The 144,179-nt window shown below is 39.1% G+C and overlaps 5 protein-coding genes and 1 long non-coding RNA gene across 8 annotated transcripts; 3 read left to right on the top strand and 3 right to left on the bottom strand.

Annotated features, from left to right (window-relative positions):
* Nucleotides 1-8,649: 8,649 nt before the first annotated feature.
* LOC129721652 (laminin subunit alpha) lies at nt 8,650-24,910 on the bottom strand. Its single transcript, XM_055674447.1, has 11 exons — nt 24,768-24,910; nt 23,527-23,785; nt 23,185-23,331; nt 21,017-21,253; nt 20,766-20,936; nt 20,496-20,712; nt 20,230-20,439; nt 19,900-20,172; nt 19,702-19,839; nt 10,285-19,637; nt 8,650-10,221 (listed from the first exon to the last, which is right to left on the bottom strand). The coding sequence occupies exons 2-11, from the start codon at nt 23,755-23,757 to the stop codon at nt 10,090-10,092; spliced, it is 11,109 nt and encodes a 3,702-aa protein (XP_055530422.1). The 5' UTR covers nt 23,758-23,785; nt 24,768-24,910; the 3' UTR covers nt 8,650-10,089.
* Nucleotides 24,911-38,898: 13,988 nt separating this feature from the next.
* Nucleotides 38,899-40,389, bottom strand: LOC129722112 (prostaglandin E synthase 2). The gene is made up of 3 exons (XM_055675349.1): nt 39,884-40,389; nt 39,485-39,822; nt 38,899-39,426 (listed from the first exon to the last, which is right to left on the bottom strand). Exons 1-3 carry the CDS (start codon nt 40,223-40,225, stop codon nt 38,961-38,963), a joined length of 1,146 nt encoding a protein of 381 aa, XP_055531324.1. The 5' UTR covers nt 40,226-40,389; the 3' UTR covers nt 38,899-38,960.
* Nucleotides 40,390-42,899: 2,510 nt separating this feature from the next.
* Nucleotides 42,900-44,618, top strand: LOC129722908 (uncharacterized). Its single transcript, XR_008727676.1, has 4 exons — nt 42,900-42,997; nt 43,058-43,761; nt 43,861-44,231; nt 44,317-44,618. It is a non-coding gene; the product is annotated as an uncharacterized LOC129722908 (long non-coding RNA).
* A 10,561-nt stretch (nt 44,619-55,179) lies between these two features.
* LOC129722224 (proteasome subunit beta type-1) lies at nt 55,180-56,400 on the top strand. The gene is made up of 2 exons (XM_055675521.1): nt 55,180-55,431; nt 55,538-56,400. Exons 1-2 carry the CDS (start codon nt 55,349-55,351, stop codon nt 56,148-56,150), a joined length of 696 nt encoding a protein of 231 aa, XP_055531496.1. The 5' UTR covers nt 55,180-55,348; the 3' UTR covers nt 56,151-56,400.
* Nucleotides 56,401-56,764: 364 nt separating this feature from the next.
* LOC129722226 (endothelial differentiation-related factor 1 homolog) lies at nt 56,765-68,034 on the bottom strand. Of its 2 annotated transcripts, XR_008727578.1 has the most exons (5): nt 67,788-68,034; nt 67,500-67,697; nt 67,157-67,317; nt 57,540-58,006; nt 56,765-57,484 (listed from the first exon to the last, which is right to left on the bottom strand). XR_008727578.1 is itself a non-coding variant. In XM_055675522.1 (4 exons), exons 2-4 carry the CDS (start codon nt 67,627-67,629, stop codon nt 57,854-57,856), a joined length of 444 nt encoding a protein of 147 aa, XP_055531497.1. In that variant the 5' UTR covers nt 67,630-67,697; nt 67,788-68,034; the 3' UTR covers nt 56,765-57,853. The 2 variants fall into 2 exon arrangements, 1 of the variants encoding a protein (XP_055531497.1); XM_055675522.1 differs by having other exon boundaries at nt 56,765-58,006.
* A 5,871-nt stretch (nt 68,035-73,905) lies between these two features.
* Nucleotides 73,906-136,282, top strand: LOC129720439 (tyrosine-protein kinase Abl). Of its 2 annotated transcripts, none has more exons than XM_055671923.1 (8): nt 73,906-74,918; nt 125,104-126,048; nt 126,654-127,240; nt 127,306-127,447; nt 127,508-127,628; nt 127,694-127,773; nt 128,491-131,209; nt 134,318-136,282. In XM_055671923.1, the coding sequence occupies exons 1-8, from the start codon at nt 74,744-74,746 to the stop codon at nt 134,358-134,360; spliced, it is 4,812 nt and encodes a 1,603-aa protein (XP_055527898.1). In that variant the 5' UTR covers nt 73,906-74,743; the 3' UTR covers nt 134,361-136,282. The 2 variants fall into 2 exon arrangements, with proteins under 2 accessions (XP_055527898.1, XP_055527897.1); XM_055671922.1 differs by having other exon boundaries at nt 127,694-127,836.
* The last annotated feature ends 7,897 nt before the right edge of the window (nt 136,283-144,179 follow it).

Genomic DNA, 144,179 nt, shown 5'->3' with positions numbered 1-144,179 from the left:
TCCCAACAGTTAGAACATTTTTGAAGCAGTTGACTGCTCAATGGCCCCTCCTTGCAGCGATCGTATCCTTCGATGCCTAATTCATCTGCTTATGTGAAGGATTCTATCTCTGTCTTACAGTGGAATTGTAGAAGTATTTTACCAAAAATTGATTCGTTTAAAGTTTTGATAAATAAAAACAAATGCGATGCATTTTCCCTTTGTGAAACTTGGCTAACTTCGAATACTGATCTAAACTTCCATGATTTTAATATTATTCGCCTTGATCGAGACACCCCATATGGAGGAGTACTTCTAGGGATTAAGAAGTGCTATTCTTTCTATCGTATTAACCTCCCCTCGATTCCAGACATCGAAGCTGTCGCATGTCAAATGACAATACAAGGTAAAGAGCTTTGTATTGCCTCAATATATATTCCTTCCAGAGCACAGGTTGGGCAACGGCTGCTCTTTGATTTAATAGAACTTCTTCCCTCGCCACGCTTGATTTTGGGAGACTTTAACTCTCATGGCGTGGCTTGGGGTTCCCCTTCTAATGATAACCGCTCCTCTTTAATTTATAACCTTTGCGATAACTTCGACATGACTATTCTAAACAACGGTGAAATGACACGTATCCCGAAACCTCCAGCGCGCCCAAGCGCTTTGGATCTATCCTTATGTTCGACGTCGCTACAGTTGGATTGCACATGGAAGGTAATCCTCGATCCTCACGGTAGCGACCATTTGCCTATTCTTATTTCAATTACCAACGGGTCAACTCGCATGCGGCCAATTGACATTCCGTATGACCTCACACGGAATGTCGATTGGAAGTTATACGAGGAAATGGTTTCAGAAGCTGTCGAGTCGATTCAACATCATCCACCACTTGAAGAATACAACCTCTTCGCGGGCTTGATTCTCGACGCCGCGTTGCAAGCCCAAACGAAGAAATATCCCGGCGTAACGATCAAAGAACGGCCTCCCACTCCGTGGTGGGACCAAGAGTGCTCCGATGTCTACACGCAAAGATCCGACGCGTTTTTGGCCTATCAGAAGAAAGGTATACCTGGCGACTATATACGGTATTCGGAGCTTGATACTAAGCTTAAAAGCTTGGCTAAAGCAAAGAAACGCGGATATTGGCGTCGGTTCGTGAACGAGACGTCGAGGGAGACATCGATGAGCACTCTTTGGAACACAGCCCGAAGAATGCGGAATCGCGTAATGGTCAACGAAAGCGAAGAGTCTTCAAGTAGGTGGATATTTGATTTTGCCAGGAAAGTATGTCCGGACTCTGTTCCTGCGCAAAACTTTGTTCGCGATGCGTCTCCGGGCCACGACGCGATAGAATCACCTTTTACGATGGCAGAATTTTCAATTGCCCTCTTGTCCTGTAACAATAACGCGCCTGGGTTAGATAGAATCAAATTCAACTTGTTGAAGAATCTACCCGGCACTGCCAAGAGGTGCTTGTTGAACTTGTTCAATAAGTTCCTGGAGCAGAATATTGTACCGCAGGATTGGAGGCAAGTGAGGGTGATCGCCATCCAAAAACCGGGAAAACCAGCCTCTGATCACAACTCCTATAGGCCGATTGCAATGCTATCCTGAATCCGGAAATTGATGGAGAAAATGATACTCCGTCGTTTAGACCACTGGGTCGAATCAAATGGTCTACTGTCAGATACTCAATTTGGTTTCCGCCGTGCCAAAGGGACGAATGATTGTCTTGCGTTGCTTTCAACAGATATCCAGCTGGCGTATGCTTGCAAAGAACAAATGGCGTCTGCGTTCTTGGACATTAAGGGGGCTTTTGGTTCCGTTTCTATTGACATTCTTTCGGGCAAACTTCACCGACAAGGATTTTCTCCAATTTCGAACAATTTTTTGCACAATTTGTTGTTCGAAAAGCACATGCATTTTACGCATGGCGATTTGGCAACTTTTCGAATTAGCTACATGGGTCTTCCCCAGGGCTCATGTTTAAGCCCCCTTCTTTACAATTTTTATGTAAATGACATCGACGAATGTCTGGCAAATTCATGCACGATAAGACAACTTGCAGACGACAGCGTGGTTTCTGTTACAGGAGCCAAAGCTGCCGATTTGCAAGGACCATTGCAAGATACCTTGGACAATTTGTCTGCTTGGGCTCTACAGCTAGGTATCGAATTCTCTCCGGAGAAGACTGCATGCACGATAAGACAACTTGCAGACGACAGCGTGGTTTCTGTTACAGGAGCCAAAGCTGCCGATTTGCAAGGACCATTGCAAGATACCTTGGACAATTTGTCTGCTTGGGCTCTACAGCTAGGTATCGAATTCTCTCCGGAGAAGACTGAGATAGTAGTTTTTTCTAGGAAGCATGAACCTGCTCAGCTCCAGCCACAATTAATGGGTAAAACGATTTCTCAGGTTTTGGTACACAAGTATCTTGGTGTCTGGTTCGACTCTAAAGGCACCTGGGGTTGTCACATTAGGTATCTGATGAAAAAAAGCCAACAAAGAGTGAATTTTCTTCGTACAATAACCGGATCATGGTGGGGAGCACACCCGGGAGACCTTATAAGGCTTTACCAAACAACCATATTGTCGGTAATTGAGTACGGGTGTTTCTGCTTCCGCTCCGCAGCAAACACACATTTGATCAAACTGGAGCGAATACAATATCGTTGTTTGCGTATCGCCTTAGGTTGCATGCAATCGACCCATACGATGAGTTTGGAGGTCTTAGCTGGAGTTCTACCATTGAAAAACCGCTTCTGGAGCCTCTCTTCTCGTATTCTTATTAAATGTGAGGTCTTGAACCGTCCTGTGATTGAAAATTTTGAAAGGTTAATCGAACTTAATTCTCAAACCCGTTTTATGACATTGTATTTCAATCACATGTCACAATATATTAACCCTTCTCCGAATATTCCAAATCGTGTCAACTTATTAAATACTTCTGATTCTACTGTGTTTTTCGATACATCCATGATAGAAGAAACTCGTGGAATCCCGGATCATTTACGCGTGCAGCAGATCCCCAAATTTTTTTCCAATAAATATCGAAACATCAACTGCGACAATATGTTCTACACTGACGGATCACTTCTCGATGGGTCCACTGGCTTCGGTATCTTCAATAACAATTTAACCGTCTCCCATAAGCTCGATAATCCTGCTTCTGTTTACGTCGCAGAATTAGCTGCAATTCAGTACACCCTAGGGATCATCGAAAAAATGCCCACGGACCATTATTTCATCTTTACGGACAGTCTCAGTTCCATTGAGGCTCTCCGATCGATGAAAGCTGTTAAGCACTCTCCGTATTTCCTGAGGAAAATACGGGAACATCTGAGTGCTTTATCCGGAAAATCTTCTCAGATTACCTTAGTGTGGGTCCCTTCTCACTGCTCGATACCGGGCAATGAGAAAGCGGACTCTTTGGCTAAGGTGGGCTTTTAATGAATTTTTTGCATTTGTACGTCAGAATACGATCATCAGTTGGCAAAATTCTTGGACCAGAGGGGAACTGGGAAGGTGGTTACATTCCATTATACCCAAGGTATCGACGAATCCGTGGTTCAAGGGGTTGGATGTAGGTCGAGATTTCATTTGCGTGATGTCTCGGCTTATGTCCAATCACTATAGATTTGATGCGCATCTCCGTCGTATTGGGCTCGGAGAAAGCGGTATCTGTGCCTGTGGTGAAGGTTATCACGACATAGAGCACGTTGTTTGGTCATGCCCTGTCCACCGTGACGCCAGGTCTAAATTAGTAGCCTTCCTTCAGGCCGGAGGTAGACGGCCAACTGTTCCTGTTCGTGATGTCTTGGCGAGCCGTGACCTATCCTACATGTCCCTTATATACGTTTTCCTAAAATCCATCCATGCCCCAGTCTAGTCCCGTTCCCCTCCGTCTACACCCAACAAAACGACAAGAACACGTTTGAACCTTAAGCAGAGGTTTTGGAATCAACAACTGCACCCCACACGAATTCACCAGGACCTGAGTACCCGAGGCCTTCAGTGATATCTTGGCTCAGCGGCACATACCATAGGCCACTTGAACACCAGCGAACAACAACAACGAACCATAACCAGCAACTAGCCCCCGCACAATACCTTCAGGACCCGAGAATTACAAGCCCCTCTTCCAGCTCATGACATCGTGGCTCAGCAGAACAAATCCATACATGCTGCATATTCATGGCCATTCGAAGAGCATCAGACCATCAAACTACAAAACAGTGATTGAAAAATACATCCTAGTTTTAAGATAGACTTAATTTCAGCTCGTAGTCGGCAGCGAGGATAAAAAATTTGCTTTAAGATTTTAAGTCTTCAGATATAATTGGCGCCGTTAAACATTAAATTGTATTTGTGCCGTGTCAAATAAATGATATGAGAAAAAAAAACTTTCCATCACGAATGCATCTTGACAGTTATGTAGGACAAACTAGTAATGAAATATGTAGTCTTTTTGCCACATTTTTTCAAGAAATATACACCACATTTGAGAAACAGATCGCGACCGCGAATATTTCTCGTATTTTCCTGAATTTTCGATTTCCTTATCTGTCAATTTAATATCCGAATTTCGAAATTCAGAACGCACTTTAAATTTTAGACGCTACGAAAGGTCCTGGTCCTGACAGAATGGCTCCGATTTTTCTCGAAAACTTGGCAGAAGATCTATCTACACCTTTACTACACCTCTTTAATATGTCTCTGATGAATGGAATTTTTCCAGAACTCTGGGAAACTTCATATTCAGTGCCAATTTTCAGCAAGTAAAAAACCAAATTACAACTTTATAAGGGCCGATCAACTACCACAAATCTTTTGGAATGCATAACTTTCACTTTGACTGTAATGGACAACGGCAACCACGTAGAAGCTCTTTATACGGACTTTAGCAAGGCATTTGACAGAATCGACATACCTCTTTTGCTCTTCAAGCTCGAAAAATACGGAATGGAAACAAAATTTTTGGAATGGCTGCAGCCATACTTAACAAAACGAACACAAATAGTTCGCTTCCAGAATTCCTTTTCAAACCCAATAGAAGTAACTTCTGGGGTTCCTCAAGGTTCTCACCTGGGCCCTCTTCTTTTTATATTGTACGTGAATTTCCTTTCTTCTTAAATCAATACATGTGCTTGAATATGCTGACGACATGACACTCTTTATAGAGATAATCAATGCAGAAGACTTCGAAATATTCCAGAATGAAATTAATGTATTCTACACTTGGTGCAACAAAAGTCTATTGCAACTCAACATTAAAAAATGTAATTCAATAGCCTTCAGCAGAAAAACAGTAACACCACTAACAGACATTTTCTTAGGAAACCAACCAGTAGAAAAATGCAAAATCGTAAGGGACTCCAAACTTGCATTCATAGAACATTATAACACAATAATGGCTTTAGAAAACGCTTCGGCCATTATTTCTAAGACCCATATACAATCAAACTATTATATATTACATACGTCCGACCAATTCTGGAAAACTGTAGCATTGTATGGAATCCCTATATTGTAACACATGTAGAATGCATTGAATCTGTCCAAAAACAATTTCTTTTGTACGCGCTTCGTAAGCTGAATCGGACAGCATTTCCCTTACCATCATATGAAGCACGCTGCATGCTTAAAGAACGCTGCGAACTTTCAATGCTTTATTTTATCAATGACCTTATTTCTCAACGCGTGCAATCTTCTAAATCATTATCGCAATTAAATTTTTATGCACCCAGTCGTCAATTAAGAAATCTTAAATATTTTCGGAAAACTCCCACAGAACTAACTACTCAATGGCCCAATAAATCGCATGATGCGTCACTATAATCAGCACTGCGAAAATATCGACATCACTATGGGCAGAAATCAAATCAAAAAACGACTAACTACTGGAAACAATGTGTAGAATATAAGAAAACATTGTATTATTATAACTGTAGTCTACATTTGCTTGACGAAATAAATAAATAAATAAATAAACAGTTAAAGTAACATGTGGATTGTATAAATACTTGCAAAAGTAATTCTACTTCAAGCAATAATAAAAGTTATCTGTTGTACCACCCAGTTGCTTAACTTATGTCCGACACTGTATATGTTTTTCAACATTTGTTCAAAAGCCAAAAAAACATAAAACAAGGGTATAAAAATGGGCAAAACGTCCGTAATCGTCCGGTCAGAACACTAACGATAAACTTCGAAACGGTTAACTAACAACGCAGGCAGGATGTACAAAGTATCCATATTGACGTCAGTCCACTGCGCACACAAAATGCAAAGCAAATTAAACATTAAGAGCCAATTCGCGGAGACTGGAACTTCCAGGGTTTGTTTCTCTATATTATAGAATAATGTTTTGCATAATGTCAGATTTTTTGAAAAGGGGTAAGTGGGGTAAAAAAGCACGTCAAAAATTGATGTCGAAAAGTTGCTAAAAACGTAAAATTGTTATAACTTTGTATAAACTGAATCGATTGTCATTGGAAGTTGCTATCGAGAATACATGATGAGATATTCGCATTTTTCTAAAAAAAGAAGGTGATTTTCACAGCAGTTTTTCTCTTGCCAACAGATCTAGGATTAAAATCCAAATAATACGTTTTGTAGTGAAACTCAAGAGCTGTCATTAGATATATTCAAAAAATGCGCCGTTATGAAGATGTCTGAGAAAACCCATTTTTTCCTACAATAACCCTCATTTTGTTGCCTTTATAGAGTAGAATAAACATGCCAATTTTCATGACAATCGATTCAGTTTATACAAAGTTATAACAGTTTTGCGTTTTTTGCAACTTTTGGACATCAATTCTTGACGTGCTTTTTTACCCCACTTACCCCTTTTCAAAAAATCTGACATTATGCAAAACATTGTTCTATTATATAGATAAACAAACCACGAAAGTTTCAGTCCGATCGAATAACCTCGATACAACCTCCCTTGTAAAGGTGGTTGCGGTTCTCGCGAACTGGCTCTTAAACATAACACATAAAGCCGATCATCTTCTACGGGAATACACTAAGGTCGCTCTTACGCGGGTTTTTTTACGCGGATTCCGGAATTTGCGCGGTATTTTTTTTTTGTGCGGATTTCGGTTCTCTTCACTCGGATTGCAAAACTTACCCAGGTTTTTTTTACGCGGATTCCGGAATTTACGCGGTTTTTTTACGCAGATTCCGGAACTTACGCGTTTTTTTTGCACGGATTCCGGAATTTATGCGGTTTTTTTTACGCGGCACGTATTCCCCGCGTAAAAAGCGATTTTAGTGTAGTTGGATGATTGATGAAACGACCAATAACGTGATAGCGATGAAGATGCGAGGTGTAAAAGCAATATTTGGCTCCTTTTAGGCGATATCTGTGTATGGGAAGCGTGCGCGTGGTTGGTTGCATGATAAAGCAAAGCAAAGCCTTGGTGCTACATTCCGATTTGGAACTTGACCTTCTGTTTATTTATACACAGACTTCGCAGCCGACTATTCAGTGTACAGGACAATTACGGGGCTAGCGCTACGATCCTACTGACACTAACAGTCTCTCCCGAGACGAGACTCGAACCTACGACAACTGGCTTGTTAGGCCAGCATCGTACCTCGAGACCATCTGGGAGATGATATTTTGCATGATATCGATTTTAAATTAAAGTTGGACTTGTAAATATTGTTTTTCAAATACGCAGTATTATAACATATTATGTCGTACAATTGATGCCAATAACAAATCTTATAAAATACAGAAATCGAATGATGCATAAACCGTAAACATGTGTGTCGATTTTATATCGCTATACATTATTGAAATGTTATTGCGCATTTTACTTCTGAATAGACTTACAGTAAAATAGTTTTGTCACACAAAAATAAGCTCACACTGCTATCTACACTGGTGTTGCTGGTAATAGCAGCAGGAGCAGTGGCAGGAAAGGAGTAAATAGCCGTGACGATTCATTTTTCTGCATTTTACTGGTTCAAAAGCGAAAGTTTAAAGGACAGTGGACATTGTTTTTTTTTTTTGTCACCTCAAGGTGACTGTACAACAACTATAGGTGGGTGTATATTTTTGACGTCAATGAATAAAAGGCAGAAAGTCTAAGTAGCAATGAAATAGACCAGCGGTTCTCAACCTTTTTGTCCGCGTACCCTTTAGCGATATTTTTCAAATCAATTGTACCCCCTGCTTTGGAATATTCTCGCGGAGTGGGAGAGTATAGTGGTAGATCATGTTGCCGTTAATCTAGTTCAGGTTCAAATTGAACTATGATTTGTTTGTTTGCTACAGTCATATTTTAAGAGAAAGTTTGAACAACAAATGAAGTATTATGAGAAATAATTGCTTTATCCACCATTATTGATTTTTCTTTCGCGTACCCCCTGTAGGCTTTCGCGTACCCCAGGTTGAGAATCGCTGAAATAAACGATACTTATAAAATGTTTCCCAACATGCGAAAAAAATCTCAAAATGGACCCCATACGGTAAGATCTCAAAATGGACCCCTTACGGTAAGTCATACGTAAAAAAAAAACTTTTTTCGATAATTTTCTATGAAGTTTCTAGTCTTGCGACACGTATTTCAAGCGTCAAATTTTACGGCAATACCTTTACAGTGACATGACGGGGATAGTTTGGTGATATTTCGGAGATCTTATACAGACTGGTTGCTGAAAAGATTGATGATTTATTTATTTAGAATGAGTACAAAATAGCTTGATGTATTCTAATATTGAATAAGTTTGGAAATAATACACTTTCACTCTTCCAATATTTTGATGTCACAATAGCAAATCACAATTCAACTTAATTCGATTAATAATTTTGCATAGAATAAAAAGGTTCCAAATTCCTACTTAAAATCAACATTCTAATTTTATAAATTCGGTGGCATAACAAAGGATAGCTCTATTTATTTGAAAGTTTTCATTTTTACCTCCTGCTTTATTATCTGATAATTTTATTATGAAAATCTTTATTCAATTTAACTTAATATTGGAGTCTGCGAACAATACTAAAATTGACATATTGAAACGAGTTACTCATGCGAATTTAATTTTTAGCTTAGCTCTGCAATGGTTCCAAAAAATAGGTATATTAGTTTTATATAGTACTGTATCAAAATTTACTTGATTGCTTTTTTCACATTTCAGCATGTTTACAGATAATAATATTTTCACAATAATCTTGTTGACCAGGGGTTCCCGGAGCGGAGTACTTGATGCTCTGCAAAGCTGTTGTAAGTGCTCGACGATGTTTTTGATAACCACAAAACCCAAACTCAAAAATTTGTTTTTTTTTCTGTCACATTTTTACCCGGGAAATTTTAACTTGAAAAAATGCTCCGCAGGGCCAAAGATTCGGAAACCCCTAGTGTAGACTATCGCCTGCGCTATTTTTCTTATACAATACTGTTATTTTACTTTATAATAATTTTCTTTGCTTTCAAATCAATGTGATATATCAAAATAGATGACTGTATGACCTTTTCTTCAATTTTGTTTCTGTTGATTTTATCCACTTTAATACCTTCATGATGTTTCAAAAGAATAACGGAAAATTAAAATAGAGTAAAATACACCAACATAGAAAAAAGACAGCTAAGCTCGACTAAAAAACTATAACACTTAGCTTTCCATATATTACCCGTCGTCGATAATTTGACATTTATAAGATTCAGCGACTTCTCTACATTTGAATCATTGTCAGGAATAATTGGTTTTCTAGGTTCCGAATATGGGATTTCCTGGGGATATGTTTCGAGCTGAGAGCTTTTAAACACAATACAAAGTACATAGATATCCGTATTTGTATGAATCTGTCTTTAATATGTTATAAAAAACAAATTTTCGGAAATCAGGAGCGTGCAATAAAGCATTAAATAACCCAAATAGCATTAAATCAGCCAACTGCTTAAAATATTTTCTCAAAATCTCTCCTTGTAAATAGTCGGGCTTAGTCGTCCATTCTAAACGATAAAGATTAAATCTAAGAATTTCCATGTAACGTAGCCTTCTTTCGTCGTCAAATATTTCCTTACGCAACTCAAACCTTATTCCTACTACATTTACTGTCAAAAAACGTTTAGTTTATATTCCAAACCGTCTTCAAATCGTTGGACAGAACCCGGTCTGCACATTTCCGATAGTCATCTTGGGTGTTATTTGTTCCGGTTGATTGCGAATCGCCACATTTCGAATGCAACCTTGGAAAGGCTCGCGAGCGGTTAGTCCTCGTATCTGTAACATAAAAACTGCAACATAAAAACTGCAACTTGCACAGAGAAATGATTAAATACGTACCCTTTGCATATGAGGATGTCCTCCAAGGAACAATGGTCTCGTAGTATCTGTTGATCCTGAGCGGGCATCACCAATGGCCGGATTGGAACTAACGTCATTGACTTTGATAGTAATCACGTAGAAAGATTTGATTGCGGTAATCGTACGCCACTGGCCGTCGCATAAATTTTCAGTAGGATCTGGCACGTACATAGCAGTAAATGGCTCGTCACCATTGCTCACCGTCAAACTAATATTTCCATTTATTAATTCCAGCACAAAGAAAGCTCGTTTGCCATGAACCGACATTAGTAGACCAGTTGGCGATCGTGGTTTAATATCCATGCTAACAGTCAATTCTGTGCCAACCTTAAATTTCTCACGAAGCTTAACAATACCTCCTCCTTTTCCAAAGAATACTCCGCTTTCAACCTGCGACGAGCACGGAATGGTTTGCGTTATATTGGAGGGTGCTCCGAGAGGTCGATTGAATACTTGAATATCATTTATGCATCCTACAAACTGATCTCGTTCCAGAATATTTTTATCAATTTTGAGATTAAGTGCGACATCTTCGTAGTGCTCTCCTCCAGATACACCACCAACGAAGAATGGAGCCTGCATTTGCATAGTTCTAGTGTTTCCAGCTGACTCACCATGAACCTCATCCTCACTATCAACAACTAATTTACCCTTATTGTGATATCTAGAAAATTGTACAGTGTGCCATTCGTTATCGTCGTACTGTCGTTCTGAACTCATATTAGCAGATCCAGAACCACAATTGAAAGAATGGAAGACTTTACCACCTCGTAAATATAGGGCAATAAAATCAGTGTGACGAGAATCGGAAGCATAGAAGAGAACTCCTTCCGAAAACTCTGTTTTGAAACTGAGTGAGAACTCGTATTGCTTCTTGGCCTTTTGTGGTATTTCATTGAATTCAATATGACTGAAAGGTCCAGTTCCGAATCGGTAACCTGCATCAAAATCTACATCTTGATCTGGAACAACAGGAAGTTTACATGTAGGTTCCGGTTTTTCTGGTGGAGGCCTTGGACGAGTTGTAGTTGTAGATGTAGTGGTAGTTGTTTGTGTTGTTGTATGATCAACTTTTGAGTCAGTAGCTATTTCAACATCTGTTTCATTCGCTTTAGACCATGGTTTGGATTCCTCGTCACTATCACCATCAATTTCATTATTTTTGTCAACATCGGATTTGACGTCGAAACGTGATCCAGAGAACAGAACTGGTTCACTTGCTCCATCTGGATAATACAGTGGCACATCGCTTGCACTAATTGCAAAAATATCCTTAGAGCAATGGTCTAAAACAGCAGACTTTTTGTCTTTCAAATTGGCGAAGTTAACAATTTGACCATTGACAGTAACGTCACGGAGACATCCCCAAAAATATGCTGGGGTAACGATCGCTCCTTTTGGCGTAACGAAATTTTTGGGTAAGCCACCGAAATAAATTTCTCCATCACCGATATATAAAGGTGGAGGAACTTCATCGGACACAAATGGATCACTATCATCAACAACCAACGAGAGACGATCATTATCATGAGTAGCAGTAACAGCGTGCCATTCACCATCATTGTACCGATTACTACCAGTGTTAAGTTCTTCTTTTGAACTTCTCAAAACTAAAACTCCTGCTTCTATTGTCAACCCAAATGTACCGCTCTGATCGTTGTTCGAAGTATAGAATAAAACACCATGACCTTGAACAGTTTTGAATTTAATGTTGACTTGTAGACCATTCGAAGAGACTACTCCTGGCTGGCTAACATACCCAAACTGGTGTGGTGGGAACGATAAAAGAGATGAAAATTTCATTGGACATCCGGGGCGCACATCCAGCGCCTTTTGGTTAATACTCAAATCTACTTTCGTACCCAGAATATAAACATCATCGATGCAGCCATCAAAACCTTTGGTTGTTACTTCGGAATGATTAATCTTGCCCGGATATCCTCCAAAAAACATTGATTCTGAGATCTTCAATGGTTCAACATTTCCTGGGAGGTTAACAAGAGATGTTTCCTGATATACAACATTACCATCAACAGTGAGCTTGCCAGTTGCACCATCCCGTTCCGCAGAAACTACGTGCCAGTTGTCATCATTGAATGATCCACTCGATCCAATTGTAACTGCTTCAGCGTGTTGACCTAACTTAAACTGGAATACAATTGCACCTTGTTTCATCTCAACAGATATGAAGTGACGGTTTCTTCCTGCATAGAATAGTAGTCCATCTTGTGTGTCTTGTGAGGCCTTGAAACGGAACTGAATATGCGAATGATGTCTAAATGCATGCGACTTGGCATCTATCATCACATATCCATTACCGCCAAATCTAAAACCTGTCGTAGGTTTGTCTTCATCTAACAATTTATCGCGTTCGACGCCACCTTGTACATTTTGAGCATCAACGAAATTCCACAAACCAACATGTTCGCCACCTATTTGCAAATTCTGAATTTGACCATCGAACTCACCTGACTTCACATCAACCGGCATATTATATTCAGGTGGATAACCTCCCACGAAAAGTTTACTGTTCTGGTCAACATTAAACACATTGTAAGCACCTGGTAAAATTTGCTCTTTCGGGTGAATCATTTCCGTACCATTTTCCAACTCTTCTCTAATTGTGAGCTTAACGTTATTACCACTCCTATCGATGATAGCTTGGTACCATTTGTCATCCGCCACGTACTTTGGACTTATTACTTTTTCGGGGTCATTACCTAAATCAATCGATAAGACCGGATAACCGTTTTCAATCTCCAACGCCATATAATCGTCACGAGAAGTTTTCTTCGCATCTGGTTTTACCTCATTACCTACATAGAACAGGAAACCTTCTGGTTTGTTAGTTTTAAAGTAGGCCGATACTGTAGAGTTCGTAGCCATTTGTGAAAGCACTTCCGGTGGTTTGATCTCGAGAGTAGTGTTAGGATGGAACGTCATTCCAAATTTAATACTGTTGGCTAAAGCTCTAGCACTGGCGATTTGTTTTTTCAACGATTCCAACCGATCTCCAACATCACTTACTATTGAATCGATCTTATTTTGCTTCTCTTCTACTTCATTAACAAGTATTTCAACTTTAGGAATCATTCGTTTATATTGTTCAATTTGACTGACAGCGAGTTGGATATCCTTGTTAGTTCTATCGATATCTTTCGGCAACTGATCCGCTGCGTAGACACTTTTCGGAAGGTCGGTTATGATAGGATCCAAGATTTTCAGAGCATTCTGAGAGTCGTTCAAGGCATCTATTGCTTGATCGCGAGCATTTTCCCAGGTGTTAGTGAACGATTCATCAGGTATTCCGTCCAGTGATTGGTTTATAGAGTATAATATGTCATCGCTCGCCTGATTACTATTTTCTATATGATCAACAGTAGACACGGACTTGTTAATGTGTGGTTCAAGATCAGTCTGCAATGAATGTAACGATCGTATGGCATCACTTAACAATTCTCTAGAATTTCCATCGGATTCTCCTGCACGGTGCTCAATTCCGGAAGTTAAATCTGTAGCGTTGTTTGCCAACAGTTGTGTATGTTCAATATTCTCGTTGGCCGCATTAACCGCAGAAGCAATTTTTGAATAGGCGGTCGCAGCTTTCAGTGCCGTTTCTGAATTTGCGGTAACATTGGAATAATTGGCAGTCAGCCTTTGAGATTCCTCTTTAAGATTTGCGGCATATTCAATCGATTCCTGAATATTAGTTGATAAATCTTGATATCTCTTCTCTTGTTCAGGTAAATCTTTATCAACTTTGGTATTCAATTGCTTTAGTTCAGAATTCGCGATATCCAGCTCATTGTGTGTCGTGAAAATATCCAAACTAAGTTTGGAGGAATTGTCAATCAACTTTTTGGCATTCTCTATGTTATCCAGAGCTTCCTTCGAATGAGCAGATACAGTATCAAACTTCGAATCCAATGTGCCCTTGTTCTTGTTATTCAATTTAGCCGTAATGCGACTTTCTTCTTCTATTTTTAAGCTCCAGTTGTATAAGTCCTCCAGCTTTACATCGAATTCACCAATATTGTAGAGTAATTTGTTGAGCCTTTCATAATGATCCTGCACCGGACGTGCAAAGTCGCCAACTTTCGCCAACAGTTCAGTTGCATTTTCCAATTGTACATTTAAACTTCCTGGAGTAGCCGAGTACTGTTTGATCAAATCAAGATAATTTACTGCCTCGGCGTATGCTTGATCAAGCTTGTTAGTTTCTGATTTACCTAGATTTTCTGCCAACTTTTCTACCTCATTAATAGCATTTTTGGTGTTGATGTTCGCGAACCTACACGAGTCTTTAATTCCGGAAGAAGCTTTAAGCAATTGTTCACTTTTTAACGAAAGATCGTTAGTATTTTGATCAGCATACTGAATACGGCGATCCAGGTTTTTCACATCCATTTCCAGAGACTCTACTTGTTGTCGCGAAGGATTCAAATTTACACCATGAGGGTCCAATTTACGAACGGCGGGCTCGATTTTATCTACTAAATCATTGAAGTAATTTAATTTCTGAGAGGTGTAATAATCATCGGCTACAGTTTCAATGTCATGCAACACTGGGTCTATCAATTCCTTAAGTGCGTCCGTCACATCCAACAAGGCATGATGGCACCCATCACAAATCTGACAACCTGTGTCTGGGATCAAAACCCACCTGTAGGGACATGAATCACATTTCTCTCCTACAACCCCCGACAGACACTCACATTGCCCGGTTTGAGCGTTGCATCCCAGTCCTCTTGAATAGTCCGTGTTACATGAACATGGAACGCAACCTTCTTCAGTATAATTCCAATAACCAGGTTCGCAACGGTCACACTGTCGTCCAGTAACGCCGGGCTTACAAGCACATTTACCAGTATGATCATCGCACTGCGTGCTGTTAGAGGCAATTCCGCAGTCACACGGATTACAACCATGACCTGATTCGAACCCATAATGATCGTCTTCACATCGATCACATTTTTCACCAATCACATTTGTATGGCAGTTACATGTACCAACAAAATTATCGCAATGTTCTGTGCCCAAGGTATCGCAAATACAGCTTTGACAATCTTTCAATTGAACTGCGTCTCCATAGAAGCCAGGTGCGCAAAGATTACAAGCCCTTCCGTACGTATTGTTTAAACAAAGTAAACATTCACCCGATACGGAATCACAGGAACCTGGTTCGTCTGGGTTGATGTTACCAGAACAATCACATGGTCGACAAGTCTCACCCTCAATATCCGGTTCACCGAAAAATCCTGATGCACAACTCTGACATTTTTCTCCCGTGTAACCTGGCTTGCACTCGCAATGGATTTCATATCCATCCTCAGAAACATCACATGAAGTGGCAAAGTTATTCGATTCAATCGGCAGTGGACAAGCGCATATCATACAATCGTTAGGAGATCCTCGTGTTGCGTTACCATAATAACCCTCAATGCACTGATCACAATGATCTCCTGTTGTATAATGTTGACAATCTTTACAGATTCCAGTATTACAATCACAAGTTTCCGCGTGCCCGTTACATTGACACGGAATGCAATACCCTCCATATGGACCATTAGGATCACGATAATATCCAGGTGCACAATCTTCACACGATAATCCTGTATATCCTGGCGGACAAGTACATCGTTCAACTGCTAGCTCTTCATACATGTCGTAGTGACCGGGATCATCATGAGCCATTGTTAAACTCACATCCGACACAATTGTTGACAAGCCATTCTCCCAATAGGACGCTCGAATGTAGATCGCCTTCAAGTCACGTAGAATCATCATGAATTGTTCACGTGAAATGGGACCACCGGCTGCAGTCTGGAAACTAGATTCCACCATTTGAACTCGTCCACTGAACAATGTGTTTGAAGCTGGTTGTTCAATACTCTGATGCGTGATTACCATATTCTTTCCCTCTAAAATAACATCAGGTCCTATAAGCGAACTACCAAAAAGGCCATTAGTGTAGTATATTTTGTACGTTAAATAACCACCGTATGCAGTTATGTGACTATTCAAATCCAGGAGGTAATCCAGCATTCCGAAATACGCTAATCCGGAGAGTAACTCTTCATTATCCACATCACTCAGTGCTACTTCTGCTGATGTTTCGTTAATCATAATATCACCATCAACCAGCCAAGGTGAAATTATGGGTTTTCCACCCGACAACTTAATTGTGTTCAATGAAACATCTTTCATCATACTGACATTGAATGGTCGAAGGAAAGCAGTTTCGCAAAGTGTTGTCTGTCCAAAACAAAAGCATTTTGTGCATCCTTCTGAATTCGATGCTTGCAAATTATACGTTCCATCGACGCATTGGCTACATTCACGACCTTGTACATTTTTCTTACAGAAACACGTTTCATCGGTTTGATCACAAATCTCGAAAGTAGTTCCTCGAATATCACATTTACAGGGCTCGCAATATGGAAAGTTGAAAAAGCCATACTGACAACGATCACAAGCTCTATCTACCACATTGGACTTGCATTCGCATACACCGCTTTCTAGATCACACTGAAGGTTATTGTTTGCTACACCCAACGGATTACAATTACATTCTTCGCAGCCGATAATCTGATCATAACCGTAAGTGTAGGGCTTACACTGGTCGCACTTCTCTCCAGTTACCCGGTCTGGACAAATACACTCGCCTGTATCTTTTTGGCAAAGAGCCGTTGATGGACAATCGCATGGCTTACAATCCGGGAATCCATAATATCCTGTTTTACAAGCTTCGCATTGTCGTCCAATAATATATGGTTTACATTGACACTGGCCTCCAAATTGCTCACACTCAAAACTTGTCGATCCGTAGTAGTCGCAGTTACACGGTAAAGCTCCACTATTATAATCTGCCGTTAGCGAGAAGACAGCTTGTTTGCAAAACTCGCTAGCATTCAATTGAATGTGGAAATGATCCTGACCACACTTCTTAATGAACTCTTTAGTTTGATCAAAAGTCTCCTCCTGCAGTAAATCGTCATAGAATTGGTCAGCTGGTACCAATAAAATGTAATCCAACCAAACTCCTTTGGTAGCTCCACTCAACAAAGTAAAATCAAATGTGTCTTCTAAATCGAACCAAATAAAACCACTGTCTTGCCGTAGAATTTCACGGCATCCAGAATTGGCGGGGCAATGCCTCAAATGCAACTTACCATCATAATTCTGTCTATCAGCCTCGATACGATACTGAATGTTAAAAGTTGGGTGATTTGGTTGATAGAATTTAACAATTACTACGTAACGATTGGCATTAGGAACTTTCGTTTTGATATTCAGTGGTGGCTCATCCACGTCCAGATAAATTAGTTTGGTTGCACTGTCAAATAAATCACTTGGATTTGTTTCTGCAATACGGGCTTCGTTATCAGTTTCAAATTCAATCTTTTTAGAATCTGGAGCGGTTCGATAAGTTGTAAGAACACATTTTTCATTCTCCATCACACAAACAGGGCTTGGGCTGATGTAGTCAATAGACCATTCCTCATAAGGGATTGCAGTGATTGATTTGATTGCAACTGCGCCATTCGGTTCTTGACTTGAGACCGTAATAGGTTTTCTGTTATTCGGATCAATATAGAATACTTTTTCACGAGATTCTTTATCGATAACCGGCTGACGACAAACAGTAGTGTAAGTACATGGATAAGCAGTCACGGTGCCGTCCTGTTCAATATTTCCAATTTGATTGATTTGTAGAACAGAAATGTCCGGATAGTTCCGACTGGTTATATAATCTACCACTAGAACATACCGGCCAGGTCGTGGTACATCCAATATGTAGTTCAGTTCATTTTGATCAACAGTAAGCAATGGAAGATTTTCTTCTTTTATCACATCAAGATGCTGATAGTCCTTAAAGTATTCTCCTGGTTTGAATGATTCATCACCTTCAGCTACATAGGCTTCGACTTGCGGCTTGAATTCAATAATGTTTGGATATTTGAAATGCCGACAGAGACCGCTTTCATTTATTTCACAGGGAGTTTCGATTTTCTTAGTTAAAAGTGGAGCTTCGTAGTAAGCAGCAGGCAGCAAGACAAAGTAATCCAAGAAAACACTTTTTTCGGTTTTGATGCTAATGGTGTAACGACCAGGATCCAAAACAACGGGAGAAGGAATTTCACCCTTTGCTCCAGATACGGTTACAAACTCTGGCTGATCGTTGGGTTTTAGAAGAACCTTCGCCTTTTGTTCTAACTCCGTCGGATTGTCTGGGGTAATCAAAATCTGAGCAATTACATTGTCTTGAGTTGGGTTCTTATAACGAATTACGAGACGATATACTGAAGATTTCATTACGCTAACCTCGTTAATAACTTCGTTCTGAAGGCCTGAGAAAACTGCATACCCACGTTTACTAAAATCAGGGAACACGTCCTCATGAAATTGATAACGTACTTGGGTACCGGAAGGTGTATATCCATCTTCGTATTCGAATTGGAACTGATATAAAGTAGGATAATAATGAGTTGTTAAGGGATACGTGCAAGTTCGCCCAGAAATCCGAGGATGGCACTTGCACTGACCCGTTTCCTTGTTACAAACGTCATCAGCTGCACCTCCTATATCGCATCCGCAGTCCTTGCAACCAAATAAGCTTGCTCCGAATAAGTCAAAGGTACCGTCTTTGCACTCAGAGCACTGACGGCCTGTTACAGATGGCTTACAAGCGCACTGACCTGTTTTAGTATCGCATGTGTCTAAAGCTCCAATCGTTCCATCGATAAAGCACTCACAATCTTCACATCCATGGGGATTGCTGGCATTTAAATTCCAGTATAACGGTCTGCACTTGTCACAAATTCTCCCTTGAACACGTTCTTTACACTGACATAATTCCCCAGCAGGCACGGATCCACACCCAGCGAACTTTGCAATCACTCCTGCCGGATCACAGTTGCACTCTTCACATGCAGGGAAATTGTAAAATCCTTCTTTGCACTGATTGCAAGTTTTACCATCAAAGTTATCAGCACACTGGCATTGACCCTCAAGGTTGCAAGACAACCCAATCGATCCGTGAGCATTGCAATTACAGGATAAGCATTCAGGATATTGATAATATCCAGGTTGGCACATTGTACACTGCCGCCCAGAAAAATTTGGTAAACAGGCACATTTTCCGGTTATATCACAAACTGTGGACACACTTCCAGCGCCTGAACAGTTACACGGTACACAATCTGGATAGTTGTAATATCCGGCAATACACTGGTCACATCGTGCACCTCCATAACCCTCACGACACAAACATTTCCCATTTCCCTTGTCACAAACTTCTTCTTGCGTACCTCGAACATCGCAATTACAGTCTGAAAATATAGTAATCATAGTAAAATTCTACTTGTTTTTTTTTTTTCTACGTGGAGTACATACATGCGCATGTTGGATGGTTGAAGAACCCATCCTTACACTTTTCGCAGCGTTGACCAGCGAAATTCGGCTTACATTGACATTGACCAGACTCATAGCTACAAACTTGACTCACTGACCCGATCTCATTGCATCCACATGCTACGGATTGAAACAGACTTAGATATACATAAGCCACGTTAACGAACTTTAATCACTTACGCTCGCAATCAGGAAAGTCGTAGTAGCCTTCGGCACATTGTCTGCAGTGTGCACCACCAAAGTTGGGCTTACATGGACATTCTCCATTTACAGCCTCACAATGATATCCGATTGTACCATTAAGGTTGCACTCGCACGGGCGACAGTTTGGATATCCGAAATGACCATATGAACAGGAATCACAATTTGGAGGATTGAACTCACGTCGACATTCACAATGTCCCGTCTCCTCTTCACAATTTCCAGTTGAATAAAAGTGATTACAGTTACAGGCTGAAAGATGAAGGTGATCACCATTACAAACTTGTCAACATTACCAATAATACTTACGTTGACAAACATCAGTTTCATTCCAGTGCTTGCCGTAAGGTCGATAAAACGTATTCTTACACTTATTACAGTTAATACCCTCGGTATTATCTTGACAGTTCTGACATTTACCACCACCTTCGTAAAATCCATGTATATCCAGAGAAAGTCGCTTGTCATCAATGTCTTCCGAGTAGGTACATTCATTTGAATGTCCATGGCAGTTACAAGCTAAAATGCAAAGACTATTGACTAATTTCTTTTTATAAGTAAATTTCGTAACATACGTTCGCACTGGAATGGTCTGGCGTTGGTATTCTGGCGCCATTTTTTTTGCTCGAAACCTGGACAACACTCATTACATTGAATACCACAGGTATTGTGCTGACACTGACATGCCAAAATTCTTGTTGGGGATCGCGGGTCTAGGACATTGCAAGTATTAGCGTGACCATTACACATGCAACGACCTCCGATCGAAATATCTTTAATTGAGTAGAAATACTGAAAAAGATGAACCGTAATTATTTATTCTCATGAGTTTCAGAGAATCTTACTCGTCTGGTCACAGTTGGATCTTGTCGAGCAACAGACATCAAATGTCCTAACAAGTTTTTTGTACGAAGCAACCGAATTCTAACATTAGTTGCGCGTGTCCATTCTTGTAATGTCGTCGAATTGAAATAATTATTGGCTGATGGACGATTGTTCAATAGCATAACGGGAATCTGAAACAAATGACTTTTTTAACTCGCTGAAAACTTGAAGACTGACAGAATTAATAGCCTAATATTAGGCACATCTTTACCTCGCCGTTTTCAAGAGGTACAATTTTCGAGTACTCAGTGGTGCAGATAACGTCGTCATCGCTGATTATAGGACGCAGACTTTCGGCACCGAAATAGGTCTCGCAATCCGCCGGAGAATCAGAAAAATGTTGCCATGGCAGCCATGTTTTACCATAATCTATCGATTTTTCCAGTGTCCACAAGCCGGGTCGAGGCGAGTTACCCATTCGAATGAACAGATACGCCACATGAAATTCCTAATGAGTTCAAATAATATAAAGCAGTTGAATTACTGATGAAGGGCATAACTGTTGCAGCACGCGCAATGCAGTAATTGTCGTCGTTTAGTCGTCATGCATTTGAATAAGTTTAGCATTACACAGCAATCTGTAGTAATGAAATTTCTCACAGAAACAAGCAATAATGATACTTTGTACTGGCTGCTACCCAACTGGCATCTTTTTTCGTGTTATTATCATTCATAGTCCCATATTTGCTTAAACTTGTTTTTTGAGGAGATGCCCTAAACAGTTTATTTCTAGCATGGTCTTTGCACCATCAAAATTAGCCTTTAGCCAGAAATTTAATCTCATTTAACCAACTGATTTTTAAAAGCTACCGTACAGCGATAATTTCTAAAGCCACTAGACAACTCAGTTTCATCGCAAAAATCGGACATGATTTCAGGAACTCCAATTGCTTGAAACCGTTATATTGATCGTTGGTACGTTCCATACTAAAAAATCAATCGTGGTTTGGACTCTGTATTAGCTAACATAGAAATTGAGATTGGAGCTTGTGCAGAGAAGATTTATCCGTTTGGTCTTGAGAGATTTACCCTGGCGTGATCCAGTTAATCTCCCTTCTTATCCGGATCGCTTGCGTTTGCTTGGACTTGATACACTTCAACGTCGCCTCAAGATACAGCAGGCATTAATCCGTTGCTAAGATCTTAAATGACGAGTTTTCGCGCATTATAATGCATGCTGAGGTCAAGACCAATGCTGCTATTTTTATTCCACTGTACGAACTACGGTCACTTTAAGCTTGCTGCGTACATGATCAGCATTTTAACAACTGTTGAAAAAGTTTCTAACTTCAGCGATCCAGCGCACAGTTCTGTAGTACTTCGTGATAACGTCGTGTGTCTGAACGTAAACAAAACGAGTGAGAGATGAGCTGTGCTTGTGAAGTACAAGGGATATAACTCTCACTCGCTTTGTTTACGTTCAGACATACGACCTTATTACAAAGTACTCTATTTTTTTATGATTTGGACCACTGCGACCATTATTTTGATCTTTTGTGGTAGTACTCTAGAATTCGAACAGAAAATTGCTAGGCTTGGTTCTTTTTAACTATCGACTCAATACGAAAGAGAATTGTCAGATGATGTAAATGAATAAATAAATAAATCGCATTATAATTAATCAAATATATTTTTCTGTACGTGTATTTTTAAAGTCATTGAAATTTCGCAAACATTATCAAAATATTTTCTGAGATAGTGTTAAAATTCAAAAATTGATATTTTAAAACCTTAAATTGATTCAGATTTCTATATACAGTATGTTTTCCTTAGAATATAACTTCACCAATAAAAAAATTTAAAGAATTTTTGATTTATGCCTAGATTTAAGAACCATTACGGAAATATGAAAGAATGTGAATCAAACAAGATTTGGTTTGGAATTTGTAAATTCATATCATTTTTCTATTAACTATGCGAAAAATATATTGGTAATTTTTCTTCGATCAAGTTATCCAAGAAAACACAAGAATCAAATCATTATTCATCTCCTTTTTTGTTAGAAAAATATGTTACGTGTCGTCTGCTGTAGTCATTGGATTGAGTAATAAATATTACAGTACAGTTATTCCGTTGTTATCCCAGTTTTACCAGATACATTAGAAACAACAGAGCATTATTTACTTACTGAGCGCTGCTGCAAATCATCATTTGAAAATGAAGTCATATCTAAACAAAACAGAAGATCAAATATGCCCGACTAGTTTCTAAACAGAAAAGATTATGTCATTTCTATTTATTACCCGCTTCTTGTTCCTAGCATGTGAACTCGCTTGAAGGCACGAAGCAGTCGTACATTAAAATTTTTAATATACGTCACAAAACTTCGGATAGTTCCGATGTTTTGGTACTTGGTCGAGAATACATAAAATTACCCACCTGCCCGAAGTCGATGGTCAAATTGACCTCATTATATTTCATGCCTCTGGAGAGCGGGGGACTTTGCCACCAATTTTCTGTTCCATCAATGGCATACTCAGCCGGATGACTCTTATCTGGAAGACTCGGATCACATACATCACAGACCTATTTCAGAATAAAGTGAGAGAAGAATATTAAACGAACTGCGATAGGACTATCGAAGAATAAACTCTATGCTCATTTCCGGTCAAGCAATTGAAAGCGAACAAAACTGATAAGAGTTGAAGCTCGAACAGCTCAGGCAAACTCTAGCTTGAAATATTTGTGTTGGGCGATCGCTGGGAAACTGAAAACACTCACCTGTCCTTGAATAACCGAGTATTGATTGAGATGATCATTTTCAGTGTTTGCTCCAACCAGCTTGCAATATAACTCAGCACCATCGGTGTCTACTCCGCAAGTGGCCGATGCGGTAATTTTACGTCCTTCGGCAAGATTGAAATATGGCGGCGTCAGTTCCGACCGAACTGTTGCTATCGTCATGGATAACAGCAATGCGATCGTAAATGTGGATACATTACAGCGACCCATCTTTTGATCGCCGCTTAGCGAATCGGACCTAATTTATTTCAGAGCAAAATGAATATATTTTTACTAACATTATATGCCATTTGATTGCTTTTTTAAATTTAATTGCTGGCTAATTCAAAAGGTATCTAATATTCGTTAATAATTGCACCCACATCGATGATGAAAATAAAATAAATGCTGTCCACACATGAGTTGAAATTCATATTGTTACCAACAGTCTTAGATCCACCATGCGTAATCCATACATTGTTATGTTTATTTAAACACGTTTCATCACCATACTTCCTACACCCTCTTGCTGCATACATATTTCCGAAGATCGTAAAAATCCATCTCGATTAGAAACTTCACACACGTGCATAACACAACCGGTCCTTCGGTCCAAACTGTTGTAAAACACTAACGAGCATAAAATTCTAAATATACCACACATACGCTTCTGTCAGCACAATCCAACCCAACCCATCAAGACTAAAAACACATCATCGACACATTCCCAGAATGAGCTAATACAAATGAATGATACTAATTTCGAACTTTTTTGGTCTGCCCTTCGGCTTAAATTTTCCATTCAACTTTTGTGATCATTTTATACTTTACTTTTTTGGATTAATTTTCTTAGTTTTGATTTATGATTTCTTCCTTTGCAGCGAAAAAGAAAGATTATACCAAACGAAAACCAACAACAATTCATCGAAAAACCAGCAACGAATGCATTCTTCAATTTTCTCGTTCTCACATGCTTCGTCTGAGTTCAAATGCGTTGGCGCTGATGACTTTGCCAGGGTGCATAGGCACATTTCATAACTAAAACTGATATGGTTCACTTAAATGTGGCTAGTTTGAAAATTCTCTTCGCTGTGAACCTTTGATTTTTCTCTTCGTAATACTTCACAAAACTTTACTATAAAGCTGCATATTCAAAATTTTCAAGCCAGTCAGAGCGGCTTATAACCAAACGTGATTAACATATTCAAATTTGGCTCGACGTGCCACTTTACTCAACTCACCAGACTCCGAACGCTGGCTAATTATCACCAAGTCACAAAGCTAATATCCCACTTCAACTCTTATCTGATTCAGCTCTTTAGTATTTGAATATTCCACTTTTTTCTCTCACTTGCTTTTTTCCACGTCCATTCGGTTCGAATGTCTGCACGCAACTGAAGTTTTTGAATTTCTTCAAACTAGAACTATGCTCTCTGCGATCGCGATTTACTTAAGAAAAAAAGAAGAAGCACATGACAACGCCGCGACGCCAGCGCATAGGAACAGCGCTACAACGATGGACTACGTATTCAATTTCGGCATTTATATTCTCGCGAGTAATTAACAATGCTCATTCTTTTTATCTCTAGTAATTAGTATTAACACACAGAAATTTGTTTGAAGAAGGTGAAAACTTTTTAAAATAGTCTTGCTCATGATAAATTTTGAATATTTTGCTCTTTAAACATTTATTCTAACTCCAACCTCGACTGCAGCTAATCTTTAACAGCAATCATCCGCGGTGATGAGAGTTTGCAATTAGGTTATTCCGTACGCCATGTTTCAACCCTTTATGCAGTCGTACTTATGAAAAAATCATAAATGGTGGAAGATATTGTCCTGTTTATGCCGGCATACAACACATAAAAATGACTTTCTCTGCGCTCCGGAGAAAAATCCAACTTGTTTTGTTTTTTTTTTTGTTTTTTTTTTTGGTGCAACAGTTCTCTATTTCTTTCGTGGAATTTAAGAACAATACTAAAATTATGTTATTTTTGTACTCACCGTGCTAACGTGCATTCTATCGTCGTGTATCCTAATCCCGGATCTCGAACGACTGTTAGTATCAAAAATCTCGCAACTATCCTGTCTACTAATAGGAGGCTGCAAAGTCTGTGTCCAATAAACAGACAGGTCAAGTTTCGTCTCAAAATAATATTGTTTAACTTTGCTTTACTAACACCGTATCCATTTGCATCAAAAGTATAAGCAAGAAAAAAAAGGCTCCTACAATTTGATTTCCAGTACGTCAAAAACAGATATGGGGAAAGGTAATTCAAACCGTGAGCTACGGATATTGCTTGAGGATTCTGGATCTTTATTTTAGTGTTTCGAATAAGAAATCTGTTCATCCAAATACGCTATTTTCATTTTTTTGACGCTGTTAAATAGATTTTTCAACTAATTCTTCGCAGTCAACCCCAAAATCCAGGAAGAGCTGAGCTAACTTTTGTTTCTGTTCCGGAAAGTATGCAGAACTTATTAGTTCATGATTTTTAAAAAGGAATGGTTTAAAAACTATAATCTTTCTAGGGCAACTATTTTGAGCTTTAGGGCCGTATTATTTTTTTAATTGTCGACCAGTGTAATCTGTTTGTATCTATACACAATCTAAAATTTCATCCGCACCACAGGCTAACCTTCTTCTACAATTGTCTTGATCCTTAAGATACCTAATGTTGTAATATGAGTAAAAGGCTTCTATCAAAGCTGTAAGGAAACCTGGGAAAAGGCTACAAAAATAAACATAGTAAAACCACATTGTTCGGAAAGGAAATCAATTTAGTCGGTCGTTTCCCGTTACGCCATTTGGAAACAAAGAAATACGACGGCGGAATTGATCGTTCAAATACGGATGTTGATTAAATTCGGACGAGAAACATCGAAAAATAACAGGAGGAATTTAGCTGAGATAGGATGATGGGCCGGTAGCAATTGTAAACAAAAGAAGAAGATGCGGATAGGGGCAGATTAACACGAAGACGAAGTCGCCTGCTCGTCAATCATCGAAGAGCGTCAAATGAATGAGCGAAAAATAAAAAAAATAAAACTGTAATCAAAATAATAATTTGAATCTTCGGCAGTTTTAGTTGATTATCTTTTTAAGACTGTTATTTCTCAAAATTATCGAGTAAATAAAATATTGCAGGATAATATCGGACTTGGACGGACAACTGCTCAGGCAAACGTTAACGAATGAGACATAGTTTATTGAAAAACGATGATTGCCTAATGATTGCACGTCTTAATTGATCACTCCAGCCACATCAGCGCTCAATCTAACGTGCCTCTTACTTGGCCACGAGGCTGTGGCCGTAAACTTCGGACAAAAAGCCACTTACTGATTTGCGAACCACTATGTTTGCCTCGGTGTAAGGGAAGCAATCTTCTTTAAACTTGACTTGTCCCAAAGCTGGTATACACTCTCTGCTGGTTCGGGGTACATCCAAAGCATTACACACCGAAAATTCATATCCTGTCATGGTCTGGTTCTGCGTTCATCCGTTTCTCTGCAGAGGATACGTTTCCAGCTAAAACCACTGAAGGGCAACCGTTCAGGTGGTGCCATGCCTTTGGAGCCGCTTCCAACCACATCTTCGCAGCTTTTGAATTAGGCAGAATTGATCTTAGCTTTTCAACCAGTGTCTGATTAGAGTTCAACCACCCTGTTCTGCTGTGAGATTCTTTGATTCTTGTAGTGGTTGAATTGCTCATTCGAAAAATATTCGCAGTCTTGGTCCACGGTGAGACTTTTATCTGCCACTGAGCTGTAGCTATTGCGATGTGCGTCCAATCGTGTGTTGTTCACGTAATTCTCTAATACTCTCAAACAGCTCCCGGTGCTGCTTTGACATAGCGGTACTACTCTGTTGCAGGATCCAATCGAATCCAGCTTCTTTACCAAGAGTTATCTCGTGTTTCGCAAAATTGTTCAGTGTTTGTTGACTTGCCACAACTTTCATATCTCGGCTAGATGATATTGGCTTACCCAAAAAAAAAAAAACAACATCAAAAGTTAACATCTACATATTGCTTCGTAGGTACGCCGAAGCCAAGTTTTCCCCAAGATATTCCTTTGTTAAACATACCTTAAATTCCTCCATCGCACTATGCGATCAGTGTCATGGCATTCTGACAAGCATTTTTCGTTTTCCGCATAGACCGCAACGAGATGATCACTGCATCCTGTGTCTAGGCAGAACAGGATCTTCCCGAATTCAGATGTTTTTCTGGTCATCATTTAGCATGGACGCGGCTTTACCAGAACGATCACTAACTCAAGTCATCCTGGCGTTATGTCCTTTTTCTCTTTCCGGTTAACAACCGCTGTTTGACCGCCCAAGTAACAATCCTAATGCGATTTAGTTTTATTCAAATTTTATGGTAGTTTTATCGAAACATTACTGAATATATCGAGTTTTATCACAAGGTTTTTTAAGAACTTGTGGTTTTTATTTATCAGTAGTTTCAAAGAGTAATTAACGAACACTTGAAGAGTCCTCCATAAAACTTCTTCATTAATAAGTCTAATGACCCTGAGGAGCGGTTTTTAAACCTATTTTACATCCCTTTTAAAAAACCAATGAAAAACTTCCATAAAACTCATGAGAGTTTTACGATAGTTTTATGGAATTTTTCTTTAAGATGAATCTATCTTGAGAATGTGCCCAAAATTTTTTCTTAAGCCCCTTTTGGTTTAATGAAAGAGAAAACGTTTGTGAAAAAAAAGAATCAAAAATAAACAAACATTTTTCAGCTCATTCTAGCAACTAACTCCTTAAGTCAAGACAAGTCAAGTCAACCTACATCATATTAAATCAAATCATTTAAGCGTGTATACTTTTGTTGAGAATAAGCATCAAAATATCATATCATGAATATCATGCCCCTGCTTCATGCATTATGTTGCATTTCTTCATTTTGCTCATTCATGTTTTGAGCCCCTAGCCTATAACTGATTTGAGAAATTAAAGACATGTAGAAGGAACAAGAAGTTTAAACAATTAACCATGGGCTTGGATGCAGCATTCATTCCTACGAGTAATTCTTCCGGTGTCACCACCATTTGTATCAGTATCAAGCCATATCTCCATCCGTTCGAGCTGATCAGTATCAGGCCATATCTCCATCCGTTCCGTTTAATCAGATCGATGCTTTACTGTAAACAAACAGCTGTCAAACGGGAGAGGGAGCTATCCCAGATAAAATTTGTTTGTCTTGAAAAGTTCAAACAAGTTTTATTTAAGCGCAAGTATTCATCTTCGAGAGTACAATAAGTAAATGCCAACTTATCGAGATACTAAAAAAAATTATTAGTCTTGCACAAGAAGTTTTAGTTAGAAGCCGTCTTATGAGAGATTTATATAAAACCATCGACAAATATGGCGAACAGACTGTGATTGATTCCGTCAAAATAATCGTTATTTGTAATTAAACGGTAATAAAAGACCGTGATTCTCAATGCTACTAATAATTCTGGCAGTTTAGTAGTGAATGTAGACCATAATAAACACAAAGTTTAGTAAAATTTTCCACAGTCCAGCAAACCTGAACTTAATGAAAACTAAGATATTTTTCTTATTTTCTAAATAAATTATTTATTTGGCAGTAATATCATGGCGCGTTGAAAATTACAACCTTTTTTGCCACATAACACGTATAAACTGAACGTGGCAATTAAAAATTCTCATATATGAACTTGAAAATACGCGAAGATTTACGTACCTATTTTATTTAACGACTACGATGACATATATTTTGGAGAACGAGTAGATCAATGGGGTTTGTGTCATAAATTGCTCTATGTAAATAATAAATAAATTCTGTTCCAAGCGAAATAAGCTAAAAGGAAAGATCGCGACCCAAATTTATAAAACTCTCGAAATTTGTTATAGTTTTTTCATGGTTGTGAGTAACTCCTAAATGCTATTTTGAGTACATATCGATAAAAATATAGTGTTTTAGGCGAACTTTGGGAACTATTCTCGAGCACCTTCACTAGCATGGGGCTCTTTGATCTTATAAGGATTTTACGGTTGATTTGTAGCAGTTTGTGAGAATAATAAGATTTATGCCCTGTTTTAAAGAACAAGCAATCAAAACTTCTTCAAGTGCATCGTAAAACTGATATTGTTACTTGGGCGTCCCACAGTGGGGAATCGCTGGCCATCGATCCAAAATTGAAAATGCGAATTTCGTTTAAATTTTATTTTTCCTATAGTTGTATACTATTGGAGTGTTAGAATCCAAATTTTTGAAGCATTACGATAAAATTTGAATTTTCTATGATTTTTCAAAGTGTACTGAGTCAGCGTTTTTTAGCGTTTTTCTTGGAAAAAATGCAATCTTGCGAAACTTGCTGGAGCCTCAAGGGTAACTTGAATCTTGATGACGTCTAAGGAAAAGTTGTATATAATATAGTGGAGAATAAATCCTCATCATTGGACAATGTATAATCTCATTGTAATACTCAAAAAAATTAAACGGAATAAAAAAATTACGTATTTTTATACGGCAGGGTTTGGCACTATTGGCACTAGTTTTAAAAGATAGCTTGGAAAAAATGCTTGAAAATGCATCTAGTCCGATCCTGCGCAGAGTTGCGCAGAGTACCCTTCTTTCGAAGAGAAACAACGAGCGTTCGGCACATATCGGACTTTAAAAATGTAAATTTAAATTGCTCACTGCAAACCGTCAACAGAATAACAAATAGCCCGTATAAGTTTGATAATAACAACGTTTTCAAACATGTTTCAGTATAATTATTCAGACTATTTTCATATTTACAAGTTTAACTTATCTATATTCCGATAATTAACGAAGTATCAAAAACTAATCATTGTTTATGTTTTAGATCACCAGTACTGAGTACCAAAATCATGTTTTAAGTTTATATCATACCAGTCACATGTAAAAACAATCGTGTAAGCATAAACCATGATATAATACATCGCCTGCTAATTTCTACAGAGCAAATAGTGAATTATTATTCCGACGTTAGAAACTGCTTTTTGAAAACCTTCCCTTAAGATATTAAAACTGTATTGAAAATAAACACAAAAATGAAGATGAAGGTAGAATAGAATAAAAAGAAGAATGCGATAAATAGAAGCAATGTAAAATAGTCAATTTGAAAAAAAAAAACAAGTCATAAGTGGTTTTGGACACAAAGCATATTTTTTAATGATATTTTTTTTTATTTTCGTAATAACTGATCAATATTTTATGTTTTTTTATTGCATATGGAAGTCTTTCAAGCATCATGCATTTTATTTTCCAAAAGATTGCAACCGACGTAAAATTTCTCTCATATAATATATAAAAAACATTAAAATTTCCCTAGCGTCAAAAATATGCATTTTCATGCAAAAATAATATCAAATTCTGACTCAGCATCCCAAAATTACAAAGAAACCATATATTTTCCATGATTTGAAGACATTTTTTTGCTTGGCCAGCATTTGTATGAAGTCAGTGGGGCGTGGTGCGTCCTGCTCCTCTAAATTATGTGCCGTCACCCAGGGATCAAAACTGTCGCATTTAAATGAGCTCGCATGGACATTCCTTCCTTCTTCCGTAATCGTGCCAACTGCTTCCCAATGAACAATTTGATTGCGTAACAACTTATCAAGCTTTAACATGAAACGGATTTTTTTCACAAAGGTTTCTTTTAGAGCCTTTCACATTTCAGCTCTCGTTTGCGTTTGCCGAATAAATTCAAAGATTTTATCCTTTGTGATTCCAATGACTAATTTTCGCCTGTAGCTCAAATCACCCATCGTCGCCCCTGTATGCGGATAACTAAAAATCATTTTTACAAAAAAACAGTCTCCTCGGAAGATGGATAATCCGGGAGGTTTCAACATCCAAAGGTTTGATCCGATAGACACTTCACGGTGTCAGTTCGTTGGAACAAGGGGTTCCGATATCTCGTACCTGCTGCATTATACTGGCAGCGACTAGCAAGATATTTTCTTCAATCTAAAAGGAAACAATGAGATAGAAATTCTGGAGGATTCTGAAATCTACAAGGAGCCAGTCAAGCTGCTCGACGATTATCTCCTGCCGTCGCGTTTTCTGAAACCTCGAGCAAGGTCCGGAGGAATTAATCGTAAAATTTGGTCTGCGTCTACGGGCACAAGGTTGCCTAGGGTTGTCTCTACACTATAAAAAAATGTCACGATTACTTCAAGTGTTTTTGCACAAAGATGAACATAACAACAGAAAACAAAGTGATTTGCTGTTGGTTTCATCGTTCTTTGCATTCATATATTTCGAAAGATTTTCATTCAACTCTGAGATATTAGGCAAGTAGTGCGAATTCCACAGCAAATCACTTTACTTCGACGTGATTGTTATTTACAGTGTATAAAAATGGTGCGTAGCTGGAGAAAAACAAATTTTCACCGAGGGAAACATGACGTTGGCGCAAACTATCGAAAAAGGCCGATCACTGGAAACCAACATTGTTACGTACCAGTATATAGATTGTTACGTAACAGTGTTACGATGTTATGTTAGTTTTACGTAAGCTGGAAGTACCTAGAAGGTTTCTATTTCCCACTTTTTCACATAACATTGTAACATTACAATGTTACATTGGGGTTACATAACATTAACATTGTAGTTATATTGAAGCAATGTAACGTTATGTAACATTATTTTTTTTTTTTGTTACGTAACAATACTTATATTGATGTTATGTAACGACATTAATGAATGCTTCAAATGCTTCAAAAAACTCTTTATTTGCTAAGTTTTTAAGCAATTCTGCTAAATACTTTCGAAAAAGAGTCAATAGCAGTGCTATTTTGCCTGTAGATCGAGCTGAATATCAAGAAGAATATAAACATGTTAGGCCAAATCAGTGAACCTTTAGTACCTAATTGAATTAATTAAACTTTCCGGGCGGTCTAAATAAGCGATTTGAAAATAAAAAACCACTTCTCTGAAAAATCCGCGTGAATTCCGAAAACCGTGTAAATTCTAAAATCCGCGTAAAAGAAGTACCGTGGAATGGCGTGAAATTGATCAGTGGGGTGAAATTGATCACCTGAAAACGCGTGATAAAAATACTATTCAAAAGATATTGCTCTTGCAACACTAGGCATTGTTAACGTGTCCTTAAACGCAACTTTTGCACGATTCACATACCTGTCAAAGTTAACCCTTGCATGCCCGGTGCAATTTTTCATATTTTCGAAAAATTCTTCTAACTCAGTCAAAATTCAATCAAACTTGATCAAACAAGTTTCCAAATAACAAAAATAAGTATTGAATTTACTTAAAGTAATCTTAGTTGAGGGTAATTACGTTAAATTTGGAGAAGTGAGTAAAGTTTGATAAAAGCTCAAAAAATGTAATTTTCAACAATGATCATTCCATACCATTAAAGAAATACTGATGAATTCGCTGGAAACCACAAAGATTTTAATTTCAAAGCTAGTTTTTGAGCTTTTGCAACAAACCGAATCGAAATCGGTCTAACAACGATCAAATAAGAGCAAATTTAGCAACAAGCAGCTCGTGAACCAAAATAAACAAATTTTAACCTGAAATATCGTCATTTTCGTTTCCAAACTAGCTGTAAATGATACTTTTTAGTACAGAAATCATCATTTATCTTTAGCATATCGAGAAAAAAGCACATTGCCAAAAGAATGTATGGATTCCAATGGTGATCAATTTCACCCCAATTTACCTCATAGCACCTTATAGAATTATCGAATTTATTTCATGAAGTAGACGATAGAAATTTCACCAATAGCCATAGAGGTTTACTGGAGCACATACCAGTACTTGTTTTGAAATTATACTATTTCGGGAAAAATTTACATGAAGCTAGTTAATTGGAAATTGATCAATTTCACCCCGTTCCATGGTATCGAAGAAGTACCGTGAATATTCTCTGCACAACACTACTTATTCCCTTGAATATTTGAATTTTTCCTGCGTCCTTGTTTCACTTTCGACTACCGACTGGCAATGAACATCCATCGCGAGAAGAATAGATACAAAAATCAGAGTATTACACACGATTTCACTAAGCTGCTCAGTTTGATTCGTTTAGGGTGAAGTCCCTGTTAATAGAAGTTGGCACTCGAGGTACACCAACAGAACTATCTTGCGATTATTTGCATGTCGCATCACCAGCAGCGACTGAATAATGTGAATATTGTGGACAATTAAATACTAGAGATGGTATGAGTATGAGAAATTTGTTACCCGTACCCGACCCGTGCCCGACTTATCAAGAATTTTCAAACCCGTACCCGACCCGAACCCGAAGTCGGGTTTGTTTAAAATACCCGTACCCGACCCGAACCCGATTTTTTTTTTTCAACTACCCGTACCCGACCCTTACCCGAAAGAAAAATACCCCGAAATTGCCGGTACCCGACCCGTCCTGGATTTTTTTTATTTATTCTTTTTTTTTTCAAAAAACTTGGTTACCTCCCTCTCACTGGTTGTCATATGTGGTTTCTCGAGATGATGGCCGGAGTTAGGCTAGAACCGATTGTTCATGTGAACGAATGTTAATGAACCCAGAGTTCCAGGCAACATATTGGTTCTCCTTGAATCTAGCGTAGCACCTGCCACTGAGAACGTCCGCTCGTCTGATGTTGAAAAATTTGACCATATTTATCACGCAGCAAAATATCTATTCATAACTGTGTACGGAGAATTTGGGTTCCATTTTTCGTGTTAGTTATCTCATATTAAAATTGATCAAGGATTTCAATTATTTATTTTGTATGTATACGTATGATTCATATAAAATGCTGGAAATTTATATTTTGTTTTCGAGAGATCAATAAAAATTCAATAGAATTTTTTTGAAAAATTCATAATAACTTTATAATGAACCAGATCGAAACAACTAGAAGATCATGATAAATTAACCTATAGTGGACCCCTTTTTTTATTAATTTGTGTTTGTGATGAAGACTGGCAGACCGTGATGAATTGTATAGTTCGAAATTGTTACCAAACGACAGTTATTTTGATACCCGAGTAATAATTACGAAGGAGGTATTCCACATATAACACGTTTTAATCACAAAAATGCCTTAAAAACATCGGCAAACAAAGGACAGAAATATTATGTTTCAGAAAATGTTATTAATTTTATTGCGTGTATGGATGTTAGCATGATAAGTATTTTTCGAATAAGTCCACGGTCAAGTAAAATGCAATCATCCTTCCACAGTGATGGCGTTGCCGGTGCAACTACAAAATTGTCGCTACATAAAACAGAAGTTGGTTAAGCAATTCCTCAAATTGCAAAAGAAAGCCGGCTTGCACCGTAAATCCAGAAAGCGCAAGTTTAATAATCGAAATACGCTGGCAGGATTATTACTGAAAGTTTATGAAATTTATTATTTTACGTAAAAATAAACCAAAATATTTTGGGTAACCACACTGAATACAAAAATATGCTTGCGTTGAATATTTTATTAAGTAAGGCGATACCTTCAAGTTATTACAATACCTGCTACTTGAAGATGCTTTTTTCTCTTGGTTCAAATTGACAACTCATTCTGATTGATTTGACTTTCCCACAGCTTCGTATCCGTTTCTCCCTCATAGACCAAGGCTATGCTAAAACACCTAGGCCCGAAAAGTTAATAATTAAATTCTCTTAATGCACGAAAATCGAATTACCCGTACCCGACCCGAACCCGACCAGTTGAGAATTTTTCAAACCCGTACCCGACCCGAACCCGGAGCCTTGGTTTTTAAATTACCCGTACCCGACCCGAACCCGAGAAATATTTTTTGGCGTTACCCGAAACCCGACCCGAACCCGTCGGGTACGGGTATCGGGTAAAAATACCCGTACCCGACCATCTCTATTAGATACGACAGACCATCGCATAAAATCATGTATAGGTTCAAGTCAAACGTGAAACTGGATCAAAGAGTTGTTAAGAAGAAGATTGAATTTATTATACGATGACCCGGAAGAAATCATAGGATCAGTGATAAAAGTTATGAAGAGAAGGCAGCTTTGTGGTTAGTGAGTAAAGAAATTGCTTTCAATTTAAAATACTTTGGAAGACAAAGATTAATAAATTTCAAAAAGAAATACGTCAAATTAGATGGAACAACACCATAGCGATTAAGAAATGTTTCAAAAATTGTTTGTATATATTTTAAGAAAATGAGAAAATGAGAAACGGTTATGTGCTGAAAAAAGCCACGTTGGTAATGGACGCAAGCGAAATGAAGAATGCACTATGCTTGGGATGGGAATACCATCAGTAACTACTGATAGTTATTAGTAAGGAAAAATATCATTAACTATTAGTAAAGTTTTTCTTTTGCTGATATTGTTTGTACTTTTTTTGTAGGGAGACCCTTTTTTGGAAAAATATCGAAAGCGGTTGACGCTTTTTTTTTTCAATTGTGTAGTATAGTTTGCAACAAAAAAAAACGAAAAAAAAAACAAATACAACTAAAAAGATCACTTCAAGCGAGATTGACTCCGAACTAATGAGTTGAAAATCTTAACCACAGCCTCAACACAATCCTCTTTCACCAAAGCATAACAGAATGTTTTTAGTCCATTGCTGTATTGCCCATTTTCATAGCATTAATCATCGCCAAAAATTGTTTTATTTCGTTTTCGGATAAAAGAGCTTTCAAATGCCGCAAAGAGCGCTCTCATTTCTCACAAGGATTTTTTAAGCTCCCCAGAATTTTCCATTGTATTCAATATACCGTACTGCATCAAGTTTTGAGCAAATAAGCTATAATGTAATTTCTTGCACTAAAAAATCAACGACAAATGAATTTTCTCATCGATCTTAAGGCCCAAATACACACACGGCGGAATGACACCTTCTCCATACAAAATAGAAGGCGTAATCGCTATCCTGTATTTGGCCCCTTAAATGTTTACCATGTTGGTTATTTTATTTTTGTTGCAATTAAGTGCTATTTATATAGATTTAAACATGTTTTGTATATGAAAATAACGAGAATTCAGACAACGGTTTTGATCCAAATTCCGAACACTAATCACTAAGAAATAGAAAGGCAAACCGTCTCAACACTGACTGTCACTTTTTTCAACGCCTGTTGATTCCCAGGAAGTGCTCCTACAGTAAAGAGCGGCGTAAAGGCGCTGACTTTAAAGAATAATTGAGGGAGGCGAGAGTGTCGAAAAAATCTGGTTTATCTAATTCTAGAAAAAAAAATGCGTGCGATACGTCTTGACGTTTAGTAATTGGAATGGCAGTTTCGATATAGGTACTATCTATAGACCACAATTTTGCAAAATGGTGTTAGGGTTGTAAAGCCTCAAAATAACAAATAGGGGAAACAAAAACAAAATAACAAATAAGGAAAACGTAAAAAGAGACGCCAACTTTCTACAATTATTGAGAGGGCAAAATGATACGTTGCTCCTCGGTAAAAATAATGGAGGGGCAAAAAGTGCCCCCAAAGTTGGCGGCTATGGTTACACATCATTGGGTAAAGAACAGTAAAGGAACAAAATGGTATATAAAAATCACACTTTTCATTACACTAACTATAATAATTCGATTTTTATTCTGAAGTGTTCGAAGTTTGAATCAAAACGGTATATCCATTTCAAACTCCTTCCCAAGGTGCGGAAGAAGCTTCTCAGCATTTTTTTTTATTCAAAAGAAAAAAAATTACAAGCAAACAATATTGAGTAGAGAATTGATCCTGCGTGCTGACCTTACTGAGCTCCGTTTTCAATCGCCGTATTACTGAGAAGCTTCTCTCCGCCTCTTGAGGAGATGTTTGAAATGGATATATATTGTGGTAACCTGTAGCGTCTCAGCGGAAGTCAAACCTCTTCCGGCTTGTCGTTTATACGTTCACATTCCATAATTTCAGACCATGAGAAAAATTGCCATTAATTCAAAGTGACCAGACGTCCCTCGTTTCGCGGAAAAGTCCCGCGTTTGAACAAATTGTCCCGCGAAATGTCCTACGTTCATCAAAAGTGTCCCGTACGCTTTTGAAATATCCTGCGGTTTCAACAAAATAAAACTAACGGATGTTACATATTTCTCACTGGGATAACGTTCCTCTCTGACAAGCACCCATTTACTCATTATTGTGTCTCTTTACGTCTATATCCGCCAAATAAAAGGTGTGTTTGGTACCGTAACCAGCGGTATTCGGCAGCTTCGAATGTTTTTATTGTACAGTCAGGTTTTTTACGCGGTTGCTTTCTTCAAAAACTCAAAAATGGTACAAGATATCGACTTCGTTCCAATCACGTTTTCCGTTTTAGGACAGATTTCAAAAATAAATCACAATTTTTGGTTTAAATACTGAAAATTTGTAATATTGCATTTTGGTCTTTAGACTGACCACCACCATATTCAATCAAAGTTTGCACGTTTTAGGACGGTTTTCTACGATATTGTTTTAACTCAATTTAGTCTTTTTTTACGCGGTTCCATACAAATTTGGAACGTATCCTCGCGTAAAGAAACCTGACTGTGTTTACTATACTTTAAATTTCAAATACAATATTGATGCGCTTAAAACGGAACACCAACATTACAATGTTACTATTAATTTAGGTATATGTTACGTTACATTTTGATAACCTTGAAATGTGCATAATTAATAACAATTGCAACGTAACAATTACATTACATTAACAATGTTATTATTTTTTAGTAACAGTTTGTTGTAATTAGATAACTTTGTAACGCAACAATGTTACTTTTGTGTTACAGAACAGCTACATTGTGTTACATTCTATGTTGACCGGGGTAAGATCTACTCCAACCATTTTGTCGCGAACTGAGACGGTAAATCTATCGCATGCAGGAGGGATTGTGGATAATGATTATGAAGAGCATTAAAACATTTAAATATTTTCCGTGTAAATGGTATCACTTGCGAAAAATACAACAGGGATCATCGAGGTGAGTGATGAAGAAGAGTAAGAAGCCAGTTGTCGCCTCTCCCAGGTCAAAAACATCATATCAAGAAGACCGGCATTTCTGGATCGATCCTATACAAATGATGACCGTTAAATCGAACAGCGCACTCCATCTATTAAAGGTGGAAGCTTGTTATGAAAGTGGGGGTACTAGTAATTACATCGCTACAAAAACGTTGTATGCGTATGTATTCTGCCTGTGCATTCGGATTGCATTTGCATCGCCAGCACTCACACTAGAATGCGTGAGTTCAAATTTTTAAATCTCATACAAAATTGGAAAAAGTTCATAACGCTCACTAATACTAATGCATCGACTTGAATAACATACCTTCTAGAACTGTCATTTATACCTGGGCCCCTCATGACTTAACATGAGATTTTCGGTCATGGAAAGATGATGTTTTTCATAGGCCTATATGCACCACATCAAGTTTGAGGTTTATTGCTGGAAATTACTAATTTATTTGTAAAATAATTCTAAGCAATATAAAATTCATGCAGTATGACCACAATTAGTCATTACTTCTTTTCGTACGGCGTAGAACCAACCACCAATCTTTGTGTTGTCTAAGCAATCTTTAAAAGCTTGACATCCTTCCATACTATTAAGTACACCAAATACCGCCAAATCGGCAAGATTCGGTTTTTTTCCTCCCAAAAAAGGCGTTTTCTTCTGTTCAATAGTTGCAATCCATTTGTCACAGGCGTCATATATATGCGATCGCACATCGTCAGTTAACTGGTGGCGTTTCTTGAGTCGCTTGCTAATAGCCCACATGGCTATTGCGCCAACGTACACCATCATATTTCGTTCCCACTTGGGAAAGTGCACATCCCACTCACCCACATCCGAAAACCACTCGAAAGTTTCCAATGCTTCATCTCTGTTCCGGTAAACATTAGGAGAAATTAAATGAACCAGATGCTCATCAGCCCAAGTCCGCCATTTCCGCTCTTCACTAAAAATATTTGGTTTTTTTTATGAACGTATAAACAGACATAAATAGTAAAGCTTACTCTTGCGGGTCATTGCGGATGTGCTTTTCTGTATCGTGCAGCATCAAGAAATATTTGTTCATAATATCACTTGTTTTTCTTCCTGCATCGTTAACGTACGTAACTGAAGGATAATATTTTACAAGTTCATCAATATCTTGACTTTTATCCCTAAGATAACTGGATAGTACAGAAACTATCATACTGGAATCTGTCAATTGGACATACTGCCCAGTTCGGGTTTTAACAAGCATAGTGGGAACCTTTTTTGTTTCGGACCATTTGATTCCTTGTCTAAGAACGGCGTCAACTTCCACCACTGAGTATGTTAGGCCGCAATAATCCAAAAACGCGCGAACCTTCGAAAATTACTGACATAATCTAAAACGAATCATTTATCAATACATGCAACCGACCTACCTTACAACAAAACGGACATGTTTGAAATTGGAACAGAACCAACTCTAATCCGCTATCGTCATTGGAATTAACAATCCTTCTCGTAATTCTGACATCAGGAAAATGATCCAAATATGTTGGACCACTTTTTTCATTGATCATGTGATCCGTGGGTTTTCCTACGAAGTAATTATAGCCGGACCAACCTGTTCCAATCAAAGCGCCAAAAACCATCCCTTTCATCGCAAGACGAAAAGTGCTATTCGACGACTGTCCGCTAAAGGTGGATGCAAAACGAAACATATTTTGAGACACAGGTCGCACCAATTCCCGACCGACCCATGCTAAGCGATAAGCGGCCATAACATTGGATGTTTAAATGTACTATTTAACTATGTATCTATTTTTAAAGTATATCCTAATGTTCCAGCTTCTGCAGAATCGGCAAAATATTATTTATGTCGAATTCGTTTTCGCGACGGTTCTACACCTTTCCCGGACTACACTTTATAGCTTGGAAAAATTAAACGACACTACACTAGGATTGGTCGATCTTGGATCAATCTAAAGAGAATCGATCTTTCCCGCTCCGATCTTCGATTTTTTTGATCGATTTTTCAGCCCTGCAAAAATCGAAAAGATCGTTTACTTTTCGATTTGATCTTTTCGATCTTTTAAAAATTTAATTTATGTTTCAGCATGCAGCAATTTTTTTAGATCCAATTTTGAGTCATTGTCAGTGATCGTGTTTCGTTGTTTTATCGGGTTTTGAATGGTTGCGTGCGATTATGACATTATTATGCCTCCTTATAGTCCATTCCATTCCTGCAAAAAAAAATGCAACTGGTGACGAACTAGCAAATATGATATGATCGGCGTGCATTCAAATCGAACCAAGCTCCAAAAACATTATTTCGAGTAATGGGCGCTCAAAGTTCTAGGAAATTTTTGTTATACAGTCAAATTTCGCTAGTTGCACTGAACCCGCAGCTCATCTAGTGAAAAAATTTCAGTCGTCGGGCTGAGCTGTCAAAGTTGCAAATCGATCAAAGAGCACACCGATTGTTTCTTGTTGTTAGGACTACAACTGGGAACGCAGAAAAGTTCTATAAAACCGTTGAGTTGGTTGACAAACCGCAAAAGTTCAAAACCCTTCGTTGAGAATGATGTTGCTTGTACTAATTTCTCTCCTACTTTTTTGGATTTTCTTCAATGTTTTCCATATTAATAGAGCTTCGTTTGATGCCATGCACAAGGTCAAATTTGCAAAGAAATACGAAAAGTGCAGCAAATCGAAATTGGCTCATTTAAGCCACACATCACACATTTGAAGCCAAAAATGAGTGCTCAATAATAACGTGTTCTCAAATACTTTCAAAAATACGCATAGCTCTACGTTGCATTATTACGCCAGAAAACTTATATTGTTTTTCTAACAATTGATTAAAATATTGTTTGTTTACATTTATACTCAGCTTCATTTGTTTTTATTTGAATAAATTCTACTTTCTGCGTTAAAATGCATCCACAAACCCCTCAAACGAAAATCAACGTTATCAGAAATGATGTTTGGCTTCGATTCAGTTGGGCTATAGCCCAACGAGCGGGAGCCCAACTAAAACGTAACTCAACTAAACATAACCCAACGAGCGAAATTCGACTTTTTTCTGGCGGTCACAGAAAACGAGGCGAGCGGCGAGTTACTTGCCTGACCAATTTTGGTATTACAGATGGCGAGTCGGCTGGGTTTTGGACAAATAGCTCGCCTGCGAAACTGTTCGACTCAGTTGTCAGCAGCCAAGTTTCACTTGCGATCCCTAATACAACATTTTACCCGCCTCGTCAGTGACTTAATTTTCGAAAAAAATGGGGCTTGGTTCGGACTGGTCGCACACCGACCATCTCATAATCATTGCTATCCTGTATCACATTCCACACACAATAGAGAAAAAGTGTGATATTTTGACGTATGATTCTGCAATGTATTTTGAATGATGTTCCGACACGCTAACAAACACATAACCAAAGTTTTCAAATGATGTAAACTTTTAGGTATATTTCTTCAACAACCTTTTGAACTTGATAAAACAATCTATTCTATCTCCTGTGCATTATAACCACGGACGGTGCTATAACATTATAAACTTCAGTTCCAATCAGTTAGTATGAATTTCACAGCGCCGCAAAAAAGTGCTATAAAAGATCGATCCAGTTGAGATCGATTCCGCAGCTCCGATCTTTTGGGTGTATCGATCCAAGGACCGTTTGAATGAATCGATTCTCAAGATCGATCTTTCCCTGAAGATCGCCCAATCCTACACTACACTCAGCTGTCATTTTTTTTCGTATGGCATTTGACAGCATTTGTTTTTCTTGTTGGTGTTTCCACTGTTTTCAAACTAAACCCTGTCTTTTTGGGGTGTAGTCCGGGATAGTAAAAGTGTAGTCCGAGTAGCTACACCGCAAAAACAAATTTGACATAACAAACTGCGACGAAAACAACCCGTTAAAAAAATACAGCTCAATTCGCATCGAACCAAAGATGCCAGATGTTTTTGGAAAATTTCTTCAACTGCTCGAAAAACTGAATAAAATCTGCTTGAAATCTGAAAAAATATTATCCATATTTCGATCAGTGTTCCGTATCACTGAAACAAGTCGACATATATTCTCTATTAAATTTGTCCAATGAATTTTCCGTACCAAAAGATCTCTTAATTTTATATGATTCCATTCGAAATCCATTTGTAAGTTAAATGTGATACAATAATTCTAACGAATCGCACGATGAAACAATGATTATCGGATTTTCATATCAATTTTATTTGATATTCATTTACGTCTAACATGTGTGGTAAAAATTTAAATTTACAGGCAATATTGCGGAATATATTTCATAAAGTAGATATATAAAACCGCCATGTATCGAAACCAACATATATAATTCTTATTGATAAATCCAATAAAAAACACATGTCGCCGTGACTTTGGACTTCTTGTCAGTTTACTTGTAAAGTTTTGTTTTGACGTTTGGATTTGGTATCGAACAATCCAGATTGTTATTCAAAATGGCTATACTACGAAAAGACAGTGTCTTATTGAGCGATTGGAAGGACATTTCGTTATCTCCAATGGGTAAGTTATTTTTCTATACTTCATTTGAGTTTAAACTTACATAGATATTCCCAACTATAGATTACACTGAAGAAATTGGCACTTATCGAATCCTTTCATCGGACAAACAACAAACAGATCATTGGAACTCGGATCAAACCACGGGGATGGCATCGCTGTCAGCTACCATACATTTGACGCGTTACCAACATCACTGGCACTGGCACCCGAAAAATGGTCAGTTCACCCTTTTCTTATGTCGATTCGGGCAAACCGGTTAAATGTTGACTGCAATTATTGATAGCATATCAGACAGTTTTGAGCAATTTCTCAAGGTTTTTACATGGTATGTGATATTTTAAGTGATATTTAGTTTATTAGTTGTGCCCCAAAACAAAGTGAAGCAAACTGTGACAGCAGAGAAAGTAGTTTTGGGATAAACGGTACAGAAATAGATGTTAGTAACGCTTGAAGGCTACCATACCATTCCCTTGGATCAAACGGCCAACGTTGAACCGGTAATTTCTTTATTATTAATCATTTGTCAGGAAGTTGGTAGTAAAATCGCTCGAAAGTTGTGACCGCCGCTGACCGACGTAGTTCATTTTTGCTTTGATTTATAGGATTGCCGTTTAACAGTCAACAACCAATCTAGTACAAATTTGTCAAAATAAATATTGTTTTTATAATAAATTCTTGTATCTTTCATGAACAAACACTTCGATTTGTTTTCATGTGCAAATTTATAACACTCCCATATAATCTGAAAATGTGAGATTATTTCAGTGAGTAAAGGCCCAAGCAAAATGAATACGTTTGCGTTGCGTTGACGTTAATTTGATATAAAATGTATGAGTTTAGTTTTAAAGTTGTTTATTTTCTAGCTCATCTGCGGTAGCTTAACGGAGCAGTGTTTACAATCAATTTTGCTTTTAAAAAGAACAAACTTTGTTAGTGAGAGTGATCGTTACGCCCGATTTACTGGGGTTAGTATGTATACAATTTTTCTGGTGAGGGATATTTGGGTTGGGAGTTGAGTTTGTTTATAACTTAATTATTGTTATCGACTGATATCTTATTGCTAGTAACTATTATTTCTTTTAATATTATTGCTACTAGTATTGCTAGCTAGTAAACTATTATTTCTTTTATTATTATTGCACTGCGTATTCCGTTTGTTTGAATCTGGAAATTTTTCCTCTACGGGTACCGCTAAAGTCGAATCAGGTTGTCGTTTTTGTGTCTTCAGTATGAGGTATGGCCATAAATTTTCGTGTAGTGGGATGATAAATCTAACAATTAGATAAAAGAGTTTAAATTTTGATGTCGGCGTTTTTCAGAAAGCTGTAAAGCTCTGACATATACTGGAAATCTCCGCTTGCCAGGATGTCTCTAACGGGAACGTTTAGCTGTCTTCCTCGGGCCCGAAGGGAATCTGTTAGCTTGGACCTAACATCACAGAATTCGGAACACGACCAAACAACATGCTCAATGTCGTGGTAGCCATCACCACAAACACAGTGATTACTGTCTACAAGCCCTATACGAAAGAGATGCGTGTTTAACGTGTAGTGATTGGACATAAGTCTGGACATCACGCGAATGAAGTCGCGACCTACATCCAACCCCTTGAACCATGCTTTCGTCGATACCTTAGAAAAAATGGAATGTAGCCACCGTCCCAGTTCATCTGAGTTCCATAATGATTGCCAGCTATTGAGTGTTCTCTGACGCAAAATGCTGTAAAATTCATCGTAAGCAATTGGTCTTTCATAAATATCGCCATCAATAGCACCCACCTTAGCTAAAGAGTCAGCCTTCTCATTGCCCGGAATGGAACAATGAGAAGGGACCCACGCTAAGGTAACCCGGTAATTTTTATCTGTTAAAGCACTTAAGAACCGTCGTATTTTCCCCAGAAAATACGGGATGTGCTTCACAGTCTTCATCGATCGCAGAGCCTCTATGGCACTGAGACTGTCTGTGAAGATGAAGTAGTGGTCTACGGGTAGGGTTTCGATGATCCCAAGGGAGTACTGAATAGCAGCAAGTTCTGCGGTGTACACGGAAGCAGGAGCAACGAGTTTGTAGGAGGCGGTAAAATTTTCGTGCAAAACACCGAAGCCAGTGGACTCATCTAGATTAGATCCGTCAGTGAAAAACCTTTTATCACAACTAACATGTTTGAACTTATTGGAAAAAATCTTAGGGATCTCTTGCGGTCGTAATTGATCCGGGATACCAATAATGTCTTCTTTCATGGTGGTGTCGAAGAATATAGCATTATTTGAAGTATTTAAAGGTGCGACATTAGAGGAATCGTATGAAGGAGGATTAATATTTTGAGCCATATTATATTATAATAGTCAAAATATAAAGTCATAAATCTGGATTGAGATTGAAGGTCGAGCAACCTCTCGAAATTTTCAATTACTAATGGGTTCATGATCGTGCATCGAATAAGTAACCGGTAAGAGGGATTCCAAAAGCGATGTTTCAACGGAAGAATACCCGCTAGCACTTCAAGACTCATCGTATGGGTCGACTGCATGCAGCCCAAGGCAATACGCAAACAACGATATTGTATTCTTTCTAGTTTTATAATGTGTGTTTTCGCAGCGGAGCGAAAGCAGAAACAACCGTATTCAAGAACTGACAGTATCGTTGATTGGTATAACCTTAGAAGGTCTCCTGGGTGGGCACCCCACCAGGTTCCGGTAATCGTACGAAGAAAATTAATCCTCTGTTGGCATTTTTGTGTCAGATACCTAATATGACAAGCCCAGGTGCATTTAGAGTCGAACCAGACCCCGAGATATTTAGCGACTAAAACCTGAGTGATCGTTTTACCCGTTAGTAGGAGCTGCATCTGAGCTGGGTTATGCTTCCTCAAAAAAACGACCAGCTCAGTTTTCTCCGGAGAAAATTCGATACCCAGCTTGAGAGCCCATTCAGACAAATTGTCTAAGGTATCTTGCAATGGTCCTTGCAGATCGCTAGCCTCGCTACCAGTAATGGATACAACGCTATCGTCCGCAAGTTGCCGTAGCGTGCATGAATTGGCAATACATTCATCGATGTCATTAACGTAAAAATTATATAAGAGAGGGCTTAAACATGAGCCCTGGGGAAGACCCATGTAACTAATTCGGGAAGTTGTCGAATCACCATGTGAGAAATACATATGCTTTTCTGACAACAAATTGAGCAAAAAATTATTTAAATTCTCGGTTAAAACTTCTACAGAGACAGAGTCAAAAGCCCCCTTAATGTCCAAGAATGCAGAAGCCATTTGCTCTTTTCGAGCAAAGGCGAGTTGAATTTCAGTAGAAAGCAACGCTAGGCAATCATTCGTTCCTTTGCCCCGGCGAAAGCCAAATTGAGTATCTGAAAGTAAACCTTTTGTTTCGACCCATTTGTCTAACCGTAAGAGGATCATTTTCTCCATTAATTTCCGGAGGCAAGAGAGCATAGCAATCGGCCTATAAGAATTGTGATCAGAGGCAGGTTTTCCGGGTTTTTGAATAGCAATGACTTTTATCTCCCTCCAGTCGTGCGGAACAATGTTTAGCTCAAGAAACTTGTTGAACAAGTTCAACAAGCGTCTTTTTGCAGAATCGGGTAGATTCTTCAACAAGTTGAATTTTATTCTATCCAACCCTGGAGCTTTGTTGTTGCACGAAAGGAGAGCCATCGAAAATTCCAACATCGAAAATGGGGGCTCTTCCGTAGTTACTGAAAACGCGTCGCGAAAAATCTTCTGTTCCGGAACAGAGTCCGGGCAGACCTTTTTGGCAAAATCGAGTATCCAGCGATCTGAATACTCCTCGCTCTCATTCGAAACGTTACGATTCCGCATGCACCTGGCGGTATCCCAAAGAGTGCTCATCGCTGTTTCCCTCGATAACGCGTTTACGAACCGCCGCCAGTATCCGCGTTTTTTCGCTTTCATTAAGCTCTTCATCTGCCTGTCCAGTATCTCGTACCTTCGAAGCAGCTTAACCGAGCCATACTTTCGGTAGTCCTTATATGCCGAGGACCTTCGCGCGTACAGTTCAGAGCACTCTTTGTCCCACCACTTGGTAGGAGGACGCCGTCTAATTGTTATCCCGGGTATTGGTTTCGTCTCAGCTTGAGTCGCGGCGTCGATGATCAAGCCAGAAAGGAACGCGTATTCTTCCTCCGGAGGAAGTTCCTCGTGAGACTCGAGATTTTCCGCTATGAAAGTCTCATAACGCTTCCAATCAATATTACGTGTGAGGTCGTATGACATATTGATTGGATTCGCGGGAGTTGAACCATTAGCAATTGAAATAACGATTGGAAGATGATCATTACCGTGAGGATCATTGATTACTTTCCACTGGCAATCTAACGCTAGTGATGTCGAGCAAAGGGATAGGTCTAGCACGCTTTCACGTGCTGGAGGATTAGGTACACGTGTCGCTTCCCCAGTATTCAAAAGTGTCATATTGAAGTCGTCGATCAAGTTACAAATCAAAGAAGATCGGGCGTCGTCGTATTGCGATCCCCATTGCAGACAGTGGGAGTTAAAATCTCCCAAAATCAAAAAAGGTGCGGGAAGCAATTCTGCTATGTCAGAAAGTTGCCTCTGTTCAATCCGCACGGATGGAGGAATATATATCGAAGCAATGCAAAGGTCTTTTCCATTCATATTTGTTTGGATGGCAACGACTTCAATGTTCGAGATCCGAGGGATGTTGATTCTAAAAAAGGAGTAGCACTTTCTGATCCCTAAAAGTACCCCTCCACCATGTGAGTCTCGGTCTCGACGGATTATGTTAAAATCGTGGAAATTGGGTTGATTATTTGAATTTAGGAAAGTTTCACAAAGCGCAAAAGCGTCACAATTATAAGTGTTTATTAAATGAGAAAATAAATCGAGTTTGGGGGTGATACTTCTGCAATTCCACTGTAATACAGTGATAAAACTCCCAACCCTTTTGCGCCGTCTTAGTCATCGAAAGATATGATAGCTGAAATAAGGGGCCAAGTTGCTGCTAGTTGTTTCAAAAATGTTTTCACTGTAGGGAGAAGGGCAAGAAGAATGTTTCTAAGGGGATCTGTTATGTTGAATGTTTTGAATATCCAGTCCACAATATCAGAGAAATTTATAAACCCTGTTCCTTTTTTATCCTCTGATCGAGAAATGGGTGCACGAGGGGTTTTTGGTGTCCCAGGAAGCGGTGGGTACTCCTGGTTAGATTTGAAATTAAAACCGGGAGGTACTTGCTTCGGTTTTTCTTCACCGCTTCTTTTTTGCGTAGGTATATTGGTCATTCCGCTAGGGGTTATCTTACGACCTTTGCGAGAAAGATTAGGAGAGTTTACTATTCTCCTCTTCCTAGATCCTTCTGGCATGGCATAAGAACACCCTTCGACGGGATCGTCAGATGTACCCTCATCGGTTGGCAAAAAGGAAAAGATGTTTCCTGTCGAGGGTGGCTCAGCCCTCTTAAGCATTTCTGCAAAAGAGCGCTTTGATCGTTCCTTAAGGGAACGCTTTATTTTCTCATCGCGCTGTTTGTACGCGGGACATGCCGAAAGGTCATGCCGAGTTCCCTCGCAGTAAAGACACTTTTCAGTATCCTCACTGCAAGTGGTCTCAGCATGATTGCCTCCGCACTTGCTGCAGCGTGCCTTGTTGCAACAGTAGGTGGCTGTGTGACCTAACTGCTTGCAGTTATGGCAGTGCACGACCCGCGGTACAAACAGGCGTACAGGTAGACGTACCTTATGCAAAAGGATGTAGTTCGGCAGTGCAGATCCGGCAAATGTTACCCGAAAGGAATCCGAAGGAAAGAATTTCTTCTTTCCTTCATCGATGGACACTGAATGCAATTGCTTGACATCCAATATCTTTACATCTTGCATCATTGGGTTCTTGAAACAGCCAACCCCATGACGCAAAATGTCATCGACAGTGAGATTCCCTTCAGTCACTACACCGTCGATCTCTACATCCTTGGCAGGGATGTACACGCGATACTCTCTCGTGAAGAGCTCGCAGCAAGCAATTGCGTTTGTTTGCTTCAAGCTATTCACGACAACTCGCAGTTTGTTCGGCCTCACCTTGGTGATTTCGGTTACGTCCGGAAACCGTTCTGTCAGGTCCTTGCCAATGCGCAAAACATTCAATGGTTTCTTTATGGGCCGGAAGTAGACAGCGTACGGGCCCTTAAATTCATCCGGGTAAGCTTTTATACGAACGTTAGCTAACACGTTCGGATTTGGTGGACTAGGTGCAGGGGATGGCAGTGGAGATGGAAGCGGGGAGCTGCGGGGTGATATTTCAATCACATCTCCATTCGTTTCAACTTCTAGGAACAATTCCACCTGCATGTTGTCCATATCGTTCATGTTTGCGGGAGCAATATGCTCTACCGCACACTAACGGTAAACAACCGTGTATAAATGGGGTACCAAGTTGAAGTGATTAAATGAAAAAACAATTTGTCCAAGTAAGATGAATTAAAATTTAAAAAAAGTCACTCGTATAAATGGGCAAAGAATAAATGAATAAAAATTATAAAAACAGAATACTTCACCGAATATCCAGGTCGGTTTTATTTTTCATCTGCCGTGTCCTACACGCAACCTTTTGGATGTCAGAGGATGATCACTATCCAGTAGCTGATCCGTACTTCTAGCGGGGTATCCAGATCCCGGCGGTGAGGAGAGGGGATTTGCTTCTGCTGCTATCGGTGTCAGCAGCTGCTTCTCGGTGCTGGTAGCGGGGTATCCAGCACCCGCCGCTGCGGGGAAGTTGAACTGCTTCTAATGTACAGGCTATTGTCACCACAGCACAAAACGAACCGAAAAAAAGCACCGTACAGTATTTCGTGTGGTTTATTGTTAAGTGCGAGTCGTAGCTGACTAAAAAAAACAACGTCTATTCGCCACGAAAGCAGAAACGGCACTGAGAAAATGTATGAGCTAAGTGTCAAATTGCCGCAAACGCAGCCGCAACGTATTCATTGTGTTTGCACACTTACATTTAATCACTGAATCCGTTTCTTTTTTCACCGACTTTTCAACAGCTGAGCGCTCGGTAAAACGTTCGGTAATATAAACCACTACCGACCGATCAGTAACCAAATTGTTGTTGGTTTCTGTCATTATTACCGACCTAATTTGTGAAAACGGCGAATGCAATTAGTTGCCAAAACCACCGATCAAACCTGTAAGTTGTGTAAGACAATACCAAAAGATCTGTGATGTTTGTTATTTGTTCACTTTTAATTATTCAAGAAAACCAGAAATATGATGTAACGTAAATTTATATTTATATTTTTATTCAAATATTATTAAAAATTTTAACTATTGAAAACTTAAAAAAATCAAAAAATCGACGTTCGCCGCACCAAATTTGTACGAGTGAAAATCAATTAAACGTTTTTACTGCTGTGGACTGTGCATTAACTGCATGCCAGTTGTGCTCAGAGTTTCAAAGCCGGGGATCTTCCGGATTTGTCCAATAACATGACAGTGTAAACTATTTACGTAGCATGCAACAGATGCTCGGAAGTAGAAGCAAATAATGTGCTGGTTTAATGCCTAAAATATTTACAAATTTTATCATCATATACTTACGAAAAATTTGTTCTATGCGATCATCTTCTTGCTGAAGTTGTTGGAAAACATCCTCCATTTTTTTTCGCAGGAACTTCAATGTTCAAACGAACCGAGAATGTAACTTGACAACCAGAAGGAGAACAACGAATAGAGAACATTTGACAGCTCTATGGTTGGTCCGTTAGTTTTTTACCAATATTCGGTACAGAGTCTCTGATTCGGTAATAAAAGTTCAATTTACCGAACAGTTCAGCAGAAAGTATAGCAGGATTCAGTGAAATTATTTGCTGAATACAGAAAATATGTAAAGTTATATCAATTTTACAAACTACTCTGTATTTTCTCAAACTTACCGATCGAAATTGTAATAATAATTACCGAACTTTTATTATCTGATTGAGTGTGTAGCTATATTAGTTTTTTATATCATCTGAAAGATCTGCATTTTCTAAGCAAAACGTGATTTAAAAAACATGTCTATCGTTGCCCTTCGCTTTTTAAATCACAAATTAAAACTGCTCGAAATCTGCTCGAAATCGCTACAATGACAGTTCGCCCATGTACCAAATATCATTGTAGCGAATTTTCATTCTTCATTTAAAAATCGAAGAATAATAATATAATGTTGAAAAAAATCACGTTTTGCTCAGAAAATTACACTCTTTCAGATGATATATAAAAATCAGAAAACCGTGAATAGCTAAACAACCCAATTCGGATGATATTTCGTGACACACATAACCAATTTTACACACTTTTTTCAAACTATCTGTTCGTCGCTTGTTAGTCTGATCTTTGTGTGTTGCATACGGAAAAGAAGGGAGGAAATATTTTTGCTTTTGTCATCCCGCACATTTTGATAACTGCATATGAGAGTTCCATTTGATGCGAGTCAGCTAATCCTAACTGCATTGCTCTTGTTGTCTTGTTTTCGCTTTGACCTGTTTTTGTTTTCTTCTCTTTTCAATTACCAAAGCAAATGTCAAACCATACCATCTCACTATAGTGCGAACACCAAAAGTGATATCCGATATCATCTGGCGATATCAGGTGATATGCGGTGTAGTCTGAACAAGGCATTAGGAAGAAATCTTCCACAAAAGTGGGTTCAAAATAAACTACTCGAATGGTACCATCCGAAAAAAAAATTCATTTTGTTCATTATTTATCGAGCAGTTGAACAGGACGTGGAACGGAGGACTATGAGGCAACGTGTACCAGAAAAAAAAACGCCAGTGTTACGTATGTAGGGATACCATCTGGACGAAGTTAGAAATCAGGACACCTTTTCTGGGCACGAATTTCACTAAGTCATTCTATTCTTCGAAGTATGAGCGTTATATTTGCTCTTAATATTTGATTTACTACGGGGTACGTATCTCGTAGAAAAACGCGTGAATAAAGGAATCCGCGTATAAAAACGCGTAATTTGAAAATCCTTCGATTTAAAAATCCGCGTGAAAAACCCGTTAATTCGAAAATCCGTGTAGAAAAATACCTGGTAAAAAATCTGAGTATATCTCTGACGATCCACTTTCATCGAACCACTTTGAATTATTACGCATTAGTACACACTCAATCAGATAATAAATGTTCGGTAATTATTATTACAATTTCGATCGGTAAGTTTGAGAAAGTACAGGGTAGTTTGTAAAATTGATATAACATTGCATATTTTCTGTATTCAGCAAACGATTTTACTGAATACTGCTATATTTTCTACTGAACTGTTCGGTAAATTAAACTTTTACCGAATATTGGTAAAAAACTACTGGACCAACTATAGAGCTATCAAATTTTTTCTATTCGTTGTTCTCGTTCTGGTTGTCAAGTCATATTTTCGGTTCCGTTTGAACATTGAAGTTCCTACAAAACAATGGAGGACTTTTTTCAACAACTTAAGCTAAAAGATGATCGCATAGTACAAATTTTTCGTAGGTATATAATAACAAAATTTGTAAATATTTTAGGCATCAAACCATCACATAATTTGCCTCTACTTCCGAGCATCTGTTGCATGCTACGTAAATAGTTTACACCGCCTTGTTGATGGACACACCCGGAAGATCTTTGGCTTTGAAATTATGAGCACAACTGGCAGTGCGGCGAGCGTCGATTTTTTTTTTTATTTTTAATGAGTAAAATTATTAATAATATTTGAATAGAATTATTTTTTTATGAAAACAATGTTACATCATATTTCTGGTTTACTTAAATAATTAAAAGTGAACAAATAACAAATATCACCGATCTTTCGGTATTGTCTTACACAACTTACAGATTTGACCGGTGGTTTTGGCAACTAGTTGCATTTGCCGTTTTCACAAATTAGATCGATAATAATGACAGAAAGCAACAAAAATTTGATTTCTGATCGATCGGTAGTGGTTTATATTACCGAACGTTTTACCGAGCGCTCAGCTGTTAAAAATTCGGTGAAAAAAAGACGAATTCGGTGATTTAATATAAGTGTGTAGATACTTTAAAAATTCAACACACGTTAACTGTTTCAACTTAAACTTAACAAATGCCAGATGCTTAATGGTAACGGTCAACACGTGAGAGATTCTTTTTATTACTCTAGTGAGATTCAACCAATGAAAAATTTCGATCGCAGTGAGCGTTGCGACCTAATATCGAAAACACTTATTGAGCAATTCTAAAACATTCTGCTTATTGCCACACAACAAAGTCAAATATCTCAAGAAAATCAGGACAAATGCTAAAATATAAAAAATAAATCAGGACGCCCAAATAGGACTTCAAAATCAGGACATGTCCTGCTAAATCAGGACGGATGGTATCGATATACGTATGTCTTGTGTATGTGGTGTACCTGCCGAGCCCTGCATTTGTCTCGTTCCTACCTCGCATAATCAATAACCATAAAATGTACCTAACAAATAGTTCGAGATATTGTCTCGACAGTACGGGTTATCGTTAAACCGTATAGATTATCAATCGTTTAAAATTATTGATTATGCGGGACTCGAAAAATACTACATTGATTTTGTGAAGAACTTTTTGACAATTGGGTTGCTATTCACATATTTCTGATTTTTATATATCAGCTGAAAGAGTGTAATTTTCTAAGCAAAACGTGATTTTTTGAAATTTCATATCATTGCCCAGCAGACAATTTTGTTGATTCACAGCTTAATAAGCTATTATCCAGTGGATTTCGGCTGGACTATTACTTAACAAGCTGTTATTCAACAATGACAGTTGGTACACATACAAACAAATGTGCCACAATGCCGCTAGTGCCACTATAAGCATACGTTGTTGGTTTAAGCAAGCGCGCACACCCATTAGCAAAGAAAAAAACCGTTTTATGAAAATAAGTTAGTGGGCAATAAGCTCACATGGTGGCGCATGAATGTAAGGAAGATTTTTCAGGATTTTTCTTCGAAGAGGCACGTCTGTTTGTCTGTGGTTGGTATATGATTTCGAGCAGTTTTATTTCGTGATTTAAAAATTGAAGAACAACGATAAAAAAAATTTTAAAATCACGTTTTACTTAGAAAATGCAGCTCTATCAAATGATATAAAAAAACGATATAGCTTAACAACCCAATTACTTATGTCATTCACTGAATTTCGAGCAGTTTTTCTTAACGATTAAGAAACGAAGGACAACGATATAAATTTTTGAAATATGTAGTTTTGCTCAGAAATACTGCATTTTCAGAATGTGTGCCAAAGCGGCCAAAATTTTTTTGAACTGCGGTATTTTTTTAGATTTGAGGCAGATTTATCGAGCTGTTGTAAACATACACTCTCCCAGAATAGTACCCGTCGAATGCGTCGAAATCACCTAAATTTAGGTAAAACCCAATGTTTATGTTGGTTGGGTAATTATTATCCATGAAAGTTAAGTAGAAATAACGCAATGACTCAGTAACCTGCGCATTGGAAGCAACCCGGTGGCATCGGCCTTGCTTTCTGAAGCTGCCGTGAAAGACAGTGGCGCTAGTCTCATTTATGTTTTTGAAGGTTTGTTCACACAGCAGTGTAAGCGTGACGAGCGAAGCATAATATATATTGTACACAGTTATGCGCTTGAATCATTTTAAATATTAAAAAATAGCTTGGCTTAGCTTTGTAAATGTTTAAAACTGGCATTGATACGCTTTCTCTCTTACACATACATTGAGATGGTATTCCTTAAGTCATCGCATGTTTGCCAGCTACCTGCAAGAAACACCGCCATTCGCAAACAGCAAGAACAAACGTTGTGTACATTCTATAACAATGCAACGCAATGCAAGCTTTCGACGTTATGTGCAATAAATATATCATCCGAAAACATCACGTAAGTATACTGCCGCTGAACCCCGACACTGTGTGCACGTATGAACAATGCTTTTGTTCTTGTTTCGATGAATCAGTTGTCAAATTGCATGTAAAATTGATCCAGTGATCCAGCTAATGCTGGCTTCACTTGTTTTGTACGTAAACGTCAGTGATGCCATCGGGTTGATTGGAAGCTAGTTCATTTTCACCCAAATACTACAGCAGCGCTTCAAGTGATTTTTACTCAAATATATATTTTCGCTTTTTTCGAGCAGTTGTTGACATTTTTCAAGAACATCTGGCATCTCTGTTTGATTTATTCGATTCTATTCGATTGAACCTGTTTTGCAACTTTGCAAGTTTTGCTAGTTTGAGACTTGAGTTGTGTATTGATTGTCGCTCGTCAAAGCCGTATTAAAATAACCATTTTTAGATTTTTCAAAATAAATACTTAAAATTTTCTATTAACTGCAAGTTACAATGCTCGGAATAGAGAATTTTCCCGAATACGAAGTTCCTGGAATTCGTCAGGTCCAATTTTATCCGTACGAGTCCAATGGTGGGTAAGTATTTAAATCATACTACTAGGTTAGGTTAGTGAAGTGAATGACACAGTGTTTTCTACATTAGACTATTTTTATAAAATGTGTATATTTTTTCGGTTTCTAGAAGCGTCGTAGCGATTGCAGGCGATGATTTTGCGGTAATTGGAGCGGACACCCGATTGAGTTCGGGTTATTCAATCCATACACGTACGCAGAACAAACTTTTTCGATTATCGGATAAAACCGTACTTGCATCAACTGGTTGCTGGTGCGACACACTTGCTTTGACAAGCTTGGTCAAGGTGAGAATGCAGATGTACAAAGACCAGCATCAGAAAAGTATGACCACACCAGCAGTTGCTCAGATGTTGTCAATCTTAATGTACAACAGAAGATTTTTCCCATACTATGTATCGAATATTCTGGCTGGTTTAGATGATGAAGGTAAAGGTGTCATTTATAGTTACGATCCGATCGGTCACTGCGAGAAAACTATGTATCGTTCTGGCGGATCGGCTGGTCCGCTTTTGCAACCTGTATTAGATAATCAAATAGGCCAAAAGAATATGGTCAACGCAGATTTAACACCGGTTCAGCTGGATAAAGCTATTTCCATCATTAAGGACGCGTTCATTTCGGCTACAGAAAGAGATATTTACACAGGAGACTCGGTCATCATAAATATTATCACTAAAAATGGCATCAAGGAGGAAACCGTTCAGCTTCGCAAGGACTAAATTTAGTAAAGCATGTATGCGCCTAATTTTCTTTTTTTTTTGAATAAAATAAAATATGAAAACAATTGTTCTATTTGATCCTAAACTTGTATATAAGGTAATGAGTTGAGCAAGCATACGTAGCAGCTATGATTAATACGGTTTGACAAGAATAATAAATTATCAATGGCCGCGGGTTTCGTCTGGATGAGAGTTTTTTTAAGTCTAAGTTACACATCCTGTTCTTGTTCATTTTTCGTATCCTCAAAAATTACATACCTACTACTTAGCGACTAAAAACATACTACTTCTTTACCGACAATTTTTCAAAGTAAGATTGATCAAAGAGAAAATTAAAACAATCGTATAGCAGATAAAAATAAGAAAATTGAATATTTCACCGAACTTCTGTGTCTAGTAGACACTGCCTACACAACATTGTAGCTGCCAGCTGGTTGATTCCTTTGATGAGTCTTAGCAGAATAAACTATTCTCCACGAGTAAGCTAATGAAATCGTCAACGCCGGATAGCGGGGTATAACAGAATTAGGTACCAGTCCCTATGAATGGACCAAATATCCGCTATGTTCTATAGGAAATTCTTTTTTGTCTCTAAGAAAATATACTATGACAACTTTGTTAAATGTGTTGAAGTTTGTTTATTTTTCACATTTATTTTAAATGTAGGAAACACTGAATAAATGCTGTAGATGAAGCGACAAATTTGTAAACATAAAGTCACTATTATCAGTTTGTATTTTGTTGCACACAGACACATACGAGTTTGTAACTAAAAACATTAATAATTATAAATCTTTTGACTCGGGGATATGTTTACGGGAAACTTTTCTCCATTTGTCATCACCTTTGTCAATCTATTACATATTTCTCATTAGGTGATTCCTTTTAACAATTAAGTATGACAACCTCCACCAACATCTTTCTAAATTTTGGTCGAAATTCTATATGCAAAATAAGATTATAAAATTATTATGATTTATACATGAATTTTTACGTCATTATACGAAATTGAATTTTATGTTTTTTTTTAGTATAGTTTACCATAATGTACATATTTGTTCAAACACAATAACTGCAGAAATGCCCCGACTAAAATAATGGGATACGATCGAATGAAGATTTTTCTGTATTCTTTACAGGCAAAAGCTTAAACAGAATTGTTCGTTACCGCTTCCGTTGTGCAAAGCCTTTACACAGAACTCTGTTCAACTCTCACGTCTTCTATGATTAAATAACAGCATACTTTCATAAGAATGAAAGCGAGGCTAAAGTCCTTGAATGTTCTCAAAACAATTTAAAGTGTCGTATAAAGGGCCATCTTTATCAATTACAAACTGAAAAATAACGATATGACTGAATTGAATGAATGAATTTTATTTCTGACAATACCCTTCTTAAAGCAAAATATATATGTGCCTGCATGGTGACTTTTTCGCTTCGTTTTTTTTTCTGTCAATGTATAGATATCATTTCATTTAACATTTCAAGAGTGTATAATTCATATGATCTGTACTGGTATCTAGAATCTTTCTATAGCCACTCTAAATCAGCACTCGATAAAACCATATAATGTTAAAAGGGAATTAGTATCAATTATCTCATTTTACACATACCGCAGTCCCGTCAGCATGGGTTTCCAAATTTTATTATGTTTGTGTGCAAATGTTTACTTGTGTTCATTAGCTTTTGCCTCCCGACATTGTTCACTTCTTACCGGGAGGCACCATCGGGGTGCCGATATCCTTACCTCGCAATTTCATTCCAATCACGCGTTCAATTTTACCAAGGATCATGTGATTCGGAATACCGCGACCAGCCTCATAGTCGTTTACAATTTGAGGTTTTTCACATATTTTCTGAAAAAAAAATGGAACAATAGGTTAACAATTTAGAATTCGAAGTTTGTTCTGCACCTGTATTTTTTTTTTCAAGTATTCGTTTAATCTATAATATTACCCTTATTATTGTTCATGATTAAAATCGACACCCAGTAGCAAAGGTGCCATCAGTGCTTTGCCTCTCACATAATAGAAAATGTGAAGAATAAAGATAAATCGTAAACAAGATCATCATCCAAAAAATAGAAAATGCCCAGTATTTCAAAAGGAAGCCAAAATAGTGAAATATATGATTGATTTAGTACGCCGACGCCAAAAAACGGGTGAAACAAGGAAAAACAAAAGCTACAGGACAACAAGAAGGACGAACGGATCGTCAAACTAGCTGAAGCGTTGAAGGCTAAAAACAAGAAACTGGTACAATTGGAACAAACAGTTTACAATATGGAGCAACACACAATTCGGATCCCAGCTATGATTCAGAAGAACGCCGAAACAAACACAAACTATAAGCAGAAATCATATGGCCAGAGCCAGAGCGGATATGAAAAGGACACTCCAGTATCACCAATCAAAAACCGTCAAACTGGAACCCAGCAACGAAATCGAAAACAGTAGGATCTATACAAATGAACAAAGCCCAAGCGAATGCGATTCCGAAATGGAGGAAGCAAGAAACAGAAAGGTGGAAACGGAAGTAAATGCAGATATTTTTGTTTATCAGCATCAAATCAAACGAAAAACCAAAACAACAGTACTAATACTCATAATGATACAACTTACGCTCACCCAAGACGCATTTACAACTATCACATTTCCCCGGGACATGATACCCCAACCAGTTGATGGTGTACCACCCAGTGCTACCCAATGAGCAACATAGGCAAAATACAAACCTAATAATCTTCTCAAAAATGAACTGGCACTGGGTAGGGAGACTGTTCGGGACGTCACACCAAACTAAGAGAAAATTTTTTCGAACAACTTCCATCGCCGATTATTCTGCTAGGAGATTTTAACGCTCATAGCCCAATGTGGGGCAGCGTCAAGCGGGACGCCAAGGGAGCAGGATCGAAGAATACATCGCCGACCATGGTCTTGTTATACTGAACACTGGTACTTACACAAGAACCGGAAACACCTCGGCAACTCATTTGTCGATTGCATCACCGGAAGTTGTAAAAAAATTTAAAGGAGGGTGGAAGACGACACACACACCAGCGACCTTCTTCCAATAATTATAAACTTCACTGAGAATGCACCACAACAACGGCAACGCAAATAATAGAGGTACGAAAGCGCAAATTATAAGGACTATATTTAAGAATTCATCCCCAGGAACGAATCACTATCGCAGCGGTTTTCAACCGGGGGGGAATTCCCCCCTAGGGGGGAAATTGACCGTTGCAGGGGGGGGAATTGCGAGTGAAAAAAATTTCACATGTAATGCGCTTTTGTGATTGACGGTGGTGTGACATTTTTTTTCAGTGTCCAATGAATTAGCTCGCAAAAAACCCATGCAGCAGTTTTATGCGCATCATTTTGCTCTATAAGCATTCATACGTCAAATGTGCTTGTTGACGATAAATCGTGACACACACCTTCACAAAAGATGCTGAATTGTATGCCCTGTGTATTGGGGTTCTCCTTCTCCTGCTTGAAACCTGTTAAAAATTAAAGTTTAAAAAGCCTTATATTTTTGATTTACTACAGCCTTCTTTCATGGTGCCGATAGGGGGGGGGGGGGGGGGAAAGCTTGTGTGAATTATCAAAAGGGGGTGCATGAACTAAAGAAGGTTGAAAACCACTGCACTATCGGTAGAAGATTTCAGTGAAAGAATAATAAAAGCCACGGAATTGACCATACCTTAGGATCCTCAGGACTGAGCTGCGAACGTGCAGTACTTTGGTGGAATGATAAAGTCTAAAAAGTAATTCGGCAACGCTGCAAAAAAAATTCGCACCCTGGAATGGTACAACCCTCGGAAACAGCAAGCCCTAGAAGATTTTTGGAGTCTAAAAAACTTGTGAACAACGCAAAGAAAAAGTCATGGGACGTCGTTGTATCAAGTTTCAATCAACAAACATCAAGCTGAGAAATGTGGCGTAAATTTGGAGACTTATGTGAAAAAATGGGAACCATGTTGAAGCTCTCTATACAGACTTCAACAAAGCATTTGATCGTATTGACATACCAATACTACTTTTTAAACTGCAAAAAATTGGAATTGAGTCTGGTCTCCTGAAGTGGCTTGAATCATATTTAACAAACAGGCAACAAATAATTAAATTTAATGGAAAAAAGTCAAATCCCATTAAGGTTACTTCAGGTGTTCCCCAAGGCTCCCACTTAGGACCACTTCTTTTTATTTTGTACGTAAACGACATTTCCTTCATCCTCAAAAATGTTAAAGTTCTAATATATGCCGACGACATGAAGCTGTTTTTGGAAATAAAAAATCAAGAAGACATCAATGTATTTCAGAATAAAATCCACACATTTTACATCTGGTGTAAGAAAAGCCTACTTGAAGTAAATGTAAAAACATGCTATGTAATATCCTTTAGCAGAAAATTAACAACGCCCAAAATTGTAATTGCATTAGGGGATCAGAATGTGAAGAAATGTGATAAAGTTAGTGATTTAGGAATAATCTAAGATTCTAAACTAAATTTCATCGACCACTATAACACTATCATACACAAGGCAAACAACATGTTAGGGTTTATCAAACGCTTCTGTTACAATTTTCAAGACCCGTACACTATCAAAACTTTGTATATTGCCTATGTGAGGTCAATACTGGAATACTGTAGCATTGTGTGGTCTCCTCGTCCTGGCGTACATGAAGAAAGAATAGAATCAGTACAAAAGCAATTTCTACTATATGCTCTTCGTAAGCTAGGTTGGACCGCACATCGTCTTCCGTCATATGAAGCACGCTGCATGTTGATTGACATTCAAACATTGAAAGAACGGCGAGAGTACGCGATGGCTTCATTTGTAAACGATATCGTTTCGCAGAACGTTGACTCAGCACTACTACTTTCTAAATTGAACTTTTATGCACCCATTCGACAACTTCGACACCGTAGTTTATTTGCTCTTAACCACCATCGTACGGAATACGCAAAAAATGGACCTATAAATAGTATGATGAATTCTTATAATCAACACTGCGAAGCCATTGACTTTACGATATCCCGGTATAAACTGAAACAGTATTTCAAGTCCTTAAGGCTGAGGACACAACATTATTTTGTTTTATGTTCGTGTATAGTTTAGAAATTAATGTAACCAGTCTACATATATGTTTGACGAAATAAATAAATAAATAAATTGATGTTCAAAAGTATACCCAAAAACATGCGCAAAAATTTGACGATGAGAACATCCAGGACCCGAACCTAGTAGTCGAGCACCCCGCAAACAATTTCAAAGCAGTCAGGTCTTCATCGCAAAATCTCAACGTACCTCCTGCCCACAGTTGAACGCCCAGTTGAAAGGGAAGTAAATCGGTGGGCACAGATAATATCGGTTATCCTATGCTCAACCACCTGCTTTGCTTAATAAAGTTAAAACTTAGCTACTTGAAACTATAAACGCATGCTGGGTGCTGGCCGTAGGAAGCCATGATTTGAATCTTCGCATTGCTGAGAAGCTTCTCTTCGCACTTGTCCAGCTTACGGGAATCGTCACTAGTTTTTCTTGTGCTGACCTAACCAAAAAAACGAACTACGGTGTTTGTGATTCACTTTCTGTTGACGCGGTGAGCGAGAGTCATCAAATAAAGAAAACACAAACCATCCGTCTCGCTAGCTGCTGCTGAATTTCGGAAAATTAGTTTAGCTGATTTTGTCGAAAAAAAAACAGATACATACATCATTCAAAGCATCAATAGAATAAAGGGTAATATCTACCAAACGCTCGAAAAAACAAGGCTTTTTCATGATTTTTTTAAAGGACATTTGAAATGTAAGGTATATAAATAATATATCATAGGATTAAGCAACTAGAAAAAAATTTTATTGCTATTTTTTTTAAGTTCTTCCGTGGCGAGCAGTAGAAGTCGTGCCCAACGCCACCTATAACCAAAACAAATTTTTTTTCCATTATCTACATAATTGTCGCTAGTGAAGTACACATGATTATATTTTTAAAATTTTACTTCGCAAAATGGCAACGGTTTGAAAAAAAACTCTTTTGACAAAAAAAAATCGACTTAAATTATTTATAACTTTTGTTGTTGTTAATCAATCACCAAAACCGTGTGTACTTCACTAGATAATCTAATGAAGAAGCTACAGTTAAAATTTCAAGTCAATCGGTTGTAAACTTTTTCAGTTCTTGCATTAGTTTTTGCTCGCCGATTTTGAAAACACGGTTTTGAGAAAAACGCGTTCAAAGTTTCAATATGCTATAAATCTTTAGAATCGCAATAATAAAGCCCCTAATAATTTTTTTACCATCAGTCACCTATCCCTGCGCCGTGAAATTGTCCTTCCCGGGCCTTATTTGCCTCTTCCTCCTTTTTTGTCTGATGTAAGGCTACGCCTAGCCTCTTTCGCGATATCGGACTTGCGATGCTCAGCGACTATGACGCGGTTGGCGTCCGATCCTACGCAAAACTCGTACACGTTTGGTCCAACGGTTAACCCAAGAGCATGATTATGAAACAGAGGACAGTTAAAAATATCGGCATCACCGCAGTTCGAACAAGACACAAGAATATTGTAGCCTAGTCCTCGCTTGTTCGACTATGAAACATAGTCGCACATCACTATTACATTTTTTACACACTCCTAATTCAGAAAGGGCAGTAAATACAGCGAACAATGTATGAAACAGTAGCCGAAATCCCTATCAACATCGCGATCACGGTTTAAATCAGAAGTTTTTAATTTTTTCGCCGAGGTACTAACGTACTCCGAATCGCCTTTGAACGCATGGCGGTTAGGCGGGTGTCGGTTACTAATTTTACTCCGGGTTGTTCTGGTACTTCTTCTTCTACTACCTTTGTGGCCACTGTACACCTTGTCACTCATATTTGAGTACTTTTGAATATGACTCACAGTTGAAAAGTATAGGAAAACTCAAACAGACAACGTACACAACGAGAACGGCTGATCGACTAAACAAATGGAAATTGTGAGTAAACACGTGCTGTAGAGACGCTGTAACGGTCGAAACTTGATGTAGCGACCTCTACACTCTAAATTTGAAACACGGTATCGATCATAGGTAACTTCTACTAATTTACAATGTCGGGCTTCGCCAAATTAAACGAAAAATGTGATTTTGGAGCATAAAAGTAGTTCGGGAAAAATTGATTTAAACGAACTTTGAGTTTGGATCTGTACTTGGGCGATGTAGATTTTGATTCTAGGATAGTTTTAGCATGATTTAGGCCAATAAAAAAATGTGGCAAAACAAATTTTTTTGGTGGGTACTACCCCTTAAGCTGACGACCTAGATGCTTGATCCCATGAATCATGATCATTATATTACCGGAACATGTTTCGGTCATATCTCGGGAACCGTTTTACCGATTCCGGTCATCTGCTTTAGCAACATAAAGAACCAAAATACTTTTGGAGGATGTTGAGCTTAAATTGGTTAACAAGTTAAGAGGGTGGTATCCAAAACACGACATTATAGTTGACGTATGACTACAATAATTTCAGATTTCCTTTTAAGGCTCAGTTTGATTTCAGCTCGTTTTACTTTTGGCATGGTTCGATTTTGGCGCACGAGCGATTATGTTTAATAACATTTCTTAGTTTTCTTGATTTTTTTTTGAGGAGAAAATCAAACCAAAGTGTACTATGCTTTAAATTGCAGGGTTTCGCTAGTACGCTTTCTTGTTTTTGAAGGTTATCATATTTCGATAATTGCATATACCCGGATATTTGGGAACAGAGTACCTGTGCAGTGCTTTTTTTTGACTACAAGTTACCATTGATTGCATTTAGTCCTCTACACACCTCCTCTCGCCTGATACAAAGCCATTGAAGCGTGAGGAAATCCGAGTGAACTGGGTCTTAACTTTTTCAGGCCAACGTGTTATTAATCGCACATGGCTAAATGTTCTTATCCAGTTGCACCGACAAAAACCGCCAATATATAATGTTTCGTTAAAGACAGAGAAAGATGATTTCGGGATGTAAAAGGAACGTAGTGTCATAAATATTCAGCATGTCACAGAGATTTGAAATAAACCAAACCACTATTTGTTGATTTTGAACGTCAATCTATAGTTACATATCCAATTAGTCCTGTAACATCATACAGCTTTATCAAAATTAGTTTAAGTGACGGCACAAGACAGTACCTTACTATGAAAAAGTCATGTACATCAAGGGTTATTTAAAACAAGACTAAAATACTGTATATATTGTGCTCCTTCAACTATACTCCGACTTTCAACTCTACTTATAAAGTGATAATTCACTTGCCGATATATGAAAATATCACCAGTCAATAACGACATTAAATCATAAGATATTATGTCATTGCTTTATAAATACAGATACAAAATAAGATTACACTATTTGTCATTATTTTTAAACATGATGTCAAATTGGATCACCGGTTTTTATTTAAGATGTTTGAACGCAATTTAGTTTTCGATTTTCCTAAAATCAAACATAGGTGCTGTCCTACAAATTCGCTGAATATATTCAGCAGTAGGCAAACCCTTTCATTAACCATGTATTTGTTGATTTGTTTTAAAACAAGAACAAAACAAATTCCGAAATCGGCGTAAAAAACCGCGTTTATTCCGAAATTCGCGTGAGCTTTTATCGCTAAAAGTTTTTAACCATTTCTGCTGAAAAATAAAATCCAAACCCGAAACCCGAACCAGACCCGCACCCGTCTAATTTCTTGCAACTCTAAAAATCACTAACATTTCAATACCGTTCGACGCTCAAAGATTCAGGGCAGCCTCATATTGGTACAAAAAGTCGACCTCCGAAAAAAAATCTCGGGTTCGGGTTTCACAGTTGCGGGTTCGGGTAGGATTCGGGTTTCAAAAAAAAAATAAAATTATCGGGTTCGAGTCGGGTTCGGGTTTCCCGTTGACACCCTTATACACATTTGAGGTTTGCACCACACATTTCAGGTTTAACACCAGGAACAAGGTCTCTAGATGAAACGCGGGGGATAGACTCTTCATGCGCGAAATTGATCATGTGTGAGGTTATATCGAAGTATCTCAGAGTGATTTGATCTACCCAATAATGATTAGGAGTCGTTAGTACCCAGTTATTCTAGGCTTTGATATAACATTTAAAAATACGGAGCCAATCTTTTGCACGTGTGAATGTTTTCTGGAGTAGTTTGATATTTTCTCATGGGCAACTATTTACAACTGTTACTTTTTTCTCAATTACATTCGTTTTTATTCGTTTTGTAAGTTTTACTTGAACGTAACATCATACAATTGAAAAATTGGACTGTTATTTAAGTTAGACAGTTTAAACGAAAATTTATAAAATGTTGGAAAACTATTTTTCGTAAATGATTAATGGAAAAAAATTTTCTGTGCAGTTGCTCCATATGAGTGGGAAGATGTTGATTCTTTTTCAAATAAACGATCAATCCAAGCGTTTTAATGACATACTGAAAGATGAATGTTTCTTACAGTTAAAGTTAACAGTTGAGTTAAAATTAGCGTTGACCATCTACATCGAAATGTCGAATTGTCATAGTTGAATCATGATTTCAAATTAGATTCTTTGAAGAAGGTTAATTATTTTAAAATAAATTTCAGCATTCATAGTAAGTTTATCAGTCCAACATGCATTTTAAAAGTGGCTAGCCACTACGGGCCAACTAGTTGTTAATAATAGAAGTGCGGAATACAGCAAACACCTGGGTGGTATCACAAAAGATCGATGTTTTTGATGATGAGTCCATACAGGAAAAAAATCGCCGTAAATTCTAGGCTCCCTTGAAGGAGAACACAGGAGCGCTGTAGAAAACGAAAGAACTAATGGATCCAGTGCGGCAGAGAAATGGACCATACAATACATTGGGAAAATGCTAAACTCCAGAAGTGCGTTAGAAGTCTCCCATTTAGAAGCATGGGAATCGATGTACTTCAACACCACTTCACAGTCGTTTATGAATGATATTGCTTCTTCTCTTGAATTTGATGAAACGGAAAATAAAATATTTTTATCTCTGCAACGAGTACTGCACTCAGTATGTACTAAGCTGTAATTCTTTTTTCTTTCCCATCATGAGTTGAAATGTCCGGCTGGTAGAAGGTAATTTTAATATCCTTTTTTATCAATATTCTCGCGTTGCACAAATCATAAATATGCTTATATTAACTTTTATCAGTTTACAAGGCTTTTTCATGTACTTAGTTTATATAAATTGCAAATAACAAATGTTTTATTTTTTTCAATAGCCGTGAACTTAATTTATGAGGCACTCCCAGCGAGGCTTGAATCTATTATGAAGATTATGGATTACCAGAGACCATGCGAAATGAAGGTTACTGGTAAGCAACGAAAAACAAACCAAATAATAAAAACATTTTTAAATTGACATTGTTACCCGACCCTCTAGCCTTGCGTTCTCATAACATTCCTCAATTGTAAAAGTGACTGTCATAAAAAATAGTATACTATGGTTATAGGCCTGCTAGTATTGGGAGTTAGATCCATAGCTACTCTATAACAACCAACTCTCTAATTTTCATGCATCTCTTTGACCGGAAATAGAACAAAATATTTCCGATGATGTTGACAATTGTAATCATAGCAATGTTTGACTTAAAACTACATTTAAAAAGAAGGTATAGGTGCAAAACGATGTCTGGGAAAGTAGCCTAGTTTTCCATATTTACAACTTCAACATTTCGTATTTCGTAGGATACCTACATAAATTGTTCCAAGAATTGATCTATCGAAACTTTTTCTTAATTTTCATCATTATTTGGATTCTTAACTTGCACCAAAAATCAAATCAGCGGCCCAAGGTAAATAAATGTATGAGAAATAATGATTAGGTTGATTGAAGTATTTATAGTCCTAATACAAAAACAATAATCTAGTACGCGATTGGAATAGACGACTCCAAAACGACCCTAAAAGCCTATACTGTTGAATATTGTTATTTGTTGCTTTATACTTCTAACTGAAAAAAAAACTTACTGTTGCAAGATCCTTTTGACTGAGTCCTTTAGCCTGGCGACCCTGCATGATCAGCTTTGCTACATCATGTGGAACTGTTTTATGTTTCAATTCTTCATTCTCTCGGTCCAACTTGGCGGTATTTTTAGTTGCAACGTGTTGTTTATTGGTACCGGCATTGACTGTACGTGACAAAACGAAGTATATTACAAATAAAGTCAAAATGAACAACCATACGCATCAAATTGGTAACATTAAGTAAATAACTAAACTTTCTGGTTACAAAACATGGCGTAATTCATTGAATGATGCAACCATACGTAGTGATTATAAAAACTGATATGAAAATCATACTCATACTTACATTTCTGGTTGGTTTCCACTGGAATACCTTGGCGACGAGCAAGGTTTACGGCTGTTTCAGTCTTTAAAGTAGAAGCTTTTGGTGCTTTTTTACGCAACACAGTAACAGTATCCCAATCGCTTTCGGACATCTTGAAGGATGATTATAACTTTGATACGGCGTTTGCTAAGTTCAATCCTCTCTTGAAATATTCGAAATCTGCCAAATGACAGGAAAAATTATAACACGTTATTTTGTTAAAACGTTGAAAACATGAAAGACTTTTCTAGAAGCATCAGCAAAACTGACCTTCTTTAGTAAGAATCACGTTAGCTGCGAAATGTGAATTTAGAAAATATTGCTCTCAAAAGTTTGGTTGAAAGTTCAGTTCAGTAATTAACAAGAATGGTTGGTTAAATCGTACGATCTCAATTTATACTACCAGTCGCATACACGAAACTGGTATTACTTTTCGAGAGAGCGAAACTAGATAGAAAATCGAGAAAATACAAAACATAAATCCCAATACTCAATTTTTGAGAAACTCAATGCAATGCAATTGCATAAGGAAGTGTTTGACAGCTGTCAAGAAACACTTAAAATAAAGGAGCCGATTTTTGGTTTCATTACACTGTACTCTAAAGTTAGTAAAACATCGCAAACTGGATAATTTCATGTAACGTTTACACAGCTAGCTGGCATCCCGCCATGTTTCGAGGACTAACATCTCAGCGTGTGTGTAAACGAGATACCATATCACCGCCACTTTTCATACGCATAACGTAGCATTATAGAGATAAGCGACTTTTCACCTACGCACACTAGTAAACATGTAAACCCGTTTAAAGTTGCTTTTGTTTCTTCCAACCTGTAAATTATCGCATCTCGTTGCTTCGGCTTCCATCACTTTTTCACCATTTTTGGTCGATTATATTTAGCGTCTTCTTCCGAATTCTGATCACGAATAAGAAAATTTATTCAGAAACAAGTTTAAAACACCTGAATTTTTGTCCAGCTGCTAAAAACATAGCATTGTAAACAAAACAGCTATTTATAAATATTTCCCCCAACTAGTGGCACTAACACATTCGTACGTAAAAAGGTCTATATCGGTTTTTCATATCATTTGAAACACCTGCGTTTTCTAAGCAAAACGTGGTTTTCAAAATTTTCCAGCGAATTCAACAACAACAACAATTGATTCGACATAAAATGTCCCGAAATGTGCCACTGTAATATTTTCTAATAGTTTTGAATGTATTCTAGTCGCAAAACTATGTCAATTTAATCAAAGAACATTAAAACTGCATTGTACTGTGCGAGAAATAATCATACAAAATGACATCGCTGGAAATCTTCGCGTCGCTGGACTCACCAGCGAATTGCAGAGTAGTACTGCAGCGACAATATTCTTCATTTAAAAATCGAAGGACAATGATATAAATTTTTTAAAAATCACGTTTTGCTCAGAAAATTACACTCTTTTAGCTGATATATAAATATCAGAAATCCGTGAACAGCTAAATAACCCAATTGGGTTGTTTAGCTATATCAATTTTTTATATCATCTGATAGATCTGCATTTATTAAGTAAAACGTGATTTAAAAAAAATCTATCGTTGTCCTTCGCTTTTAAATCATGATTCAAAACTGCTCGAATTCGCTACAATGACAGTTCGCCCATATACCAACTGTCATTGTAGCGATTTAGAGTTAATTCTTGTTCTTCATTCAAAAATCGAAAGATAATGATTTGAAGTTTTAAAAAATCACGTTTTGCTCAGAAATTTACACTCTTTCAGATGATATTTAAAAATCGGAAATCCGTGAATAGCTAAGCAACCCAATTGTCGATTTATGTGTGAAAACAAAAGCAACAATACTTCCTTCCTTCACTTTGGCAAGCAGCAGGGCCAATTTTACCACTATCCAGCTTTCCACAAGCGGTAATGGCGGACAGTGCACGCAGCCCATTTTGACGTTTTCTGTAGGTCGGGTAATTTTCAATCGCAGTAACGGAGTGAAAAACATAAAATTTTTGCAACGTAGCATAGCAACTTTAATAAACAGTTTTGTTTGATATGATCCGCGCATGCGCACGACGGAATTAAAATAACAAAACGCCCTTTGTTTGTTGAAGTTGCTACGCTACGTTACGATGTTGTGATATTTTCTACTCCGTTACTGAGATTGAAAATTCCCTGACCTACAGAAAACGTCAAAAAGGGTTGCGTGCACTGTCCGCCATTACCGCTCGTGGAAAGCTGGATAGCTGATTGCTGGTGTAGAACGCGTACACATTTGATCGAAAAAAAGTTGTTCGGTAATTTTTCTACAACAATTCATCAGTAAAGTGTAATAACACCAAATCAACGACTGTTCTGTTAAATCTGTAAGTTTTATAAGTATTTAGTTAATTTCGTAATTTTTTTTTCGAAATATATGTTTCATATGCATTCACCGAAATCTGTATAATCACAGATAACAGACACGCAAGCTAATTTTGCTTCATGTGTAAAAGATGCAACGTTTTTTAGCATGTCGCAATACGCAGTATGGTGGCACCTGGGAGGGAAAAACGGATACGAGTGTGTGTCAAAATGAACCAGAATGAGCTGTCATTGACTGTCAATTTGAACCAAGCAAAAAAGTGCAGTTTTTTGCGATGAGTATTGTTATAACTGAAAGGTATCGCGTTGCTCGAAGAAATATTCATCGCAAACAGTTTTTGATTCATTGTCGTTTTATAAAATATTTTGGTTTGTTTTTACGTAAAAAAATAAATTTTATAAGCTTTAGGTAATAATCATGCTAGCGTACTTCGATTATTAAACTTGCGCTTCTCTGGATTAAAGGCTTTGGTTACAACTTCGAACACACTTCATCACGGTCGAACTCTGAAAAACTTTTATACAACGGCAAGTTTGAAAAAAAAAAACACAGACTCGAAAAATTAGTCTGTAAAATTTGCACATGCAGTATTCCTGATGTTACTAGAAATTTCGTTTGAGTCATGCATACGTTACAGCAAGAAGACAGTTACACGCTATCAGAAAACGACGCATGTGCGTGTTCTCTGTTTTGAGTGTAGTATTCCTTTCTCCCTCCCAGGGTGGCACTAAAGGCCCGAATACACACACGGCGTAATGACGCCTCCTCCATACAGATTAGAAGGCGTAATCGCGCCTTCCGTTGGGACGCCTTTTAACCAGAACCTTCTAGCTTTGCCTTCTAGTGAAGAAGGTAGTCGCTCGCCGCCTTCGGCTGCGTACTTGACTGCCTTCCGTGTAGACGCATCGTGCCTTCCACACGGTCTTGTATTGCCTTCTTTTGGCGAAGACACTGGCAACGCCGTGTTGTATCGTTTTCCATCTGCTGGTGATTCTAGAAGTGTGTTGCCTTATTTTTTCTTCCAACAAACATAAACAAATATGAATTGGGTGGCATGACAACAAGAAGGTTAGCACACGCGTGATTGCGTCTTCCGTGTAGACGAGTGGAAGGTGGCAGATGCTAGAAGGCACAATAAAAGGTTTCAAGAAGGTACTGACAATTTTCGTCAGAAAGGCGTTGTCACGCCGTGTGTGTATTCGGGCCTTAAGAACACTCAAGGCCCGAATACACACACGGCGTAATGATGCCTTCTCCATACAAATTACAAGGCGTAAACGCGCCTTCCGTTGGGAAGCCTTCCAGCCAGAACCTTCTAGCTGTGCCTTCTAGTGAAGAAGGTAGTCGTTCGCCGCCTTCGGCTGCGTATAGTTGACTGCCTTCCATGTAGACACATCGTGCCTTCCACACGGTCTTGTGTCGCCTTTTTTTGGCGAAGGCGCTGTCAACGCCGTGTTGTATCATTTTCCGCCTGCTGGTGGTTCTAAAAGTGTGTTGCTTTATTTTTTCTTCCAACAAACATAAACAAACATGAATTGGGTGGCATGACGACAAAAAGGTTAGCACACGACGAGGTTTCAGAGGGCGTGATTGCGCCTTCCGTGTAGACGGGTAGAAGGTGGTAGATGCTAGAAGGCACATCAGAAGGTTTCAAGAAGGTACTGACAATTTTCGTTAGAAAGGCGTTGTCACACCGTGTGTGTATTCCAGGGGCCTATAAACGTCAACATTTTGCCTACCAATCATATATTCATCACGGCGGTGATATTTCATTTCAAATACTTACAAAACTTATCTTATTCATTGAAAGTGCACATTGTACTGAAAACAAATGTTGAGCTCTTATTTTTTTCATCTAAAACGACATTTACTCGAGAATAAGTCTACCGAAAGAATGGGAGGTTTACTCTATTTCACTTGTTTTAGGGCAAACCAACCAAAAAGTGGGTACCAGAAACGCTGGTACCAGAATCAATGAGTGGTAGATGGAAAATGTATGGAGTTTGACAGCCACAAAAGCCCCCTGGTGTATTCGGGCCATCAGTGGTCAATGATTCGATAAAATCGATAGTTTTCTCTTATCGATATTATTGCAATAAAAAGGGTTGCCGTTTTTTAATGTAGAAATTTGGAGCAGTCGTAATTTTTATATAATCGATAATTTTATTCAATCCCAGTCTATATTTACGATAAATTTGTTTGTTCTAGAGTGGATATGAAATAAAAAAAATTACACAAACCTCACAAAAACAGTGCTATATCTTTGCAAAAACAGCGACTCTATAATCTGTGAGAATTTTCATGCGTCTGGCAGCTTTGACTATAATCCAGCGCTGCCATCACTAAAGTAGTTAAAGTCGCAAGATGCAGAAAGATGTCGTTAGCATTCCAAACGATTAAGATTTTTAAATCTTACACGCGATCTCTAGAGTTTTTTGTTCTAGCTTGGATATCTATTATCTGTGGTATAACTAAAAACTCATTTATTGTTATATGTTTCCATAATCAGAATCTTCAAGGCAGAAATTTAAAACAGCTAGAAGTACTGTTTAAAAGTGTTTCTTTAAGAGCCAGTTCGCTAGAGGGGAATGTTGATTTGATGTTCTCCGATTGGCCTGAAATTTTCAGCGTTTGTTTGTCTATTCAAGGTATGAAGTTTCGCAAAATTTTAATTTTTTTCATTGAGGTGAAGTGGGGTAAAACGGCCCTTGAGAATGATATGTATAAAAACCTCCAAATTCAAAAAAGTGCAATAACTTCTGCTAGACTTGATGGATTTTTCTGAAAAAAAATTGGTATCATTCTACACTAAGAGTAACTCAAAACGTATGGTCACAATAGACCGTATGAATAAAAGAAGTTACTCTGCTTCTCCCGTAAGAATTGCACGGGATGAGTAAAGCAAACGCTTTTATTCATACGGCTTAATATATGGCAAAAACGAAATAAATGCATTTTTCTTTTCAGAACCCTGAAAATTGACAATTTTTAGAAGAAAAATGCATATTTTTTCGTCATGTTACCTTCTTGCCATATACTGTGACCATGCATTTTGAATTACTCTTAGTGTAGAATGATACCACAAATTTTCAGAAAAATCCATCAAGTCTAGCAGGAGTAATTGCACTTTTTAGTATTTGAAGGTTTTTGGACATATCATTTAGGCAGTTTTAAAATTGAAATTATGCAAAACTTCCTACCTTGAATAGACAAATAAACGCAGCTCAATCGGAGAGCATCAAAACAACGTCTCTCAGAAAGGTGGTTGCGCCTCTCGCAAACTGGCTCTTAAATAAATATTGTTTCGTTTTAAAATAGGATTTGAAATGTTGAGTGGAACATTTCAAAGTTTATTTTCTCAGTTCGATGCAAATGTTATAGCGAATTTCTTTATTCCACCAGCTCACCTCGTTTTGACCTGGAAGCACACTAACTGCTGTCAAAACCCTTCTTTATTCGCTCGGTTTTGACCTGGCTTTCTGCCCGAAGCAGCTAGCTGGCATCCCGCCATGTTTCGAGGACTAACATCTCAGCGTGTGTGTAAACGAGATAGCATATCACCGCCACTTTTCATACGCATAACATAGCATCTGTCAATGGGGCCCGCAAATTGCGGATCCGCAGTGATGTTAGCTCCTAACGGAGCAAAGCAAATAAAATAGAGATGCCAGCTAGCTGGCCCGAAGCGCATTGTAAAATGCTTAGTTCGTAAACAATTATCTGGCATCTCTTTCTTATTTGCGTCGTAAATCGCGATGCCGTTTTTTATTGCTCGGAAAATTTGCCCGGACGCAGGGGAATAAAGAAATTCGCTATTAGATTTGCCGATTTGAAAAATTACGCGAGACTTCTACTCATTTTGACGCCTACGAACATCATTCTAAACTGAGTCAAAGTTGCTCAGTTCATGACTTATTATTTACGAGCGTGTGGACAGCGGAACGTATCGTTAAGCCCGGTTTACATGTAGTATGTACCGGCCTGAAGATTTCTATGTTTTGGTATACCTACTTCATCAGATACCTTGGTCGAAAAAATTGCAACTGCAGCAGTAGTAAAGAAGAAGCAGAAAGTTTTTTCTTTCCTTGATACAGTTTCCTCATCGAGTCTGCAAAGCGATAGCCAATTGAGAGGACAACTAACTCTGTAATGGTACTACTTTTGCTTCGCGATTTAATTGGGTATCGCAACCATATTTCTTTTCATACTGCTGAATATGTAGTGATTGCCTAAAACATTAATGTGCAGGGAATGTTAAATGGCGTTCTGGACGAAAATTTACAGTGTTAGATTGCGTATGTACAGTGATGAAAAGTGAATTTTCGATTAATAGTCAAAAGTATGAAATATCTTCTATAAGTTTCATTGCTGCGTCTTGCAAACCGGCCCGTGGGGAAATATGTGGTGAAAGTGAAAATTAAAATTTGATGGCTCTATGTGCGGAAGAAAATACCTATTTGTCATAATCCAGGTTTTAGAAATAGAAAAAGTTCACTTCCAGACAGAAGGTTTCTTCTGGAGGGGAAGAAGTGGCTTTCAATATTGATGTATATGAAGCTGCAGGAATATAAAGAAAAGAATTTGTGTTTGTGTATGGATGCGTCAGTGTGTATGCTCAATAAACGACGGAGCACAAAAATAATTGGAGGAAGTGAAAATTGTGCTCCAAAAAGTATATCGAAATCACCATTAATAAAGTCATAATCAATCAAAAATGGTTGTTTCAAACGTCACCAGTTTTTGAATAATTTGGAAAGGGCTACGGGCAGATCTTGGAATGCTTAGGAAGTTTGCTTCCGGTGTTTATACTGCTGTTTAATTTACACTTCAAAGATTAAGCTTGCCTATTTGAAATATTTTAAACGTGCCAGACGATGGGAGCTCAGCAGGTGAAGGAGCGAACTTCTGGGTGTGGTGCTCCAACTGGAGGACAACTTGGTTCCGCTTCCACGCTGGGAGCCGGCAGCTCAATTCGATCCAGCCGAAATAAACCTCGAGTACCCAAGGACTCGCGTATTCTTGGATCAAACATTTTTACAGAGCATAATGGTGAGTTGGCTCGATATCCCATATAAATATTTTTTGTAAAAGTTAATAATTAGCATGATTTTTGAATAGATCAATAATTCTGGTTCAGTTGGTTTATTTTGAATTAAAAATTTATACTATTTATAAAACAATCGAGATATCTTTAAAAGTAAATGTAAGTAACATGTAAAAATGGCCTATTAAAAATATATTTGGCTATTACATTTGTCAGCCTTTTGTCTTTTGTTGATACATCTGGTAACAACAAAAATTACATGTAATTGATAATGATTGTTGCAAAAATTTAGTTGTGGGTAAATTCATTTGTTACACCAAAGATGCACATCGAAAGTCAAACAGCTAACCGGTTTAATTTAATTCATGTATTATTCTAGTAGTTGACTCAGTAACCAAAAACTAACTGAATAAAGTGTTTGTTGCATTGGCTGGGCTGAGCCTTTTTTTCACAAAAATAAAACTAAAGAAGACTAATCTTTAAAATTTGTTTACTGGGAAAACCTGTGTAGGCAGAATAAACTCGATATTTATATGAAGAAAAAAAAATCAATGTAAATTATTTGGCATGACGGGCAGCTTGCAGTTAAAGCTTTCTTTGGTCTAACCAACACATAGTACAACGACTTTCACTATTTTAAATACTTTCATGAAAAATCAAGGTCGACTAGCCTAGCACAACGAATAATATTGTTCCGATGCATTCCAAAAATCAATTTTTAAGATAGTTATACAATAAGTCGTTATTCATAGAGTTTACTCTGCTTCTTTCCTAATATTTGCATGGAATGAATAAAGCAAACGCTTTTATTCATACGTCCTAGTAAAGTGATTTATTGCACTGACACGAGGCCTACGTATTTAAGTAGTTTTTATATGATTGCTACTGCTGTGAAATATTTTTACAGTACACTGGCCGACACTTTAAATCATTCGGAGTGTTACAGTCAGTCCAGCAATTAGCTTTTGATTGTCGGAATAATTTTTGACGATAGCAAAGTTCAAGATTAGCTGCGACATCATCGAAGAACTTTATGGTTAGAAGAAGCCCAGAGTTACTCCCTTGGGGAACGGCGAAAATTTTTTTGAATACCCTCACCCCCGCGTAACGCTGTTTTGCGTGACGGCCTCGTGTTACGTATTGTACGAATGTTTCCTAATTTGAAGCGTTTTCCATTTTTAATAAATGATATGCCATTTCAGGTGCAGTAAAACAAGTTTTTTGTCATGAAATAACCAAGATAAAAGCGGTATTAGTCAATAAAAAGATATTTGTTCCATCCGTCACGACAGCAACAATAAGAACGCGAATACATAGACAAGGCAAATTGAGTACATACATCCCTCTCTACCTAGCAGCTTGATGGGTGAGCACCGATTCATCGATGCTATTCCCATTCATTCTATGTACGACCATTGAAGTGTTCAGTTCGTAGTTCGCGCGATCAAATTTAAATTTAAAGTTAATAAAGATAGTTTGCTAAGTGTTAATCACGTGTATTCCATCGATCGATCAACCGTATACAGTCCACTCTAAACTAATCCGGCCAGGGAATCGTGAACAAACTTTGAGTGTCACGGGTTTCACGTTTCTAACCCACGTCTTATGGTCCATTGATGTGGAACATAAATTGGTCCTTCGAGCCGGATCATAGCACAGTGAATGAAAAGTGACTCAAAGGATCGGTATCCAGTTCATATAAGGTTTCCTTCCAAGAAGGAATCATTCCAAGAACACGTGATAAAACAGCAGATCGAAAAGTACAGCCGTCGCGAAGTACAGTCGTCGCGTGCGCGTCGCGAGGTGAAATTGCGAGTCGATACAAGCGAGAACGTGTTCAAGGACGTTTTGCTGCGCGTGTGCTACGTTGCCGTTTTTGTGTGAAAGAGAGTCTCGATACGAACACTGTGTGAGAAAAGACCATCGAACAAAAAAGTAGTAAAGTGAGAAGTTTCGAAATGCCGCTAGAACATTCACCAGTAAGAAATATGCTAGAAAATCAAAACCAAGTGGACCAACTGCAAGAAGGTCAGAATGTTCCACTTCTGAGTCGAAGCCGAAACAGTAATACTCCAACCGGACAACATTCAAGGTCCAATTCGTCCGCTTCATTTCACGGATTCAATTGGGAGGAGGGAATGGAGCTGGAGTCGATGCGAAAATTGAAGGGCTTGTTCCGGCAGAGAGGACAGATCGAACAGAAGCTAGTGAGGATTCAGTTGACTTTGCAGACGCAGAGTAGTATGACGTTAGCCCAGTTGCAGTGCGCGGAGAAGAAACTAGTTGTAATCTACAGCGAGTTTAGCCACTTCCATAGTGAAATCATGGCCTTGATTCCTGATGAAGCATCGGATGAGCAAGATGAAATTTACTGCACTTTTGAGGATCGTCATACCGAGTTGTCGAATCACATCCAGGAAAGAATCAATGCTGCTACTCAAATGCAAACCGTGAGGTCATCTGTTTCCCCACAGGTTATTATTCAGCAGCAGCCGTTGAAAGCACCTATTCCTACATTTGACGGTAATTATGCTAATTGGCCAAAATTCAAGGCGATTTTCCAAGACCTGATGGCACAGTCCAGGGACTCAGAGTCATTAAAACTGTACCACCTAGACAAAGCATTGATTGGATCCGCAGCAGGTATATTAGATGCAAAAATAATCAACGAGGGTAATTATAAGCAAGCGTGGAAGGTGCTAACAGACCGTTACGAAAACACACGTGTAATCGTTGAGTCACACATTCAAGGATTGCTTACCCTAAGAAAAATGTCTCAAGCAACATTCAAAGAATTGCTTGCTAACTGAAGCAACCGGTCATGTTGAAGGCCTACGGTACCAAAAACAACAGTTAACGGGTATCTCCGAGCACATCGTGGTGCATCTTATCGTCAGTGCCTTGGATAATTCGACCCGCATGGCTTGGGAACGTATCCAGCAAAGAGGTGTGCTCCCGAAATACGAACAAACAATCTCCTTTCTCAAAACCAGTTGTCAAGTGCTGGAGCAGTGTGAATCGTCGCAAGCTTTCTCCCAACGAACCGCCGTAAAATCAAAGTTTTCACCAGTCAACAACAAAATGCCATCGCTCAAGACTAACGCAGTTACTTCAAGTTCCAGCAAGTCTTCAGGTTCCTGCCACTTTTGTGGAGGTTCACATCTTAACTTCCAATGTGAGGAATTCAAGCAGCTGACAGCAACTCAAAGGGCAGAAAAGGTTCGAGCAAAGGGTTTGTGCTTCAACTGCCTCCGGAAGGGATCAATCCAAACAGTGCACGTCTAACAACACGTGTCGAAAATGCAGCCGCAAACATCACACCATTCTCCACGATGATGCTGAAAGGAACAGCAGTCAGGATTCAAAGGCCGACATTGCCGCGCCAAAGCAACCTGTCGCGAATAATCAACCACCTGTTGTTCAACCTTCTGTTTCGGTGGTGGATAAACCAGTATCCACTACATGCTCAAGCAATCACGTTTCAACATCAAAGACCGTCTTGCTGTTGACTGCTGTCGTTCAAGCCATTGATGAACATAACCAGTCCCACCCTTGTCGAGTCCTACTTGACAGTGGGTCTCAAGTTAACTTTGTCACCGAGAAAATGGCAACCCGCCTCGGTTGTTCTAGAATGCCAGCAAATGTATCAATCACTGGAATCAATGCCCTGAGAAGTCTAGCTCGTGATAAGGTGTTCGTTAAATTCCAATCGAGCTACGGAGACTTTCAAGCCAACATCGAGTGTCTGGTTACAACCAAGGTAACTGGAACTATTCCTAACCGAACGATTGATTTCAGCTCCTGGGAACTTCCTGAAGGCATTCTACTCGCCGATCCACATTTCTTCCAGCCAGAAAAGGTTGACATGTTAATCGGGGGAGAATTGTTCTTTGATCTTCTTAAGCCCGATCAAATAAGTCTTGGTGACAATTTACCACAACTTCGAGAAACTCATCTTGGATGGGTGGTAGCTGGAGTAATAAACGAGCCGTACATTTCGAATGCGGCTATTCAACACGTCAACCATGCTTCGATCGATTCCATCGAGGAAATGATGCATCAATTTTGGAAGGTGGAGGAAGTACCAAACGCATCTCCATTTTCATCCGAACAGCTGTCCTGTGAAGCCCATTTCCTGTCGACGTACAAGCGCGATGCAACGGGTAGGTTTGTTGTAAAACTACCGTTTAAAGAAAACCTCAACCGGTTGGATAATTGCCGTTCTTTGGCACTCAAGCGATTCCTTATGTTAGAAAAACGATTGGAGCGTAATCCCGAGCTGAGGCAGCAATACAACGATTTCATAAGGGAGTATGAAGACCTCGGCCATTGCAGAGAAGTTAAGGAAGCTGAGGATCCAGGTAATATGGATACGTACTATCTGCCGCATCATGCAGTATTACGACCGTCAAGCTCAACCACGAAGTGCCGCGTCGTATTCGATGCTAGTGCCAAAATGGACCCATCAAAACTATCGCTCAATGAGGTTCTTCAAGTAGGACCAGTTGTACAGAATGGCATATTCTCTATTACGCTGCGATTCCGTAAGTACGCTTATGCATTTTCAAGCGATATAGAAAAAATGTACCGGCAAGTGTTCGTTGCGCCGGAAGAACGCCGATTCCTCCGATGCTTTTGGAGGTCCGACCCGTCACATCCATTAAGGGTTCTCGAGCTTAATACCGTTACTTACGGAACAGCTTGTGCGCCATACCAAGCAACAAGGTGTTTGGTACAACTTGCCAAGGAAGAAGGTTCCGAGTTTCCCATCGGCTCTCGAATCTTGACTGAGGACTTTTACGTTGACGATGCGCTTTCTGGCGCTAACACGTTGGAAGAAGCTCTCGAAAGCCAACGTCAATTAAAAGAACTGCTAACCAGAGGTGGTTTCCATATTCACAAATGGTGCTCCAATTCGGCAGAGTTTCTAGAGCACATTCCACCAGCCGACCGAGAAAGGAAGGTTCCTTTTCATGAGTACGGAGCAAATGAAGTAATAAAGGTGCTTGGATTGTTGTGGGATCCTGACGGCGACGTCCTCATGATAGCCAATCCGCCGAAATGTTCTTTTCCGGATGATGAGCTAGCCACGAAACGAATGATTTATTCCGAGGTGGCAAAATTGTTCGATCCACTCGGACTGTTTGCACCAGTAATTGTCATGGCCAAACTCTTGGTACAGCAGCTTTGGAAAATATCAGCTGGATGGGACGATCCCATCGACGAAACCATCCGCGAAAATTGGGCTACTCTGCGCGCATCCCTTCCAGACCTTGGACGCATTCACGTTCCAAGGTGTGTTATGTTCCCGAATGCGATTGCATATGAGTTGCATGGTTTTTCCGATGCATCGAACGTGGCGTACGGTGCATGCGTCTACTTGAGAAGTATTTTCACCAATGGATCCGCCAACCTACGTCTTCTATGCAGCAAGTCAAAGGTTGCCCCATTAGACGATGTCTCCATTCCTCGTAAAGAGCTCTGTGCCGCTCAGCTGCTTTCGAAATTGATCAGCCAGGTCGTTCCCGCGCTTCGAATGAACTTTCGAGAAGTTGTTCTCTGGTCGGACAGCACCATTGTTCTGGCATGGCTGAAGAAACCGTTAGATCAACTTCAGACGTTCGTAAGGAATCGGATTGCTTTGATACGAAAGGATACTAATGAGTATCGATGGAGTTATGTTTGCTCGGCCAATAATCCCGCCGATATCGTTTCTCGAGGAAAGCTGCCAGAAGATTTAAAACAAAATATTCTCTGGTGGAGCGGTCCAAGGTTCCTGTGTGAAGTAGAATATGACGTTGAAGACACCGAAGAGATTTTGGAGAATCTTCCCGAACTAAAAGTCCACGTCATAACCATGTCAGCTCACGATTCGTTTCCATTCTTCGGAAAATTCAGTTCTTTTCGGAAAATCCAGCGCACCATGTGCTACGTTCTACGGTTTATTCGAAATTGCAAACGGCCAAAGTCTAATCGTGTGAAGCAAGTACATCTTTCCATCGAAGAACTACGTCAAGCATCCGAAGCAATCGTCAAGGCGATTCAACAAGCACATCTTGGGGACGAAATTAAGCGAGTGATTTCCAACCAAACATGCAAGCGTCTTGGTAACCTGCGTCCAGTGTATGAAAACGGTTTACTACGAGTTGGAGGGCGATTAGATCGCTCAGTACTGCCGTTTGCTGCAAAACATCAGTTAATACTTCCCGATAAAGATCCTGTAACGAAAAAACTCATTAGAACTTTGCATATGGAGCATCTTCACGTCGGCCAGGCCGGTTTGATCAGCATCATTCGTCAAAGGTACTGGCTTTTAAATGCTAAATCAACTGTGCGACAAGTAACACGATCGTGCGTTACATGTTTCCGAACAAAACCCGTTGAAACCAAACAGCTAATGGGAAATCTCCCTACCTCGAGAATTGTGCCATCACCACCGTTCGCAGTTACTGGCGTCGATTATGCCGGTCCATTCATGGTGAGGCAAGGTTCTTATCGTCCGAAGCTTGTTAAGTCCTACGTCGCAGTTTACGTATGTATGGCGACAAAGGCTGTACATTTAGAGATTGTGTCCGACTTAACAACGGATGCCTTCTTGGCGTCTTTGAAACGGTTCATTAGTCGGAGAGGAATGGTGCAGCAAATTCACTCTGACAATGCGACCAACTTTCATGGAGCAAGCAACCAACTGCACGAGTTGTACCGACAGTTTCAGAATCAACAAGAGGTGAAGAAAATCCAGCAGTTTTGTGAAGTACGCGAGATACAGTGGCATTTCATCCCACCAGACGCACCAGAGTTCGGTGGTCTCTGGGAAGCGGCGGTCAAGGCGATGAAAACTCACCTGAAGCGAGTCGTAGGGAATGCAAACCTCACTTACGAAGAAATGGCAACCATTCTAGCCGAAATAGAAGCCATTTTAAATTCTCGTCCGTTGTTCAGTTTGTCCAACGATCCTGCCGATCCACAGGTAATAACACCAGCTCATTACCTCATAGGTCGACCGTTGTCTGCACCAGCTGAGCCATCTTTAGAAGACACCAAGGTGAACCGACTCGATAGATGGCAACACCTCCAGCTCATGCGTGAGCATTTTTGGCGAGCGTGGTCAAGGGACTACCTTAATTCTCTCCAACCACGTAAGAAGCATACCAGAGCAACGTCGAACGTTCGACCTGGCATGGTCGTTCTTCTCCACGATAAGACGCAACCTCCGCTCAGCTGGAAACTGGGCAGAATCACCGGAGTGTATCCTGGTGACGACGGCTTAGTGCGAGCCATTGACGTATTTTCCAACGGAGCAACATACCGTCGTCCAATCAACAAGGTCTCGATAATTCCAATCGAGGACAACGTCTGCTCTGCCCCGGTCCTTTGTTGATACGAAGTTTCAACCCGGGGGGAGAATGTTCCATCCGTCACGACAGCAACAATAAGAACGCGAATTCATAGACAAGGCAAATTGAGTACATACATCCCTCTCTACCTAGCAGCTTGATGGGTGAGCACCGATTCATCGATGCTATTCCCATTCATTCTATGTACGACCATTGAAGTGTTCAGTTCGTAGTTCGCGCGATCAAATTTAAATTTAAAGTTAATAAAGATAGTTTGCTAAGTGTTAATCACGTGTATTCCATCGATCGATCAACCGTATACAGTCCACTCTAAACTAATCCGGCCAGGGAATCGTGAACAAACTTTGAGTGTCACGGGTGTCACGTTTCTAACCCACGTCTTATGGTCCATTGATGTGGAACAATATTTTTGCAACTGAACCGTTGAGAAGTGCTTGGATAGACCCTGTTATATATTACGGTAAATTAGGTACACCTTGTCCATTGTCTTTTTTGCATGGGAGAAATGTGCGAGATGCTCGATGCTGCGGGTTTGCATTGTTGCAAGGCAGGCCAAGGGTTTGACAAACTCATTTATGTACATTCAGTACGTACGTACGTACGCCACAAAAAATAACATTCCTTGACACATTAGAAGCAATAGCCTCTGTGCTAGTTGCATTTTGCACATTCTGCTTACACTGGTAACCTGTGTTTACCACTTGCATCTAGACCACTTGCAACTAGACCTCAAACTAGAAATAGAAAAATTATAGCTTTTTAACCATTCCTGTGAATTTTGGTGCCCCATGTGGAGATGACTTTTTCAGAGACTTAAATGAGTTTTTCCATAAATCAACGCATAAACATCGCTCAAGCAACACAGCGTGTGCAAAATCACAGAAATGCTGCTAGCCAACAATCACTGTTAACTGATTGGAGCTGAAAGTCTCTCTCATTTCCAGTCCGTTCGTTGAAAAATTCAAAGATTTCAATTTTAACTAAAAATCCTTTTATGATAGTCAAAGTTTGCAGCGCTGTTGTCGAGTTAAAATTCATTATAAAAGTAGAAATTAGGCTCGGTCTCGATCGCGCAGGCTATAACAGTAATCAATCTCTATAGCAGATCCTGTCCGCACAACCGTGCAATAGAATAAGCGTCAATGGATTATTGGATTGGCAGTTTATAGTTCGAGTGACTGAGGGAATAAGTAGGATCGTAGCGGCTAGCACTAGGGTTTGCAATCCCGGGAACGATTTCCCGAGAATTACCTTTTCCCGGGATTCCCGTATCCCGGGAATAGAAATATTGATTTGATCCCGGAAATCCCGAGCTCCTTAAAAAAATTTTCCATACCATATTGCAGTAAAATTTAATATCGTATCAAAACACGAAACTTACGTCGTAGAAGTGTGAAACAGCTTCAAAGTGTGCATTATACGAAGCAAATATTAGCTTGAAATAACGACCAATATTTGCTTGCCGTGTAATATCAAATTATTTGCTTAAATTATTTGTCAAAAATATATGCTGTCTTATTTAGTAAACAAAAAATTAAGAAATATTTTGTTCGTCTTATGTCTTTTTTTGCTAGTGAGTTTACTACTAAGCAGATAGTTGCTTGATTTTTTCTTTGTTTATTGACAAAAAACTTTGAAACCTGTAAATTGATAAAAAAAACCGTAAATCAATGCGACCGGAAATAAATAAATTAACAAAACTTAGTCAGTGTAACTTGGGTCGTGGCCACGATTTTACATTAATTACGTAAGCATTCAAATGCTCCAAAACCTGCCTGGCGAACACGCAGCTTTATCTTCAACAAACTAAAAGTATTGGACTCTTCAGTTTCTAATGAAATGTAGCAAAAGCGGTGATTTAGAAGTTTTCTAGAAGTCAGACACCAGCGGTGATCAGCGATCTTAAGCAAAGTTTTACAGAAGGGAATTACATTATTTGGGCTTGACGAAAAATTGTCAGCGGATCTAAGGCCAATCGCATAAAAACCCTGAAACCTTCTCTTCTGCTAACATTTGCTACAAAAAATCGATCATGAATTTCTGGAGTAAACTTGAATAAGTTTTGTTTTTCAATCCGTTTTTAATGCGAATTGATGATGAAATTGTAAACGATTGTTTGATACCTTTTAAAAACAAACTTTATTTGAAATCTCATTTTTGCTAAGATTTTTGAAGTAGAATACTTCTCTCAGGAAGTTCGGCTACATAGGAATGTGAAATGAAAATCTAAAACCGAAAAAAGTGAAAAATATGTCCAATTTCAAATGCTTATAAATCGGTTAGTATTCGATGGATTTCCTTCGTTCTTGCAGCAATAGATTGGAAAATCTTCTAAGATTCTTCCCAAAGTAAGATAATTGTAATTTTATTATTCACACTATTGTACTATTGAAAATAGTCAAGCCTTGTCAATACGAAAAATTCGACCTCTGATTGGTCGTTTTATGCTTGCTTCCCAAGCACGGTCGACAGAATCATATACCTTGCAATTGAAAACATGCTATTTGGCCTATATAAGAGCCTGTTTCAGCCGGAGCCGCTCATAATAGTTCTAGACAGCGACAACAGCAGTCGTCCTTCCTTAGCAGCAGCACTAGCCCTGTGGTTGGTCACCACGTCTCAGGAGCAGCGCGGTTTTTCTCAGCGTGTGTCGCCAGCAGCGTTGCCAGGTCATTTTTTTAAAAATCTGGAAAAGGCAAAATAAAAATCTAGAAAAAATCTGGCAGTCATTTCGTGGGGTGAAAGGTTAAATTTTCGGATAAAAGTCTTGGGGTACGCAAAATTTGAGGTGACAAAATTGCAAAATTTCGCGCCAAAATTTAAGTGATGACCTTTTTGCGGAACAGAGAAAATAAAATTGGATAAAATCTGGATCATCCATGAAAAATCTGGATAATTGGACATCAAAGCTGTTTACCTGGATACATGTTCAAAAATCTGGATAATCCAGCTAAATCTGGATACCTGGCAACGCTGGCTGTAGATATAATAAGTCATTATACACTGTGTGCGTGAAGAGATCACTCTCTCAGTTATAAAAAATAAGCTCCCACCGGGCAGTGTGTGCAGTTCATCGTTGGCGTGCTGAGATACGGGAACACAATAGTAGAGGGTGATTCGACTTTGATTTAGAACTATTTATACCTTTCCCAGTAGTTTAATTGGCCAAAACACCTTGCCGGAAACAACGGAGATTGCGGATTCGAGTCCCGTCTGGACGAGGGAAAAAATTTTTTAAGCCTAAAAGTCACACCTTCTATTCCCGTTCATTTTCGCATCCTCGCAAACTGCATACATTGCCCGCTTTACTAAAACTTAAAATGTAAGTCATATGACAAAAATGAAATTAGTTCGTAAAGTAAATCTAGCCAACGGAGCTCTTCCGAGATACGCGTTCGGAGTCTAGCCACCGACTGAGGTGTCTCATCGCTTGCGCCGCTGTAGATATAATAAGTCATTATACACTGTGTGCGTGAAGAGATCACTCTTTCAGTTATAAAAAATAAACTCCCACCGGGCAGTGTGTGCAGTTCATCGTTGGCGTGCTGAGATACGGGAACACAATAGTAGAGGGTGATTCGACTTTGGTTTAGAACTATTTATACCTTTCCCAGTAGTTTAATTGGCCAAAACACCTTGCCGGAGACAACGGAGATTGCGGGTTCGAGTCCCGCCTGGACGAGGGAAATTTTTTTTTTCTAAGCCTAAAAGTCACACCTTCTATTCCCGTTCATTTTCGCATCCTCGCAAACTGCATACATTGCCCGCTTTACTAAAAATTAATATGAGCATTTTTCCTACTAAACCACTTCAAATTAAGCTTTTATTGTGTTGGGAGCCACCCTAGTTGAAAATAAATGAATCACCCTAATGAAAATCAAGTTTAAGATATCTAATAAACATTACAATAATTTACATCTGGTTTGGAACGAGCTGTGAAAATGACCATAAGCCAGTTTTAGAATATTCCATATTAGGCTTTCGGTTGCCCAGAAAACGGGTAAGTCCCAGAAGGTCGATAGAATTTTCGACCAAAAATTTGTTTTCGAGATAACATTCGAACTTTGAGCGCTTTGAGGCACCCCTAAATCATGTTCGATTAAGCTGAAATTTTTCACAGATCATTTTTTTGGCCCAATGAACAAAATATACATGGTCGGTTTTTGAAATTCGAAGATGAAATTTTTTCCATACAGTCATTGGAACTCTAGTATGCACAGCCTCCATGCTACCAGTGATAAAAATGGCCTGAGGTTCGTGAATTTTTACGAAGGGATATTCGGAAACACACATGGCAGTACCCTAATGGCGGAACCTGCTCTCTGATCGGCCATATTCTAGTTGACGGATGGCATTTCTCAGACGTCGTCGGTGTACGATCTCTCCGAAACCCAAACGTCGACTCAGACTCGCCAGGCTGGCTCTTCAAGAAAGGCGTCGTACACAAATTACGTAACGCTATGTAACAATAAGTAACCCCCCCCCTAAAATTACGTAACGCTAAAAAACCTGACTCCCCTCCAAATTTTAAATTTTGAGCAAACATTTCAGTTACGTAACTGTCTCAAATACCCCCCCCCCCTCTCCTATGCAACAATAAGTAACGCTGACTCAACCCACCTCCCCCCACCCCTTCATGCGTTACGTAATTTGTGTACGATGCCAAAGATGCGGCTGAACATTCAGCGGTTGTCAGCTGAGGGAGTTTCTGCTGAGTACACTAAGAAGGTTTACAAACAGATTGGTGAACCGGTTTGGATGAGGTCAAGAAAGCTTGGAAAAGCCAAAAGCCACAAAACAACTGGAAAAGACGGCATCCCAGTCGAACTATTCAAAGTCGGAAGTAAGCTGCTTTCGTGCTGCCATAAACAGAGATTTTCACAGAAGTTTCTCTCATTGATTCAAAAATGAAGGTGCTCCGCCAAATATTTAATGACAGAAATTGTTTTTGCGGGTGGTTTTAATTTTCATGTCCCTTAAGCTGGAAGTACAAAGTCAGCAGAACAAAGAGTTAATAGCATGAAAATTGAGTGTCCATTCGATGCTCATTTAATGCCATATCGCCGAATTTAATGCTCCTTCATTTCTTTAAAAAATGCATTTGTTTGCTAGCTTAAGAAAATAGCTAGCAGACAATATACTAAAATAGCATTTTTAGTCACAGATCGGTTCTATAACGATCAAAAACATTTAATGCTCATTTAATGCTCTTGAAAAAACCTGATTTTCATGATAATTTTATTGATTTTGTATAAATTTTTCAAAAATATGACATTATATGAATAGCTTCAATTTTTTCAAACATTTTCCTCTGAAAACAATCAGAATCCTTTTGATACGATTAGATACCAATTAAATGCTCCCATATGCGAGCAGTTTCAATAACTTAGGTGCATTTTTCATTGAATATATTTTTTTCAAAAATATTGTTTTGCTAGCTTAAGAAAAAAGTTAGCAGAACATTGGCCAGCATTTTTAAGCAATAAACTGTTCTAGAATGGTCATAATAATTTAATGCTTAATAAATGCTCTTGAAAAAACCTTATTTTCATGATAATTTCATTGATGTTGCATAAATTTTTCAATAATATTATAATAATATGATAATACATGAATAGCTTCAATTTTCTCAAACATTTTCCTCTGAAAACAATCAGAATCCTTTTGATACGATTAGATACCAATAAGATGCTCCCATATGCGAGCAGTTTCAATAACTTAAGTGCATTTTTCATTAAATATATATTTTTTTTAAATATTGTTCTGCTAGCTTAAGAGAAAAGTTAGCATAACATTGGCCAGAAACAGCATTTTTAAGCAATAAACTGTTGTAGAATGGTCATAATAATTTAATGCTCATTAAATGCTCTTGAAAAAACATGATTTTCATGATAATTTTATTGATTTTGTATAAATTTTTCAAAAATATGATAATATATGAATAGCTTTAATTTTTTCAAACATTTCCCTCTGAAAACAATCAAAATCCTTTTGATACGATTAGATACCAATTGAATGCTTCCATATACGAGCAGTTTCAATAACTTAGGTGCATTTTTTATTAAATGATAATTTTATTGATTTTTTCTAAATTTTCGATAATATGATAAAAATATGATTTCCATCCTGTTTTTTGATTTTCGATCAATTCTTTTGACCTGAAAATGTTTTAAAGATCGTTTATTTTTTGATTTGTTTTTTTTTTCGATCTTTTAAAAAAAATATTTTTCAGCGTGCAGAACTTTTTTTTATGCAATTTTGAGTGATTGTCAGGTATCGTGTACCATTTCTAATATCGTATTATCGGCTTTTGAATGGTTGCGTGCGATTATGACATCATCTTGCCTCCATATAGTCCATTCCATTCCTGCCCATAATGCAACTGGTGATGGAATAGCAATAATGAAATGATCAGAGTACAACCAGATCGAACCAATCTCCAAAAACATGATTTCGAGTCATCGGTGTTCAATGTTCTGGGGATTTTTTGTAATTGGGGCTTATTACAGAAAACGATGCGAGCGGCGAATTACTCGCCTGACCAATTTTGATATTGCAGATGGCTGGATTTGGACAAGCTGGTCTGCGAAACTGTTCGACTCAGCTGTCACCAAACATGTTTCACTCGCATTCTCTAATACAACATTTTGCTCGTCCGTCAGTGACTGGAGGTGAGGCGAGTTGCTCGCCTCGTCTTCTGTAATAGGCCATATCATTATGAACTATTGAAATGATTTCTGTTCTTCATGAATGATAGATTATTCATTCTCACGTACACTGGTGCTAATACTTAACTCAATTGAAAAAAAAAATGGCACTTGGTTCAGTGAATTTCACAGCGCCTCAAAAAAATGCTTTGGAAGATCGATTCAACAGAGATAGATCCTGCAGCTCCGATTTTTTAGATGGATCGATCTGGAACCGCTCAGCTGAATCGATCCTGAAGATTGATCTTTCCCTGTAGATCGCCCAATCCCTTATTCCGTATCCTTTTCAATAACAATAACTTCTCTGGCTATTTTCTAACAACTGTTGGTCCCTTTTTTCGATTTGTTGGGTACTATTTGGTCACTTGTTTCATCAACTGCTTATGCTTATTAGCGGCGAATGCTTATTAGCTGAGTCAATTAAAGGCCATAATCGTCTTGTTCAGTATTAAACTGATAAGATATACAAATTTTTAACCTATGACACCAAGAACGCCAAGCCGGTCGAGGTTGTCTTGAAAGGTCTCACCAACAATCAAACCGTTGATGAGATCATCATCACCGCTCAACCACCGATCATCAAACTTACCCCAACAGAATTAATTGGCATATCTAATGAAACGAAAAATACGAGGCGAGAAAAGTCAGAGAGCTGGAATTGTCCTTGTTAATTATTTAATTCATTTTAACCGGACTTATCTCCCAGATGGTCTCGTCGTACGATGCTGGCCTAACCAGCCAGTCGTCGTAAGTTCGAGTCTCGGTTTGGGAGAGACTGTTAGTGTCTGTAGGATCGTAGCGCTAGCACCGCAACACTAAAACAGTCGGCTGCGAAGTCTTTGTATAGTAAACAGAATGTCAAGTTCCGAATCGGAATGTAGCACCCAGGCTTTGCTTTGCTAACCGCACTGAGGTTAACAATTTGAAATTTTTTGACAAACCACATGCCATCCATAATGTTCAGGTAAAGTGGGAGTTATATAGAAAGTTTGGGGGAGGAGAAAAGCCCAATTCCGAATTTGCCAACGTTATGGCCATGGTTCAAAAATCTGTAACTTGGACCAAAAATGCCTCATTTGTGGAGACTCTTCTCACAAAAAGGCTATATGTCCTGTAAAAGAGAGTAAAACTTTTCGCTGTGCGAATTGTAACGGCAACCATTTGTCAAATTTTTATTAATGCCCAGTGCGTCTAGCAATTGTTAAGGCAAGGCAAGGCAAACAAAATTCAATTTCCCAATCAAAACAAAATTCTCTAAGCTGTACGGCTGTACCGCCCATTTTTTTACTCTTTCGCACAGATAACAGGTTCGGAATAAAATTCTGAAAATGATTTTGAAGCGTCTTAATTTGGTACACTCGAATAACATAGACTTACTGGTGTTGAAACATTAAGCTATGTCAAATATAATTATTAACAATTTTCGACAAAAATCGTTGCAATCCTCAATTGCTACGATGAGCTCTCTTTTTAGTCAATAAGTTTTGAATTGAGTTAGTTGTCAGTTTATATTCTTTTTTTTTTTTGATAAGTAGGTTTAACTCCCTACGAATGATAAGTCCTAATTGAGACAGCAAACAAATCTCAATAGATTAAATTACATTTTTTAAATTTAATTTTGATTTTAATTTTATTTTAATTTGATTTTTCAAGTTATTGAAACTGCTCGTAAACGGGAGCATTCATTTGGTATATAATCGTATCAAAAAGATTCTGATTGTTTTCAGAGGAAAATGTTTGAGAAAATTGAAGCTATTCATGTATTATCATATTATTATAATATTATTGAAAAATTTACACAAAATCAATAAAGTTATCATAAAAATCAGGTTTTTTCGAGAGCATTAAATGAGCATTAAATTATTATGACCATTCTAGAACAGTTTATTGCTTAAAAATGCTGTTTTTCTTAAGCTAGCAGAACAATATTTTTGAAAAAAAATATATTCAATGAAAAATGCACCTAAGTTATTGAAACTGCTCGCATATGGGAGCATTTAATTGGTATTTAATCGTATCAAAAGGATTCTGATTGTTTTCAGAGGAAAATGTTTGAAAAAATTGAAGCTATTCATGTATTATCATATTATTATAATATTATTGAGAAATTTATACAAAATCAGTAAAATTATCATGAAAATCAAGTTTTTTCAAGAGCATTAAATGAGCATTAAATGTTTTTGACCGTTATAGAACCGTTTTGTGACTAAAAATGCTATTTAAGTATATTGTCTGCTAGCTATTTCCTTAAGCTAGCAAACAAATGCATTTTTCAAAGAAATGATAGGCATTAAATTCGGCGATATGGCATTTAATGAGCATCGAATGAGCACTCAATTTTCATGCTATTAACTCTTTGTTCTGCTGACTTTGTACTTCCAGCTTAAGGGACATTTAATTTTCGTCGAAATGCTTCATGGAGCACGATTTGGGAACCCCTGGTGTAGAGACATGAAGTCCAACGATACCGGGGGCTATGACGCTTGGTAAATGGCGTTATTCAGAGTGAAAACATTGGGTGTTCTTTAGACATGATGGCATAAACATTGTTTACCCTGTTGTATTGTTTAATAGACGCTTGGTGGTGCGCTCGTCGATTTCTTAGATGTTTCTGATAGTAGACCTGTATGCCGCTCATATCATGGATCATATCATGGTGATGGAGTAGAAATTATTCGATCTCGACGACGGTGGCTATTCAACATCCTTAATTTCATGGTTGCCGTTTAAACAACAACGTTACAACGTCCAAAATGATGAAGATGATTTCCAAAGGAATAAATGTTCTTTAAGCACTGCTTCCTCAACTTCAAAATTCGAATTCACATCTACGTTTTTTTCCTTCTTTTCTTCTTTCGGGGCAACATGCTCAGCGCGTCAGGCGCTCGAAGTTGTACACCAGGTCCGAGTCATCAAGTCAAATGATTTTCAGGAGTCATTTCCATGGTTGCTCAATACTTTCAAGAACGTAAAAAGTATTGAGTCACTAAAACTTGTACAACGAGACGCTTCGGCTATTATGATCTTGTAATCAGGCGGGAAGGGGAAAGGGATGTTAGTGTGATCTGTTCTTTGCATCTCCACAAAGATCACGTGAAGTAGATATTTTTGTTACTAGGGAAGGGTACTTGAGATCCGGATTCACCTTTACATACAAATGTTGTCTATCCCATTGTGAAAAAGCAAACGGATTTGAACTAAGCGTAGTTATAGGATGGTGAAGAGTTTGAGAATAAACCTATGCTTAAGTCCTTTGCAAACCTTTCTATATGGAACAAGTAAAGGGTGATTTTTTTGCTATTTGGTTTTTCGTGTATTCAGATTTGACAGTTCACGCGGGAATTCTGACAGCTGTCAAAGTCTAATGTACCCAGTTTGGTTTGACATTTCACCATGAACAGACTTACGCCTGAACAACGCTTACAAATAATCGAAGTTTATGACCAAAATTCGTCCTCTGTGAAAAATGTTTTTCGCGCATTACGACCATTTTATGGTCGTCATAATCGACCTAATGAGCAAGCTATTCAAGCTATTGTGACGAAATATCAAACCAGTTTTACTCCGTTGGATTTAAACCCACCAACACGTATACATAGAGTGCGTATAGAAGAAAATATTGCTGCCGTATCAGCCAGTGTAGTGGAAGACCGTGAAATGTCAATTCGACGCCGTTCGCAGCAATTGGGCTTGTGTTATTCGACTACGAAATTTTACGAAAGGATCTTGGTGTAAAGCCTTACAAAATACAGCTCGTACAAGAACGACTCGCCGCAACGTCGAATTTTTGGTGAATGGGCCTTAGAACAACTTGCCGAAAATCCACTTTTTTACCGAAAAATTGTGATCAGTGACGAAGCTCATTCCTGGTTAAATGGGTATGTTAATAAGCAAAATTGCCGCATTTGAATCGAAGAGCGGTTTACACGCTGGAGGCATCATTGGTTCGTACTTCTTCGAAGATGATCAAAATCGCAACGTTACGGTCAATGGCGCTCGCTATCGCGCGATGATTTCTGAATTTTTTTTGGCGGAAATGGAAGAGCTGGGTCTTGTTGACATGTGGTTTCAGCAAGACGAAGCAACGTGCCACACATCGCGCGAATGAATGGAAATATTGCGAAATGAGTTCGGTGAGCAATTCATTTCACGAAATAAACCGGTGAATTGGCCGCCTAGATCATGCGATTTAACACCGCTAGATTATTTTTGTGGGGCTACGTTAAGTCTCTCGTCTATGCGGATAAGCCAACAACAATTCCAGCCTTGGAAGACAACATTACACGCGTTATTCGCGAGATACCAGCCGAAATGCTCGAAAAAGTGACCCAAAATTGGACTTTTCGTATGGAGCATTTAAAACGTAGCCGTTATCTTTAAAAAGTATGTAAATGGCATAAATCAATTTATCGGCTCAAATAAAGATTTCATACAGTTTTGTAATTTTTATGCGTTTTTTTAAAGAAAAACCAAATTCTTAAAAAATCACCCTTTATATGAAAAATTCAATTCGACTTTGCAGAAGTGCGAACCGATCTGATATGTGTTTTAGGTATGTCTAAAATTTGTCGCTAGAAGTACGATTGAATTTTATACTTGGTTTCCAGTGGGTCCTGTTTGTACGTGTTTTTACTAGTCATTTGAGTGGAACAACGCAGCAAGAGTAACTGTGGAAATCGACGTCGTATTCTGATGTTGTGAAAAAATTGCGTTGTCGCATCTGTACCTCTATTCTTAATTGAATTGTTAGCAAGACAGACTGCAGTAGAAAACAGCAAACATAACTGCATCAACAGAGCCACAAACACATTCGAAACATTCTCACGAATAACGCTCTGTACGAACTGTTGACTGTATTCATATAACAAGAGAGAACGATTATCGATTCGAATAAATGCTTCACGATGCATTCTGAACAATTGTAAAGCGTATGAGCAGCAAAATAAAAAAATATCTAGGGCTTCCTTTTTCTCACTGAAAAAAACTGTGAGACCTTTCTTTCCAAGACGTTGCGTTTGGCTAGTAGATAGGTATCTAAGAATAACTAAAAGCTGAACGAATATAATGCTTTACCATAATACATACAGCGAAAGATTATACCATATGTCTAAAAGTATGCGTCAATAAGTCATAATAAAGTTGAATACTATTTGGAGTAGCAATTGATTTGTCTCAAATTACATATTGTAAGAAAAGTTCAAGTTACAAAGGATGAAACAGGGTTTTAGTTTCATCGCTTTTATTAAATTATTATTATTTTGACGATCAAGTAAAGCATATTAGATGAACGAAAATAATTTTCAATTCTATTCAATTCAAATTTCCTATTTAAAAATGTCAGGTTTTCTGGCGAAAATATCACTATGAAGACGTATAGCGTTTTATACGTGACACGGACTGCAAGACGTATCAGAATCGTAAAATTGCTAAGTGTCACGTCCTTCGCTAAGTTTTACTTTACTTGAGATTCAAAGTCACTGTCTGGCGAGCGACACTAGAAGAAAAACATGCTTTATCAGAATCCTGGAGTTTCATCATTCTTGAAAAAAAGGAAAATTAGCATTTAGAGGAAAGTTAGCATTTAGAAGAAAAGTTTCCTGGTGACAATCCGGTCTTTTTTTTTTTCAATAGTCTTAAGATAGCATACGTATACATAGTTGTTTACGTTGTAATAATGATTTTTTCTTGTTTTGAGCACGAACTAGTGAACATACGTTTCACTATGAAATGACAATTGATTAGGGAAGATTATTCTTGATTCGAGTAAACGTAGCCCCTAATTGTTTGATTAAATGTTTCACTAATCATTGTTTATAACAGTGTTTATTAATCTCTAATAGACGGAGAACTCAAATCAGGATATTATTCTTCTGAAGGATAAGCTAGTAAGTTTGATTCTTGTAAGTTTTATCTTTTATATACTATGGTAGACGGATGGATAGATGATAATCGATTTATTTTTTTTGTCGATGTACGGTTAAACAATTTGTGAACCATCTTTAACTTTAACGAGCGGAACCAGAGTGTCAATATATTTTTTCCTTTGTTTTCGAAAATATACAGTATACACTACAAGATTGAATTCCTTTGAGTATTGCAACACCCGGTTGGAATATTGCAGTACCCCAAAAGTTTAGCATCCTTGAATGGGTAGATTTATGTAACTCGTATCTCGTGATTCTGACAAAGTAAAGTTGTGCAGGAAGTCAAGGGCGGACATGTATCGGAATTGCGGATGTGGTTCGAATAGTGACCCGTGTATACTTTTGAGACTAATTTATCCCGAAAATCCCACCACCTAGAAAGTTGTGATATTCTGCAAAGTTGTTTAGAAAGTCAAGGGCTTTTAGTTAGTGCAAATTTTGATTTGAAATTCGGTGTTTGTGTTCACGAGCTTTTTAACTTGCCTTGCCCCCTGTGCACCTCTTCGTCTCGTCCCTGACGGATTGGTTTCACGAGCTATCTTTACCGGGCTGTCGTCCGACATCCTTACAACATGCCCAGCCCAACGCAACCTGCCTATCTTAGCGGTGTGGACGATAGATGGCTCGAGGTGGGAGGTTAGCACTGTCTTCTTGTGAACCCCTTCATTTCATGTACTTCGTCTTCGATGCATTGATGACCAGTCCAATCCGTTTGGCTTCAGCCTTTAGTCCGAGGAACGTATCCGTTATCTTCACAAAAGTTCGAGCCGCAATGTCGATATCGTCGGCGAAACCAAATAGTTGAAGCTCTTCTAATGATACTTTCCAGTGCAATGTTAAACAGTAGGCACGAGAGACCATCACCTTGCCTTAGATCTTCGAGAGTGTCCCCGATACTCGAACTATACACTAGAGATGGTCGGGTATGGGAAATTTGTTACCCGTACCCAACCCGTACCCGACTCATCGAAAATTTTCAAACCCGTACCCGACCCGAGCCCGAAGTCTGATTTGTTCAAAATACCCGTACCCGACCCGAACCCGAAAAATATCTATTCCAACAACCCGTACCCGACCCGTACCCGAAAGAAAAAAACGCCGAAATTGCTTGAACCCGACCCGTCCTGATGGCCGGAGTTAGACAAGAACCGAGTGTGAATGTGAACGAATGTTAATGAACTCAGAGTTCCAGGCGGATGGTCCACTATAAGGAAGGGGTCCACTATTAAAAGTGCATGTCTGGTAAAGTTAAAAAAAACAACGAATTTTATGTGACCATCGCAGCAAACTGAAATCTAAATATTATAATAAGGTCAAAGATAATATTGTTTAAAACATGAGAAAAGTTTAATAATTCATTTGCATTTGTCGAAAACCTTTAATTTTTGAGTACAGATTCGATGTTATTGATTCAATCTAAAAATCGGTATAACACAGATATTTCTGTACATGCGTCATCCCTGGTCACAGAGCAAACCAAGACTATGCTATCGCTGTCATATCTAATATACATATTTGCTTCGTACCAAACATCTCAATGCACAGTGGGGAATCGGTGGCCACCCGCCTGAATGATTTTTCTACGTCAGCTGTTTCATAATATTTTTTCATTGTTGCTATAACATTCAAGAGCTTTAATCCAAAATTTGGGTGCAATATCATGGGATCTGATTTTTTTATGACTTTTCGAAGTTTGGCATACTGACGTTTTTCGACAGATGTTTAAAAAAAAACATTACTTTAAAACGCTCCGCAGCTTCAATGATAGCTTGGATTTTTTGGCGTCAAAGAAAAAGTTGATTTGTAGTTAGTGTTCATTACCTATTTTGTTTTAATTTAAAAAAAACCTTAAACCTTAAATACCATATTTTTGTCGCATTTATCCACCCTTTTTTTGCTTAGCCAGCCTTTGTATTAAGTTGCCTTACTGTACAATGCTCCGCGGTTTCCCTGACATATATGAGAAAAGCCCGGCAAAAATTACAATTAACTCAAAACGGTTGCAGAAAGAACTATTCACTTCCATAGTAGAAAAATATAGCACGGTGTCATTCCCTTGGTGCAAAGACTGCCGAAATCTGTCAGAATAGGTTTTGGCCGATCTCTCGTTGAGTGAGAATGGGCAATTTCTCCGATCTTTCCGATTATCGACACTAGAAAAACACCTAGGTTTGAAATGTTAAAAATTAAATTCTCATAATGCACAAAATTCGGAATACCCGTACCCGACCCGTACTTGACCAATTGAGAATTTTTCATACCCGTACCCGACCCGAACCCGAAGCCTTAGTTTTTAAATTACCCGTACCCGACCCGAACCCGTAAAATATTTTTTGGCGTTACCCGAAACCCGACCCGAACCCGTCGGGCAGCTTTATTGTTTTTCAGCCGGCCAATCTCCTCTTCCACCTCCAGGAGATCGGGGGCTGGAATCCTGATGTCTTCTGCTTGTGCGCCAAGATCAGTGGCCATACCGTCCTCGCGCTCTACTGCATCGCTATTTAGATACTCGTCAAAGTGCTGCTTCCAACTTTCGATCACCTCACACTCGTCTGTAAGGAGGTTGCCGTCCAAGCTCCTGCACATATCGGCTTGCGGCTCGAAGCCTTTACGGGACCCATTCAGCTTCTCGTAGAACTTCCGAGTGTCGTTAGTTTGGTATAACTCTTCCATCGCTACGCGATCTAGGTCCTCTTGCTGGCGCTTCTTCCTTCGGAGGACTGAGTTTCGGCTGTTCCGTGCCTGTCGGTATCGTTCAACGTTCGCTTCCGTACGATGTTGCAGCATTCTCGTCCGTCCTGCATTCTTCTCCTCGATTAACCGTTTGCATTCGCCGTCAAACTAGTCATTTGTATGATTCGGGGCCTTTGTACCTAGTAGCGCTACAGCAGTGCTACCTATGACGAATCGGATGCTCCTCCAGCCATCTTCAAGGGTAGCTGCGCCAAGCTGCTCTTCCGTGAGTAGCGCTGCCTCCAGCTGCTAATAGTATTCCTGTGCAGCCTCGACGTCGAGTTGCTCAATATTTGGTCGCGGCGTTCGACTTCGGCGGGTGTTATACACCGTCGATAATTTTGAGCGGATGCACACAGCTACTAGGTAGTGGTGGAATTTATATGCGCACTGCGGTAGGTGCGAACGTTGATGATGTCGAAAAGAACCTGCCGTCGATTAGAGCGTGGTCGATTTGGTTTTCTGTCTTGGTCGGGTGATCTCCAGGTGGATTTATGGATACCTTTGCGGGGGAAGAAGGTACTTCGGACTACCATACCACGGGAGGCCGCAAAGTTTACGCACCGATGGCCGTTATCATTATCATTAGACACGGCATGCAGGATATCTGGTCCGATTACCGGTCTGTACATTGCCTGCCGTCCTACCTTAGCATTCATGTCCTCAATGATTTTCACGTCCCGTCGAAGGTAGCTATCGTAGACCTGCTCCAGCTGCGCGTAGAACGCTTCCTTCTCGTCGTTGGATCTTCCTTCATGTGAGCAGTGCACGTTGATGATGCTGTAGTTGAAGAACCTGCCCTTTATCCTCAACTTGCACATCCTTGCGTTGATAAAAAATTAAGGATTGAAGTTGGGAGACGTGATAGTGACCTTGCGTTGGTAGGATTGGAGCAAACTTGCCGTATGCTGCTCTGGTGGTTCTGGGAGGAGGAGAGTGGATAGGATTTGTGGGATGTACTCCGGTTAATGCGTGGCGCAAAATCCGCTTCCAAGGTTCAATTTCTTGGTAGGACCAACAGTAAGATCGTGAAGCAGGATCATCGCTCAGGATGTGCTGCTTCCCGGTGACATTCACCTGGGCGACGCGAGTCTGGGGCTATCTACAGATGAGTATACAGTTTTTTTATTTCTCTATTATTGTGCCAGCGATTTTTTTTCACTATGGAGAACGCGTTGGTGGTGGACGAGATTAGGGACACCTGACCCAATCTAACAATAAGCCGTTCCTCAATAAATATTCTTAGTCCTTATGAAAATATCTAAAAAGTACAGCAAGGTTTAATGAAAGTATCCATCCCGCTAAATTAGTTGATATTTTAGGTGTGTTAATCAATTAATAAGTCAATCATATGCAAATTGTCATTTGTTGTGTTCTGAATATCTATTGTATTTGATTATTTCAACTGATTTTTTTTGAGGCATATGTTTTATGATTTATCTAGCTTAAAAATGAATATTGTTATGTTCGCAGCTTTGCCTATAAAAGATGGATTTTTTGCCTGTAAAAGATGGATTTTTTGCCTATAAATGATGGATTTTTTTAAATGTCATTTATATTTTGGATTTTGAATGCAAGAAAGTTAGACAGATTTGACATTCAACAGGTAGCCTAATATATTAAACCGTTACCTTTAAGATAACCTTTCTTTGTTACCAGTGTGTACGGCGCGCATAGTAATTACGAGATTGATAGCTTCCATAACGGTACGTCGTGTAGAAATCGTATATAACTTGCTAGAGGCTAGCACTCCGGCAAACTTTGTCCCGTTCATTCATACTTTCTTCATCTAATTAACTCTGCCCATTAACGACAGTTTAACCTGTGTTTTTTACCAAATATTCGTGACTTCAGGTGTGTTTTTCGCGGTATCGTAGGGTTTTTTTTTTATTTTAGGACAGATGAAGTCTATACGAGAGATGTCGCTACTCGATCTGTAAGGTAGAAAACTGAATGTCTGGTTGACCAAACCCCTAAAGACTCCGCGTCGATACATTCCATGAGGTCTTATTATCTACAGATCAATCAACAACGCGCAATAGTTTTCGGTATGAAGAGGATCACCTTACGAGGAGATGTCCGATTAAGTCCAGTATCTTTGCGTTTGCTTATTACTGTGGTGTTACTTCATCAAACTGAAAAAGTTCGGAACACATTATGAATTTCGTGGCGGATGTAATGAACTTGTAGGCGCGACATTTGGTCTGAAGAACCCGACACTCGAAATCAGTGAATCGTTTACCAAAACGAACCCTGCTGTATACCCTGCCCTTCCTCCAACATCCCAGTGATTTCTCGCGGAAGTGCAGAGGTGTTCTCGGCTCCCAATAAAGCGAGTATCACGTCAACATATTCCCATACAAACTCCTTCTTTGACCTGCATTCGGATGCGGCCGGCGCTGGTATTGCCTTACATAAAGATTAAGATCTCCAGCTTTTACACATTGAGGATGCATGTTGGTCCTGAGCATCATCTGTTGGTTCTCTGTGTAATTACAGGTTATCTGGCAATAACGGAGTAGCAACCGCGGGCGGTCAATCATGCTCATGCTCATGCTCATGCTCAACTTGCACATCCTTGCGTTGATAAGCTGCCACCTCATCACGCGCTGGCGCATCTTGCCAGTTCCCAGCTCGCTGGTGGTGCCACAACTCTGGTAGAAAGTAGCCACCCGGTGCCCGCTTTTACCTTCCTTTCATACCTTCTGTCCTGACTGTCCTGTCCAGTCCCTGCAGCGCCACGACTTTGAAGTTGCGTGGATGTAGCTCGTCGTAGATTATCCTATCGCATCCAGAGCGATTTGCAGTTCCATGTCCCAAATTTTGCAATCATAGTCCTTATTTCGTTGCCGATTTCGTTCTCTATGCCGATTGTTCCGATCCGTATTATCTGTTACGTTTTTTGTAACATGTTGTTTTCCGGAAGCCGCCCCAAATCCCTGTCTCGCCGGGGGACCATCGTCTCAGCTTGTCGGATGACAACATTGCCTGGGCAACACCAACCAGTTGTATCCATGTTTCAGCCGGCAGTCTAGTGTAATCATATGACTCGTGGAAGTGTGAGATAGGAACTTGTGAGGGCCGAAGCTATGTTTGACGCTCCTTCCAGGTTGTCAACTCACCAATATATAATATATCTCGTCAATCGGACTAAATTAGGTTGACTATTCTATAGAATAGTCGTTCGTAGCAAAATTGTCCTGTGCGCTGACATGCACCTACTCCTCGTGCTCGCGCTTCTTCCGACGGTGGACTCTATTTTCTGCAGCTCTTGCCTCCCTGTATCTCTTTCTGTTCTGATACGTAGCCGCAGTGAGCATGCGGCTCATGGCACGGTTATTTTCGTCTGTCGCTTTCTGGCACTAGGCATCAAACCAACCGTTAGGCTGTCTTCCACGTGTCGTGCCTACCACCTCTCTCGCAGTCGTTTCAATGGCACCGTGAATACTATTCCACAGCCCATGTATGTCTTCCTCTCGCTCCTCCTGCTGTTCTGCGATCCGTTGATCGAGCTCTCTGGCGTATTCTTCTGCTGCGCCATCAGCCTTTAACCGCTGTATGTTGGAACGCATCGTCCTCTCTGTGCGAGATTTCAGGATGTTCGACAACCGTGCGCGAATCTTACAAACGACGAGATTATGGACAAAGTCAATGTTTGGTTCCCGAAAAGACCTAACATCAGTAACATCCGAAAAGTGCTGACCGTCAATCAGTACTTGATCGATCTAGGAGTAGGCTTCTCCATTTGGATGCCTCCAGGTGTGTTTCCGAATATTTAAACGTGAGAAATAGAAGCTCCATATGGCCATTCCTCTGGCCACGGCAAAGTTTATCAGCCTCAAGCCGTTTACATTGGTTGACGAGTGAAGGCTGTGCCTTCCAATGACCGGACGGAAGAAATCCTTCCTTCCTACCTGTGCGTTTGCGTCTCCGATGACGACTGTTACGTCGTGTTTTGGACACTCGTCATAGATTCGCTCAAGCTTGTCTTAGAATTCATCTTTGACTTCATTGGATTTGTCGTTTGTCGGTGCGTAGGTGTTAATTAAACTGTAGTAGAAGAATTTGCTCTCAATCCTCAATACGCACGGTCATCTACTCCACCGGATGACTCTTGTTTGCTGATTTCCCAGGTTTACGAATCCGACGCCCCATTCCGCTGCTTTGCCGCCACTGCACAATGGTCCAGAAACCGAATTTAGGGGAAAATTTGGGTCTAGAGCTCTATAGCAACATTTTAGAGAAAAACTTTCTTCTACAAAGTTGTTACATATGATAAAGCGCTCATTGAAAAATTATCAAAAATCAGGGTGACCAACATTTTCGATGCAATCAAGTATCTAACTTTTTTATCTTTGTAGATAGAAGAAAAATTTGTTCTACAATGTTATAGCTCCATTAATTTTAAGTAACTTTGTAAAATAAAGTTTGGGTGACCATAAAAAACGACTGTGTTCGATGTATTTAATTAAAAAAAAAATCATAACTTTTGAACCAGTTGATCGATTTTCGATCTTTTTGGGTCAAATTAAAGGTAATTACGTCTAGTTATAAGAAAAAATACCCAAAAATAAATCTGGGTGCTTTTATATGCATAATGTATAAAATTATTGAAATTTTCGTCTCGTTTTTAAATTGAATTTACTCAAATTTAAAAAATAACATATCTCTAAAAGTTCCTTCATTTATAGAGTCAAGTATGCCCTTCAAAATGAGACCAAGAGATATTTTTTATGTTTGCCCCAAAATGAATGACATACAAATGAAAAACGCATCGTTTTTAATGAAATATATTATTAACTTTGAGTAAAATTGAGATATTTACGATGTCAGCATTGCAAATTGTTTCTCTTAAAAAGCTCTAAAAGTCGTACAAAGACAGTTTTGAGATAAAACTTGAAATAAAAAAGTTAGAGCGTAATATATGTTTTTTCAATATAAATCGGTTGTTTTCAAAGATAGAAAAAAACTTTATTTAACAAAGTTACTTAAAATTAATGGAGCTATAACATTGTAGAACAAATTTTTCTTCTATCTACAAAGATAAAAAAGTTAGATACTTGATTGCATCGAAAATGTTGGTCACCCTAATTATTGATATTTTTCAATGAGCGTTTTATCATATGTAACAGCTTTGTAGAAAAAAGTTTTTCTCTAAAATGTTGCTATAGAGCTCTAGACCCAAATTTCCCCCTAAATTTGGTTTCTGGACCATTGTGCACTGTGATGTTGTACTTGAAAGAAGTGTGTGCAACGGGGTCTACTGCACGGAATTCCCTTTCTCCGGAATTTGGCCACCGAACCACCTGAATCGCTGCGATTTCGACTCCCTGCCGCTGTAGTTCTTAAGCCAGCAAGCCAGCTCGCGCTGGTTCATTGAGAAATCGGACGTTCCAAGTAGTGCTGGGACTTTTAACCGGATATATTCGTGATCCGGTTATCCGAAGCTCGGATCACGGATGTGTAAACGAATACTATTCGGATGTCCGAATATCCGGATACGGATAATCGAATAGTCGGATATCCGGATATACTATCCGGATATCCGGATTTTTTTTTCTGCTGCCTAAAACCCGTTCAAACGAAATGTAACGCGAAAAATGGCTTTTTCCACAATCCCTCATCCCCTCGTAAGTAATTATTTACATAATTAACATTAAACTATGTTCGGATACTATATCCGGATATCAGACTATCTGGATATCCTGTCGGATAACATCCGGATATCGGGTTGATCCGGATTTTGGATATTTGACAGATATCCGAGGTCGGATATCCGGATATTTTAATCCGGATAGTCCTAGCACTAGTTCCAAGTACCCAATTTCCAATCGTTAGTATGCGTCCTACTTATAATAAAACTGACCAGAGGTAAAGTATTGAGAGCCTTTTAAGGAAATGGTGATTGTGACGCGGTGTTGGTAGGAACAACGAGGTTTCGATAGGACTCCTTTCTTTTGACAAAATAAGTCCTTCTTATAAATTTTATTATTAATCATCTCCAGGGAAATTGTACTTGGCGATATTGGCACGGGAAATGAATTTTCGATAAGACACCTTCCTCTTGGCACAATAAGTCCCTCTTAGAATCAAACTGGCCAAAGAGGAACGTTAATGAAGTCTCTCTGTAATTTGGTGATGTTAGTGGGATTGAAAGGAGCTAGTAGAGCAGTAAGCTTAAAACAGAAGGATAAAACCTCACACACACAAAAGCGTGTGATATATTTCAATAGTGATACTGCCAATAATATGAAGTGCGGACAACAGAAAACACCTGGGCAATGTCACAATAGATCAAATGTTGCTGGTCGCAGTGATCAGTCCACACAGAGTCCTTGGTCGCAGTGATCAGTCCACAAGACACTAGGCACAAAAAAATACCGAGGCAAACTGGAAAGTACCTACAGGCTCATGTGCCTGGGGATTGCGAACACGTATCGTACAATGTCGTACGTCTTAGCTGGCATGATGTCTATCAGCGTCACTATCAAGAAGGACGTAGAGTAGTTCGGTTTACGCGACACAAGAGGTATACGAAACACCATTTCGTGGACACACCGACTAATCCCTGTGGTATCCGAATGGGTCGAAAGGCAATGGCTGTTTAAGACTGTTTCTGCATAGGTTTGGGCATGCGGAATCCCTCAGGTGTCACGAGTTTATAGACCGGTGAGGATGTCTTCTTCGTGTGCCCTCGCTTGCGCACGGGTGGCGATATAATGGCAGTGGCTGGACACAAGTCCGGCTTAGTCAAAGGACACAAGTCCAGCTTAGTCAAAGAATGTGCGAAGACGCGAACACATGGAGAACTGTTAGTGCGGCCGCCTCTTAAAAAGCCTTAGAGTTGCAAAACAGGTGCCAGGTTGACCACCGACACGTTGATGTTAGCCGGCTGTTAGTCTCTAGTTAGTTAGCTAGGAGGCTTAGAAGAACCAAGAGCACAAAAGCCGCTCCTATAACAATACCTAACGGCTGTTACGGGGAGTATTATGGGTTGGAGACTTAAGCGGTTTTAGCCGAGTTGTATATGATATTCGGCTCATTCGATCACTTGTAGATTTTCAATTATACCAGTGACTGCTCTACTTCTGTTTATTATACAAAGACTTTGCGGCCAACTGTTAGTGTACAAGAATTGCGAGGCTAGCGCTACGATCCTACTGACACTAATAGTCTCTCCCGGATCGGAACTCGAACATACGATACATACATACTAATACTTGAATAAGATTAACATACAGATAGTAAACTTACATATAGAAGACTGTCACGCTGCTGTTCTTCAGGTTGTATCGTCTAATCTAGCGTTGCAGTTTTTCTGTGGAAAGTACCGAATTTCCAGTTAACCGAATAATAATTCGAACTCAAGCTTGTCTAGGGTAATTCACTTTAGGTCAAGAATAATTTGGTTTTTAATTTTTCTCATCTTATCATCATTTTTTGTTGAATATTCGGCCGTCTGTTCAGCCGACGGCCGAATATTTAACAGAACATGATTATTGAATGAGAAAAATTAAAACCAAATTACTCTTGAATTAAAGTGAAATGCCCTAGACTAGCTGGAAGTCAAATCATCATTCGATAATCCGAAAATTCGGTAATTTTCAAAAATAACTTTTCGCAACTCTATTATTCAGTGCATCTCTAGCTAATCAGATAGAATAATTTTGCGATTGTCCCTTGTCGTGCACTAATAATCTAGAAATGCTAGGAGAACAATAAACTGAAAGTCAAAAACTTTTCCTGCATTGAATTTTTCTCCAACATGACATTTTTCCGCTAATTTTGCATAATCCTTGAAGTGTTATATGTTCCAACATAGTTTTCCATCAATACTCATACCTTTGTTGCTAGTGGAACAAGCTTCATGCATCATTTCACCTTAGCTCGCTATCAGAGTCAGTGCATATCATGCGTATTATAACGCCATGGATGACGTAGTATGTAAACAGGAGTTTGTTGAACATACCTACTTCCAATTTAACTAAGGAAATTACCCACTTATGTAATTATCGGTAAATCGCATCCTAACGTGCTACTATTTGCTTCCTCGAGTATTGCCCTACACGTTTTACTACTGACATCCGTTATACCGATTTTGACATCGATGTATACAACTATGAACAAAGTGTGTAACGAAAAAACAAATGTCAAAGAGTGGTTCACCGCGGACACCAACACTTTATGCATGTATAAGAAAAACGGGGCACAGCAGCCGCTTCCGCCGGTCTTTGGTAGAATACTCTCTACATATCCTGTGTGGAAGAAATCATCATTATTAGACAGCAGCTTCTCGATTTCGATTCTGCGCATTGTTGTTAAAACCGGCGTTCGATGAGTATGTAGTGATGTAATGCTGTACTGCTTTGTATTGCTTTATAAGTCAACACAGTGCTGAAGATTCGAGTTATGCGTATAAGATAGAATGTATACCATTTTATAGTAACATTGGCTTTTGTAGGTCTTTTCTGCTGCTTGAGCAGTCTCTGATATTTTTTATCTTCTGTGCAGGCGTATCGGAGTACCACCAGGGCGATAATCGAAGTATTCCTTGTACCGCTGTACTGCAATTGATTTGTGAAATTGCTGCCATAATGCACGCGAAATACGACGCGAAACTCTTCGTGCTGCTGTGGTTAAAGCCCTAAGACCAAGCACACCAGAGGATAATAAAGTGTGTTAATATTATAATGGTGCTACGGGCTTCTATTATGTTTACTTATCCACTTTCGCATCGGTCGTTGATAACAAGGTTATCAATATACCACGCTGTTTCTACACTGGCTGTCGTATTTCGAGTTACTTGGTATCGTTGAATGTATAATCATTTTGCTACCGGTAAAACAGCGATTAATCGCTTAGTTCACATATGTATTTTAGACCTTGATCATCTCTATCGATACGCTTTGGTGGCTGATTTTCACACACTGATATTCTGTCCGGAATTCCAAGATACTGCTAGCCTATTTTTCCCACCAACATCATAGCTCAAGGTCAACTGAGAGGATGATATTGGTAAAATATCTATTTTGACTCTGCTTATATTGTAATAAAAATTCACATATAAAGAGACTTAGAATTCCGATGACTAAATTTCATTCTTGCATACACGAAAGTAATTCCATAATCAGGAGCACGAATGAAGATTCACGTTCTTCAACTAGATGGTTGAAATATAAGTAACTGAAATTGAATATTGACAAAACTCAATTTATGTTATTCTCGCGCACTGTTGTAAATGAAGATGTCCCTGTTTTTATTGATGATGAGACAATTGGTCGCGTTCGAGAGATTAAATATCTGAGCGTGATTATTAATGACAACCTGAAGTTCAACGCTCACATTGATAATGTCGTCAGGAAAATTCCGAAAAAGGATAGAATTCTATACCGTTTGAAAAACGAATTAACAATTAGTAGTAAAATACAACTACAAAAGTCAAGCTCCCCATTTGAATTGTTGCCCTACCTTTTTGTTTTTGGCCCATAACACACAATTATTGCGGCTACAGCGTTTGCAGAATAGAGTAATGCGTTTGATTTTAACTTGAGATGGATTAACTTCCTCCGCTTTCATATTGGACGCTTTGCAATGGTTAACTGTGGAGCAACGAATTGCTTATTTTTCAATGATAGATGTTTATTTTTAAAATAAATAATGGTTTACTACGGTAAAATTTGTGTGATCGAATCGAAAGAGGAAGAGATTTTAATAGATATAACTCTAGAAACGCGGGTGAAATAAGAACACTTTTTTCTAATCAGAACTTAACAAAATTCATTATTTTATAAATTTTTTTTTTCAATTCGATGCTAAGACATGTTAAACGTGCACCAACACTTACAGAGCTCAAAAGACAGCTCACACGCGAAAGTTTCTGTTGTACAGAACGAAATTCAAAAGTTGAACTATTTATTTTTGGAACCTATTCATTTTTTGATTGTTTTTTTGGAGCCTGTAACTGACGAGGTTTTTTCGAACGGATTTTATTATGTTGTAAAATTTTAATTGTATTTCATATTAGATCAGTTTCGGTATTGATGAAGATTTTTTGATGTGAGACTACGTCTTTGTTTTTTATACTGGTATGCATTTTGTAAAATTGGAAATGAAACTGGCAAATGTTGCGTCAGATTTTTAAAGATAATAACAGCATAACCACATGATGAATAACAATAACTAATATTTTGTTGGATAGATAAATATTGAACAATTTTGTAATATGCTAGTTATCATTATTTTTTCATTGCAAAGCGGTCAAGGACAAATTTACGCGACCAATCACATGCGAGCATTCCTAGCACAGACGGCATGAACAGACACCAACCTTTCCCTGTGATATTCTCTGTATCAATATAAAAAAAATGACAGAGTCCCCTCGTCCCAATAGGTCAATTTATGTTTGCTTCCATGAACCAAGACTAATTTGATGTCTCGAAGGTAAAGTTTGAAACAACCCCTTTTCTTGAATAATTTCTAAACCTGCTGTTAGAGCGTAATAGAAACTTATGTCTTGAAAGAAAACATGCTGGTAAAAGCAACATTACCGTAGAGTATACATGGAGCAGAGCGCCGCTAGTTTCTCGTCGTCCATCATTGATTACCATAAGAACCATAAATTACTCAACAAGAATTGAACATTTTTGCAACGGTTATAAGTTATTTTTATCTTCGATATTCACTAAATAATCGTGGTCGACATAATATCGAATAAGTAGGTCCCTAAAAATCTTAACTTATAGAAGAGTAAGGTTTTTCTTATACTTTACCAGTGGCGTCTCGTCCTATTGTGCACCACGTGCACTACACCAGGTGTTGTGGGTGGGGGCCGATTTCAAGAATATCAAACAAAAGTCAAAAGCTAAAAAAATCCATCAAACAGTATCAATGATCAACTAGTATTGCTCGCTGTGTACCATTTCTAGTGCACAAAATGAAAAAATACATGTGACCATGCTTTACCCACTCTACCTTAAGTTAACTCTGGAAATCAATGAGTGATGAGAACGTGAGACATAAAACAGACTCAAAATCTCTCTGCGCAGTGCACTTTTCAATGTACACAATATTGTTATGTATCTACATACCGAGCGTTTACGCGTGTGGCAAGTGGTTTTGGTTTCAAGACCGGTGTGTTAGTGTTGATTCCGTGCACTCCCGTCAGTGAACTTGAAGAGATGAGAGCAAACACGGAGAGCGTTGAAATTTGACAACGTTGTACACTCTCCGCAAGTATTGAATGCTGCTTCATCAGAGAAGGGATAGGTGGGAAACTGAGGCCTCTGTCATGCCGAGTGCGGCGCGGCGCGAACTACGGCAAAACAGTTCGGGATCTGCTCTGACGCGCGTGAGTCTTCATTGCTGATATTATTCCTCACCGTGAGAAGAGACGCAGCTCGCGCCGCGCCGCACTCGGCATGACAGAGGCCTGAGTGAGGCCCTCGCCATGCAGTATGCGGCAATACGCGACAAATGTCTTTTCTCACGGTGAGGAATAATATTAACAATGAAAATCCCGAACTGTTTCGACGCTATTCGCGTCTCGCCACATTCTGCATGACAAGGGCCTAAGGCCGGTGTTAGTATTGGCTACTGAAAATACGCTCGGTGGCATTGTATATATGTAACACACACGCGATGTTGTATTGCCTGGGTGGTAGAATGAAATGATTTTCATTCAGTACTTTTTAAGAGGCAAGTGCAGTACGTTAAAATAAATATGGAGCTAGATCTTGTTGAAGACCTTCTAGTCAAGCCATTCGTAAGGCGATCTGTTGAAGAAAAGCTCTTGATCACAAAAATGCAAGTTCCTCGACCAAAGCTAGAAAATCTCAAGTCAACGTTTGTCAGAGGTGGAAAGACAATTACACGAAAATTTAACGTGAACGCTTATGATGCAACGTGGCTGTGCGGCTCACAGACACGTGGTAAACTATTTTGCTGGCCGTGTCTCTTGTTTCAAAATCCTAGTGATAAATGCGATAAAGGATGGATATGGAGATTTGAACCATCTTTCCTCGGCCATGAAGGGGCATGCAGCGACTAAAGAGCATATTAACAACGCTATGGCACACCGCACGTTTGGAAGAACGAGGATTGATGAGGCGCTGGATCATGCACACGAAATTGCAAGGAAAAACCATAACGCTCAAGTGAAAAGAAATAGGGAAGGAATGACAACATTGATTGATTTAACATGTTTCCTTGGCTCGCATGGTCTAAGCTTTCGAGGTCATAACGAACAACACGATTCCGTCAATAAAGGCAACTATAAGGATCTCTGTGAATTCATAGCATCCAGAGACGTGGCCTTCGCTGATTTCGTCAACAACAATTCAGTGTTTTCGGGAACATCCGCTTCCATTCAGAACGAGCTTATAGAAGTCATTGGATCTTTTATGATTGAAGAAATCTTCCGGGAAGTGCAAAATGCTGAATTTATTTCTGTGATGGTCGATGAAACCACTGATGTTGCGAGAAAATCTCAGTTGGCTACGACTTTTCGATATTGTTTGAAAGATGGTAAGTAAAATTAATAGTATTTTTTGTGTAATGAAAAGGATTGAGTTGAAATGCATTGTTATCTTTGTGAAACCCGTCTGTAGGTACGCCCGTTGAAAGATTCGTGGATTTGTGTGATGTAAGCAACGACAAAACCGCTGTAGCCCTTGCCAGAGAAGTAGTTTCGTTGTTGGAAAAATTCAGCGTGACCCCTGAAAAATTGGTAGCACAGACATACGATGGAGCTCATGTTATGTCGGGTGTTGCTGGCGGAACGCAAGCGATCGTCAAAAAATTATACCGTGATGCCGACTACATACATTGTAAGGCCCATGTTTTAAATCTTGTTTTGCTGCACGCTTGCAACTACCAAGATACAAGAAAGTTTCTCACTACACTGTCTACACTGGCTTCGTTCTTTACTCAAAGTCCTAAAAGAGATTCAGAATTGAAAAACTACATCCAGCGTAAAATTCCAAACGTTTGTAAAGTGAAGTGGGCATATACATCCAGAATGGTTAATATTGTAGAAGCTCACTATTCTGAACTAACCACGTGTTTGGGCGAAATGTATCTCGGAAACGTTAAATGGGACGGCGAAACTTGTTCCCTAGCAAGGGGGTTACACAGTTTCATGCTTGAATTTGACACCATCTTTTATTTGAAAGTATTTTCGGCAGTATTTTCGTTCACTGATATTTTGTATCAAACTCTTCAAACGAAGGAACTTGACTACATTGAATGCGGCAAAAGCGTGAGAAATACTCGTGAAAACATTAGTAATTTACAGACGGACAAGAAGTACAAAGCGATCTGGCAGGAATGCTTGGAAATTACTGGTGAAACATACGACGGAAATCGATACGACCAATACTTCAAGAAATATAACGCAGTGATCACACGTATAATTTCTGAATTTGACCAACGTTTTGCTGACTTAAACAAGCGGAGCTATTTGAGTTTGCTGGACTGTTCTAAGTTTAGCGGATATTGCGAGCAGTTCCCTAAGGATTTGGTTGATGCTATCTGTTCTCGGTACACTGGTTTTGACAAAGTGAAACTGGGAAACGAACTTAAAGTTTTCTACTCAAAAGAGGAATTTTCGGGAAAAAAAGTACCGGAAATCATGCAGATCCTAATGGAAAAAAACCTTGAAGACATCTTCTCGGAGATTTCACGCCTTGTCCGATTGGTCTTGACGCTCCCTTCCACAACAGCATCAGTCGAAAGAAGCTTCTCAATCCTGAGAAGACTCAAATCATATCTACGATCAACGATGGGAGACAATAGGCTAAAATGGCTTATGCTGATGGCTGTTGAAAGTTCTTTGCTACACAAATTACAACATCAGAGTGGTTTCAGTGATGAAATAATTGATAGATTCGCCCGTAGAGCGGATCGTAGAATTCCGCTGCTGTACAAATGAATGCTTAATTGAGAATTTCTAAGAATAAATCTGGTGTTTGAAGACGATATTTTTATAAATAAATTTGATTCTTTTTATGACAGCTAATGATAGATTTTCAGAAAATATGAATACTAAATCAGATAAATGCAATGCATGTGTTTTATTATGTACATTTCTGGCGATGGCCACTGGGGAAGGAGGAGGGGAGGGGGTAGGTGTTTGTATGGAACAACCTTGAGTGCACAGTCAATATCCAAATCCACGAGACGCCACTGTACTTTACAAATAAAATAATATACTTATATTAGCTGTCTTCGTAGTACAGTGAATGTAATTGTTGGCAAATGAAACAAACTTGTGAAGCAAGAAACAAAAATGAATTCTTTCAAACTTTAACTTCGTTGTAATTGTTAAATGTTGTTTGCACAAAAAAACACTGCAGGCACAACATCACCAAGTGTCAATGAAGTTCTTCCGAGTGTAATTAAATATAGTTCTGAAAAAATGAACGGAGGCTGAGAATTAAAATACGTAAATCACTGGACAAACGAATTTATTGTGTCTCTAATTACAGTAATTACAGTGTTTAGTCCCACGTCACCATTTCATACAACTCTAGGGCTATATACCTTGTAGTATTTTTCTTGAATGCTTAGTGACAAATTTTGAAGTAGTTGTGGTCGGTCTGGCTGAAGGCCATGAAAACATTGTGCTACTTTCGTGTAGCTCTATACATAGCTATTCACATCTTTACTGATGTGAATCATGTAAACAGTTTTCGAAGAAGTTTATGTCTGGAAGTAAAATCAGTTTGTTTTTTTGTACAACTGATTTAAATTGTGACTACATTAATTATTTAAAGATAAATCGCTTAAACCTTTGTAGGGGTACGTTGTGAGAACATCATTATCATCATCACGATTTCTTTCTGAAAACGACTACGTTTATGAAGAATTGGTGAACTCTCAGTGATTTCAGTACAATTGCTTACGGAAGTTGAATAATAATGTTTGGACACTTGGTATTTATATTAAATATACCAAATTTTATCCTTTCAGAAAAATTAAAATCATTCCGATAATTAATAATAAATCAGTTTAACTGTCTAGTTAAGCAGTTCTCAACCTTTTTTTGTCCGCGTACCCCTTGGCGATATTTTCCAAATCAATTGTACCCCTGGCTAGGAATGTTCTTGCAGGGTGGGAGAGAGCAGTGGTAGATCATGTTTTGGTACTCTAGTTTAGGTTTCATATTGAACTGTGATTTGTTTGATTGCTACAGTCATGTTTGAAGAGCAAGTTTGAACAATAAATAAAGTATTATAAAAAAAATTGCTTTGTCCGCCATTACTGATTTTTCTTTCGCGTACCCCCTGGAGAAGGCTTTCGCGTACCCCGAGAGATACGCGTACCCCAGGTCGAGAACCGCTGGTCTAGTTCAATAAAAAATATTCTGAATTGTACAACAAAACTAGGTCACCTTATGTATTTGACGCTTTGTTCTGCTTTGATACATAAAATACATAAAAAGGTAGCCCAAAACAAGAGAGGTTACTGCGAGAACAAAATTAGCAAACCTTTATATGTCTCAAAAATGTCTTATCAGATCAGGGTCACCCGAGTATCCGTCTCAAAAATGTCTTATCAGATCAGAGTCATCTGAGTATTCTGCGTCAATTCTTCAAAATAGGACTAGTGATGACTATGCGCGTAGAATGGATGAAACTTAATAACATCTATGATTTTCCCTGTGATGAATCACCGTGCAGGGGCTTCTTTTTTTTCAACTTAAAGTAATTTTATCTCACACCATGACCATACACATGTATGCAACATTCATGAATTATTTGAGTTTTATTCATTGAGAAATAAAGAAAAGGTTCATACAGCGGTCAGAAAGCCACACAATGGACAATTCAAGAAACCGATAGAACTCCGTACAAAAATGTATTTTTAATAAATTATTAAATTTTTATGCTCGAATGCATGCGGGAAACTATAGTTTATTTCCAGAAATAATTGGCCTCGTACTATGTGAACCCAAACATAACCTTGCAATATGAGTGACAAAAATAGATCACCTCCAATTTTTTTGCAAAAATAGCAATCTTCAACTCAAATCCAATAAAAATAAAGGCCAGATATAAGTAAAAAATAGTTTTTTGATGAAGTTATCGATATACCAAATGGAAAACCAGAAAAAACAACGATTTTGGAGCAAAAGTTTCAACAGCTCTAATTTACTTCCGCACGACTATTAAAGCATAATCGTATTTTGACAAGCACAAATGAGTGATTTTTGAAAATAGCTTATGCCATATTGTGCAAAATACGTTGTTTTATCAACATGTAGATGATAACGTACATGTTTAGAATAAACATGTATAATTGGGGCGCTCGTAAAATCGTGCTTCAGTTTCGTGCGCCGGTTCATATGAACGACTTGCTTATCCCTAATAATACTCAACCTTCAGCGATCCATGTTCCCCCACACAATATAGTGACGCTGGTGCCAGTAACATGGAATCATATGCATACGAATAAAACTAGAGTCATAGATAAATGCAAAATGTTTTGAACAAACTTAATGTCCTTTTAATTGTTAATAATCCAATGATGTTTTTAAATGACCGGATTCATGTAAGTGAATCGATCAGTTAATATTTTCATCAATCTAGTCAGTACTCAAATTATCAGTATTGATTGCGGTAGTTTGGAGTAATAGTTTGGAGCTGCCAAATACATTGAAAAAAAAAAAATGCTAGAGCATACCCAACACGCAATTATTGTACTGGTTCCAAACTACATCAACAAATGCGCTAAAAACGCACAATTTTGTACTGGTGTCGCACCAACCAACTTTTGCGTGTAGTTTGAAACCAGTGTCAGCGGCGGCCACAAAGAATTTTCTCATTCCCAGAAATCGGGTTTTCCGAGGACATGTCAAACTGTCCAGAGACCTGAAAATGACCCCAGTAGCCATTTTGAATATCAAAATGGCGAATTTCAGTTTCTGGGAGAGAATCAAAATTGGCTGAATACCATCCAATGTGGGTATTTCCGGAATCAGGATGATACTCAGAGTGCGTAAATCAACTCCAGATGCCATTTTAAAACTTAAGATGGTGACTTCCAGTTTCTGGAAAACAGCTATAACTGACAAAATACCACCTCATAAGAGTGGTTTCTGAATCGGGATGATATCCAGAAACCTGGAAATGATTCCATAGGCTATTTTAAATTTCTTGTTTCATAATGTTTTTTTAATGGTTGTTTCTTTTTTTTTTCTTCATCTATAGTTTATTTGACACGGCACAAATACAATTCAATGTTTAACGGCGCCAATTATATCTGGTAGCTTACTTTCTAAAGTATCTTAATAACTAAAAGCAAATTTTTTATCCTCGCTGCCGACTACAAGCTGAAACTAAATCTAACTTAAAGCTAGAATATTTTGCATTAAAAGCACAGGTTTGCTGTTTGATGGTTTTCATTACCATGGGTAAGCAGCATATTAAATTTGTTCCGCTGCTGGGCCAAGATATTACGGACTGGCATATTGGGTTGTTTCCATCGGGCCTTGAGAGTATCGTGCGGGTCTGATTGCTGTTTCCGGATCCGGGGTCTTAACGTGTTCTTGTCGTTTGGTTGGATGTAGGCGGAAGGGGATAGGACTAAACTGGGGCGTGGATGGATTTCAGGAAAACGTATATAAGGGACATGTAGGATAGGTCACGGCTCGCCAAGACATCACGAACAGGAACAGCCGGCTGCCTACCTTCGGCCTGCAGGGAAGCTATTAATCTAGACCTGGCGTCACGGTGTACAGGGCATGACCAAACAACGTGCTCTATGTCGTGATAACCTTCACCACAGGCACAGATACCACTCTCCCCGAGCCCAACACGACGGAGATGCGCGTCAAATCTATAGTGATTGGACATAAGCCGGGACATCACGCAAATGAAATCCCGACCTACATCCAACCCCTTGAACCACGGGTTCGTCGATACCTTGGGGATTATGGAATGTAACCACCTTCCCAGTTCCCCCTTGGTCCAAGAATTTTGCCAACTGATGATCGTATTCTGACGTACAAATGCGAAAAATTCATTAAAGGCAATTGGTCTTTCATAAATATCACCGTTTGTTGCGCCCACCTTAGCCAAAGAGTCCGCTTTCTCATTACCCGGTATCGAGCAGTGAGAAGGGACCCACGCTAAGGTAATCTGAGTAGATTTTTCGGAAAAAGCACTCAGATGTTCCCGTATTTTCCCCAGGAAATACGGAGAGTGCTTAACATCTTTCATCGATCGGAGAGCCTCAATGGAACTGAGACTGTCCGTAAAGATGAAATAATGGTCCGTGGGCATTTTTTCGATAATCCCTAGGGTGTACTGAATTGCCGCTAATTCTGCGACGTAAACAGAAGCAGGATTATCGAGCTTATGGGAGACGGTTAAATTGTTATTGAAGATATCGAAGCCAGTGGACCCATCAAGAAGTGATCCGTCAGTGTAGTACATATTGTCGCAGTTGATGTTTCGATATTTATTGGAAAAAATTTTAGGGATCTGCTGCACGCGTAAATGATCCGGGATTCCACGAGTTTCTTCTATCATGGATGTATCGAAAAACACAGTAGAATCAGAAGTATTTGATAAGTCGACACGATTTGGAATATTCGAAGAAGGGTTAATATTTTGGGACATGTGATTGAAATACAATGTCATAAAACGGGTTTGAGAATTAAGTTCGATTAACCTTTCAAAATTTTCAATCACGGGACGGTTCAAGACCTCACATTTGATTAGAATACGAGAAGACAGGCTCCAGAAGCGGTTTTTCAATGGTAGTACTCCAGTTAAGATCTCTAAACTCATCGTATGGGTCGATTGCATGCAACCCAAGGCGATACGCAAACAACGATATTGTATTCGCTCCAGTTTGATTAAATGTGTGTTTGCTGCGGGGCGGAAGCAGAAACACCCGTACTCAATAACAGACAGTATCGTTGTTTGGTAAAGCCTTATAAGGTCTCCTGGGTGGGCTCCCCACCATTGTCCGGTTATTGTACGAAGAAAATTCACTCTTTTTTTCATCAGATACCTCACGTGACAACCCCAGGTGCCTTTAGAGTCGAACCAGACACCAAGATATTTGTGTACCAAAACCTGAGAAATTGTTTTACCCATTAATTGTGTTTGAAGCTGGGCAGGTTCATGCTTCCTAGAAAAAACTACTATCTCAGTCTTCTCCGGAGAGAATTCGATACCTAGCTGTAAAGCCCAAGCAGACAAATTGTCCAAGGTATCTTGCAATGGTCCTTGCAAATCGGCAGTTTTGGCTCCTGTAACAGAGATTACACTGTCGTCTGCAAGTTGTCTTATCGTGCATGAATTCATTCATTTACATAAAAGTTGTAAAGAAGGGGGCTTAAACATGAGCCCTGGGGAAGACCCATGTAGCTAATGCGAAAAGTTGCCAAATCGCCGTGCGTAAAATGCATGTGCTTTTCGGACAACAAATTGTGCAAAAAATTGTTCAAAATTGGAGAAAATCCTTGTCGGTGAAGTTTACCCGAAAGAATGTCAATAGAAACGGAATCAAAAGCCCCCTTAATGTCCAAGAACGCAGACGCCATTTGTTTTTTGCGAGCATACGCCAGCTGAATATCTGTTGAAAGCAACGCAAGACAATCATTCGTCCCTCTGGCACGGCGGAAGCCAAATTGAGTATCTGATAGTAGACCATTTGATTCGACCCAATGGTCTAAACGACGGAGTATCATTTTTTCCATCAATTTCCGGATACAGGATAGCATTACAATCGGCCTATAAGAGTTGTGATCAGAAGCTGGTTTCCCTGGTTTTTGGATGGCGATCACCTTCACTTGCCTCCAATCCTGCGGTACAATATTTTGCTCCAGGAACTTATTGAACAAGTTCAACAAGCGCCTCTTGGCATTGCCGGGTAGATTCTTCAACAAGTTGAATTTGATTCTATCTAACCCAGGCGCGTTATTGTTACAGGACAGGAGGGCAACTGAAAATTCTGCCATCGTAAAAGGTGATTCTATCGCGTCGTGGCCCGGAGACGCATCGCGAACAATGTTTTGCTCAGGAACAGAGTCCGGACATACTTTCCTGGCAAAATCAAATATCCACCGACTTGAAGACTCCTCGCTTTCGTTGACCGTTACGCGATTCCGCATTCTTCGGGCTGTGTTCCAAAGAGTGCTCATCGATGTCTCCCTCGACGTCTCGTTCACGAACCGACGCCAATATCCGCGTTTCTTTGCTTTAGCCAAGCTTTTAAGCTTGGTATTAAGCTCCGAATACCGTATATAGTCGCCAGGTATACCTTTCTTCTTATAGGCCAAAAACGCGTCGGATCTTTGCGTGTAGACATCGGAGCACTCTTGGTCCCACCACGGAGTGGGAGGCCGTTCTTTGATCGTTACGCCGGGATATTTCTTCGTTTGGGCTTGCAACGCGGCGTCGAGAATCAAGCCCGCGAGGAGATTGTATTCTTCAAGTGGTGGATGATGTTGAATCGACTCGACCGCTTTTGAAATCATTTCCTCGTATAACTTCCAATCGACATTCCGTGTGAGGTCATACGGAATGTCAATTGGTCGCATGCGAGTTGACCCGTTATTAATTGAAATAAGAATAGGCAAATGGTCGCTACCGTGAGGATCGAGAATTACCTTCCATGTGCAATCCAACCGTAGCGACGTCGAACATAAGGATAGATCCAAAGCGCTTGGGCGCGCTGGAGGTTTCGGGGTACGTGTCATTTCACCGTTGTTTAAAATAGTCATGTCGAAGTCATCGCAAAGGTTATAGATTAGAGAGGAGCGGTTATCATTGTAAGGGGAGCCCCAAGCCACACCATGAGAGTTGAAGTCTCCCAAAATCAATCGTGGCGAGGGAAGAAGTTCTATTAAATCAAAGAGCAGCCGTTGCCCAACCTGTGCTCTGGGAGGAATATACATTGAGGCAATACAAAGCTCTTTACCTTGTATTGTCATTTGACATGCGACAACTTCGATGCCTGGAATCGAGGGAAGGTTAATACGATAGAAAGAATAGCACTTTTTAATCCCTAAAAGTACTCCTCCATATGGGATGTCTCGATCAAGGCGAATAATATTAAAATCATGGAAGTTGAGATCAATATTTGAAGTAAGCCAAGTTTCACAAAGGGAAAATGCATCGAATTTGTTTTTATTTAAACGAATCAATTTTTGTAAAATACTTCTACAATTCCACTGTAAGACAGAGATAGAATCCTTCATATACGCAGTTGAATTAGGCATCGAAGGATACAATCGCTGCAAGGAGGGGCCATTGGGCAGTCAACTGCTTCAAAAATGATCTAACTGTTGGGAGGAATGCTGTAAGAAAAATTTTAATTGGATCGGGTACATTGAAATTTTCAAAAATCCAGTCCACAATGTCAGAAAATTTCACTAATCCAGAGTTTGTTTCATCAACTGGATGTGCAAAAGGAACAACTGGGGTTTTAGATGTTCCTGGCAGTGCTGGGAACTCCTTCTGGGACTTTAAATTTGCAAGCCCAGGAGGAGTTCGCTTCGGTTTTTCCGCAGCACTGTTTGGTTGGTACTTTTCATTACACTTTGGGAAATCTTAGGACCTTTACGGGGAAGTTTAGGAGAAGAAACATTTTTCCTCTTCCTAGACTCCCCAGGATTGGCATAAGATGTTCCCGCTGATGAATCGTCAGAATCGGTTACATCAGAGGGCAACAGATCAAAGGGGTTCGATGTTATGGTAGAAGTGGTCACGGTCTTCTTCAGCATCTCAGCGTGAGAACGCTTTGAACGCTCCTTAATTGACCGCTTGATTTTATCTCTGCGCTGCATGTACACCGGGCATGTGGAGAGCTCATGCTGGTTTTCCCCACAGTGAATACATTTTTCAGCATTAACACTGCAAGAATCTTCCGCATGAGTCTCCCCACACTTGCTACATCGTGCCTTATTGCAGCAGTAGGCGGCTGTGTGGCCTAACTGCTTGCAATTGGTGCAATTCATAACACGGGGTACATACAATCGCACAGGCAGACGAACCCGGTCGATCGAGACGTGGCTAGGGAGTGCAGATCCGGCAAACGTAACGCGAAACGAGTCTGACGGAGTGTAAACTTTTTTACCGCAGACGAGAGACATGGACCGCAATTGCTTACAATCCAAAATCTTCGCCTGTGTTTCGGTATTTTTGAAGCAACCGGTTGCGCTTTTTAGGATACACTCGACAGACAGACTCGAATCGGTTATGACACCGTCGATCTCCACGTCTCGTGCGGGTATGTAAACGCGATACTCGCGTGTGAAGAGCTCAGAGCAAGCGATAGCATTGGCCTGTGCCAGATCACTGACCACGACACGGAGCTTGTTAGGTCGGACCTTGGAAATTTCGGTTACGGCCTTGTACCCCTTCGTCAGGTCTTTAGAAATTTGCAGTATGTTTAATCGCTTTGAATTCACTCCTGCCTTTGGACGAAAATAAACAGTATAGCTGCCCTGTTGAGATCCGTCCGGGTAAAGCCTGGGGCGAGGGGGGACTGGAGAATGAACAGGGGAGGGGGTAACAGAAGGGTCAGGGTCAGGGGGGTTCGGGGATGGTGGCACGGGAGGCGAGGGATCTATATCCATCGCGCTAAATGTAGCGCACTAGCGCCGACAAGAACACGTACCTCTTTACTTCTTCCTTCCAGCAGTGGTTGTCCGATCGTTCGAAGCTGCACCCAAAGCAGCCAGCAGCACCAGTACAGCAGCACCAATACAGCCACCAGCAGTGAGCCGGGTGTGAGATCACTCAGCACAGCGACACGGACTCGACTGTCAACTGATGGCCTTGAACTCGAAAGAATAATACACTCTTTTGTTTGGCTATTCGTACACACGGACCGGATTGTAATAGAACGACCACTTTGCACGTCCGTTTCTGTCGAGTGTTCGACGCGGAATGAATGGTTGTTTCTTAAAAATAATTTATTTTTATGTATAAACTACAAAAAGGTACTTATGCAATGATGATTGTTTGTACACGAAGAAGAAGAATCTTCAGCAAAGCTGTAGATAATATAAAAATTACATGGTGATTGGTTCCATGTTGAGAGTATTATAGGAGCTAATAGAGGGCCACATTCGATGAAAAAAACTTCTACGCATATGCTCTAATGTTAATCTACTCGAGGTTGTTCTACTTTGAAGTTTCTTGAAAACTCTTCCGCACAGTGGCTCTAACTTTGAGTGTATGATACTTAGAGTAATTCTATAGCTGTCATTTTAAAGCTGAGAAAATTTGCTACTAGATGCAACTTTTACATGTCTGAATAAATGTTAAAAACAACAAAACAAAATGTTCAAAAGTAGTTTTACTTTAAACGTATTTTGATGTTTGCTCACAAAAAAACGTGGTTAATATTATTGTTTTTTTTTCAGCTTAAAATAAACGTTTTGCACCGCTCTAAAGTTTGTTTTTTGACTTTACATGTATAAAATCATCGTTTTGAATTTAAAAATATTATTCTAATCAATAGTTAAATGGGTCAACATGAGTTACCCTTCAGTTCTCTGCATACCTTTAAAGGTTATGTTGGTCGTGTCATAAAAAAAGACATAGTACGAATTTGCGTTGGACCTATCCGATTTTGTGTCGTCCGCGTTACGGCTTAGTACTCGTAGTTCAAAACCTTAAAGTAGTATATATTCTGGATGTATTTGCCTAACCGGAAGCTGAATCCTAACTACGAAGAGGCTTTTGAAACCACTCAATTTTTGAACATTAATTTAGAATAGAGAAGAACGCAAAGGTCCTTCGCGGTGCTTGCTACCGCCGTTTGGAGTGTATTTAAAAACACTAAGCGATTCGTCTGCCACCAGTCAGATGAAGACGTCGGGATCATTTTTTGAAAAAAGGACCTTACATAGTATTTTTTTAACGTGGACGTAGTTTGCATCGTTTATGTACTGGGTCAACACTGAAATAGTTTTCGTTTGCTGCCGCAATAACGAAACCCCTTGTTATCAAATGGTATGGTACATACGTCGCAATCTTTTATAGTGTTTGAGCCATGGGATAATGGGATATTGTCTGTGGCTTCGAATGGTCTTGAATAACATTGTCTTCTTTCCCACACAGCTTTTGGGTTGCTCAGTTTCCTCAGAAATGTACTGGCAGGTAGAAGAGATCACAAAATTCTACATTATGTTTTTATTTAACAATTAAAAAAGTAGAGGTAAAACTTACTTTTAGTATTATAATCGAACTCATTTGATCTAATGCAATTTTGAATATCAGCTGTGGAAAATTTATGGTTTCTGGAAATTACAAACAACACTGTTCTTCTTTTATCGCTTCAGTAATTCGTATTTTTGAATATCTACAGAAGTTATGACAAAAATATGATTTCCTTTATAATAATTATCCTCCAGAAACATTGCTTCACTTCCGATACATTGAATGATAACAGTAGAGTTGAAAAATTTCAGCTCCACGAGTAAGTTATTCATGTACTGTTATTGACAATCATGGCGTGTGAAAATCAACTCAAGTCAAAAGCTAGGATGCATCGCATCAACAGTCAGAAACCTTGAACGCCGTTACCACACCCAGCGCTACCGGCTGACCTTTAGAAATATATTCCAAGGTATAACTCGCCGATGCAAATGCCAATTATTAAGCGTGAAAGAGCGGGCCGAGGCGGCGGTGTAACTAATTAAACTATTAGATGAGAAAGAAAGTGAAAGCATGTATACTTCGAGATGCTCAGCAATGTTTTAAATATAAGCGCATATAATTATGTGAAAGAGTAATAACCGCAATGGGAATAATCTTTTTTCATCAGAGGTAACATTATACTATTGACTAAGTTGAGCTGCTCTACTGCTGGTAAAACGGTTTATATGGGGGTTAAATCGTACATGCTGAAGTTTATTTCTTTTTCTATTTGCAAACATCTTTTATTTTAAACTGGCTGATGAATTAGTTTTTTTTTTCTTTATTATAGAGACTTTCAGTCTTCGAACTGGTTCGTCTCTACGAATTAATTCTTTTGATGCTTTTAATGTTTCATTCAATTTAACTTAATTATTGTGACTTAGTTGACGATAAACTCATTTATAGAGTTTAGTAGATGCCCATTTTGTTATCGTTATCATTATTATTCTCATTATTCTAAGTAATTGATCTCTTTTTTTGCGTTTTATTATAAATGGAGGACTTTTTTTAAATGCCAATCATATCAGTGGTGAATTATAACATTATCATTAACTCACGTTTATCATCAGTTTATCAAAAATTATAACGTATTCCTATTCAAAAGGTATAGTAATAAGCGGGATGTACCTAAATCATTTCTGAACAAAAACCCATCCAATAGTCTCGATTTTTTCATAACTGTTATCAGATTTCGATAATTTTAGCATTACTGGATTTTTTACATACAAACCAGTACATATCAACCTGTAGCTGGCATCGTTGAGCTAAAGTGCATTGTTTGTGCCGTGTCAAATAAATAAGTTAAAAAAAACATTGGTGCCCATCGATTTCTTTGGTATCCGAAAACTTTTCATAGTATCAGCAAAGCACAAAATTTGGTTTGTTGATGTAGAATATTTCGTTTTTTTTTTTTTTATTCTCGCTTATTTTCCGTCGGTCTAGTTCCGCCACTGTTGTGGCCAATCACCGACGCCCAGGCAGGCGACTCCACACCCAGGACCCCAACTCACGACCCGTTTATTAACGGACCGGCGCCAACGGCTTTACTTCCTCATGCGATGAAAGGCGTGATCCCAGAGATTTTTCGCCTCAGAAAATCTCCCGGTGTCGGCTAGGATTGAATCTAGACCAGTTGGGTTGGTTGTGAGTGGATCACGCCACCTCACAACCATCAACACCTATGTCGGCGGTGGGATTCGAACCCAGGCGTCGAGCGTGGTTGGCGGAGACGTTACCAACCACACTAGGCCCCCGCCCTATAGAATATTTCGTTGATTTTGCTATTTGTTTTATTATCAAAAACATAGTAGCTTAGTGACAAATGTTTCAGTGTGATGATAGTGCCTTCATTTTTGTAATACGAGGTTATGTTTGCGACAAGTGCTGTCTCATATAGTCATGCACGTCTCATTTGTTTGTGGTCTTAGATTTAATTTAAAAAAAATTGAAATTTCAATGAATTGTCAAATTTACCAAGGCTTTCGCATTGGGGCGTGGGGTCTCCACCGCCGACCACGGATCACCGGTTTTATACTTTGCAGCCTGTTTGCTTACACAACAACTATGGGAATTGGCCCTGACGACTCTGTTGATATTGGTTTGATTTTTACGTGCGGAAGGTAATATTTTTGGGTCTACTACGAAAGGCTGAAACTCAAAAGGCTGAAACACGAAAGGCTGAAATTCGAAAGGCTGAAATCACGAAAGGCTGAAAACTACATAAGGCTGAAAACACGAAAGGCTGAATCACAAAAAGCTGAAAATCATAAGGCTGAAATTCACAAAGTTCATTTCTAAAAGAACACTCGCGGCCTACGGCCGACTCGATTGTCCGAGATGTATGCTGTCCTTACTCGCTATCGCTCGTTCGGACTAAACTAGGGGATCACCCCTACGAGTCAGTAGACCTAGGAAAATGAACGAACCTATACAGAGGTGATTTCTGCGGGGGGGCTGCCCCCCCGCAGTGGCCGGCGCTTCCGACGGCGGGTCGCCGGCGCACACTCGCGGCCTTCGGCCGTCTCGCCCTGAATCATCTAGGAAACGTGTACAAGAGTCAAGTGTGTATAGATTCAAATGTTGCCGAAAATTAACTTTGCATTGCACGAACCAATTGATACGCAAACATTGAACTCTGTCACTATATAAAGGTTTGTTATCCATGTGTCCGAATTTTTCAACGATTATGATTCAAGTTACAAAAGTTTCAGCCTTTCATGTTTCAGCCTTTCGTTCATTCAGCCTTTTGTGGTTTCAGCCTTTTGTGCATTCAGCCTTTCGTTATGAAACATACTTTTGAGACTTTCGAGTTTCAGCCTTCCGGGTTTCAGCCTTTTGAGTTTCAGCCTTTCGTTACCAACCCATATTTTTGCTTTCACAATTTCACACATAAATTGACAATTGCATATGCGAATTCTCGTAGGTGCGAACAACCTTAAAAATCTTATTTACTTGTGCAGGGTCAATAGCACGACCCTCGTTCTACAACAAAGTTTTTCTGACAGAACCAAAGGAAAATTTCTCGCAGTGTAAATTTTTAGCAGACACACCGGATGAAGTGTTTACAAATATATCTAAAAACTTGCCTGAACCTGTTTTACCTAGAGATAACAACTAGGTTTCACATGGCAGAGGTGCCAGATCTCTTCTTAAAGCGTAATGTTGACTAACTTTTTCATTCGACTCGTATAACTGATGGAGACGATGGAAGTCCTGAGGAACGCCTATGCCTGCAATGCAAATATGTATGTTCTCTGAAAATGATAACTAAACTAATTTATTTTTGTTTTACTTCTCTTCTTCGCAGAAGCGTTGTTGCAATCCCGCCCATTGCCTCATATCCCACCGCCTGGTAGTCTACTATCTGCTGATGTACTCGCTCAAAATCAGGATAGTTCGGAAAATCATACTGGAACGATGCATTCCCAAGGCAGCTCTAACACAGCTCAATCAAGTTTCGAAAACGCGCACCGATGGACTTCCAAAGAAAATTTACTAGCACCTGGTCCGGAAGAAGATGATCCTCAACTTTTTGTTGCTCTGTACGATTTCAAAGCCGGTGGTGAAAATCAGTTGAGTCTACGAAAGGGTGAACAAGTGCGTATTCTATCATATAATAAATCCGGTGAATGGTGTGAAGCACATTCTGATTCTGGTCATGTTGGATGGGTTCCATCGAACTATGTAACTCCATTGAATTCATTGGAAAAGCACTCATGGTACCATGGCCCTATATCCCGTAATGCTGCTGAATATTTACTTAGCTCCGGAATCAATGGCAGCTTTTTGGTACGAGAAAGTGAAAGTTCTCCTGGCCAACGAAGTATAAGTTTGAGGTACGATGGTCGGGTTTATCACTATAGGATATCCGAAGATTCCGACGGAAAAGTCTATGTGACAGCGGAAGCTAAATTCAATACTTTAGCGGAGTTAGTTCACCATCATAGTGTCCTACACGAGGGCCACGGACTGATTACACCACTTCTATATCCGGCACCAAAGCAGAACAAACCGACCGTGTTTCCCTTGAGTCCTGAACCAGACGAGTGGGAAATTTGTCGAACAGACATTGTGATGAAACACAAACTTGGTGGTGGTCAATATGGGGAGGTTTACGAGGCAGTATGGAAACGATATGGTAATACGGTAGCAGTTAAGACACTTAAAGAAGATACGATGGCGTTAAAGGACTTTCTTGAGGAAGCCGCTATTATGAAAGAAATGAAACATCCGAATCTGGTACAACTAATAGGTATGTACTGAACTTTTAATACTGATAAACTCAATGTTTGTAAAATCTCTTATTGATGAAATCGTTCCTGAAAATAACCCTATACGATATTGTTGTTAAGTGATAAGAATTCAATACGTTATTCATTTATATGTTGTACATACTTCATATGAAAAACCAAGTCTTCTATTCTTGTGCAATGTTATTTCATGATAAGATATTTTGAAGTCTAACCTCAACTTAAAAAAAAACAAAAATCGCTCTTATCATCAATATTTGAAACGAAACATTAGCAAATCCAATATTGTTAAGTTTACGGGCTTTTTCCTAGCAAAGCGTCCGACGAAAAGTTCTGTTCCTTTACCTCTCGAAAAATAAAACAGTTATAGCTGACTGAATTCTCGTTTCTAGTCGGTTTTAAGTTCCAGTATCAAAATTCTAATGTTTAGTTAGATGCTTAAAACTTATCCCACCTTAATCAAATTATACGAATAATGAGGTTTAGTTCGAATATTTTTGCAGTTTTCAAGATGGTTTGATTTAAATTTCTAAATACCATTTAAATCAAAATTTCAACTCAGTCAAACTTTATAACTGCTTTTCATAATTTCTTGTTTTTCCATCAGGTGTATGTACAAGAGAACCACCATTCTACATTATAACCGAGTTTATGAGTCATGGCAATTTGCTGGATTTCCTCCGTTCAACTGGTCGAGAAACATTAGATGCCGTTGCTTTACTGTATATGGCAACCCAGATTGCCTCAGGTATGAGTTATCTGGAGAGTCGTAACTTTATTCACCGTGACTTGGCGGCAAGAAATTGTCTTGTAGGAGACAATAATCTTGTTAAGGTGGCAGATTTCGGGCTGGCCCGATTAATGCGAGACGACACTTATACTGCTCATGCTGGAGCCAAGTTTCCTATCAAATGGACTGCCCCAGAAGGATTGGCATATAACAAATTTAGTACCAAGTCTGATGTCTGGGCATTTGGTGTTCTTCTATGGGAAATAGCCACATATGGTATGTCACCTTACCCAGGTATAGATCTTACCGAAGTTTTTCATCGTCTCGAATCTGGCTATCGAATGGAGCGACCTCCCGGCTGTCCACCAGAAGTATACGAGTTGATGAGAAAATGTTGGCAATGGAACGCTTTGGAACGACCAACCTTTAAGAGCATACATCATGATCTTGAGCATATGTTTCAGGTAATTGAAAATATTGTGACTCCAAACGCTAATTTTTCTTATCCGCATAGATTTTTTGTTGACAGGAATCATCCATCACAGAAGCTGTAGAAAAGCAGTTGCAGGGCGCAGCTTTATCCATCCAGCTTACGCCACAGTTGGGTAAAAAGCCTCAAATGGGCGCGCAACAATCTCAGCATACAGAGCCTGCTGTTACGCCGATCTCTGGTATGTAAAATTTTGATCTTATTGACTCTCTATATTTTCAAATAGAATTGGTTTCCACAGATACTGGTTCAAGTTCAAAACTTAGCACGTTTGCGAACAAAACTTCTACGACAGGGGTACAAATGCGCAGGACCACCAACAAGCGAGGTAAAACAGCACCCGCACCACCTAAGCGTACAAGGTTAGTTATAAGGTGATAATTTTTTTGTTACAATGGTTAACGTTTCCAATTTTCTCATCTTTTAGCTTGCTTTCATCTAGTCGAGATTCCACTTACCGAGACGAAGATAGTGGCAAACCTTGCGAAGGCGATCAAAATACAAACGGTATTATACCCATCACTAAATCGACTTCTTGCAGTAGTTTCCTTATTGATAAACTATTTCGAGGTATTTTCTTTTGGAATTGAAGTGTTAGGTTTGCTTAACTCAGCTTTAAAATGTTTGTAATAATAATCCTATTCTGGTATTTAATATTTGGAACATATTTTTGACCGTAATTATTTAAGCTATTTGACTGCAAAGTAATCAAAAAATTAACATATTTTACCTGCATTCGATCTTCAGTTAACTTTTAACGCACAAATTGGAGTTAAAATAAAATATTTATTTTATGTAGCGAGTTCTGGTGTAAAATCAACATGAACTACCTACAATAAATATTTTCTCAATAAAAAAAAAACAATTTGATAATAACGGAGTGAATGTCAAAAGCAACAACTATAAGCAAACAAACTGTCACTTGCGAAGAAAATATGCTGAAGGTAATTTTAACATCATAACAATTCCCTAGGATTAACTAGTACATGTTGTACTTATCTTCATCTTTTTTCAATTTCATTTACTTACCATTTACCTCAGGTAGTCATTCGTCGTTCATTGAACAGTATTTATATGATATTTTTATTGTTATCGCTAAGCACTAGTATACATTTTTTATGAATACTAACATAAAATACTACCAAGATTAATTCTTTCATAACACCCAATAATACAATAATTGTTGATTTACACAATAATAATATGACACATCTACAATTGCAGGCTTTTCCCGGGATTTAGCTAATCTATTGCACAGAGCCACAGATTCTGAGAACGAGCAGACAGAGATTACTCCAGATACCGATACCGACAGCCAAGAACCTATTGGTAACTTCCAAAAGTCCTCCTCACAACAAAGTTCCTTCAAGCGCGTTCCTATAATGGGTAATCGTGGATTGGAAACACGCAGCAGTAAACGATTGCCACAAGGAGCTCCACGAAGAGATCAAGTTCTTTTAGGAGCTGGTACTCCACCAACTGGAATGACAATTAATGCAGCTGGCCAACCAGTTGTTGGAGCATTGGAGGTGCAAAACGTGAAAAAAGCTATTAATCGATATGGCACCTTACCGAAAGGAGCACGAATTGGAGCGTATCTAGAGTCTCTGCGTCAATCCGAAAGTTCGAGTGGTCAACCTGTAGTAACTCAAATGCAATCGAATTCCGTTCCTCCAGATCCCCCACCACCAGTAACTGCTGCTAATGTTATTTCTAACAGCTTGCAAGTCGCACAGCGGAACGCTATTAAAGCGCAACAGCAACATCCTCAACAACAACCGCAGATGATACGCAGTAACTCCTCCAGCGGTGTTACTATGGCTAACTCTGCCACCGCTAGCCTTTCCAAATTACAAAGACATCGAACCACAACTGATGGGTCGATGATGACATTCTCTTCTTTTCGTGGTACTGTTGGAAACAACAGTCCCAAGCGATCTATGCCACCTACGCTTGCTGACTTGGAATTCCCTCCGCCACCGGTAGATTTGCCACCTCCGCCAGAAGAGTTCGAGGTCCAGCAGCAACTAGGACCACCGTTAGAAAAGCTCTTGAAACCATCCAACGATGTTTCAAACACTGAACCAAGTGTTGAAGAAGCGAGTTCACGGTTTGGCGTAAGTTTGCGTAAACGGGAACCATCAACAGACTCGTGCAGTTCTCTGGGTAGCCCTGCTGATGCTATGGTTCATTCGAGTTGTAACGAACCATCGACCATTCCGATACCACCGCCACCTAGTTTGAGAGAGAACAAAGCGAAGCTTGCTACCGAAATCAAGGAAAAGGGAATTGTGCCAAAGTTAAATACCCCGGATAGTAATTATCTTCCGCAGAAATCCGCAGCTGATCCAGTATTACAACTAGTCAGTGAATTAACGGAAAACACGAGCCATCCGAAACCACCCCCGCCACTTCCACCCCCAGTTATGGATGTGGCTCTCCACTATAAATCTAGCGATGTAATGGCTCTGAGAAAAACATCAGCAAAATCTGCTGAAACAAACGGAGGAAATACAGTGCCACAACCATCTTTCAAAGCTCAGTTAAAAAAAATAGACCCAAAACGAATTCCAACTCAAATTCCCAAAAAGGAGGAATCTACCAGCATTATCGATTTTAAATCACGCCTGCGTAAAGTGGATAATAGTAATGAATCTTCATCGGTTGCTACCAGTAATGGAACAACAGGAACGGATCCTAGTGTTACACAAGGCTGTGGCGATTCTGGTAGTACAGACAATAACAATAAACTGTCCTCCAGCAATGCCAACAACAACAATAGTAACATTATAAATAATAACCAATCAGCATCGATAAGTGATCTCTCTTCAAGTGACAGTGAAATCAAGGGTAAAAAAAATGACATCCTATTTCTTCGGAATGGGACAAATCGCAATGGCACATCTGCGACTGAGCCATCCTCGATAAATAGACTGCTTTTGGAGAATAACGAGATCAACTCTTTGAAATTGAAAAAGACATCAATCGATACGCCACTTGTCACTAGTGTGGCAGCACCAATCGATAGCAATAAAATAATTGAGCTAAAAAAGACTGAAATTAAAATTGAATTAAGTCAAGAAGATAAAAAATGCGTGAACTCAGAGAGTGGCGGTATTAGTAAAGGTGAACATTTATCGGTTGGCAGCGGCCTTAACACTGGAGATGACGGCGATAAACGAAAAAGTACTGGTAGCATAAGCAGTTTGAAAAAATTATGGGAAGCAAAGGAATCACCTATTGAACAAACCTCTCAACTTAGTCCTAAATTAGGTGTAAAAGGTGTGGCAAATCTAAAGTTGAATAATAACCCGGATGATATGGAAACCTCTGGTGTTTGCACTCCTAGTACAACCACAACAACGAATAGTAGTAGCTCCGGCCAAAATGATGACACACAGCAACAGCCTCAATTAGCTCAGACGAAAAAACCAGCTGTTCCTGTTAAACCGTCAAAATTTAGTTCTATTTACGCTACTCCTGTTCAAACACAAGCTCCGCTGTCCACTGTGACAAATTCAATCAGTACCAGTAATACGACATCGAAATCTAACGATAGCAACAGCTCCCTCCTCTCGGAAAAATCAACTGCATCTTCATCTTCCGGACCAGCGTCATCATCATCAGCGGTCAGTCGTGAAGGGATTTTAGAATTAGTGACCCTCTTGGAGGGTAGTCTCAAGCTTCCAGTTAACTCTATTTCTGCTTCTCAATGGCTGCAGTTGAGTGAACGCCTCAACAGTCTGCAATCCAGCTGTGTAACATTTGCTGAGCATGAAATGCTTCCACCTCACACTAAGTTTCATTTCCGGGAGCTAGTCACCCGGGTCGAAAATCAATCGCGATCACTTAGATCTGCGGGCAGTAAGAATGTGCAAGACAACGAGAAATTGGTGCATGAAGTCGGTCAATCACTGAAGCAGATATCTAACGCGTTGCACAGGTAATTTCAAGTAATGTTGGTTAATTTCGAAGAAATGTTTTAGATTTGTTTCATTTGGCTAATTTAAACTTGGTTACCTGGGATAACACTGGAAACAGTTCAATACATTGTACTCAGATAAACTTGTCGTAATGGTAGATATTGGATTGCATATAACTGCCGCAAAATCGATAATTTCAAAATCGGAATAATCGCTGCATCGTTTGTATACTAAAAAGTATAACTAAAGTTTTTTCCGTAATTCTAGACGTGTTCGATTATCTTGATTCTCTGGTCATTTGAGTTTAATGTGAATCAAAAAAGTAACAACGCGGTTAAATATATATTAAGCATTTATTTTTGTTTATTACTGACCTCATTTTCACATTTCGTTTGTGGCCGAAATAGTGGCCAGACACTTTCCACTACCCTGCAAAATTTGATATTTTTCCAAGGCTAACTTTCGAGTAAACTTCTTATAAATGATTATTCAAATCCAATTAACAACAAAATTGGATCAATAAACTATATTTCAAATCGGAATTTTTCCCGAAACTGCCGCAATACACATTATCGAGTAGTTTTTGGGGCCTTTATACACTTGTTTTCGATTAACAAAAAAAAATCTAATGTTTTGCAGGCCGATATGGAGAAAAAGAAGTTTTTTAAAAGATGAAAAGTAAAGTTTTAAACTACGAAATAAATTAATGATTACACAGTACAACAAAAATTGACTTTTTTCTGGCTTGGCTTCTATATATAATTTTTTTGTGTATTTGTATGCAAAACTAAATTTCCTCGAGTTTGAATATATTTCAACTTAAGGGGCAACAATGGCGCCATTTTGAATTTTTGAGAAACCGTTGATTTTTGTGGTTTTTTCGACGCCATTTTGTTTTGAGGCCAAATATCAAAATTCCAACAGTTTGTCCACATATTAGCATCTTTTTACCCATCTTTTGAAAAAAAGGTCTTAAATCGGACAAAAACTGAGCTCAAAACGGTGATTCTACGAAACCGGGTTTGGCATAGTTTTAGTATATTTCACAAAGCAAAATAATTTCGATTATTGCTGAGCATTAATGGTAATTCGCTAATATCTTAAAAAGGTAGTCAAATTATATCTTATTTTGAGTAAAAAAGTCTCAGAAATCGAATGGTAGGTGTCTGATCTACGTAAAATGTCAGCAGATAAACCTATTTTTGTATTGTAGGGGAATTGGGGCAAAATCGACATTTTGCTGACATTTTACGTTGATCAGACACCCACGATTCGATTTCTGAGACTTTTTAACTCAAAATAAGATATAATTTGACTACTACTTTAAGATATTAGCGAATTACCATTAATGCCCAGAAATAATCGATATTATTTTGCTTTGTGAAAAATACTAAAACTATGCTGAAACCGATTTTGTAGAATCACCGTTTTGAGCTCAGATTTTGTCCGATTTAAGATCTGTTTTTTTTTTTCAAAAGATGGGTAAAAAGATGGTAATATGTGGACAAACTCTTAGAATTTTGATATTTGGTCTTAAAACAAAATGGCGTCGAAAAAACCTCAAAAATTTCCAGTTTCTCAAAAATTCAAAATGGCGCCATTGTTGCTCCTTAAGTTGAAATATGTTCAAACTCCGGAAAATTTATTTTCGCATCAAACTTCATCGAAAAATCATACATAGAAGCCAAGGCAAAAAAATGTTGCACTGTGTTATTTAAATCCAAACAAAAACAATCCGAGCATTAAATTATACTTCAAATCGTGAATATTTCAAAAACTACAGCAATACTAGTGTTGATTATCGAATAGTTACACATTACACTTTTTATCCACTTTCACTATTTAACTCTATCACTTTTCACTTATCACTTGCATGTACGTATTTCAACGCTTACTTAGCGTCTTCGTCAGTGCTTATTTGGACTGCGAATAGTCACAAAATCAATGGGGTTTTAAATGCTGGTTTTCGAAAAACAAAAAAAAATCCTAATATTTTACTAACCCTCCCAGTTAGTTTCGAGAAACGATGCTACTCTAACGAGGCAATCGTTGTATGTTTGAATCCCGGCTCGGAAAAGACTGTTAGTGTCAGTGGGATCGTAGCACTTACCCCGCAAGTGTGTCCTGTACACTTACAGTTGGCCGCAAAATCTGTGTATAATGAACAGAAGGTCAAGTTCGGATTGCGGAATGTAGCTCTGAGGCTTTGCTTTTAAACGTATTAAACAACAAAACAAATTCAAGATTAAAATTGTGTGGTTTGTTGAAGTAGGTAGTCCTCAAAATATTTTACGATTATTGCTTGGCATAATAGCTTTTATCGTCGGTTTCGTGAAATACTGGCACAACATGAAATTTTGCGTTTTTGATAGCAAACGATACCAAAAACTGTTCATTTTTCTCCGGCAAAACATTTCAAAATTCACAAAAAAATCTAGAGTTATGAGTAGTCATAATATAAAGTCAGTAAAAAAAAGGTTTTTTACTTGTACAATGTGCTCATAATATGTACAAAATAGACATAAACATATTTAATGCAAATTAGAAATATTAAAAGTTTAAAGTTTTCTTGAAAATTAAAAAAGAAATATTCGACGCTAATTTTCAAACGTGTTTTTCTCGAAACTATGACTGTTGAGTTGTGCCAGTCTTGCACGAAACCGACTACATATATTTCATGTGTTATTTGTGTATACGAGTGCCAGATAATTATTTCAAGTAATGAATTGAATATTTGGAGCCAATTATGATTTAACGATATTGTTTCGACGTATCGAAATCAATGAATACAAATTCAGTTAGTCGCGGTTTATTATCTGATAGATAATCCTCTGTCTGTCTCTAGTTAAGACTGAACCAACATGAGACTGTACATTGCACAAAATTTGCAATTGTACCGATGCATAATGCGAAATTTACTTTTTTGAAATTGTTCATGCAGTGCAAGCTTGATTTGAATGTAGACCTCATTGCGATGTTTATTTCTGGTAACACTGGATTTAAGTTACAATACGCCCCTTTACTATTTCAATGTACTTTGAGACAAATAACTTGAAATTACCGTGACTACCAGGCATAATATAGATATACTTTTCTCTGCTTTTATTTATTTTCATATTGTCTACCAGGGACATAAGAAGCAGTCAACCACTCGTTTTAACGTTTAGCTAAAGCTTTTGAGTTTTGATAGTGATTTACCGACCACTGACATCAGATAAGCATATAAATATTCATATATAAACCGATATTTACAACTTCTACTAATGTTACTATAATCAGTATCAGTAAAAATGCAGGTATTAATTAGCAGTTTTGGGCTACAAGCATGAAACTATCTTCTGTTTGTTTTTATCGTGTGAAAGAATATTGAAAATCTTTATACTCTGATAATGTAGTTATACTGAACTTTATCTAGAATGAGTCACACATTTAGCATTTGAATCGATAAAAATTTAAATATTCGATGATTGCTGTGTAACCTTTTCACGATTTGTTTCTTTTTGATTTCTTTTTAAAGAATACCGACTATTTGTTTATCAAAAATGTGAATATGAGTTGCCATACATTCATAAAAATATGTTTTGTCCATCAGCATGCCATGCGAAAATTAACAAATAGACAAATGCGCATTCTTGGTTGTCTCCCTCTTGTAACAGACAAATTTTTATAATTAGAAAGGACGGGTTAAGAGCATAAAACAATGAAAAAAAGAAATTTTGAATGGCCGTCTTTAAAGAATAACAAAGAAACCACGAAAGAACTTTCAACGCTCAATGAAATTGCCAAATACGAAAGTGCACTAATATTAATTGATTTTAATAAATGGTTTGAGTAGATTTTAAAACAATGAATCGGAAGCGTTTCATAGCAAATGAAGAGAAATCAGAACTGAAAATGTTCTATTTACCAAGTTTTAATTCCAAAAATTTTAACATTAATATTTCTCATTTAAACCATGCACTGCTCAGTTGTTTTTAATATCCGCATAATGATAAACATTAGTAGCATAAGTGTACGTAAAAATATAGATTTTGGGGAAGTTTTCATACTGTTGAGCACTACCCTAAAATAATACTTGCATTGTGTAGGTGTCAATCGTAATAAAGCTATATTTAAGCCAAAGAGCTTAAGACTACATTGATATTTTTTATTATTTTTTGTAACGCAAATTTTACGGCTTCATGAGACTTTTTGTTTTTTTATCGAGCCTAGCTTATCATATAATTACAACATGTCTTTGAATTCAACTGAGGGGATGTTTTAAATTGCAATTATTGCAAACTTAAGTTATTTAAATATTATTTTTAAGGAAGACACAGTAAAATGCTAGTCGTAAACATTTATATTATACCCGTAATAGTAACATTAAAGCAAAACTAATGTTTGAATAGAAGGGCATATTACTCACGAAACTTTTCTTTTGCGAATGATAAATGAATAAGGAGTATTCTTATTTTTTGGAGCCTGTATAATTGTACGATTACGTAGGAGAATCTAAAAATAACATCAATGTCCATGCAGGCTTCATAATTTTATTCGCGTCTCTAGGAATGTAACAAGCTAATCAAATGACAAAAAAAATCAAATAAAATTCGCAAACTTCACTATATATTTTTAGATAAACCGTCATTAAAAAATCCATTCATAATCAATCATCTCTTGTCGTAGCATATTAACACTCATGCATAAAAACAACTAACGTGAAGATATTAAAGAAACCGAAAAAAGGGTATAATCAAAAACCAATATTTATCATTTAGCAATTGGTTTGGGTAATGATGAAGTTTACCCCTGAAAATCGTTTATAAAAAAAAAAACACGAATCAATTCTACAGATTTTGTAGACATTATAAATAATCAGTTGGAAATAAAAAAATATTATTGTAACCAAGTGAAAATGCGTGATAAAAATAACAAATTATACACACATGCTTATTGTAAGACACATAAACACCCAAACCATACGATATACATACGAGAAAGCATGGATGGCGATCGCTACGAAAAAAGGTAGAACACAAGCTAACAATTCATAAATCTACAGTGAGAATCGTATATCGGTGAATAATAAACATCGCCCATGGCAATAATGATTATTATTTGTCATTATTATTATACTTTTTGAAATCCGAAACTTTATTTCCTTAAATAAAAGATGGTAACAATAAGATCTTGCATGACGAGTCTCTTTCTTGCTCAAGTGTTTGCCAATAATTTCTCATGATCTCCGAGATTTGCGCATATATTTGTTTTTTTTTGGCTTTAATTTGTTTCTTTTCTCACCATCAATATTCTGCTGACTGATGGACTTCCTGAACAATTAAAAAAGAGTTTTTCGGTAAATATCTATTATCATACGCGCAAAACATCACTAGTCATAGCGATAGTATTATCAGGATACTATTGAAGATCTGTTCGTTATCCGAAAGTATTCCAAGGTCTCCTACAGGGTGGCAACGGGAAAGTGATACACTTCATTTATGTCATAAAACTCAAACCAGTTTGTATTTCTTTTCGGAATCGATTTCAATAACATCTATAAGTAATAAAATTACAATGTACTTAGTTGAGTTTAAATCTTTCACCTTTGTGTTTGATAACGGCCTGTAAACGCTTTTCGAAGTCATTGCAAGCCGCACGCACAACCAGGGAAAAAATGTACTGAGCGATGACAGTTTTTTGATACGCTTCTTCTTCCCACAGTTTTTTTTAACAGCCGTCACACGACATCCATCATAGGTAAATAAAAAAAGAGACGGAAAATGTCTTTGGTGGCTTCAGGCTGTTATCGGAACCCGCTGTTTGTGTAGAACGGACACGAACGTCTGTATAAAAAACAGCTACTTCTCTTTCTTACATTCGCAATCCCGACGACATCCTCCAAATAATGTCGAATCGACGTACGGAGTACATTTTTCGTTTCCTTTTGTGATGCTCTGTTGGGCGGATAGGTATCACGAACAAACAACAACAACTAAAATACCCCCTAAAGACAGTAAAAAAAAGGCTGTAAAATTGGGATGCCTGCGCAAAACTTCGTACGGCATTTGGTCCAAATCTTCATCAAACGTTTTTTAGAAGTGTCCAAATTCAAATGCTTAACGTCGTCCAACTTATCTAGCATGATTCAGACCATTAAAATGAACTGACGAAACAAGGCAAATTCTGCTTACACCATTTCTGAACGATCAATGCCTTATACGCTAGTGCTGAATCCTGTTGAAAGCAAAAACTGTCTTTCCCAAAAAGCATTTTAGCGCAAGGGTGCAAATGGTTTTTGATAACGTGTTGCAAGTAGTACTCCTTGTTTAGTTTCATGCCCCTGTCAATGAGTATCAATGGTAATTTCCCTTTGGTCGATATATCTCCCCAAACCAAACACAGCTGACGCTTTTTGATATCGCTCGACTGCTTTTATAATGGCTGATATATCACGAAGACATGCTCCATAAAGTTGCCTCCAGACCCAAATAACAAAATAGGTTTTATTTAAGTTTTTTACACAACCAAAAAAAAAAATTTATATATATATATATATATATATATATATATATATATATATATATATATATATATATATATATATATATATATATATATATATATATATATATATATATATATATTAGGGTGGGTCGATTTAAAAATCGCTTAGGCACATATGATTTTCGGATTTTAGGTATCAAAATATATTTTTGTATTGGAGACTCCTTAGGGGGGTCCCAGGGGGTAACACTAGCATGGGTGGGTCGGCCCTCCAAAGTTAGTGGGGGTCGGTCATACATTTGGACTCGATTGGTGCACTCTAAATGGGTCAAAACAGGATTTTTTGAAATTTGACCTTTTGGGTACCTACACGTTAGTACAATGGACATCAGAATTCATTTTAGAGGTATGGTTTTTTGAGCAAAGTATCTTATTTTGATCCCTAGAATCCGTAAATCATATGTGCCTAAGCGATTTTTTGATCCCCTACAAATCGAACCGCCCTTATATATATATATATATATATATATATATATATATATATATATATATATATATATATATATATATATATATATATATATATATATATATATATATATATATATATATATATATATATATATATATATATATACACTAAGGTCGCTTTTTACGCGGTTTTCTTCTACGCGGATTCCGGAATTTACGCGATTTTTTTTACGCGGATTCCGGAATTTACGCGGTATTTTTTTTTTGCCCGGATTTCGGTTTCCCTCCACTCGGAATGCAAAATTAACGATGGTTTTTTTACGCGGATTCTGGAATTCACGCGGTTTTTACGCGGATTCCGGAATTTACGCGGTTTTTTTTACGCGGCACGTATCCCCCGCGACTTTAGTGGATATATATATATATATATATATATATATATATATATATATATATATATATATATATATATATATATATATATATATATATATATAAATAAATATATATATATATATATATATATATATATATATATATATATATATATATATATATATATATATATATATATATATATATATATATATATATATATATATATATATATATATATTTTTTTTTTTTTTTCAGGTGGAGGGGAAATTTGCATCCAAACCCCTGAGGTGACCAACCTCAGGGAGTGTGGGGTTGGTTTGAATCAGTGACCGGACCCACTAAAACCCCTCCAGTCTCCAGCCCATAATACTCCCCGGGACCACCGCTAGGTATTGCTTCGGGGAGCGGCTTTTGTGCTCTGTGCACCCTCTTGGTTCTTTAGGTATCTTTGCTAACTTAGCTAACTAACCTGGAGACTGGCCGTTAGCTAACACTGGCGTGTCGGTGGTCAACCTGTCGCCTGTTTTGCAATTCTAAAACTATTTTAGAGGCGGCTGTACAAACCGCCCTCCAAATGTTTGGGTCTTTACACATCCTCCGAACTAGGTTGTCCGGAGTGGTGTCTGGCCCGCTCACTACCATCATGTCGCTCCGCGCATGCACAAAACGAGGGCACACGAAGAAGACATGCTCAGCAGTCTCTTCCGCATCCGCGCACTCGGGACACATGGGGGACCCCGCATGCCCGAATCTGTGTAGATACTGCCTGAAGCAACCATGACCTGACAGAATCTGTGTCAAGTGGAAGTTAACTTCTCCATGGCGCCTCCCGACCCATCCGGATACGTCCGGAATAAGTCGATGCGTCCATCTATCCTTCACGGAATTGGACCATTCCTGCTGCCATCTGATCATCGAGAATGACCTTCTGGTGCCTCGTATACCCCTTGTGTCACGTTGATCGAAGCATTCTACGTCCTCCTTAATGGCTATGCTAATAGGCATCATGCCGGACAGGACGCAGATTGCGTCGTATGACACTGTACGGTACGCGCTCACAACCCTCAGGCACATGAGCCTGTAGGTACTTTCCAGTTTACGACGATGACTGTTGGTACCTAACGCTTTGGACCACGCTGGCCCACCATACCTAAGTATGGACGAAACCACGCTGGCAAGAAGTTTACGCTTGCTGCCATATACCGCTGAGCTATTCGACATCATTCGAGATAGTCCTGCAGCGGCCGTTGAAGCCCTCTTACAGGCATAGTCGACGTGACTCTTAAATGTGAGCTTATCGTCAACCATAACCCCTAAGAGCTTCAAGGAACGCCTTGGGGTAATGGTGCAGTCACCGACTCTGACCACCGCCTGTTGCTCTAATTTGCGGTTGTTCACAACCGTAACCTCCGTTTTATGGTGCGCTAACTCCAGTTTCCTAGAGTGCATCCAGTCTTCGACCTTGCGTATGCAGTGCGCGGCCGTCAACTCGACCTCTTCGATCGACTCGCCGTAGACCTCTAGCGTGATGTCGTCTGCGAAACCGACGATCACAACCCCTACAGGGAACTTTAGTTTCAACACCCCGTCATACATGACATTCCACAACACCGGGCCCAGGATGGAACCTTGCGGTACCCCTGCGGTGATTGGGACGCACTTCTGACCCTCCTCCGTGTTGTAAACTAGTACCCGATTCTGGAAATAATTTTCCAAAATCTTGTACAACGACACCGGTACGTGGATGCTCCTAAGCGCGAGCGCTATGGAGTCCCAACTGGCGCTATTGAATGCATTCTTCACGTCAAGCGTGACGATTGCGCAATAGCGAATGCCCCAACTCTTACGCTGAAGTGCTACCTCTGCCGTCTTGGTGACAGAGAGAATGGCATCCAGCGTGGATCTACCTTCCCGGAAGCCGAACTGGTTACCTGCCAGACCGTTTACACCCTCTGTGTACTTCATGGCCGTCCTGATGGCCAAGTTCGGGATTCCATCCGGTCCCGGTGCCTTGCTCACCTTTAGGGAGTTGGCGATCACGATGAGTTCCTCATTCGTAACCCTTACCTCCTCCACAACCTCGGCACGGCTGCCGTCTCTCACGGATTGGATGCCCGGCAGGTTGGCCGACCATCCCTGGTCTGTGTCTGAGATACTGGAACGTCGGACGTGAGACTCAGCAACCGGAGGCCAAGGATTTGGCTCGTGTCGTGGAAAGAGTCCCTCGATGATACGCTCTAGCATCGCTGGTGATCGCTCTGCAGGCGCCAACACGCCTTTGGCCTTCGCCATTACGACTCTGTAGGCGTTGCCCCACGGATTCGTATTGGCACTCGCGCATAGCCTATCGAAGCAGGCCCTTTTGCTCGCCTTTATCACACTTTTAAGCGCCGATCTTGCAGATCCGAATACTACACGGCGCTCTACCCTCTGTGCATCGGTACGTGCACGTTGCAACATCCGTCTTGCACGGAGGCACGCGCAACGGAGGTCCGCTGTCGCGTCGGTCCACCAGTATACCGGTGACTTACCATTCCTAGGTTGGCGGGTCCTAGGCATGGTGGCGTCGCACGCCCGCGATAATGTGGCAACTAATTGGTCAGCACTCGGGCGGAGCCAACTGCCCCCCTCGCGCTCTCTTCTCATTGCTTCTGCAAATACCTCGGCATCGAAATGCGATGTCTTCCACCCGCGGACGGTCGGAGTATTGGCTCTACCCGTCGCCTGCCGCCTCACGTTATGGACTACGCTATAGCAGACCGACTGGTGGTCACTAGAGGTGTAGTCATCGTCTACCCTCCAGTTCACGATCAGTCCTGGGCTGGAGAACGTCACGTCGATGATCGACTCCGCGCCATTTCTGCTGAATGTACACTTGGTTCCAACGTTGGCCAGATCTAGGTTGAGCTTTGCCAAAGCTTCCAACAAGATCTGACCCCTCCGGTTCGTGCGGCGGCTTCCCCACTCAACAGCCCAAGCGTTGAAGTCGCCCGCCACTACTAAGGGTGTTAGTCCCGTCAGCTCCATAGATAACAAATCGACCATCTGGGTGAACCTTTCGATAGACCAACGCGGCGGAGCATAACAACTGCAGTAGAACACTCCGTCCACCTTGGCAACCGCGTATCCTTCATTTGAGGTTGACACAACCTCCTGAACCGGGAACTTGCTGGTCGTGCATATGGCCGCCGTACTGGACTTATCTGCAACCCAATTACCGTTTCCGGGAGGAATGCAGTAGGGGTCCGATACGATTGCGATGTCCGACCGCGACTCAGACGCTGCTTGGTATAGCAGCTGCTGTGCCGCATAGCAATGGTTCAGGTTCAATTGTGTCACCCTCACGCCCGTGGTTTCGTGGCCGCCTTACCGGCTGGGCACCGTGGGCCTCCCATAAAGTGCTTGGCGTCCCGTTTTCCAGTACATACCAAGCACTTGGGAGGCTCCCCGCAGTCTTTAGCTTTATGGCCAGCACCACCACAACGCCTACATAACTGGCTCCTATCGGGCCCCTTGCAGGTCCAGGACTTGTGTCCTCCCTCGAAACACCTGAAGCAAACGTCCGGCTGCTGGAGTATGCTCAGGGGACATACTGACCAGCCAACCTTAAGTTTGGCTGTCTTCAGGGCCAGAGTTGCATCGGCCGATGCAAGCCGGAAAGTGGCCACCTGGGTCCCCGCTGGACCCTTTCGGAGGCGAATTACCTCAGTGGCTACTTCCACTCCGCACTTCTCCTTGAGGGCCTGTGCAATATCGCACCTCTCGGTGATTTCATCCAGGTTTTTGAGCTGGAGAGTCACCTCTGAGGTGAGTGCCCAAATTTGCACATCTTTCCCGAGGATCTGCTCGGCTACCGCCTTGTAGGCAGCGCCCTTGTTTTTAGCATCCTTACGGAGCTCAAGGATCATCTCGCCGGTGCGAGAACGACGGATGGTCCGCACATCCGCTCCCAGATCCTTGAGCTAGGTTTCGCCTCTCATTTTCTTCAAGACTTCGGAGTACTTGGACCCATCCGTCTTGAGTATGAGGGCGTCGCCCCTGCTTCGCGCCTTCTTTCCCATTTTTGGACGATTTGTCGCCTTCTCGTCGTTGCGCTTGCTGTCTTTTTGGCGCTTCCTTCCTCCCACGGTAACCCAAGGGTTTCCCGTAGCTGCCACTTCGGCAGACTTTTCGGCGGACTTGAGGGCCGTTGGTGTGCTGTCTCGCGGGCTTAGCACAACCAACCGTTTCTTGCTGTTCTCGGGGGCTTCCCCCGGAGACTGCCTTGCTCTTTTTGCGGCTGACCCGGAGGCGCAAACCGCTGCAAACGTGCAGGTGTCCGTTTGGACCGACTTCGTCGCCCTTCCGGTCACCTCCGTTGCATTCTTCTCTGCAGCCACCGCTCTTGCCTTGAGCTCGGCGTGCTCCTTCTTCGCAGCATCGACGGAGGACCGAAGCATGTAGAGAGCCTGCTTCAGGTACTTCGTCGTGTTGGTGCGACTTTTCGCAAACTCGATTATGGCATCGAGCTGCTCCGACAGCGCTACTACCTTCAGAAGCGTGTCTCGCTGTCTTCCGACCGCCTTTATCAACAGTGGACCAGCCACTGCGATGTCTTGCGTCGATCCGGTAGGCGTACTGCCTTTGCCGTCTTCGCAGGCGTCCTTTACTGCATCCATCTCCGCCTTTCTCGGCGGAGACCTCTGGATGCCTCCTCGTGCAAACGGGTTTTTCAACCCATCTGCGCCCATTTGTTGATTATTTTCAGTTGAATCCATTTTTGTTTAGTGGGTCCCCCTTCCAGCCGCTATCCTTTTCCATACTGGAGTGGTCGCCTATCTGGTCCCATGGTAGTCTATGCCGAAGCAGTGAGGCCATGGCTAGGGGCGGCTGCCATAGCGCCTTATGAGCAACTATGACACCCCCGACCGGCGCCATTCAGGTAAATACCATTGATCCCACTCCTGCCCGGTTCCCACCGGGCAATGAATTTGGAACGTACTGGAAGGCCTGCCAGGTTTTACGGGACGGAGACCCCTGCACCGGTTGTTGTCTCGCCGTTTCAAGCCGTTGTCACACGACCTTACTAAGGGAGCTCGGCGCAGGTGCCAGCCCAGAATCGTAGTACGAAAACAAAATCCGACTCTTATCATATGACGTTGCGACCAGTTGCCGTAATTGGGAACTTAATGGCATCAAATCCCAATGGGCGAATTAGTGCATTTGGGTGGTGGGAGCGGCACTATTCGCTCCGTCAGAGCTGCTTCCGGATAATGTGGCTTTTGCGAGAATTCGGCGGCCCAATGCCTGAGTCTCACCACAACCTAGGCTAGCTCTCGCTGATGGTCCGGGACTTGCAGTTGCTTGCAGTGATCCGTGGCCTACGGTAATCGCCAAATACCGACCCGTGGTGGCATACAGCTCTGCCAATATATATATTTATATATATATATATATATATATATATATATATATATATATATATATATATATATATATATATATATATATATATATATATATATATATATATATATATATATATATATATATATATATATATATATATATATATATATATATATATATATATATATATATATATATATATATATATATATATATATATATATATATATATATATTTTTTTTTTTTTTTTTTTTTTTTGGTTTTTT

The sequence above is a fragment of the Wyeomyia smithii genome, chromosome 2 (genome assembly GCF_029784165.1).
Source record: "Wyeomyia smithii strain HCP4-BCI-WySm-NY-G18 chromosome 2, ASM2978416v1, whole genome shotgun sequence".
NCBI classification, from domain to species: Eukaryota; Metazoa; Arthropoda; class Insecta; order Diptera; family Culicidae; genus Wyeomyia; species Wyeomyia smithii.
This window is presented reverse-complemented; position numbering and strand designations above follow the sequence as displayed.

Coding starts and splice junctions, on each gene's coding strand:
- LOC129721652 (XM_055674447.1), bottom strand. CDS start 23,757: ATGGGTCGCTGTAATGTATCCACATTTACGATCGCATTGCTGTTATCC. Junction 20,713..20,765: donor ATCCAACTGTGACCAGACGA/GTAAGATTCTCT, acceptor CATCTTTTTCAG/TATTTCTACTCAATTAAAGA. Junction 19,840..19,899: donor CGACTTTCCTGATTGCGAGC/GTAAGTGATTAA, acceptor TTCAATCCGTAG/CATGTGGATGCAATGAGATC.
- LOC129722112 (XM_055675349.1), bottom strand. CDS start 40,225: ATGGCCGCTTATCGCTTAGCATGGGTCGGTCGGGAATTGGTGCGACCT. Junction 39,823..39,883: donor CATGTCCGTTTTGTTGTAAG/GTAGGTCGGTTG, acceptor TAATTTTCGAAG/GTTCGCGCGTTTTTGGATTA. Junction 39,427..39,484: donor ATCCGCAATGACCCGCAAGA/GTAAGCTTTACT, acceptor AAATATTTTTAG/TGAAGAGCGGAAATGGCGGA.
- LOC129722224 (XM_055675521.1), top strand. CDS start 55,349: ATGCTCGGAATAGAGAATTTTCCCGAATACGAAGTTCCTGGAATTCGT. Junction 55,432..55,537: donor CCGTACGAGTCCAATGGTGG/GTAAGTATTTAA, acceptor TTCGGTTTCTAG/AAGCGTCGTAGCGATTGCAG.
- LOC129722226 (XM_055675522.1), bottom strand. CDS start 67,629: ATGTCCGAAAGCGATTGGGATACTGTTACTGTGTTGCGTAAAAAAGCA. Junction 67,318..67,499: donor AGTGGAAACCAACCAGAAAT/GTAAGTATGAGT, acceptor TGTCACGTACAG/TCAATGCCGGTACCAATAAA. Junction 58,007..67,156: donor GTCAAAAGGATCTTGCAACA/GTAAGTTTTTTT, acceptor TTTTTTTTTCAG/AAAATATGTGAAAAACCTCA.
- LOC129720439 (XM_055671922.1), top strand. CDS start 74,744: ATGGGAGCTCAGCAGGTGAAGGAGCGAACTTCTGGGTGTGGTGCTCCA. Junction 126,049..126,653: donor GAATCTGGTACAACTAATAG/GTATGTACTGAA, acceptor TTTTTCCATCAG/GTGTATGTACAAGAGAACCA. Junction 131,210..134,317: donor ATATCTAACGCGTTGCACAG/GTAATTTCAAGT, acceptor ATTGTCTACCAG/GGACATAAGAAGCAGTCAAC.